This window comes from Hemiscyllium ocellatum, chromosome 5 (genome assembly GCF_020745735.1).
Source record: "Hemiscyllium ocellatum isolate sHemOce1 chromosome 5, sHemOce1.pat.X.cur, whole genome shotgun sequence".
NCBI lineage: Eukaryota > Metazoa > Chordata > Chondrichthyes > Orectolobiformes > Hemiscylliidae > Hemiscyllium > Hemiscyllium ocellatum.
The window spans coordinates 69,761,440-69,896,779 of record NC_083405.1 but is presented as its reverse complement, the minus strand read 5'-3'; the positions used below and the strand labels follow the sequence as shown (position 1 = coordinate 69,896,779).

The 135,340-nt window shown below is 39.5% G+C and overlaps 2 protein-coding genes across 2 annotated transcripts; one reads left to right on the top strand and one right to left on the bottom strand.

Moving 5' to 3' along the window:
* The first annotated feature begins 15,215 nt into the window (after positions 1-15,215).
* On the top strand, positions 15,216-106,906 carry LOC132815735 (insulin-like growth factor-binding protein 4). The gene is made up of 4 exons (XM_060824848.1): positions 15,216-15,714; positions 86,729-86,937; positions 98,971-99,099; positions 104,769-106,906. The coding sequence occupies exons 1-4, from the start codon at positions 15,366-15,368 to the stop codon at positions 104,919-104,921; spliced, it is 840 nt and encodes a 279-aa protein (XP_060680831.1). The 5' UTR covers positions 15,216-15,365; the 3' UTR covers positions 104,922-106,906.
* A 599-nt stretch (positions 106,907-107,505) lies between these two features.
* On the bottom strand, positions 107,506-111,815 carry igfbp3 (insulin-like growth factor binding protein 3). Its single transcript, XM_060824849.1, has 4 exons — positions 111,226-111,815; positions 109,936-110,156; positions 109,377-109,496; positions 107,506-107,679 (listed from the first exon to the last, which is right to left on the bottom strand). The coding sequence occupies exons 1-4, from the start codon at positions 111,563-111,565 to the stop codon at positions 107,560-107,562; spliced, it is 801 nt and encodes a 266-aa protein (XP_060680832.1). The 5' UTR covers positions 111,566-111,815; the 3' UTR covers positions 107,506-107,559.
* Positions 111,816-135,340: the final 23,525 nt, after the last annotated feature.

Genomic DNA, 135,340 nt, shown 5'->3' with positions numbered 1-135,340 from the left:
GAGTGTAAATCACATATAGGGCATTCTTCACATCCACATAGGATGGTACGTAGACTGCTGTCAGGATATTAGAGGTGATCTCATATGGTAGATAATACGGACGGCATAATACCGTAAGATATTCTAGATGCAGGGAGCATTGTATGGCCAGTTGCTACGTCTTAGCACCAGGAAGTGTTGATCAGGAACCATACCCCATTGCCCTTTGCCTTACCCAAGAGCACTGTGCAGTCCATGCTGAGTATGGATAACCCATCAGCATGTAGGGCACTGTCAGGAATGGCAGGGGTGAGCCAAGTTTCTGTGAAACAGAGCATACAACAGTCTCTCAGTTCCCTCTGGTAGGTAAGTCTGGATCTAAATATTGAAGACATGTGAGACAGGATTCTCACTGGTAAGCAACAAAAGACCTATCTGCAAGCATTAAAATCCTTTTATTATTTAAACTCACCTTGCTAATATGCAGTTTCCCATTCTGCCGGCCTCCACAGAGAACCTAGATGCTGTAAATTCCAGAAGTGGAAGTTTGTGCAGTTGTCTGATAAGCCCAACATGTTTTGCTTCACTAGGAACTGAATGTTGGATGCCCATTACCTGTCTTGGTTCTTCCTTCTTTCAGGCATATTACAGCTATTTAATGATGGACTGAGACAAATTGGGTATTCAATGAGATGAAAGAGGTGAAATAGTTATTAGTGCCAATAAGGAAGTGAATGGTGAGATGTTCCAAGTCAGTAAGTAGCCAGATGCCATCCAGAGTTAGTGGTATGAAGATTTGGAGTGGGTAAAAGGAGTGAGGGAAGAGAACTGGATATATAAACCTTGATGGCATTATAACATGAGAAGTGAACACATGGATGGCCCAAAGATCATGAAACAAGGAATATTTATTCCACCTGCATCAGGTCATTACAAATATGAATGGAAATGAAAGTAAAACAAGGAAGTATTCACAATATTTACAAGGGATGAAACCTACAGTTTACACTGATGTGAGGAATCCTTTGTCTGTCTGTTCCTTTAGCCAATAAGCAACCTTCCTCCAAAGAAACATTTTTCCAGAGAAAGTCTGCTTGACTACTCTAGCTGCTGTTCCTCACCATCATCACTTGCTGTTGGAGTTCTGTTACGTCATACTTTAATGTAAAATGGGTTCTGGGTGAAAGAGGCCAGTTAGCCTCTAGATTAAAGTTTAAAACATGAACTAGACTGGGAGGATTCAATTAAATTATGACAATTGAACAGAAAGAAATTCGGGAGTTTTCCATTTTCCAATGATGAGTCCAGCATAATATTGTTCAACTGTTTTTTAGCTATCAGTGTGCTACTCAAATTCTTTTCATATTCATATTTTAAAACATAGATCAATAAAATTAATCTGAGAATCACATTACCTTATACTTTTCCAAACTTCATTATTTATACAATTCAAGTCGGAACACTCAAAATTGTTTAAGTGTTGCAATATGAAACTTTTTGAGATGGAATCATTTACCATTATTTTGTAAGAAAATTAATGAAATTGTAACAATTTTGCAGTGCTGCTCACTGTCAATTAGATGAATCTATTACCTCATTGTTTGAGTGGAACAATGCATAATTGGTTCTTTTAATAGCTATTTATTGTTTGGATATATTCTCGGCTCCATTGTAAGCCAGTTGTTCTTCAACAGATCCTGAAGTCAATGAAAGGAGACTTGTCTGTTGCTAGACTCTTGGTCTGTGGCTTGGCAGACTCTATTAACTTCCTGACTTGCCCCTAAACTTAAAAGATATAGTCACAACACTCTCAATATAAAGGTTTGGCACAATATGTTTAACTCAATATGTTATAAAATGTGACACCTAAGTTTTATTGGATATATCTAACAGTATGTTAATCTCATGTGACATTCTTACTTAGACAAAGACTGGTCATTTAAGTTTCATGTGGAATATAAAATCTTAAAGAATATTAGAAGGTATAGTGCAATAGATAATTGGGTGGTAGCACAGAAGTTAAATATTTCTAAAAAAGAGACATGAAGTCGAAAGTATTTGTAATCACAGAATTATTACAGTGCAGAAAAAAGGTCATTCTGCCCATCTTGCCTGCACTAACACTATTATTTAGTCTGGCTCTATTATCTCATGTGAATCTCCTTGCATATCTTTGCCACATATTACATACAGAAAAAAAAAACATTTAATGTCCCCTGACTGTTTCAATTGAAACTGCCTCCACATTTCAAGGGAGAAATTCATTTGCTAATCATCAAGAATTTAAAACAAGAATCTAATTTTAGAAATGAAATAGCAATTTATACAATAGGAGAAAAGAGTGCCAGTTACTTGTTTTATGTTGGCATGGAAATAGTGTAAGAGTGGTTAACAGTGTATCATAGTTGACAGTTTAGTCAGGGCACTGCCATGGAGATGCAGCAAAGACTGACTGTTTCCATCGCTACGTATATTCATAGCAGAGTTCTCTTCTTTGTAGGACTATCAGCCTGCTTGTAACTTTTAATATAACTATTAACCATGGTGTGATAGAGTTTATAACTACTGGAGATAACAAAATCATGGTTGAGAGTTTTGTATAGATGACACAGGGTAAAGGCAGGTGATATGCAAATGTGGAAGAGGTCAGGTGGTGGAGAGTGAGATAACTCCACAGAGGTTGGTATCCCATCACCACATCACACCTTATTTATGTATAGAGAATCCTTGACACTGATCCAGTTTCCTCAGAGCCAGCTCTCCATGTGAATAGGATGTCTGACATTCCTGTTTATTTTTGTCAGACAGGGCTCACTGATTGGACTAGATTAACAGCTGCAATCAGAGAACTCCTATTCTATGTGGTCCACCTGGCTGACTTTGTCAAAGTGACTTCAGAGAGGAGAACAAGATGGAAAATCACTGAATAGTCAATTCAATGGAAAATGGAATCAGTGGCTGGGAATTTCCTTGTGGGGTCTGAAGATTTTGATCTTAATTTCCAGGTCTGGACACAAAGACCTGAGAAATTCTAGGTCCATGAATCTGCCTTTTAAAAATGGCTGCACACACTTCCAATCTTTGGTCCAAGGTTGCAAGTTGGATTGGGTGAAGCAGAAAGAACATAAGAGGCTGTCAGTTCTTGATATGATCTGAGTGGAAAGCTTGTCTCAAGGCTCTAGCATGGCAATCACATTTCAAAAACAAAGATGAGGACATAAAGCATCCCTCTTGCTCTATCCTCCTTCTCACCTTCGTACACTCCCCATGTCTCATCCAAACTACATGCTTCCCTTCTACCCGCTTCTATAAATACTCAGAACCTGTATGCCAATCTACGCTAATTTCCCATCTCCAAGGCCTCTCTGACCTCTGTGCCATCCTTTGTGAATCCACCCTTGCTCCATAACCCTTCCATCTTTTGTGCCACCCTTCTACATAATCATCCCTATGGCCCTTCATAACTCCTATGCCAACTCCTTTCCTATGCCCTTTCCCTCTTCATACCAATCTGCCTAATATCCATTATGAACAAAACTTAAGGGGCATGCTGACTGCATCCAGTAATATCATGATTGGAGAAAAATACTTTCGCTGTTTTAAAAATAATGAATGCTATACTTACCTGGCAGGGGAGATAGCATGATCAGTAAGGTGGTTCTCAGATGTATGCTTGCTCACTGAGCTGGAAGCTGTTTCATTACCTTACTAAGTAACGTCTTCAGTGGACCTCATGTGAAGCAATGCTGAAAATTCCTGCTTTCTATTTATATGTTTGGGTTTCTTTGGGCTAGTGATCTCATTTTCTGTGGTGATGTTATTTCCTGCAGTGAAGTCACTTCCTGTTCCTTTTCTCAGAGAGTGGTAGATGGGGTCTAACTCGATATGTTTGTTGATAGAGTTCCGATTGGAATTCTGGTTCTCCCAGGATGAGGTTATCCCATTGCACTTTGAAATTCCTTCAACTAATCAAAACAAATATTTATTTTTCGATGTTTAATCACTTAAGTAGTAAACCTCTTATCTAAACAAACAGTTAGACTCAATAAGCAGTCAGAGCTGCCCTTCAAAGTGTTCAGTTAACCTAATTGTGAAAAAAATGTTTGTTTTTGAATTCACACACTGCAGAACATAACTGGTATTAACTAGTAAGAATAAACACTCCACAATATCTAGCACTTTTTCTTAAACTCTGCATTTATTTTGGACAATTTCTTGACAGTTTTTGCACTCTCAAGGAGTGCATGTATTAATACACAGAACTGTCTTTTCGCAATCCAAAATGTCTTGCCTCCATTAAAATTACACTGCACTCTGGATGTGGTCTCACCAGTAGCCAGAATCACTGAAACATAACCTCCTCACTCTTGCTTTCAATTTCTCTTACAATACATGAGGACATTCTAAATTTCCTTCCTGTTACCTGCATTTAGCCGCTTATGACTCATGTACTAACATACTCAGATCTATCTACATCTCGTGACTCTGCACACTCTCTCACCATTTTGATAGATACTGTGTTTCTTTGTTAGTTCTTCTGCCAGAATGGACAAATCTTTCAACTCTTTATCCAATGTATTTAAATTGAAAATAGTTGAGGGCTCAACATTTCTCCCTGCAGCATATCACACATTACATCTTGCAAAAGTGAAACCCATTTATAACTACTCTCTGTTTCCTCTTTCTCAGCCAGTTTTCTATCCATGGCAGTATGCTACCCCTATACCATGAGCTTTATTTTCGGAAATGACCTTTATCATGACACTTTATCAAATCAAGTGCTTTCTTCAGATTCTGAAATTATGGAAAGTGGACAAATGTAAAACATTTCTCCAGCCCTTACCACATCTTGAATTACCCTCACACCCACACACCACTCCATGCTCCCTTGTTTCTTGTCAGCCTTCAAAATACAATGGCCTCCATTCATTCTCTGTGCCATCTTATGCTCCTCGACTCAGCCCCATGGCCTCTCATGTGCCTATTCAAATTAGTGCGAAATTCTACCCACTTTCCTCTCACCTCTACCATGGCAACTTGTTAAGTACTTGCAAGCAACCATGTATAAAGGAGAAAAATATAGCTATATTGCTTCAATTCCTAAATTGCAAAATACATTCTGTTCCAAAAACATTCATAAAAGGACAATTTAACTGTTCCGGGCAGTTTTTGATCTCTTGACAAGCTGCACAATACCACAATGTTTATGCACTTTTTATACACAGTCTTCTCCACTCTTAGTCTCCAAAAAGCACCTGACCCCCAAAATTTCTGATCCAACCCACAAATGAAACCTCATACCAACACCTCAGTATATCCTGCACCTCACCCCAAGGTATCCTGTGACTTTAGCTGCAGTGTTCTCTAAGGTTTTCGAAGGAGTGCTGTGAATATCCAAATGCATTAGTGCTTACCTGGTCTAATCTTCACACTCTAGGTTCCCATGGCTTCTGATTTCAGTGGAAGCAGCCAATCATTTAACTGGCCTGCTGTGTTCAGAAAAAAAGTGCCATAAACTAAAGCCTGCCCCAGATCCTATCTCTGTGAAAATAAGGAGTGCCAGGTTCTGGGATGGGATCAGAAATTCTTGATTCTGTTGTAGCATTTTCAATATTGCAGAGAATCTCACTGTCTTGACAGAATCGCGAGTGGGGATGTGTGAGATCATGCACTTTGATGGGAAGAATGGAGGCATAGGCTATTTTATAACTGGGGGAAGTCTTCAGAACTCTGAAGCACAAAGGGACTTGAGTGCCCTGGTTCAGGATTCTCTAAAAGTTAACATCAGTTGGCAGTTAGGAAAGCAAATACAATGTTAGCAATCATTTTAAGAGGGCTAGAATATAACAACAGAGATGTATTGCAGAGGCAGTATAACGCTGTGGTCAGACCACATTTGTGTACAATTTTATCTTGTATCTAAGAAAGAATATGTTGGCATTGGAGGGGATCTAGAAGAGGATGATAAAAATGATCCTGGATGAAGGGCTTATCATATGAGGAATAGATAAGGACCCTGATTTTGCAGTCAATGGAGCTTAGAAAGATAAGTATAGATCTGATTGAAACTTATAGAATATGGAGAGACATGGATAGAGTAGATGTGGAGAGAGTGTTTTCATGAGTAGGAGACACTGGGATAGGCACGGTCTCAGAGTGAAGACATGACCTTTTAAAACTGAGATTAGGAGGAATTTCTTCAGCCTGAGGGTAGTTAATCTGTGGAACTCATTGCCACAGAGTGCTGTGGATGTCAAGTCATTGACTGTATTTAAGACCAAGATACATAGGTTCTTGATTAGTTAGGGAATTGATGATTAAAGGTTACCAGCAGAAGGCAGGAGAATGAAGTTGATCAGAGCATTGAGTAAAGGAGTTAGGATATCATGTTGCGACTATACAAGACACTGGTAAGGCAGCTTTTATAATATTGTGTTCAATTCTTGTTGTCCTGCTACAAGAAGGATGTTGTTAAACTAGAAAGGGTGCACATAAAAAATTGCAAGGATATGGCCAGAACTGAAAGGTTTGAGTTACAGGGAGAGGTGGAAAAGTTTGGGACTTTTTTTCCTTGGAGTGTCAGAGGCAGAGGGGTGACCTTATAAAGGTTCATAAAATCACGAGGGACAGAGAAACGGTGAATAGCTAAGGTCTTCTTTCAAGGGTGGGAGAGTCCAAACCTAGAGGACATGGCTTTGAGGTGAAAGGGGAAAGATCTAAAAGGGACCTGAGGGGCAACCTTTTCATACAGAGGGTGATGCATGTCTGGAATGAGCTGCCAGACAAAGTGATGGAATCGAGTATAATTACAACATTTAAAAGACCTTTGGACAGTTACACGAATAGGAAAGGTTCAGAGGGATATGGACCAAATGCAGACAAATGAAACTGGTTAAATTTGGGATACCTCGTCGGCATGGACAAATTGAACCAAAGGGTCTGTTTCTGTGTTGTGTGGCTCTATGAGAAACATACTAACCATTATCGAGTGGTGGAGCAGATTTGATCGGCCAAATGGACTAAATCTGCTCCTGTACTCTATGGTCTTAAAAAAAATCAGGTTCAAATGTTCTCACAACATCAAAGTGATAGGCTTTGCTACTGATGTCAAAGCAGGCTGCAATCTCCATGAGTGTATTTCCACTTCCCAGATGGCAGTTTGCATTTGGCCCCTGGTTAAACTGATCTGTATGCATTCCGAAACACATCAAGTATCAAACAGCTTAAAGAGACAGTAACATTGAAGTATTGTCAGAGACAGTAAACCAGGAAGACGTATGCCCTGAATCTTTTAAAGCTAACAAAAATTTTAAGAGTGCGAAAGATGTTGACAGATGTACAAAGGATTGAATAGAGATTGAAACATCATTAACAAACATACAAAACAAATTGTGAATTAGTTTTAACATAACAGACAAGCTTGCTATTTCAGATATATAAACAGTCTTTCAGAGGGAGCGAGGCTGTTCAGCTGTAATTAGTTAAAAATCACACAACACCAGGTTATTGTCCAACAGGTTTACCTGGAAGCACTAGCTTTTGAGGCACTGCCTTTTTATCAGGTGAGTGGGTGAAGAGGCAGCGCCTTGAAAGCTAGTGCTTCCAAATAATTCTGTTGGACTATAACCTGGTGTTGTGTGATTTTTAACTTTGTCCACCTCAGTCCAACACCGGCTCCTCCAAATCACATCTGTAATTATTAATTTAGTGGGTTGTAAAAAATTTACATTCATTCAGCAAGGTCATGATTTACAAAAGATTTTCAACAAGGTTAAATAATATAAATGGGAGTGATTTTGCTTGGTCTAATGGCTGTTAATTCATTGTGCATTGTTTTGACAATGGATTGTACAGGTTGTAGATAATGCAAGAATGTGTGTCTTACCTCCAACACTCTTCCACCCCAATGCCACCCCCCACCAAACCCTCTGCTCATCATGTTTCTATTCTTCTTCTTTGAGTTACCCAAACAGTCCCCTGGCCAGACAACAGTCGAGAAAAATGAAATGGGAGGGATCATTATGAAGTACCATCGCTTCACCTTGCATTCAGAGCCACTGGCTCAGATAATGGAGACAAGTGTACAAGGACCATCATAGGATGATAGTACAGCAAAATACTACACCAAGCCACATAAGGAGAAATTTGGTCAGGTGACTGAAAGGTTTGTCAAAGTGTTAGGTTTTCAGGATTGTGTTAAGTGACCAAAGCATAATGGAGAGGAAAAGGGAAGGGAGGTACTCCAGAGCTCGAGGACTAGGCAGTTGAAGCAAAATCATCAGTAGCAGAGCAATTAAAAACAGGGATGCTCAAGAGACCAGAATTGAATGAGGTTTGTTTCAGAGGTTTGTGAATCTGATGAAGATTACAGAGATTTGGAAAGGCCAGGACATGGAGGGATTTGAAAACGAAGGTGCAAATTTTAAAATCAAAATGGCAATTGACCAGGATCCAATGTATATCAGCTAACACAGGGTTGCTATGTGACTTGGTGTGAATCAGAACATGGTCATCAGAGAGTTCACAGAATCACAGAGTTGTCACATTGCAGAAGGAGGCCATTTAACCTACATCAAATGTTGAAGGAGTATTATTACCTAGTGGCAGTTTCCTGCCTTTTACATATGCCCTTGCATCATTTTTAAAATCAAAATAATCATCCAGTGCCTTTTTGAATGCTTCAATTGAATCTACTTTCACCACCATTTTCAGGCAGTGCACTCCACGTTCTAACTACCTGCAGATCAAAAATGGTTTTCCTCACTTCTCCCTTTTTCAATTGCAGATCACTTTAAATCTGTGCCTTCCTGGTTGTGTTCTTTTTATGAGCGAAAACATCTTTCCCCTATCTACTCTATCCAGCCAACTCATTGGTGTATGGACCACAGTTTCAAAATTTACAAATTATGAATTGTGAAGAGGATAACGATAGACAAGATGGTGAAATGGTGGCACTTGAAACGTTAATGTAGTTGAGTGTGGCAAGACCGGTGGAAGGCTGTTCACATTTACTGGGGAAGAATGTAGATGATCGTGAATGATAGCATTGAGCAACTGTGGGCTGAGAATGCCATCTTTGGCTGCATTACCTTGTCAAGGAAGCAGTCTGAGCTGCCAGCCAGCAAAACAACAGCAAAGGGAGGATGAATGATATTACAGAAGGTTTGCTCACCGAAGGGTTCCTGTCACTCCTCTGGTATAACATCTCTGTAATCCAATAATCTGGTGAAATACATATTGCCGGATTGTTCTGAAACCAGGGAAGTCCCTTTGAATATTGGCACCTGCAGTCAGGTGTCATTAGTTTGTGTGCCTGGCAACAAGCTGTGATCTCGTGACTTCTTATGGTCTTATTGCGGGTAAGTGAAGTTAAAATGCCTATCAGCCATGATTGAATGGCGGAGTGGACTCGATGGGCTGAATGGCCTTACTTCCACTGCTATTTCTTATGGTCTTATGGACTTGGACCTGAGCTCTCACTCCAATATTCAGCCATTGGTGACTTCTGCTTCTGCTGCAGTGAAAGCTGAGCCATTGATTTTCAGGTTCTGTATCAAGTGTTCTCACACACTTAGCCCCCCACTGGAAAGTTAGAAAGGATTGGCTTCCACCTCAGCTCAAAACCTTGTGTCAGTTTAGACCTAAACTCCTTCACACTCCTTGTCAGCGACAATAAGCTTCCTGACAGATTTAGCAAAGCACTAAATATTTCTGTTCAGACAGCCCAATTTTTCACTATTTTTATGTCACATTTGATTATGTGATAAGATTTTGAAATAAATGTAACATCAACACGACTAGCTATTTCCATTTCTATCACAATGCCCAACTTCATTAACTTATCTCATCTCTTTATGAAAGTGTCCTTCCATGCTTTTGCTACTTCCAGCCTTTACTATTTGAATGCATTCCTGATTGTTCTTCCACATTCTTTAAAATTTTTAAAAGTCATCCACCAAACATACCATTGGTGGAGCAGACTTAATGAGTCAAAGGGTCTCTGCTGTACTCATGATTCCAGGAGGTGGTGAACAGTAAACAGTGCACACAGTGTTCTTAGATTTGTCAATCTGGGCAAGAGCAAAGAGAAGATATTGAATTGTATAAGAAGCTTAGACCTCCGCTGGAGTGTCTATACAGTTGTGGGTGCCACCTTATGGGAAGGATGTGAACACATTGGAGTGAATGCAGAAGCTATTTACCAATTTACAGGAATGAGGAATTTCAGTTATGAGGATAGATTGAAGACATTGGGACGATTCTCCTTGAAGAGACAAAGGCTGAGGGAAGATTTGATAGAACTTTTCAAAATCATGAGTGGGCCAGATAGGAGTAGATATTGGGACTGGATGGTGAGTGGCGTGGAAGGGGATTTGCAGGTGATGGTGGTTCCAAGTATCTGCTACTCTTGTCTTTCTAGAAGGTAGTGGTCATTAGTTTGGAAAACGCTGTCTCAGTAGCTTTGCTGAATTTCTACAGTTTATCTTGCAGACTGCAACCACTGCTATTATTGAGTGCCAATGCCAGAGGGGCTGAATATTTGTAGATATAGTGCCTAAGAAGCTGATTCATTTATCCTGAATGGTGTCAAGATTCTTGAACAATATTGGAGCTACACCTACCCAGGCATCTGGGTGAATATTGTATCACACTCCTGGCCTGTGCCTTGTAGATGGTGGCCAAACTTTGGGGAGACAGGACATGAGTTACTGCAAGATTCCTAGATTCTAACCAACTTTCACTGCCACATTATTTACATCATCAGTCTAGTTCAGTTTATGCTCAGTGGTAGCATCCAAGATGTTTACAGAGAAAGATTCAGTGATGGTAATACCAATGAATTTCATAGAGTGATGGTTTGAATCTCACTTGCTGGAGATGGACAGTGCCTGGCACTTGTGTGGTTGAATATTATTTGCTACTTGTCAACCCATACCTGGATATCGTCCAAGTCTTGCTGCATTTGCACATGTGCTGCTTCAGTATCTGAGGAGTCATGAACGCAATGAACATTTTGCAATCATCGGCAAACATCCCCACTTCTGACCATACGATGAAAGAAAGAGCATTGATAGAGTAGTTGCAGATAGTTGGATGAAGGTCTCTGAACCGGACGATAGATTAATTGAGGCTGCAAATAAAAATGAAAGAGTGTGATATGATCATTATTATGGAGTTGTGGTTATAAAATGATCAAGGCTGGCACTTGAATATTGAAAAGCATTTGAAATTTTGGAGGGAAATGAAGAATTGAAGGCAAGGTGAGTTAATTCTGTCACTAAGGAGTGGAACAAGCTGTTGGAAGAAATAGTGGAGGCAGGTGAAATTACAATATCTAAAAGGTATTTGAATACATATATGAATTTCAAGGATTTACAGAGATGTAGGCTAAATGCTAGAAAATGGGAGGAGATTATCTGGTCGGCATAGATGAGTTGAACCAAAAGGTCTGTCTCAGTGCTCTATATGACTCTTTGACTCTAGTTCAATCACAATCTAGGTAAAAATCATCCCGATGATGCAGCTCCCTCTTTCTGGCACTGTTGCCAGTTCCAATGATTCAAACCCTATTTCTACATTTGCTACTATTCAAATCACTAACCTTATTAGCCAAGCTGTAGTGTTACGAGCTGGGAGGTTATGCTGGAACTGTGTAAAACTTTAGTTCAACCAAGCTAGAGTGTTGTGTGCATTTCTGGAATCCATATTATAGGAGAGATAAGCTTGCATTAGTAAGGGTGCAGATGAGATTTACTAGAACATTGCCTGGGCTGAAACATTTTAGTTATGAAGGAAGTTTGGACAGACTGGAGTTGTTTTCCTCAGAGCAGGGGAAACAGAAAGAAAATGAGATTGAGGTATATAAAAATATGAGGGCATAGGTGAGGTGCTCAGAAAGGAACTTTTCCCACTGAAGGGGGACCAGGGCGCAGAGATTAAATGTAAGGGGCAGGAGATTTTGTGGTGAGTTGAGGAAATTTCTTTTCATTCAGAGGTTTGTGGAAATATGGAACTCACTGCATGTGAATGTGGTAGAGGTAGAAATCCTCATTCCATTTCGGAAGTACTTAGATGTGCACTTGCAATGTCAAACCACACAAGGCTATGAGCCAAGTGCTGGAAAATGGGACTGGAATAGATAGATGGTTGTTCTTGATGAGTGCAGACTTGATGAATTAGGGGAACATTTTGGTGATGCAGACCCTTATGATTCTACAACTGAGATGCACAAATGTTAGAAGAGTCTTTTAAGGGAGATATGCTCAGGAGAAAACAAAAAAGGGGGCATAACCTTTAAGTTATAGTTGGACCCATTCACAAGTCAAACCAGAGGAATAAAATCAAGGAATTCGAGCAGATTTAGCTAGAATGCACTGAAAAAGAGTTTATCAACAAAGTGAGTTGAAGACTAATGATAAACTTTTAAGAAAACAATTCATGGCTCTTAACAAAAGAAACATTGCAGAGAAAAGAAGGTTTCTAGGAAGATGATAAGCCAACATGGTTAACCAGGGAAGTTAAGGATTGCATCAGATTGAAAGAAAAATAAACGTACAGTGTGGCAAAGATTACTGGTAAACCGGAAGATTAAGAGAGATTTAATAAACAACAAAACATCACCGAAAATAAAATGGGAGAGAATAAACTTTGACAATAAGATTGTAAATAACACCAGGATGGTCAGCAAAGATTTCTTTAAATATGTAAAAAGGAAGAATGAAACCAAAGGTAACATAGCCCCCTTACAGAACAAAGATGGTGAAATAAAATCAGGGAACCAGGAAGTGACAAAGAAATTACATAAGTACTTTACATCAGTTTTCATTCGGGGAAGACACTGTGCTCCAAAATTGCTAAATAATCAAGTGGCAATAGGAGGAAAGGAAATAAACACAACACTGACCACTGTAGAAAAAGTGCTTGGCAAACTAAAGACTGAAAATTATCCTCAACTTCAAGGAATGCATTCTGGAATCTGACAGGAAGTAGTTGCATGTGTAATAGGTGCACTGGTAGTAATCTTCTATGGATCCTTTGATTGTAGGAAAGTCTGAGAGAATTGGAAAACTGCCAATATAACAAAAACCAAAAGAACTGCGAATGCTGTTAATCAGAAACAAAAACAGAAATTGCTGGAAAAGCTCAACAGGTCTGTCAACATCTGCGGCGAGAAGTCAGTTACCATTCTGGGACCAGTGACCCTTCCTCAGAACTGGGGTTTTGGGGGAACGGGGCAATTTCTGTTTTTGTTGCCAATGTAACAACTTCATTTAAAGAGGAAATGAGATGAAAACAGCTATCAGTCAGTTAGTTTAAAGTACTATTGGGAAGTTGTTGGATCTATTAAAAGGAATGCAATAGCAGAGAATTTAGAAATATATATGATCAAACACAGTCAGCGTGACTTCACAAAGGGAAATCATGTGTGACAATTTTATTAGAATTCATTGAGGAGACAAGCAGAATACATAAGGAGAAGGAATATGATATGGGAAAATGTGAAGTTATGCTCTTTGGTAAAGGAGAACAGAGGAGCAGAATGTTATTTAAATGGAGAAAGACTGCAGAAAACTACAGCACAGAGGGGTTTGGAAGTCTTTGTTCATAAATCAGAAAATTCCAGTCTATCAAGTTCAGCAGGATATAGGGAAGGCAAATTGAATGTTGCCACTTATGTCAAAGGTAACAGAGAATAAAAATAAGGGCATCTTGGTCAAAATATACGAGACATTAGTGATACCACAGCAGGAATGCTGCAAATAGTTTGGTCCCTTATCCAAGGAAAGATATACTGGCATTGGAGGCAGCCCAGAGAAAGTTCAAGAGATTGATACCAGATATGGAGAGACATTTTATGAAAAGAGGTTGAGTTGTTTGGGCCTGTATTGTAGAGTGAGAGACAAACTTATTGAAATATTGAAGTTTTTTATGAACTCGACAAATCGTATGAGGAACAGTTGTTTCCCATTTAGGACCAGAGGACAAAGTCTTATAATAAGTGGTTGTGCATTTAAAATAGAAGTGATGGGGAATTTCTTCTCTCTGAGGTTTGTGAATCTGTGGAATTCTTTAGAACAGAGGGCTGTAGAGGCTGGATCATTAAATATATTCAAGGCTGATGTGAACAGATTATCAACTAGTGGTGGAAAAGGGGCAAATCAGGGGAAAAGGCAGGAGAATGGGATTGCAGATTATGTGAGCAGCCATGATCTCATTAAATGGCACAGCCACTTGATGGTCTGAGTGGCCTGCTTGTTCTCCTACTTCTGACGGTCTTATGGTCAGACACAAAGTTAACTAGAAATTTCGAACACTGTCCCCCATGAGGCTGTGACTGATAGGGAAATTGGAGCTTTCAGGGGTAAGATAGAAAGTTTTTGGTTTGGTGAAGATATCAAGGCAAAAGCACGAAAATGAAATCAAGCAGCTGATCAGCTGTGAGCGAATTGAGAAGTGGAGTCAGCTAGGGGAGCTGAATGTTCTGGCACTTCTAATATTTCTATATAAAACCACTGAAATTGAGCACTCCAAATTGACTGCACATTGTAAAACTTTTACTGCCAAGTATGAGTAGTGGAGTGACATTTGTTTAAATTGAATAAAAGTACATTGACATGAAATATATGGCAGCACCAAATGCGAGCACAAGCATGTTAATTCTTGGTGCTGCTCCATTTCATCACAAAGGCTGTGCTTTCTGTTTAATATCAAAATTGAAAACAACAAACAAAGACAACCCTGCTGATTCTTGAAGACCTTGATTCCAAATAAAATGTTTCTAAAGCTAATGTAATCTCAAACATTGGTGCAGCATTTAACCCAGCTCACTGAACTGTCTAATAGCTTTTCCTTACTAAGGTTTTTATTTCCTCTGCAGCTGAAGTCAGCTGCTAGAAATTAGATATCTCATTTGCATCTGAATTCTATTATACCTACTATAAACTCTTCAGTCATTTTTGCTTTATTTTTCTTCTTCAAAATGAAGAAACTATAGAGATCAAAAGTGCATTAGTATTCTCTGTCATTGTTTCTGTACTGTGAACTACAGAGCAGATTTATTGCTGGAAAAGTAATGAAGTTATCACTGTATATCCATCTGCTTCTTGGGATAAATAGAATGTCAAGTCACGACTATGTTGTTTTGGCTATAACCCAATTCTTCAAGTTCTTACTGGTACAACTATGTATTTAAGACCCAGCGAAAGTATTTTTCCACTTCATGCTGTACGATTACACCCACATGTAAGGAATAGCTAATCAGAGTCCTGACCGGAATTTATCACTAACTAGTCTAACCATTGTATAAATAATCCTGACTGCCCTCGCAGAGGCTAGGCATTGTGAGTACACTCCTTTTCTGCATCTGGTTTACTTACTGTGTTTCGATGTGTCCTTTAAAGTATTGGAGTGTTCTGCTTGCGATGTTTTCCCCATTGATGCTTGAGGCATCTGGGCCGATCCGCTGCTTGCCCTGCACCGAAGAGAGGTTGGCACACTGCCCACCTGTGGATACCACATGCACAGAGGAGTTGGTGAGGGAGCCAGGCTGTGGCTGCTGTCGGATATGTGCCCTATCTCATGGCCAGCCATGTGGGGTGTACACAGCACGCTGTGGTGCAGGTCTTCGCTGTTATCCCCAGCTCGAGGAATCCAAACCTTTGGAGACGCTCATGCAAGGACGGGGCATTTGCATGGAACTACTTGAGGTTGAAAGGATTCAAGCAATACAAGCAGGTAACCAAGATCATTACATTTGCAGTGCAGTGATGGGAAAGATGAAGCTAATATGAAATAATTTATTTGTTACAAATATTTGCACAGTATATTATTCATTGGCTTATTAACACCAAGATTTATTATGATTAATTACATAATGTACAGTTGTTGGTTAAATTGCATTTTCATAATATTTAAAGACGTACTGTTCGTATGTTAGCCCAAAGTTCTGATAAAACAAAAAGAGTTTGTGTAGAAAGTGAATGTATCTTTATGAGCTGGGCAATAGTTATCCCTGAACAGACACCTCAAAATGATATTATCTGACCATCAACAACTTGCTATTTTAGGAGCTTTGTGTGTACAAATGGACTAGTGCATTTCTTACATTAATAACAGTGACTATACTTGGAAAGTGTCTCATTGCTTGTAAACTTTGAGTTGTCCAGTGATCAGGAGAGGTGCTATTTGAGTGCAAATCTTGAATTATTTTTATAAAGTATTTGGTGAAGTGTTTCCAGTTTGAAACAAATACATATTGTAAACAAACTGCAAGAAGAGTTATGAATATCCTTTTGTTTGAAGCCTTGATCCTGTTGATGTTTAACTTCAGAAGTATTTTTCTTACAGATTTATATGTTTCTGATGACAATACATCTTCTAAATCAAGCCTCATTTGCTGCATATCAAAAATTAATCAGAAACACACACTTAACGAGTAGAACTATGGTAGAGGGTAGGATACTCTGCTTCTAAGTGCAATACAGAATCTGTATAATTCGAAAACTAGCTACAAAATAAAATCACAATCAAGGAATATTTCAGTTTATTTACAGTATAATTAATATGATAAAAAGGAGATAAAACGTGATATGATCTACTTTATCATTCCCACCAACTATATACTTGAGTCTCTCACATTTGAGTTATTTGATTTTTTTCCCCACAGGTAGTGAAATCAGTATTGTACTGTTATCATTTACATACACTTGCAGAGTTCACTCATACAGCTCTTTCTCTGTGCAAACCATGGCACGAGGAATGTTTAATGGAACAGTGCCATAAAGTCATAAGCTGCACACTAAATAAAAGAAAGAAAAGCAGACATTTTTGTTTAATATATTTTAAAATTATGATCTCTGGGGGAGCCAAATTAGAGCCAGATGCTTTTCAAAAGTTTGTTTATAGTCAGAAAAGATTAGCACAATGTTTCTGTTCATATTAAATCCTGTTATGGTATTATCCATTCCTCATCTCACCCCATGTATACACACACAGCTGGAACAACATGGCATTCACCAGCATTTTATGCAATCTCAGACTTTAAGATGAAAGGTGCTGATCCATACAAAGATATAAGGATCTCCCAAATGACAAGGATTTCCAAGCCTCTTTCCACGATCGTAAAAAAATTGATCAAGACTCATTTGCATATATTTCATTTAAGAGTTGGGGATCTGCCTAAGTTGCAAAATGACTTGAGACAGCCAGGAAAGTGGACACCAAGTGCCAGCAAATTATTTAAAATAATTTTAAAATATGAAGACATGTTTAAATATATCAAATCATGTAAATTTGGTCAAATTTCAATTGAACTGTCTGCAATGACAGTAGTAAATAATGTTGGAGATGAGCTATTTCAAAAAGGATTAAAATAAAAGTATTGCATAACAAGGGTATCAAGGGTTAAACACGTCAACCTAAGGATGGCCAATCTAAGATGAGCAGGAAATAAAGGAACCAATTGGGACTCCTCACTTAACTGTGGTTTTGAACTTCTGGTTGCAAAAGTTAGAGTTTGAATCCCAATTTGTGCTGGGTCAGTTGGTGATGCCAACTGACTGCAACAAGATATAGGCCAACAGAACAGGCATACAAGTGCCAGATGGAATCAAATGCAGAGAGGTGTGGAGTGCTGCACTTAAGCACAAGTTATATAGAGTAATAATAATGACCAAGGGGCACTGTTTTCAACAGAGTCAGGAACAGGATGAGCTGCAGATGTTTATCTTTCAATAGTGGCAGGACATACTGGAGAGAGTGTCGGCCATGTATGTGAGATATTGGATTTCCTAAAGAATTTTGCTGACAAAATGTCTAGCTCCGATCCCTGCACGGTTGCAGAGAAGGTTTGTCAGAATGGTTCCAAGAATGAGGGCATTTAACTTCAAGGTTAAGCTTGAGAAATTGGGAGTTGTTCTACTTGTACCAAAAGAGATTGAGGAAAGGTATGGTTGGGATGCATTAGATTATCACAGGTTTAGATAAGATAGATTTTTAAAAACAGATATTTTCACTAACTGATTCTGTAAGGACTGGAGGAAACAGGTTTAAGGATTTGGGCAACAGATACAGAATCCCAGAATTCTTTTCAACGAATTATTGCTGCACAGAAGGAAGTCATTCAGCATAATATGTCTGCACCAGCTTTCTGAATGAACATTTCACCACATCATACTGTCCAGCAGTGAATGTATTTTAAATTTTAATTACTCACTGAATGAAAAAGCTTTCTCTTGTGTGCCAATTTTGCTTTTTTTGTCAAGTACTTTAAATCTGTGCTTTATTGTTGTTGATCAGTTCATCAGGAGGAAATGTTTCTCACTCTCTACTCCATTCTGATCCTTAATAATTTGAAACACCTGTACCAGATCTCTTCAGACTCTTCTCCAAGAAAAACAATCTTAACTTTTCTAATCTGATATTGGAATTCTTCATCCCTGGAAACATTTTTATACATCTCTTCTGCATTCTTTGTAGTGCATTCACATCCTTCCTAAAGTGTAATACTCAGAACTGGGTGTAATACTCCAGCTAAGGCCAAACTAGTATTCCACAGCAGTTTAGTGTTCATTTTTCTCTGTATGAATTTAATCTGCCACCTGTCCATCTATCGATAATTTATATGTCTACATTTGAAGTTCTACCCCATCCTTCTCAGTTTGCAATGCTTCTAAATTTTGTATCATCCATATGTTTTGAAATGATGTTCTGTATATGCTAATAAAAAGGCCAAAGTCATGATTATATATCAGGAAAAAAACAAGGCTCCCAACACTGACACATGGGGGACTTGACTACGTACTTTTCTTTGGCTTGAACAGCATTCATCAACCACCACACTCTGTTTCTTGTCACTCAGTCAATCCTGTATCCATGTTGCCATTGTCCCTTATATTACATGAGCAATATGAGCTATAACTTTGTTCACAAGTCCATTGTGCAATACTGTATCACATCCCTTTTGTAAACCCACCATATCAACAGCATTGCCTTATCAGCACTCTGTTAATTCTTCAAAAAAACTTCAGCAATTGATTTAATTACAACATAACTTATGAAGTCAATGTTGTCTCCTCGCATTTGCCCATGTGACTATTGATTATTGTTCCAAGAACCTTCCTTATGACCAATGTTAAACTGTTTCTCCTGGAGTTATCTTTGCACTCTCCATGCTTAAATCACAGATTAATTTGTGACAGGATACTGCAACTGTGCAGTTATGTCAGTGTGAGATCTTACATTTCACTGATCTATTTGGCAAATCTTCTAGGTCAGGCTCCTTTTGATACATATGAGTGATGTGTGATTATTAAACAGTCACTGCAAATGGATCCCAGGATTTTCATGAAGGACTGGTGTGACTGAATGAATTCATGTCCCAGTTGGTTTTTTGGTTTGCTGGCAGCAGACCACCATTGTATCATTTATCAAAGGCTGGGTCCAGATGGAAAGACACCACTGCAAATGCTTGGAGGTGGCCTCCCAATAATAGAAAAGGGGATCAGCAGGGGTTCCAAGAGGACATTGAACTGCCAAGCTCACCCACATCTATATAGCCACTGATGTGGCACAGAACACAAAACCATGCCTCAAATATTGGTTGTGTTGTCAACACTTCTGCAGTTGATTCCAAGGCTAAATATCTTTTCAATTGTAAGACAGTTGCACTGATTATGTTCTTTGGTATTTGCATAATGTTTTGGAATGCTTGTTTACTTCCATGTACAGCTTTACCAAACCTTGTGCAGCAGTTGTATAGATAGATCAATATGTAAAGCTTAATTATTATCCTTCAGTCAATTTCCGTCAAGCCACTACCCTTTTTTTTTAACAATTAAGTGTTCTTCACATCAAAGTGTTCATTTATTAAACATTTTCTTTGTAATATTTTGATGTACTTCTGTTGTCAGACTTCTTTTTTTAACTAAAACTGAACGTTTTCTTTTTCTGTGTTGTCAATGCTTTTAAATTTTGGGATTTAATGGGTTTGAATCTGATAAAACTCATGGCCTAACACAGAATCGAAGAATTATTACAGTTCAGAAGGAGGCCATTTGGTCCTTCCTGTCTGCATCAGATCATGCTAGGAGTGATGTAACTTATGTCATTTCTCCAGAGACTTACATCTTCTTCTGTTTCATGTAACAATCCAATTCACTCTTGAATGAATACCTATTGTAATTGAAGCTATTGAAGTGGCAAATGCAATAAAATGTATAATATGTGTGGAATTGCTTACTTAAGAATTAGAATTCCTACTGTGTGGAAACAGGCCCTTTAGCCCAGCAACTCCACACCAACCCTCTGAAGCGTAGCACACCCAGACCCATTCCCCTATTACTCTGCATTTCCCCCTGACTAATGCACCTAACCTACACATCCCTGAACACTATGAGCAATTTAGCACAGCCAATTCACCTAGCCTGCACGTATTTGGATTGTGGGAGGAAACCCACGCAGACACTGCAAGAATGTGCAAACTCCACAAAAGCAGTCCCCCGAGGTTGGAATCAAACCCGAGTCCCTGGCACTATGAGACAGCAGTGCTGACCACTGAGCCACTGTGCCACTTAGTCAGTTGAGGTTTCATGAGTATGAGTCAGCACCTTGAATGTTTCAAGCTAATTTTTCTTAAACATTTTAATTCATCTGCAGATATATTTCTTATCAGTTATTAACATAAATGGAATCAATTGTATTTGTAGAAGAAGCTGTGTGAGCAGGTTTTGTAGTCCATCTGCAACAAAGGGCAAGGACTGCCTAAGAGTCATGTCATTTTTCACCATTTGAATTCATGAGATACTTCATCTTCATTTTGCAAAGTGACTTTTACAATGAAGTGAGAAGTCAGTGAAAACAGGATTCCAATTTATTTAACGATTCACAACAATTTTTGAATAAACACATGTCTTCAACAGAATATTTTTAATTGTGCAGAATTGGCCCTGACCAGAACCACCCATGTTAATTTACGTTGTGCTTCATTGGAAGACTGAATGTTTGAAGTACACATTGCAGTTGCTATCAAAATAAGCTACATGTGTTTTATGGCAACAATGTCATCACCAGTGCTGTGTGCTTCCCTGTAAGTTGCACATTCTGTTCCAAAGTGTTACACCTCATTACTCAAATCTTTTTCTTCACCTGCCAACCTAAACAATGAAAATAACATTTGGATGGCCCCAATGGATTCAATTACTTGTGAAAGGTATTCACTGTTGTAATGCAGAATAATGTGGTCACCAATTTAGACAAAGCAAACTGTCAAGAGCAACTAGCCAATAATGGTCAGAGCATTTGCTTTCTAAGGATGTCAGTTGAGGGTGAAATACTTTTGATGGCAATAATGGATCTAAATGAGCTACAAAGTTGGAAAAACAGAAAAAGTCATACATTATGATAAAATGATATTGAAGATATTAAATTCTGTAAAAATAAACATGATCCTGTTTAAAAATCTTAAAGATGTTAAAGGAAGATAACCAAAATAGCTTAAGCTATTTTAGCAGATTTTGTTGGATGTAGAGATTAATGATATCATGAATTGTATCTTTTCATGTGGCCTTTGCTGAGATTATTGGTGAATTATTCTGGGTGTTGGAAATCTTCAGCTTCATTTGAAACAATTGCAGAAAAGGAAACCTGGCGAGCTAAGAAGATGTCAGTTGATAATTGCTTAGCTTGCACTACAGCCCCAAATCAATTTCCCCCCTACAGGTATGGCTCAACACAAGACTGTCTCAGTACTACACTTGTGAGCTTTTCTAATGAAATGTAACAATTATGGCAACCAGATTTATTTGTTCAGCATCAATATTTTTCTTAAAATTATTTTCATGGTTAGTTTCAAGGTTGTCAGCCTTGAACAGTCACTTAAAACTAAAATGTTGCTAATTTTGATAAAGGTGCAAACTGCTGATTGTTACGTAGCTCCAATTGAATTGGGTGATCTGAATCAGTGGAACCTGAACTCTGTCCTGAATGAAGGTAGCTGGACAATTGGTCTGAGCTGAATGGATTGTTTGCTTTAATGTGTTTTTCTATAAATTCTTTCAGCAACAAGTGTTATTGCCTAGAGGTTTGAAGTATAGCTGTCATAAATGTTTACGAAATGTTTCCTGTTCATGAAGATTTGATAAAGGGTTAACTGATTATTCAAACCCTGAAATCAACATAACTCTAAGTTAATAATCACCTTATCCTGTCTACCTTAGTTAGTCATTTACCCGAACTTCTCTCATTTTAAATATCCCTCAGTGCACAAAATAGTTGTTTCATTTCCCCCTCTGACCCCAAGTTGGCAGACATTAGGTCTCCTCTAAGGTCTCCCCAAATATCATTAGATATTCAGAGGCACATAAAGACAATACACACACTCCCCCAACCCAATGTTTCTTCTCTCTGACAGTGTGGAAAGTTAAACCTATAATCTACCCTCCCCCCACTTGTTATTGGCTCCAAAAATCAATAGTTCAATGAGCTGTGTTGCTGCGTCAAAGGAAAGCATTTCAGTTTTTGATTTTTCTTTTCTGATGTCAATCCGCTTTGCAAAACATATAGCAAGTTTGATTAATTGTTATTGTTGTTAATTTTAATTATTCAGTCAGATACATGTTTAGCCCAAATTAAATGAATTGATTATGATTAGGGCATCAGGCCCTTGTATGTCTACTTGTCTGACAGTACAAAATGTCACTCTGCAACCAAATCACATTTGGAGGGCAAGGGACACTTTAAACATTTCATGAGTATCGATTTGAAATGCTTAGAGTTAGATGTATGTTGATGTTCAATTTTGTATTTAGTATCAGAAAATGTTAAAGTTTTAAAATGAGCATTGTTTCATTCTTTCCTCAAATTTACCTTTCATCAAGAAGAGAACTGTACTATTAGCTGAAATAAAACTTTGTTCTTTTTTGTGGTTCGTGTTCATACAGCAGTTTTAGTATTCCAATGCAATTATTGTTTATTTAGATTGTGGTCCAGTTTTTAATTCTTATTTGGATCATTGGCAGTTATAGTTTGAGTTAATGCAAATAAAGTGAAGAAATGTGCATCATTTGGACATATCTTTCTATTTGCTGGTTTCGGAGAAACAAAACATTCCATGGAGACATGAAAGAGAACTGTGGTATCCGTACCAGACAATAATTAGGTGGATGCAGTATAGCCTTTGCCATCATACATGAGCAGATCTGAGGGCACATTTCCCCCTAAACAATGCCATGATGAGGAATATTTCCTAGTTAGCTGAATGGAACTTTGAAACGACTGAAGAAAAACAGATATTTGTGTTCATCTTAAAACTTTCGGTAGTTTCTCAGAATCAAGAATGACTTACTTCTACTCTGATTGAATTGGTTCAGAGATAATTAACATGTCCAATGCACAATTAGATTAGACTTACAGTGTGGAAACAGGCCCTTCGGCCCAACAAGTCCACACCGACCCGCCGAAGCGAAATCCACCCATACCCCTACATTACCCCTTACCTAACACTACGGGCAATTTAGCATGGCCAATTCACCTGACCCGCACATCTTTGGACTGTGGGAGGAAACCGGAGCACCCGGAGGAAACCCACGCAGACACGGGGAGAACGTGCAAACTCCACACAGTCAGTCGCCTGAGTCGGGAATTGAACCCGGGTCTTCAATCTGGCTACTCTGACATATACAGGGGAGGTAGTGTTTAAAAGTTTGAGTGAATGAGATGTTTGGATATTTCCATTACCACTCTGTTGTCATGAGGTTGCCCCTCCTGATAAATCTCTCAATGTATTTAATCCCTTGCCAAATGAACCTACTCCACTTTGGTTAGTCACAAGTCAGAGATCCTCACGAATATTTGGGCATGTTTGACTTTTTCAGGTGTAATTTGAAGACATCTTTAAAGGACTTCCACTATGATGTTGTCAATGTCTGCCTCAGTGACTGAGTTCTGAGAAGAGCAATTGCTTTGGGGGATTTGTACAGGATTCACCAGTGGCATGTCCTGTCCAGTGGTGCTGTTTGTGACTGACGAACACCTCTAGTCAAAGTATGGAGCTTTCATGGAGAAAGTGAGGACTGCAGATGCTGGAGATCAGAGCTGAAAATGTGTTGCTGGAAAAGCGCAGCAGGTCAGGCAGCATCCAAGGAACAGGAGGATCGATGTTTAGGGCATTCCTGAAGAAGGGCTTATGCCTGAAACGTCGATTCTCCTGTTCCTTGAATGCTGCCTGACCTGCTGTGCTTTTCTAGCAACACATTTTCAGCTATGGACCTTTCACGCTTTGGATTTGGAAGAACTAGTGAAGGCAATGCTGGTGGAACTTGTCCAGTACTTTGAGGTAACTGTTGTAGGTGTCCAAATTTCCAAAAGTATAGAAAAAAACAAGGAAGATTTTCTGCTGAAAGGCAAAACTAACTTTAAAGCAGGATCTCAATCATGATGTTTTCCAGACATAGACTAAAGTAAGTGCAATTTGACTTGGGCAAAAAGATCAGAAATGTTAATGTGAAGGAGTGAAAGATGGTTGTAATGGGTGATGCAGTTCAGAGTTCATTGGGAAGATCTTTGGTGGAGTGATGAGCCATGCCACTAGCAATTGCAGCTTGGCTGGACAAAGGCCTTAGCAAAAAACATATAAAGGAATGTACTGAGAGTTTTAAATTCACAAAGAAGTGAAATATTTGGCAGGCTACAATTAACGTTAAAGATAATTTACAAAAGGGCTAAAAGCAAAGGTCAGCATAGAACTGTACGTATATAGGGAACTTTAAAAAGTTCTGTGAAAAAAATAATACACTACCAGACAAAAATAGAGAAGCAATGATAAATTGGACCATATTAAATCATCTATCTGTTAGGGAACAAAGTATAGCCAGCATTAGAGGCAAAACTTAAAATTGAGTAATAGGGCTATCATAGATATGATCATTTAATATTTCATGCTGTAATATATTGTTATGACCAGGTGATGAGGAAAGAATCAAGCCACTCCCCCCACATTGCTATATTGGCTGTCTTGCGTTTTTTTAAGTTAGGATTATCATCTTTAAATTTAAAAGAAATTCTGATATATTTCTGTCAAATGTACTGCGATACAGTGATAAGTGTTGTTTTGTGTGCCAGATTGTTCCACACAAGGTGCATCAGGATAGTAGAACAGACTGCAGAATACAGTGTTACAGCCGCAGAGAAGGTGCAGAGAGAAATCAACATTAACATTTAAGAGGTCAATTTAAATATCTGATAACAGGGCTGGGGGAGAAACTATTCTTGAATCTGTTTGCACTTGTATTTCACATCTGCCCAACAGAAGAGGGTGGAAAAGAGTATAACTGGGGTGGACTGGTTTTTGATTATGTTGGTTGATTTCCCAAGGCAACAGGAAGTACAGATTGAGTCAATGAATGGAACGAGTGTGTGTGATGGACTGGGCTGTGTTCACTGTTCTCTGTAATTTCTTGCTATCTTGGGCAGAACAGTTGCCATACCAAGCTGTGATGCATCTAGATAGGATGCTTTCTATGATGCAAGGATAAAAGTCAGTAAGAGTCTTTGTAGACATACTGAATTTCCTTAGCCTCCTGAGGAAAGAGAGGCATTGTTATGTAGTTCAATAGTTAAAAATGAGGACCTAAATTGTGAGTGAAAAATGGGGAATTTTGTTGCTTACTAATCCAAGAAAAAGAGTAAAACATGACATCAAACACTTAAACATCAATATAAAATTTGAAAGATGGGGAGAGGATCTAGTCTGAAATGTAAGGTAAAAGAAAATGCAGAATCAAATCTTTAGAGTCCTTGAGGTGTTTGGTTTTAACCTGAGGTTATGTTTAGCTGAGGTCTTGTGTTCTCAGCAGCAACAATATTTGTAGACATTTTTGAGTACTCAGTAAATGCATGCTTCTCCAATTTACCTTACTGCAAGACATTGTTTTTCAAGACATTGAAAGAAAACAGAGAAAAAGGATGTCTCCCAAAACCACTGTTACAAATCCACTTTATTCCTCTCTGCCCAGCCCAAAAGCAATTACTTGAAATATATTTATTTGTATATTCCCATGTGTGGCTTAATTGTTTTTGAAACTGAAGCTGATTTTTTTCATCCAAACATAAGAAGCTTACATAATTCAGGTGTAATTCAAACAGTAGATAAAGATTTTAAGTTTCAAAGCCTTTTGATAACAATATCCATTTTGGAAAAGATTGGTCCTTATTATAGAACATGGAAAAATACAACACAGTACTTGCCCTTTGGCCCTCGATGTTGCACCGATCCAAGCCCACCCAACCTACACTAGCCCACTATCCTCCATATGCCACTTCAATGCCCGTTTAAATGCCCATAAAGAGGGAGAGTCCACCACTGCTACTGGCAGGGCATTCCAGGAACTCACAACTCACTGAGTAAAGAATCTACTCCTAACATCTGTCCTATACCTACCACCCCTTAATTTAAAGCTATGCCCCCTCGTAATAACTGACTCCATATGTGGCAAAAGGTTCTCATTGTCAACCCTATCTAAACCCCTAATCATCTTGTACACCTCTATCAAGTCACCCCTAAACCTTCTTTTCTCCAATGAAAACAGCCCCAAGTGCCTCAGCCTTTCCTCATACGATCTTCCTACCATACCAGGCAACATCCTGATAAACCTCCTCTGCACCCATTCCAGTGCCTCCACATCCTTTCTACAGTATGGCGACCAAAACTGCACACAATACTCCAGAAGCAGCCGCACCAGAGTCTTATACAACTGCAACATGACTTCAGGACTCCGGAACTCAATTCCTCTGCCAATAAAAGCCAGTACACCATATGCCTTCTTCACAGCACTATTTACCTGGGTGCCAACTTTCAGAGATCTGTGTACTTGGACACCAAGATCCCTCTGCTTATCCACACTACCAAGTATCTGACCATTAGCCCAGTAATCCATCTTCTTGTTACTCTTACCAAAGTGAATCACTTCGCACTTACCTACATTGAACTCCATTGATAGCTTCATGAGTTGGTTCTACCTGAGGTCAGTTGCTGCTGTGGCAATTTTAGGCCTCTTTTTCTTTCCCTTTCAAAATCAATTTAAACTAGTATGGCAGGGGAGTGGGAACCTGAGCTATAAACCGGTGATGAGAGTTGATGAAGATGAGGCAATAGCAAGAGGTAGCACAGCCAGTGGGAAGGAGTTTCCTGGGAAAGAACCAAGGGATCGGTTAAAGTGTGTTTGCTTTAATGCAAGAAGTATCAGGGATAAAAGTGATGAGCTTAGAGCATTGATCAGTACCTGGTGCTATGATGTTGTGGTCATAACTGAGACATGGGTTTCTCAGGGGCAGGAATGGTTGCTGGATGTTCCAGGGTTTAGAACATTTAAAAAGAATAGGGAGGGAGAAAAAAGAGGAGGGGGTGAAGCACTGCTAATCAGAGAGGGTATCACAGCTACAGAAGTTACTATTGTCGAGGAGGGACCGCCTACTGAGTCGGTATGGGTGGAAATTAGGAACAGTAAGGGAGCAGTCACCTCATTTGGGGTTTACTACAGGCCCCCCAAATAGCAGCATGGAGACTGAAGAAAGCAGAGGTCGGCAGATTTTGGAAAAGTGTGAATGTAGTAGGGTTGTTGTAAGGGGTGACTTTAACTTTCCCAATATTGATTGGAACCTCCTTCGAGCAGATGGTTAGGAAGGAGGTATTTTTGTAAGGTGTGTTCAGGAAAGTTTCCTAATTCAGTTCGTTGGCAGGTCGACGAGGGGAGAGGCCATTTTGGATTTGGTGTTCGGCAATGAGCCGGGGCATAACTATTCTACATAGTTATGGAGAAGGAGAGAAGCAGGCACAATGGGAGGATATTTAATTGGGGAAAAGGAAACTATGATGCTATCAGACGTGAGTTGACACAAATGGACTGGGAGCAACTGTTCCATGGAAAGGGCACTATAGACATATGGAGACTGTTTAAGGAACAGTTGTTGTGAGTGATGCATAAATGTGTTCCTCTGAGACAAGCAAGAAGGGGTAAGATAAAGAAACCTTGGATGATGAGAGCGAACAAGTTTCTCATCAAAAGAAAGAAGGCAGCAAGGGTCTTGCTCAGCTCTAGAGGATGACAGGCAGGCGAGGATGGAGCTCAAAAATGGACTGAGGAGAGCCAGGAGGGAGCACGAAAAAGGCTTGCAGGAAGGATTAGGGAGAATCCAAAGGCATTTTACACATGTGAGGAATAAGAGAATGATCAAAAAAAGTGTAGAGCCGATCAGGGATAGTATAGGGAACTTGTGCATAGAGTCTGGGGAGGTAGGGGAAGCCCTAAATGAGTTTTTTGCTTCTCTCTTTACTAAAGAAAAGGACCTTGTAGTGAATGAAACCATTGAAGAGCAGGTGTGCATGCTTGAATGGATAGAGATTGAGGAGGCTGATGTGCTGAAAATTTTGACAAACATTAAGATTGACAAGTCGCCAGGGCCAGACCAGATTTGTCCTCAGCTGTTTTGGGAAGCGAGAAATGTGATTACTTCACCGCTTGCAAAGATCTTTGCATCCTCGCTCTCCACCGGAGTGGTACCTGAGGACTGGAGGGAGGCAAATGTAATTCCTCTCTTCAAGAAAGGAAATAGGGAAATCCCTGACAATTACAGACTAGTTAGTCTCACGTCTGTCGTCTGCAAGGTGTTAGAAAGGATCCTGAGGGATAAGATTTATGACCATCTGGAAGGGCATGGCTTGATTAAATGCAGTCAACACGGCTTTGTGAGGGGCAGGTCATGCCTCACAAACCTTATTGAGTTCTTTGAGGATGTTACTAGACAAGTTCATGGGGGTCAAGCTGTGGATTTGGTGTATATGGACTTCAGCAAGGCATTTGATAAGGTTCCCCATGGTAGGCTCATGCAGAAGGTCAGGAGGAATAGGATACAGGGAAATTTAGCTGTCTGGATACAGAATTGGCTGGTCGACAGAAGACAGCGAATGATAGTGGAAGGAAAGTATTCTGCCTGGAAGTCAGTGGTGAGTGGTGTTCCACAGGGCTCTGTTCTTGGGCCTCTACTCTTTGTAATTTTCATTAATGACTTGGATGAGGAGATTGAAGGATGGGTTAGCAAGTTTGCAGATGACACAAAGGTTGGAGGTGTCATTGACAGTATAGAGGACTGTTGTAGGCTGCAGCGTGACATTGACAGGATGCAGAGATGGGCTCAGAGGTGGCAGATGGAGTTCAACCTGGATAAATACGAAGTAATGCATTTTGGAAGGTCAAACTTGAAAGTTGAGTACAGGATTAAAGACAGGATTCTTGGCAGTGTGGAGGAACAGTGGGACCTTGGTGTTCAAGTTCATAGATCCCTTAAAATTGCCACCCAAGTGGACAGGGTTGTTAAGAAAGCATATGGTGTTTTGGCTTTCATTAACAGGGGGATTGAGTTTAAGAGCCATGAAATCTTGTTGCAGCTCTATAAAACATAGGTTAGACCGTACTTGGAATACTGTGTCCATATCTGGTCGCCCTATTATAGGAGAGATATGGATGCTTTGGAGAGGATTCAGAGGAGGTTTACCAGTATGTTGTCTGGAATGGGGGACTTATCTTACGAAGAGAGGTTGACTGAGCTCGGACATTTTTCATTGGAAAAATAGAAAGAAGAGAGGGGATCTAATTGAGGTGTATACAAGATAATGAGAGGCATAAATAGAGTTGATAGCCAGAGACTTTTTCCCAGGGCAGAAATTGTTAACATGAGGGATATAATTTTAAGCTGTTTGGCAGAAAATATAGAGAGTTTGTCAGAGGCGGGTGCTTTATGCACAGAGTTGTGAGAGCATGGAATGCGTTGTCAGCAGTAGTTGTGGAAGCCAGATTATTGGGAATATTTAAGAGACTGCTGAGCATGCATATGGTCACAGAAATTTGAGGGTTCGTACATTAGGTTTACCTTACATGAGGATCAATGGTCGGCACAACATCGTGGGCTGAAGGGCCTGTTCTGTGCTGTACTGTTCTATGTTCTAAGTTCTAATTTTAAGTGCCTGATGGTCTAGGTATTGAAATCAGATGATGGAAGTCAAAAATTGCGAGTCCATATTTTATAAATATATGCAGAAAAAACAGGAAAGAAGTGGTAAACTGCAATTGTCACAATCAGAAACAGGACAATGACAAAAAAAAACTAATGATGATGAAGAGACAGAGGTGATATGGACTTTATTGAGTGATAAGGAGGGATCCATCAGACTGTTTACCACCAAAATTTGAAAAGAAAGTAAGTAAGAAAATCATTGCAAGGTCTATGGAATAGGCAATGCACAAATAAACAGGTAGGATTAAGAAAAAAAGTGTCATGTGAGTTGTCACAGTTTGTACAAAATTCCTTGATCTAGGAATTTGAAATGATTTGTAGTAGATAAGAAAAGTCAGAATAGAAGCTCATCACAGGAACAAACATGGGAGGAGGTCTAAGGAGCAGTAATCACAAAATGTTAAGTTTTAACATAACAATCATGATCTCAAGATAGATAGACAGACAGATAATTTGACTGACTGACTGGAAAAAAAAGCGACTGATGAGGGATTAAGAATGAATCTAAGGGCGGCACGGTGGCACAGTGGTTAGCACTGCTGCCTCACAGCACCAGGGACCTGGGTTCAATTCCCGCCTCAGGCGACTGACTGTGTGGAGTTTGCACGTTCTCCCCGTGTCTGCGTGGGTTTCCTCCGGGTGCTCCGGTTTCCTCCCACAGTCCAAAGATGTGCGGGTCAGGTGAATTGGCCATGCTAAATTGCCCATAGTGTTAGGTAAGGGGTATATGTTGGGGTATGGGTGGGTTGCGCTTCAGCGGGTCGGTGTGGACTTGTTGGGCCGAAGGGCCTGTTTCCACACTGTAAGTAATCTAATCTAAGAAAGAAAACTGAGCTATATATTGACAAACAAAGTAGAAGATAAGTATTTAAAGAGGACATCAGCAAAAACAAATTCTTAAATAAAGACAAACTGGCTAAGAATAAAAGATTGTAGATAAATAGGGAGGTGAAAATAAATTTAAGAAGGGAAAAATGCATTTTGCTGTAGACAAATGGTCTCAAAATTAAAATTAAGGTAACATCAAAGAAGGAAAAACAAGAAAGTTTTCAGCAGAAGAAACTGAAGTGGCAGTGCCTCGGATAAAAATTATGGCCTGGATTTTCATCTGGAAGCCTGGTGCACAGAATCAGAAGAATTGTGCACTTCCACAAACCTGACTTTTAAAAACTGCTTCCTAGTTTTCGTGATTGTGGTGTGGAAGAGGTTGCAAGTGTTGGGTAGCTGGGCAAAATCTGGAGTGAGGGTGGTCATCTCCAGTAGTTATGAGGAACATTCTGTGGCAAGGGCAGGCTGGGTGAAATATCTGCCTTTGGGCTGTAACATTGTGTCCCAATTTTTTTTTTCACTCATAGTATGCAGATGTCATTGTCTAGTCAGCATTAATTGTCCTTTCCTTGTTTCCCTTGAGAAGGTGAGCTGTCATCTTGAACTGCTACAGTCCATGAAAAATCAAATCTTTTAAAATAAACAATAAAATTAGCCTCTAGTTCTCACCCCTCACACTCTATCATCCTCCACCCTACATCCCATCTTTGACAAATCATTCAATGCTATTACACTCCTCCACCCCATAACTTGACAGCCTCTCTATGGCAAGCTGTACCTATGCCAGGACCCCTCATACACTCCCGGTTAACCTCTGCACTGTACCCACCCTCATAAAAAGTCATACCTACAATGCTAACCTCTGCTCCTGTTCTCATGCCTATTGGCGTTTTTTACCACAATGCCAAATAAGTGCCACATCATATCATTACATGCCCTCAACCAGTGCCTTAACCCTTACCTCTATCTTGCCAACCCACCCAATATCTATCATGAGCCAGTTTCAATACACTCACAGCGATGAAACAAAATAAAATTCAAAGTGTCTATTGCAGACATTACAGCATAAGGAAAGCATTCCCCTTCATTTAAACCCAGTTATTACATTTGCATTCCAGCAATGACATAATGTCTCATAACAATAACCATTATCATTCAAGTGCACAACCATATACTAAAAAAATTGGAATTCAAAATCTTACTTAAAAGAGTTTGCAACTACTTGAAGCCGTCAATCAAAATATGAAATGGCAGGCTCTCAAATTTGATCCTGGATGATTTTGAAATGATGAAATATGAAATTATTCACGCACCACTATTCCATTGATGGAAGCTGTCAGGTACATGTCAACAGATAACAATGACTTTTTTTTAACAATCTAGGTATCTCGTTAAAAGGATTTAATGTTAGAATGTTTAAATGCCTTGACAGCTTTACATCTTCCTTTGACAGTTGCTTTTAACAGATCTTTGTGATATTTTTAGGACATGCCTTCTTGACCATTTCAAAAGTTTGTCTCAGTATGTTTGACATGTCCTCTTGAGTTGAGTTTATCAGCTATGAAAGTTGATTTTGTTGACAATTCCAATCAGTTTGACAGTAAATGAGTTTATGCCATTTTTACTATCAACACTTCCAAACGGCACCTTAACTCACTTATAGATGTCCTGACACCATCTTGAAAGGGATACCTTGCCTCTCCAATAGAGTTTCCTGGCTGTTCAAAGAAATGTACAAAATTCAGATCTGCTCTTAAACATCTACTCTGCATATTAAGATTTTACACTCCAAGGCTATATAAATCTGAATGATTAGAAGCAACTATTGATTTAAATAGCCAGATGCCTATATAAACTGTGCATACATGAAACACATGCTCATAATCCCAAATCCACAAATGTAACAAGTGCATGTCTAGAGATAGCACTTGTGATTTCCAGGCTCATCTGCCAATTTCAGCATGAGAAGAAAATTCAGGTCTCCACCTCAATTTTCATTGATATAGCTACCAAACTGAACAGGAGAATTCAAAAGGTATGAAGAGATATAAGGGCAATTAAGATCGATAGAAAGGAGATGGTAGATAAACTGGGCTACATAAAGAGGCCATAATCCTAGATCCACATAGATTGTACTCATGGATAATCAAAAATACTGTGCAAGCGATCATGATTAGGATTCAATAAACCAAGGGGCAATGCTTGAACGGTGCAAAACAGCAAATACATTACACCTCTTCCAGAAGGGAGAATTGCAGAGGCTGCTACAGATCAGTTGGAATAACATCAGCTAACATCCCTTGACTATCTCAATAATTTTGGAGAACCAACCTATTAATAGAGCATTGGTTGTTTTAAGCCTTTAGATTTATGCTGATGTTAGATCGACTTGGATTAACATTATCAAAGGAAAGTATTATTTTCAACCTTTCCCTTTGCAGATACAAGGAAAAAGATTATTTATTACACTCATTATGTCAGAGTCATTGGTGGATTCTTCTTTCTTTATATTTCTTCATGTCCTCTTTAATTATTGCACTTTTAAAATACTAGCTGACAATTATCTTTTATATCTGCAATTATAATGTTACAGGCCCTTCTTTGATTCTGTTTATCCTCTAAATATGTTTCTGTGTGATCTGTAATTGTTTCAGTGAATTTCATCACCTTTCTTCCAATTGGTTTTACATTTTATACTTCCTACTTATTTGGTTCTGGTTGTTAATTCATATCACTGGGCTGTGAGCCAGGCCATTTTGTTCTTTTGTTGACATAAATTCCTGTCATTTGGAGACAGCCATGACATTCTGCTGCAATTTTTCTTTCTACATTTTGAGAGCTGATGTTTGTGTGGGACCCATGTGACAGTCCTGTTCTTGCTAGAGGTTTCCATTAAGTAAAATTGCAGAGTCATAACAAATTGAGGAGCCAGCCCAATACTTCCATTTCAGAATTTCCATGACTACCTGCCTCTGATTATGCATCTGCAAGGTTAAGAATACTCCAACTAATAATTGCTAAAAAAAAAGTATTGGTGTTTATTTCTGGAAACATAGAATACTGAAGCAGTATGGTTAAAAGAAAATGTCATTTGAATTTTAGTTCACCTGTTTGCATTTCTATTTCCTATATTACAAAACAGAATATTGAGGTACTGTAAAAGGTACAAGAAAGTTTATCAGAAATGATTGTTATAATTGAGAAGGTGCCACAAGAAGGAAAGTCTAAGCTGGAAGAGAAGACTTAGAGGAGATCTACTGGATTCTAGCAAGTTATGAATGAGGTTGATTGGGTGTGTTAGGAGCTATTGCTTCTCATTGTATGTGAATCTATAATCAAGAGGCAGTAATTTAAGAGACTCACTAACAGGCCAGATGATGAAGCCAGAAGTAATTGCATGTGAGTTTTTGCTGCCAAATGGAGTGGTTGAAACACAAAGCACTGCTACATTTAAAAGGAGGTTTAATATGCAAATTGGGATATGCATGGAGGGATCCCAGGGCAGAGTGAAAACATGTAGTTATAATGGAAGTAGGCACATGTCGAGTAGAAACTCTAGTACAGGCATTTGACATGTATAACCTTCTTAATGTGCAGCTGTGCTCATGCCTTGTTCTCCAGGCACTTCTTCACACCTTCATCTGAGTACCATTTTTGTTCTATTCCAAAGTCAGGCTATGAAGGATAAAACTGGAGCCAACCTATCATGATGCCATTTAACTGAGTCACAAAATTAGCATGCCACTTCTGGGTTCCTTGGTCTAGCAAGGGTCTGGACAGAATAATGCATTGAATTAGTCAAAGCAAGAATTTCTAACAAAACTTGTCTTAGCATCAGTTACAGTGACTCAACTGAACCTGGATTTTTGAGGCTGCACCAATGATAGCATTGGGAGGAGATCTGAGAAGGCTGCTTGCTGGGCCTGTCACTTGTATTTGAAGTTCGTGGTACAGGATCTATGCAACTGAAGTGAGCAAATCTTTCCCAAGGAAGTAAGAAATTGGACAACTGTTCTAACTAGGAGCAGGAGAATTGACGTTTCGGGCATGAGCCCTTCTTCAGGAACTCATGCCCAAAACGTCGATTCTCCTGCTCCTTGGATGCTGCCTGACCTGCTGCGCTTTTCCATCAACATATTTTCAGCTCTGATCTTCAGCATCTGCAGTCCTCACTTTCTCCCAACTGTTCTAACATGGATGTGACTGAGTATTTTAACAGAAGACATATTATTTCAACAACCTAGAGACAGTGCAGCTCAGGAGGAAGGGAGACATGAATGGTACAGCATTTTCATAATTGACAAATTTTACACTCTACTTTTCCCAGTGTTCTCCAAGCCAGTGCTTCTCAGACCAACACAAACTGCACTATATCCATTCCTCTCTAAGCACCTCACATCAGCATCTCAGCAGCCAGTATCTCTCCAATATCCTATTTATGTTCCAAAAAGGGGAAGGAAATAATTTCTAATGTATCTCCAAGATGACTCTCATAACACAAGGAGTGAGTAGCCAGGCATTAAAGTTAACCGCCCATCCACCATATTACAGTCAATTGAATATGTTAATAAACCAGTTGATCCCAATAATACTCTGCCATAACATAATACAGTTGACATGGACAGGCGTAAGTGAGAATGAAAAGCTCATGATTAAATGGCAGAATGGAGGGGAAATAGTATCTTCATGAGCTGCCCCTTGTACTTTGGAGTATCGCTCCCTTCCTTCTTATCACTTTGCTCTGCAAAACCCATCTCCATAGCATTTGCATCCATGTTAAGCTGAGCAAACCTTCTTGACCAATATTGCAGACTTGCTTCATTCCAGGGATCCATTTGACCCATATCTTTCAATTGGTTGCAGTCCCAGGACTGTCCACCAGCGTGCAGTACTTTCTACAGCTGATGGGGTAATTCACACGCTGTTCCAATTTATTCACTGGAACTATTTGCTTTATTACTTTCCAATCATTCACTCCATGCTGCCAGTCCATAGACCTTGCTTCTTGGCATCTTGCAGAACACAAAAAAAAACCCTTAAGCTTGCCACTAACTTCAGTTGTTAATACTATAGTTGTCACAGCCCTGGAATCAGCAAACACCAGTGAAACATACGTTATCAAAGTCCCCAGTCTGGGCAATTGTCTTGTGGATATGATAGTTCCATCATATGTGACATGATCACTCAGATTAGAATCTTGATAGATCTTAGTCTATTTTAAAGAACATACATCACAAAACACATGAATATTTGAGGTATCAAGTGCCTCTGTTCTGAGTCCAAGATTTTGTAATTAATTCCAAATAATCACAAGGAATAAATTGAACAGTTTGATTAGCATATTTGATGAATATTCTCTTCCCATCATGACCTATTCCCTCACCTGAGGCTTTCCATTCCCTACGATTTTCTCTTTATGTGGTATAACCAATCTGCTGAATTGACCACTTGTCTGGAATTTATAGGCCTCCAGATACCATGTCACAAGGCTGAGTAGATGAGAAGGAAGAGGATGTAGAATTGAATGGTGTGTCAGAAGAGATGGTAATACTGTTTCACAACTGCTAAGGAAATCAGTTCTACCAGCCACACTTTAAACTAATTGTACAGTTCCCCCTAGCACACAGGATGCTATCACTATCACTATCACTATCACTATCCCCCTATCACTAAGACTGGAAGAGTCTGCAAGGTAATACTAAACTTAAATTAAATGCTAACTGCAACTGTTGACTTGAGTTTTAAAAAGAAGTCAATGTTTAAAACACTTTGAATTCTCTCACTTACCAAATTCCAGGGTTCAGTACTTTGTTCATCACTGCTCCATTGAGGTGGCCTATGTGTTAACAGGATGAATAAGATCAGAGAGTCGAATGCATGGTTTAAAGACTGGTGTGGGAAAAATTAGTTTTGATTCAATGGGCACGAGTATTGATACAAGAAAAAGAGGGAGCTCTATCTTGAAGGAAGTATAGCTTGAACTATACTAGGAATAGTCTCCTGGTGAATCATGTAACTAGGGATGGAGAGAGATGTAATCAAGGGAAGGGAGTATAGTGTGGAGTGTTCATGTGATATGAGATTTAACAGTGTAACTAGACAATAATAAAGGATAGCAATAATAATGATAATCAAAGTGTGATGGGAAGAGAAAGAAAATATATTCATCAGAGTGTACCACTGTATAGTTTCATAGGAAGGAAAATTGTTTTAAAAGAGCGGGAGGATTATAAATGCTTGTTCAGAATGCATACAGGGTTTATAATGGAATGAATGAAATAGATGGATATGAAGTGATAGCCATTGCATAGACATAGTTACAAGGTGACCAAGCTGGAGCTTGAATATTTATTGAATATGAATTTAGGATAGGTAGAAAGACAAGCTCTGCTAATGAAATATGGGATCAGTACAGTAGGCAAAAAATGATCTTTGTTCAGAATACCTGTTTGTGTGATAAAGAAAACATCAAGGAGAATGAGTCACAGTTGGAAGTGTGGAAGCAGGCCATCCAGTTCATTAGGTTCACACTGACCCTCCAAATGGCTGCCCACCCAGATCTACACCATCCCCTGCAACCCTGATTGAAAAGAAATTCCAAACTGTGGTTAATCTGTACAAAGGTTTCCATCAAGAATTTTTTAAAAAGCTAAACTGCAATAATCATTGGTGACTTCAACTTATTTTTGATTGGAAATAGTAGCCAAGACATTGAGTATGTATTTGGGACACTTTCTTTAGCAATATGTTGTGGAACCAACTAGCCAAGAGGTTAGATTAGAGATGGTGTTGTGTGATGAGTCAGGATAATTAATGACCTCATATTTAAGACAATTGCATGCCATCATAATTTGTGACTTTCTCACAAAAAATGTACAGGGAGCCTCTTCTTCAATCTCTTCACACTCTCTGTGTGATGGAGTCAATACACTGCATTCAGTCAGTCACTTATACGTATGTAGAGAAATGTCAGTAAGCACAGAATACAGGCTATGTGTGTAAGTATGTGGTGTTGTAATCACATAAATAATCAGTGTTGTTCCAAATTCCTTATATGTAAAAGATCTACAAACATAGAAAACCACAAACTGGATCAGTTCTATCCTGCCAGTGGGTCCGGACATATCCAGGATGCTGATAGTGGTGTGTCAGACAACGTCTGTAAAGATTGATTCTGTGATCATTACTATATCAGGTCATTGTCTATCTAGTTTGTTGGACAGTTCTCTGAATTTTTGTTAAAGCCATCACATGTTCCCAAAGTGTACTTTCCAGGCTAGGTTTGCTTTTGTTATTTCTGGTGCCTAATTTGATGCCAGTGGTCCAATTGATTCCATTCCTTGTTTCGACTTTGTAATGGTTTTGTTGCAACTTACTGGTTTGGTAGGCTATTTCAGAGGGCAGTCAAGAATTGAACGCATTCCTATCTGTAGTCACGTGTAGGTCAGATCCAGTAAGAACTACACAATCCTTTCTCTAAAGGACAGTAGTGAGCCCAGACTGAATTTAATAATAATCAACAATGATAACATTTTCACAATTACATTAGCTTTTTAATTCTAGATGTTCTATGTAACATCTGCAATTACTGGGATTTGGATGCAAGTCCCTGGATCATTAGCATCTTGATTATTAGTCAAGTGATAATACCTTTGCAGTACTACCTCCTAAATACTGCACTTGACAGACTCTTGTTCAAGCAGAGGAGCCAAGAGGGTAGGCTAGAAAGTTGACTTAAGGTCACCAACAGATTTACCATTGTCTTGTTGAACAGCAAAGAAAGCTCAATGGACTACATGGTTTTCTCCTGCTGTTATATTTTATAATCTTATGACATCATGATCTGAACTGTAGTTCCTCACTTGCCACCTAACCTGCCCATGTAAAACTTGGAAGGGGATGAGATGATGCCCCAGATTCTGACTTTACATCACTTTCAAGGGATTTAAATCCTCATATGTACCCCACATGCAACCTCTACCTCGGACATTTCCCTTCCGTATATTCACTTCTCTAAAAATAAGAATAAGAAGGAAATGTGATGGTCATTTTTTATGATAGATGTGGTCCAACATTTTTTTTTAAAAAATCACAATAATACCGCTATATCAGACTGGTCCTTTCATTGCATTGTTATTCTCAACTATGGTTTTGTAACTTTCTACTTCAGTTATTTCCAACTCTCCAAATAATCCCACAAAGCTCTCTGCCCCTTCCACTGCCCCCATCACCAAAAAAAAACCCAATTTGCTAATCTTCCTTCCTAATTATAACCTATGTTCCTGCTAGCAGCATCCCTAGCATTAGCACTTCACATTTCATTGTAGTTTCATTCAAATGTTATTCGTAGAGGAGCTCCATAAATGTGAAGTGCTTTATATAACAACTGATTATTATAATGGCTAATAAGTTTCTCAACCCCACTCTCCCACTCCCCATAACCCTTGAACCCCTTAATACTCAAGAAGCTATCTATCTCAGTCTTGAATATACTCGAAGATCTGGCCTCCACAGCCTTCTGTCAGAATGAATTAAGTCATGTCCATTTAGATTGCTGGCACATACATGTGAGATTGACATAAGAATGTGCTATACAGCGACATGTCCATCCCTTGATTGATGACTCCCTACGGATATGGTAAACTGCCTGGATTTGTGACTATGCTAAACAATAAAGGAAGACAGAGTACTGTGAGCCTTGTCATGTCCATGCAACTAAATTTTTTTCAATCAAGTGTGCTTGTTTAAAAACATTGGGCAGAATTTTTCCAGAAATTTCCCAACAATGTGGGCTATGGTGAGAAATTTGGGAGACTCCTGAAATAATTCAGATGAGTGATTTCTTGATATTAGGGTGGATAAGTCTCATTTTCCAACTAAGCTCCGGAAATTGAGTCAAAAGTTTTGCTAGTGAACAGGACTGTTCATGGCATTTATCACTCATTATCACTCTTATTACTACCTAAACTCAACTCATTAGTATACAGCTTCCCATCCTGTCACCCACTAGGTAGAAATGAGATGTCAAGAATGTCTAACATAGAAGTCAGAGTAGGCAACTGTAGCAACTTCACTTTACCACTTTCTCTTCTGGACCGTCATCTTGGACACCCAGCACCAATAATTCATTAGCATGGTATCTGGACCGCACCTTATGTCCACAGATGCTGGCACAGACATGTGTCAGTCTTTCTGTACCATCATGGAAAATCCCTGAGAGGATTTCAGTACACCTCTGCACTACACATTGGTGTGCACTGGTACCACTCATTGCAATGTTGCTGCAAGGACAATCTGTGTACAAGACAAGCCCCTGCTCATGGATCAGGCCAGATTGTATCGCAAAGCTATTTCTTTTTTCTTGGCACTTCACTCACTTGGTGCTTACCGGGCTGCTCACAGTATCACTACATTGCTTTGGCCTCTGACCTGCACTTTAAAGGCTCACAGTACGCTGTCTTCCCTGATTATTTAGAGGAGACACAAATCCAGGCAGTTTATCATGTCTGTCAGCAATCATCAATCAAGAAGGGATGGACATGTTGCTGTATGGCATATTGCAATGTTAATCTTTTTGCATGAATGTGCCAGCAACCTAAATGGCAAGAACACTACATGTACCTCAAACAAATGGCCATGTTTCCAAGTCAAAGAGAGTAGTCTTCAGTCAAGCTCATGGAGGCAACTTTCAGTCAGAGTGTCCTAGTGCATGCAATCAAGGGCAGCAATCTCTGTCCAGAGGCTTGGGCATGGTCAGTTGGTCACGTGAAGTCATCACTGTCAGGGGTCAGTCTCACTCCAGGGTGTGGGCAACAGTCAGTCCCACAGGTCCATTGCAAACAGTCTGGAGATTCAAGGATTGTTAGTCAAGGTGCTTCACAAACAGCAGTCAGGAGTCTAGTCCATCATCACTCAGGTCTGTTTGTCCAATCATTCATTCAGGAGGTATGGAACATGGTCAGCCCTGAAGGTTAACAGAATGAATACTATCGGTGGGTATCAGCCGACACAATTGCACAGTATTAGTGAGATAGAAGGACTCAGCGATGAGGACGGGAGGCAGCAGCCTGGGATCTGGAGTGTATACGTATGATAAAGATGGGAAATTCAAAAGATAAGGTTGGGGGGAACCAGTAGTATCATGACTATGACCATGCTATTTGCACTGTTTTGTCTTACTTGCACTTGATGAGATCAATGCTGCAGCCCAAGGATGCAAAGATGGCCAACCCCAGCTGCATGGCTCAACTGACTGCTCTCATGCCCCACAAGGAGGGCTATATAACAGTGCAGCTAAGTTCATCATTCACAAATGGTTCTATTCTATCAATGTACAAGTGATCTGCAACCACCACTGCCACTTCTTTGAGGTTTGCACACAGTATCCTGTATCCTTGAGAAGTCTTGAGTTCCTGCCACATTTGAGTGTCAGGTTCCTTACCAGGGTAGTTAAAACTTAATTAAGATAAATAGAAGCAGCCATCTACCTACTTATAACACAAATTCAAAGACATATAAACACACTAAAAATATTATCTCCTTAATCCCAAAGCACTCCTTTATAAATTGAAAAGAAAAATAATAGTTTTGTATGTATCCTGGCTGCAGAACCCAAACGCACACCTTGTACAATTCTCAAGTGTTGCACGAATGATACAGTACTCACACCAGAGTGTCTGCCTCTGATGCGTCAATAGGTTTAAATCACTTGTGACTTCAATTTACGGAGTGGAACTGCAGATTTTTTTCCCCGGAGGTATTATATACCTGAGTTTAAGCATTCTGTTCATTACATATCCTCTTCAGGTTTTTATTCCAACGCTCTAGTCTGGGAACATCACTGACTCTCTTTACTCTAAATTAATCGAGTTTCTAGATTACAACCTCTCTTCCTTCTCAGGAACAATGATTGATACAAACGTGTTCACCAAAGGAATTCACAGAGCTGCTCAAGACCAAAGTATAAGTAAAAACAAAATCTTTTTCTCTTTCTCTCTCTAACCCACGGGTATTTCCTTTAAGCTTAAAATGAAACTCTTCTGACTTTCTAAACTGGAACTTGTTTATCTTGTTCGATCATAAAAGCCTCCTGATGAACATAAAAACAGATTAATCCTAAATTCTAAAGTTTTTTTGAAGAGTTTGAAAGTTTTCCAGCAGGTGCTGCCTCTCTCTCCCCCCATCGCCACCACCGCACCCTCTCCCCTCCCCCCACCCACACACACACACCCTCTACTCCATTTAATTATTGATGAGGTGCTAGACTTTGGTTTTGTGGAAAGTGTTGTAGTGACTTCGCAAGACTTAAATGATGGGGGTATGGCTAAGGATGGGTGACCAATGTGGCCTGGCACTTAAACAGCCATAGGTGAAAGAATGTGCAGTTGTATATGCAAGAAGGTGTCAACTAATTGCTGTAGGTTTGTGGTGTTTGTTTCTTTTAAGTCACATGTGGGATGTGGGCATCACTGGTTGGTTGTTCTTAGTTGTCCTTGACAAGGTGATGATAAGCTGCCTTCTGGAATTGCTGAAGTCCATTCTTGTGCCATGACATTGACAGTGGAGGGTTACTCCAGACTGCCAGTACTTGACCAGGTGCATGGCAGGGTTTACAAGACGGCGCTTGCACTAGGGATGCCAATGTATTCTGGGATATCCAACAGTGGCAAGTACTTCTGGCTATGGGAAAACTGAGCAAACTTTGGGCAAGAAGTGTATTTTTATGGATTTCATAAGTAGTTAACAAAGCAAGGTGCAATGATGGCATGAAAAAGCAAACTCCACAGAGAGAAACATTTCATGAAATTCACGAAGAATGATTCTTTTGCCAAAATATGGTAAAGTTTAGATTCATTGTGGCTGAAAATAGCTCGACCTAAAAATCTGAATACACAATTAATCATAATTGCAGAATTTTATTAATTATATCCACTTGTTGGATATAAATCTCAAAATTAAGGTGGTGCACTATTTGAAGCCTTTTCAAAGTTGGTAAAACTAAAAATATTCAACTTGAAAACTAAATCTTCATGTTTGGATTGTTGATTGTCCCCAAATGGAAAGCTCATTCCAATGATTTCAATTATAGCCTGGTGATCAAATAGGCCAAAAGTTTTGAATTCAACATATAATTTTCTGTTAATTCTTCTGACCAATAACAGTCATATGTTACAAATAGTAAATCAGAAACATACTCAGATTTGTACTTTGAAATTAGAATAACTCTGGATGTAGATGAGTTCTAATAACATTTTCATTTTGGGGAGGCATGGTGGTACAGTGGTTAGCACTGCTGCCTCACAGTGCCAGGGACCCAGGTTCAATTCCCACCTCTGGCAGCTATCTATGCAGAGTTTGCACATTCTCCCCATGTCATTGTGGGTTTGCTCCAGGTGCTCCAGTTTCCTCCCACAGTCTAAAGAGGGTCAGTGTGGACTTGTTGGGCTGAAGGGCCTGTTTCCACACTGTAAGTAATCTAATCTAATCTATACAATTTACAAGTGATGTTGTCAATGCATAGGTCAAAAAAGAATAACTGCAGACCAGTTTGCTAGACTTAAAGTCCAGATCATAGTCGAGAAAGAGAAAACCTTATGATTTAAAACTCTTGGAGCTTGAGCTTTCTGGAGTTGCATGTACGAGTTGCATTACCAATATATAAACTGCAGTTTTTCCATTCATTATAATTAGTATGGTGTTTGAAGGTCCTATCAGCCATTCAACAAGGTCAATCATGCACTGATTGTTCCTTAAAGACATTTGACTAAGAGGTGGAACTAAGTTATTCAAATCTTGTGTAAATAGTTAACAAGAACATCTTTGGAATTTCAACCTTCACGTTTCATGACTCCACTGATTATACATAGTTTACTGAATATAAATAATCAATCTCAGGAACAGATCACATTTCATCCAGAATGCTGGAAGTGATTAGGAAAGAGATTTTGCAACATTCATGCGTATTAATAAAAGAATTACTGGAACCTGTAAAGGTGCATGAAAATTAAAAAGGAATTAACATATGGAGCAACATTCAAAAGATTATGGTAACTAAAAAGCAAATTCTATTTAATTGATAATTAGCAGTAAACAGGCTATTTGTTACAACACTAACTTTATTGTGAAGAGTTAACATACATTCACATGGGGATGATTCTGCTAGACAAAATACTTCAACATCTTGATGAAAATAGCAAACTGGAGTGTGGTGAGTCTTATAGCAAAATGTATGTAGACTTATTATTGACTTTTGACAGTGTTATTTTATTATTCTTTCATGTGCTGTGGGTGCTGCTTGCTAGGTCAAGATTAACTTATCATTAACTGTCCTCAAGCAAGAAGTGGTGAGCTACTGTCTTGAACTGTTGCAGGTCATTTTGTTTAGGTCGGCCCACAATGCTGTGCAGGAGGGAGTTCTGGGACACTGACCAACTTCACTGAAGCAACAGCAGAATATTTCAAAGTCAAGATAGTGAGCGGCTTGGATGACAATTTTCAGGTTCTAAACCTATTTCTTTGGGACCACAAAATTGTCTCATGAACAATCTACAGATGAAGTTGGTCAATGTCATTAGCATGCATCAGGTTCATAGTAAATTGTCTGCAAATCTAACATCATGTTAATTCTGAATCTGCCACTCTCATGTTGATAATATAAGACAGTTTCATTCTGATATACCTTTGCTTGACCTCATGCAGTCATTTGCAGTATTTAAAGATATAAATTTAATATTGTCTGCGTGGGTTTACTCTGGGTTCTCCAGTTTCATCCCACAGTCCAAAGATGTGCAGGTTCGGTGGACTGGTCATGATAGATTGCTCCACAGTGCCCAGGTTTGTGCAGGTTCGGTAGATTAGTCTTGAGAAATGCAGGGTCTGGGGTGGGATGCTGTTCAAAGGGTCAGCGTGGGCTCTGTGGGCTGAAAGCGATTCTGTAGAAATGCTGAGATTCAAGAATTCTATAATTCTCTCCTCCCTTTTAAAATCCTTGCTTCAAGTTTTTTTTAAACTGATTGGAAATTATATTTTTATCCCAATTCCACAGTATAATTTCTGTATTCCCTGACCACATTTTCAATGATCAGGGCTTTCAGTAAATCATAGTTTTCTAAGATCCAGGCCATATCCAGTTTGAAAACATTATCCAGTCACACCACCTCAAGAACCACTAAAGGAATCTTACTGAAACACTGAGATCCCTAATTTTATCCATTGACTCACATTTTATCAAACAAAAGAACACATTTTAAAAACTTTGCTTTGTTTCTAGTGTTATTACTGGTTGAATATTGAGTTTCACTGTCAGTTTTACACTTGTGGAACTTCTAAGGTCTCAATTTCATTTGTTGGCAACATTGGTATAGGTATCTAAAAATATTTTTCTTACATCATTGATGTTCAATTTACATTTTAATGGATTCACTGATGCTTAATGAACAGCTTAGACTGTTACTTATTAGATCATTATTAGATCATGAACCTGAAACAATAACTGTTCTTTTCTTCACACATTCTGACACACCTCCCAAACATTTCCAGCATTTTCTGTTTTAATCTCCAACTTCCAGCATCCATAATTGCTTTTTGGTTCAAACTAATTGTCTATCTTTTCTTGAAATAAACGGAATTGCTTTGAGAAGTCTTGCATATATGTTTTCTACAATCTCTTTTAAAATAGAATATAACAAACAATGCAATGGTTTAATGTATAAAACCATTTCTCGCAGCAAGTTAATCTTAGAAGTATTTATATTCTTTGAAATTAATAGTCACATCTAGCTGGTATTTGGGCATCCTGACTATATTACAGCAATTGTTATTTTAGAATGTTCTGCTGTCTTTGGCTTTTGGCATTTATTAGTTATTATTCATAATGGAGGACATAAAAATAGTGATTTTTTTATTCCTAATTTGGTTAATAATATTTTGGGATTGAATCTTCAAAATCTCATGAAATGTATTTCCCTTACTTACAATTAATATTTATCATGCTGATAATATAAGACTGTCTCATTCTGATATATTGTTGCTTGACATCATGCAATCAGTTGTAGTATTTAGAGATATAACTTTAATATTGTCTGTGTGAGTTTACTCTGGGTGCTTCAGTTTCATCCCACAGTCCAAAGATGTGCAGGTTTGGTGGACTGGTCATGCTAAATTATTCCGTAGTGTCCAGGTTTGTGTAGGTTCAGTAGATTAGTCTTGGGAAATGTAGGGTCTGGGTAGGATGCTGTTCAAGTGGTCAGCATGAGCCCTGTGGGCTGAAAGGGATTCTGTAGGAATGCTTTGATTCTGTAATTCTATGATTCTCTCCTCCTTTTTAAAATCCTTGCTTCAATTTTTTTTTAACTGATTGGAAATTATATTTTTATCCCAATTCCACAGTATAATTACTGTCTTCCCTGACCATATTTCAATGATCAGGGCTTTCAATAAATCATAATTTTCTAAGATTCAGGCCATATCCACTGACCACAACATCTGAGTTTAGAATGCATGTTGACAGTTTGAAAACATTATCATGTCACACCATCTCAGAACCACTAAAGGAATCTTAGCGAAATATTTTTATCCATTGATTCACATTTTATCAAACAAAAGAACTCTTTTTTTAAACTTTGCTTTGTTTCTAGTGTTATTACTGGTTGAATATTGAGTTTCACTGTCAGTTTTACACTTGTGGGACTTCTAAGGTCTCAATTTCATTTGTTGGCAACATTGGTGTAGGTATCTAAAAATGTTTTTCTTACATCATTGATGGTTGGAGGTTCTGTGGTCATATTCTATACATGCAATAATATAAACATAATGACTTTCATAATGGTCTCATGTGACCTGAGTTTAGTTTCCAATTTGACATTACCTCATACAAGTAGTTATGATATTTTGCACTGTAGCAGATCGGTAACGTCACTGAACTAGTAATCCAGAACCCCAAGTTAATGCTGTAGCGGACATAGGTTTGACTTTCAAACCCCTTTGGGGAGGGAAATCATAGAATGTCTTCACTGTGGAAAGAGGCCAATCAATTCTCAATAACAGACCCAGAACCCCACCTTATCCCCATAGCCCCACATTTTTACAATGTTTAATTCACCTAGCTGACACATCCCTGGCCACTATGGGGCAATTTAGCATGGCCAATCTATCTAACCTGCAACATCTTTAGAGATGGGAAGCAACCAGAGCACCGGGAGGAAACCCAAGCAGACATGGGGAGAACATGCAAATTCCACACAAGATTGGAATTGAACTCAGATCCCTGGTGCTGTGAGGAAGCAGTGCTAACTACTGAGCCATCGTGTCACCCTGGCATCCTACCTGGTCTAGCGTATGTGTGACTCCAGACATACAGCAGTGTGGTTGACTCTGATCTGCTCTCAGGTAATTAGAAATGGGCAATAAATGTTGACCGAGCGAGTGATGCTGATGCCCCACAAATGAATATCTTTTAACAACTGAAATGTATGATTGGTCAGACCTTGTAGACATCTCTAACACTTACAGATATATTACAATTATTGTCAACCTTAAAAGATTTCTTACTCTTATATTTTTGAACATATTTGTGATATTGCAGCTTGTGCTCACCTTTGAATTTGATGAGAAAGATCCAGTGATCTATCAAATTATTGTATTATGCTATTTAATTCCATGTCATTGTCAGGTGAATAATCTAAGAACTTTTTTTTATTATCAACTGATCAGTAAATGACCACATTTGTATGACTAAATGCATTTCTACCAACTCCTTCTAGTATAAAACATAAATTCCCAAAGCTTTAATAACTCTTCCCATCTGTGAACTTGGAAAGACTATATTTTCATTTAGGAGGAACATTAGTTTTAAACATGTTGACATTTGACTGATACTTCATTTGTGCTATAGAGCAACCTAACATCTTAATTCCACAATACTTGCTGGTGTTCCTGCACGGTTTTCACGTAGACATCTGTTTTGTGTTTTGCTCTTCTTGCTTAGCAACAATGTTCCAGCAGCTTAAGTTAAAACATTCTTTTTGCTTTCAGTCCTTTACAGCAATAACATCTGAAGAGCAGGCAGAGTTTTGCACCTTCCCCCATCCATTCAAAGTCATTCAGGAAACTTGGGCTCATGGCCAGTCCATACCAGGTCCTGGCTGAGTTTCCAGTATTCTGGCAGGCTGTATTTTATGTTACAGCAAGAGTTCACTGAATGAACCATACACTTTCAGATTATACTCTCTTGGTTAAAATGAATTAACATGATACCAGTCATCTCACACATTCTCAACTCAATAAGTCTAATTTTCTTTGAAAACAAACATTGTATTCCTATTTTTTGGTTATAGAAATAGGAACTCAATCTGCCCACTTAATTATTTTATTCCTAGAATATTTGCCTAATAATTCCACTGAACAGCTACAACTACATGGGGTCTCTGAATTTATCAAGGTTGTTTGACTTTAAGATTAAGTCAAATGTTTTTGATGTTTAAATTTGGCTTTATTTCAAGCATATCTTTTCTAATTGCCTCCTGTTTTAACATGAAGTGACTCATTCTATGCCAGGGTGCTCATCCAAATTTGCTACTTATAAATCTTGTAGTTTTGGCTAAGGTTTGACTAAGGTTTTTCATCTATTGAATCTTCTTGTAGTTTTTGCCCCAATCTCATCTCACTAACTACCTACCCATCCCAATGTCACCTGTCTTGTCTGATACTGATTGCTCCAGAAAATAATTTCTACTGTCTAAAAAACCCAGAATAGACTGGCATCCCTGGCATTCACACCATTTTACAAAGACCATTGTTGACCTTGACAAGTCCTCTCAGTATGCAGTATGGTTTATGATCTGGCAGGTAAGGTCAGGTTTCTGGGCTACTTTATGGCCAAGAACCTTGAAATTCTAATGGATGGGATGGTGAAGAGCAGGGATATCCTCTGCCCTAGAACTGGCAGAGGAAGACATGCCATCAGATTCTGCCAGTCACTGCAATCTCAGTTGTCTGGAAACTGAAGACTATCTTCCGTCCCTTGATTAAGGACTGGTGATAACATTGATGAGCATCCTGGCTTTGTCTCAGCTATAAACAGCAAAGCAAAGCTGAAGAGCCTAGTAACTCTGGCTGTGGGAACAAACCGCAAAAAGGCAAGTCAAGACAAGAAAGGGCAGTGATGCTCTAAGTGTTTGGGTAGGCTCAGAGTGAATGAGTGTTAAGATTGTAAGCAAAAAGCTTTAAGCTGAGTCTTCATCTAATCTATGATGTGTATGCCTATCTCTGCTTAGAAAGTCTCTTTGCAGCACCACTGAAATACTGGTTGTTGGTGTGCTCTGAGTGTTACTTTGAAGTATAGAAACATTCTTTCAATGGATCAAAGAAGCACCATGAGGGTCCTGAGCAGCTGGCATGTGTCAGATACCAGCATTTCTTGGAGCATGCCCTGAAATATTGTTGCTGTTGTCCAAGATGGAGGAAAAGCAAATGACAAGCTGGGGTTGCCAAACACCACTCTGATTTTCTTGTCAAGATTTCCCAGTGTTTAGTTTCTTCACGGTGCCTTGTTGGATAGAAGACTGCATATTCATGAGATGGGATGAGTAGTTAATGAGGCTGACAACAGGAAATAACCCTTCTAAACAGGTATTTTGCAACTGCCCGGTGAGAATTTCATCTTGACACTTGCACTTCATTTTGGAAAAAGCATCCAGTTGCTTCCAAAGTTGAGGTGGATCGCACTTGCCTTCTTGTATGATTTTCTCATGTGTCTCACCACAGTGCATGTTGTTCAGGGCCCTATACGATTCTACTCAAAGTGTCCATCCTTTTGTTACTCTGTGTTATGCAGTTCAGAGGAAAGCTGAAGAAACAGAAGCAACCGATGTGTCAACTTTGACTAAGAATTATGTTTGACAGCACTTCACAGAGAAGTCTCAAAGTAAAAACTAAGCTGGACAAATTGGAAAAAGTGATACTAAGATGGTTACCAATAACTTGATCAAAGATGTGAGTTATAATGAGCCTTTTAATGAGGAAGAAGGAGAAAGAGAGCCAAAAGGGCACTGGGAATGCTCACTTCCAGAATCTAAGAGGTTAGTTAGGAAGCCATAAAATTCCAAAACCTGTAAAGTGTTATTTGTTAAAAATGAGGCACTCCACCAATTTGGATTGACCTTGGTGTCTTGGGAAATAAGATGAAAACTTAGCTCTTTCATCTTTAAAATTCAGTCCTGACCAGGTGAGATGTAAACAAAATAAGTAATGCAGTTTTGTTGTATATATTTTCAAGTCTAAGGCAATTAAGAAATAGTTGGAACAACAAATTCCATCCCTAACTAACATTAATAAGCCAACACTTTGTTAAATATAGGTTTTGTTGTATCTTTTCTGAAGGTACCCTTCAAATTAAAAGATTTCTAAATTCAAATTAATCATTTTTGTAAGTGATGCAAATACTTCACCTGCTTTTATTTCAATATCTTGACTTCCTCCCTAAACTGAGACAGCCAAAAGTGAACATAAGACCCTAGCTGAAACCTTACCAAGGTTTTCAAAATATTTAGCAACCCATTTGTGATCAAATGTTATTTATTCAATAATAATGCAAGGACCCCCACATACTGCTTTAAAGGCCATCTCACTTCACCTTCAAATATCTGTTTTCAAATACAGGTACACCTCATTATTTTTGTTCCTGCACACTCTTTAAAATTGCATTATTTAATTCATACTATTGCTTTTCTTCCTTCCTCCCAACTGTATCCCATCACATTTGTCTGCATTCAATTTAAACTGTTCCATGTTTACCTATTTCACTTTTCTGTACCCTTACTCTTTATGAACTTATCGATTTGTTATCAACATCAAACTGTGAAATAACATCTTGTACACCAAAGTTTATATTAATAAAAATATTAAAGGGAGCAGTGATTCTAATATCAATACCTGAGATATGCCTCTATGTACTTTCCTTCAGTTTGAAAAGTAACAATTTTTTTTCCTGTTCTTTATTTTTCTATGAATTGTTTTTATCCTGTGGGCATTAATTTTGCTTGCAGGTCTACTATGTACTACTTCAAATGCTTTTGAAAGTTCAAATCCAAAAATCACTATATTTTCCGATTTAACTCTTTCCATCACTTCATAATAGAACTCAAACAAAAAACGTATATGCTATTAAGTCACACATATCCAAATGCCACTTATTTTAGTTCCAAATTATTGTCCCTGAAAGCTTCTCCACTACTGAAATTAGACTGTTTGATTTGTAGGTATTGAGTTGATCCCCCTTCTTATATTGGATAATTGTATAACTCAAAGTTTGGGAGAAGATTTGTAGCTCGAGTGCTCGTTGTTGTGGTTCTGTTTGCCGAGCTGAGAGTTTTTGTTACAAACGTTTCGTTCCATTTCTAGGTGACATCCTCAGTGCTTGGGAGCCTCCTGTGAAGCGCTTCTGTCATGTTTCCTTCGGCATTTATAGTGGCTTGTCTCTGCCGCTTCCGATTGTCCGTTGCTATCTGCTGCAGTGGCTGGTGTATTGGGTCCAGGCTGATGTGTTTCTTGATGGAATCAATGGATGAGTGCCATGCGTCTAGGAATTCCCTGGCTGTTCTCAGTTTGGCTTGCCCTATAATAGTAGTGTTGTCCCAGTCAAATTCATGTTGTTTGTCGTTTGTGTGTGTGGCTACTAAGGATAGCTGGTCGTGTCGTTTCGTGGCTAATTGGTGTTCGTGGATGCGGGTTGTTAGCTGTCTTCCTGTTTGTCCTATGTCCAACTAGCCACGAAACGACACGACCTCCAAAATTCCCTGCACACGAGAACAGTTCCAGCAGATTGGAAAAATGGCTAATATAACACACTTATTCAAAAAGGGAGGGAGGCAAATTGTGGGATGTTACTGACAAGTTAGTTTAACTTTTGTTGATGGAAAAGTGTTGAAATCAATTATCAAGGAAGCAATATCAGGACATTTGGAAAGTCAAAACACTATCCATCAGAGTCAGCATGACTTTATGAAGGATGAAACATGTTTGACTAATTTGCCAGACTTTTTCAAAGATGTAACAAGCAAAGTGGATAATGAGGATGCTGTAGATGTACTTTATCTGGACTTCTGGAAGGCATTTGATAAGGTGCTACACAAAAGGTTAATTCACAAGATTGAATGATATGGGATTAGGAATAATTTATTAGCTTGGGTAGATTGCTGATGGACAGAAGACAGACGTTGAGATAATTTTTTTTTCTGGATGGCAAAATGTAACTAGTGGGGTGCCACAGAGTTCAGTCCTAGGACCTCAGCTATTTACAATCTACGTTAACGACTTGGATGCCAAGATAGAAAGCTCTATTGCCAAATTTGCAATGACACACAAATAGGCAGAACAGTAAATTGCAATGAGGAATTAAGAACTTTACAAATGAATATAGATAGGTTAGGAGAGTGGGACAAAATGTGGCAGATGGAGTTTAATGTGGATAAATGTGAGGTCGTGCATTTGAGTCGAGAAAATGGGAAGGCAACCTATTGTCTTCATGAGAAAAGACTACAGGGTGCTCTGGTGCAGAAGAATCTAGGTGTACTCACTCACGAGTCACATAAAACTAGCATGGAATGTTGGCTTTTTTATCTAAAGGAATAGAATATAAAAGTAAGGAAGTATTGTTGCAACTATGCAAGATATTAGTGAGACCACACCTAGAGTATTGTGCACAATTTTGGTCCATTTATTTGAGGAATGATGTAGTGGCATTGGAGGCAGTTCAGAGGAGATGCACTAGATTGATCACAGAGACGAGGGGTTTGTCATAGAAGAGAGATTGAACAGTTTAGGCCTATACTCTCTGGAATTTGGGAGAATGATGGGAGATCAAGTTTCTGGCTATCTATGCCTCTCATTATATTGCACATCTCTATCAAGTCATCTCTCTGCCTTCTTCTCTCCAGTGTGAAAAGCCCTCACTCACTCAACCTCTCCTCATAAGACAAGCCCTCCAATCCAGGCAGCATCCCAGTAAATCTCCTTTGCACCCTCTCTAAAGCATCTACATCTTTCCTATCATGAGATGACCAGAACTAGACATAATATTCCAAGTGTGGTCTAACTAGGATTTCATAGAGCTGCAGCAAAAACTCGCAGCTCTTAAACTCAATCCCCAATAATGAATGCCAAAACACCATATGTCGTCTGAACAATCCTGTCAACTTGGGTGGCAACTTTGAGGGATTTATGTAGGTGGACCCTGAGATCCTGCTGTTCCTCCACACTGCCAAGAACCTGTCTTTAGCCCAGCATTCATCATCTGAATTTGACCTTCCAAAATGAATCACTTCACATTTATCCAGGTTGAACTCCATCTGCCACTTCTCAGCCCAGCTCTGCACCCTGTCAATGTCTTGATATAGCCTGCAACAGCCCTTGACATTATCTACAACAACATTGACTTTTGTGCAAAGGCCTTTTCCTGAAGATGGGGGATTTTAAAACTAGGAGGTATATTTTTAAGATGAAAAGAGAACGTTTTAAAAAGGACATGAGGTGCAACTTTTTTGTGTGTGGAATAAATTGCCAAAGGAAGTGATGGATGCAGGTACAGTTACAATGTTTAAAAGACATTTGGATAAGTACATGAATTGGAAAGATTTGGAGCGATATGGGCCAAGTGCAGTCAGATGGGGCTAGTTTAGTTTGGGAAACTGGTTGTCGTGATCTTGTTGAATCAAAGGGTCTGTTTCTATGCTGTATGATTCTATACTCTATTCCCTTGCTCATTTAACTTTGGTATTTGCAGAGGCCTATCTCCTTACCATGCTAAATACTTGATGCAGAGTGATGCCCCTCAAATTACGTAGTCATTTGTCTGCTTCCAATAGGGAAAGGTGCTTATGGTCCATCATAGACTTTTGCTAATTCTCATCTGTAATTATCTACTAACATTTGAATGTAGTCCATCTGTCCCAGATCTACTTTCAGCTTACTGATTGAATCCCTATGGTGTGGAAGCAGGCCAGTTTCCCCATTGAGTCCCCACCAATTCTCTGAACAGCAACCTACGCAGACTCAGCCGCCTGCCCTATCCCTGTAACCCTGCATTTCCTGTGGCTAATTCACCAGGCCTGCACAACCCTGCATACCATGGGCAATTTAGCACAGCCAATCCACTTAACCTGCATATCTTTGGACTGTGGGAAGAAACCAAAGGACCCAGAGATAGCCCACATAGACATGGGGAGATTGAGTAAACTCCACACAGACACTCACCCAAGGATGGAATCAAACCAAGATCCCTGGCGCAGTGAGGCAGTAGTGCTTACAACTAAGGCACCATGCCACCTTTTAGTGAGATATATTTGTACCTGATGGTGTTATGATTGCTGTTTCCACAATTCTTCCTCATTGAAATATACTATACAGGTTCGGAAGAAAGGGTCACAACCTCATGCATCAAGTCTGTTGCCCTTTATACAGATACCACCTGACTAACTGAATATTTTGAACATTTGTTTTAATTTACACTACATGCTCCAGTTTAAGTGTCATAATTTGATTTCTCATTACTATGTGCTAGAAAAACACTGATCAATAACATGTTTGTGTACATTTTTAATGTTGTCCTCCTCCTCTTTGCCTCTTAAAGTGTTACTATCCCATGCTTTTCATGCAAAACTGCTGTAAAATCAACTTTCATTGAATGTACCTGGGAATCTGAAAAGCTAAGTCTTATTTTCTCAATCCTCAAAAGGCCAGTGTTCCAGAGGCTATATGCAATAATTTACTGCTTTCAATATTTGTAATTATGTTTCTTTATAACATTGTATCTCTGTAATGCTTACTAGACCTTCTGGAAGTTTTCAGCCTATTGCAGTCAAGATGGGTTTTCTGGTCGACACTTTTAATCCTACAACTCTTGCCAGCTTCTTGACAGTTTGTTGTTAAAATATTCAGCTTGCCCTGTAGTTAGAAGCATTGGCTCTTTCAGTCTTTCTCACTCCTTTGGTAGTTGCTTTTCAGCTGCTGACTGCCTGTCTGTATATAATTAAAACAGTAATGCTGTTAAAGTGGTAGATTCACTTGTCTTCAGTTTTTATTTTATTCTGGACCATATTCTCTTCATACTGACAGCATTGCATGAAATTTGAACCCATGCTCATGTTTACCATTTCATAATACCCTGATTGTTAGTATTGACATCTTGAGGTCACATCTGTGAATGTGTAGTTTGAAGTGACGGTTGTTTGAAGGAGTCCATTCCACCAATCCTCTTTTGTCTGTATGTTGTCCGGGTCCCGTTTAATAATACGCAGTAGAGCTTTAACCAACACATAGATTTTACAATAGGAGAACTTATCTTAGTTTACCGAGATGCATCTTGGGGAAAATTAAATAAAAATTACAACAAATCACTGTGCGGTGACGTAACAAAATGTAGAGACGCTCTAATTTTGTTAGAGGCAGACACAGCAATGAATGCAATTACTTTGCTAGTCTGGCAAAATTACTAGAACTCTTAGGAATTCTACAGAACACATCTGCTTCTTACGAAGATTGGTGTAGAACACACTGTCTCCACCCAAGAGGCATGCGTAATAGTGTCAGATTGGTTGGAGTACATTGTAATATGAGTATGACCTTCTTCAGAACAGTTAGTTTACACAACAGCTCCATATCTGTCCTGTTCCTCTGAATGCTTTATTTTTCCTTGATTCTGGTGCCAATCTCCTCACCAAATTGCTTAAACGCTCCTATATAATACTAGTTAACTTTCCAGCAATGGTTTAAATTCTAGTTCCCCTGAAGCATAATCTGTTCACTTGAAGAGGTCCATCCTTTACTGAATATGGTCTCTATGCCCCAGGAATCTGAAAACCTTCTTCTTGCAATATTTCTCCAAGCATACATTAACTCATATTATCCAAATATTCTTTTACTCACTATATATAGCACTGGGATTAAGCCAGTGATTATGCCTTGGAAGTTCTGCTTTTTTAAAGAAAATTCCTCTCTATTTTTCATAATTCTACCTGTCTTTTCTCACTTTCCATTCTGGCTGTTCCTCTTTTGCCTGCCCACTGACCGTAAACCTGTCAGTCATGTCACCTACTACCTTAGCAACAGAAAGATGGAACACCATTTATCATGCATGCCAGTGGCCGCAGAAGCATCTGACTCTCCCTCTGTCAAATTAGAGCATTTCTACATTTTACTATGCCACACATGCAGTCTTTAGCTCCATACTGCTGTAAATTTACTTTAGATTTAATTTCCCCAAGGTGTGATCATTGTCACTGATGTTCAGCACTGAAAACTGGTTTTGAATGTATTACCCTCTTACATGATAATGCAATGTAAATAACTTTACATAATCTTTTGTGTCATTTTCTCCTGAGTTTAATCTATAAATCCTGCTCTGGGAAAAGGATCAGTGGCATTTTATGCCAGCATTTAACTCTGTGTATAAAGCTAAATGGAAACAAATTAATTAATCTAGATTAACCCACACTTAATATAAGTTTTGTTTCCCTGTTTTCTATTCAGCTCAATGATAACTGCAAACAAAGGTAAAATAAAGTGTAAAAATGCAAAAAAGAAAGTACCCAAACCATGTTATGACCTGAACCCTGGACAAGATTCACCAATTCATCACAATTTCTGTAGGGAAAATCCTACCCTTTCTTCAGATTCATATGAACTGACACTGTAAAAGGAGTTAGCATAATCAGGCTTTCTCAATTTAACAAAAAGAGTGATTTTATTCTCAAGACGAAATACTAATGCAACATTCATGCACATAGATTAAAAATTGGGATTGAAATGTGAAAGTAGAAAAAAATGGTCATATGAATCAGTCTCTGAATGTTTGCTGAATTGCAATTGCGATGGGATGCAATAGTTAGGAAATAGCTGAGTGAGGTCTCAGGATTTGAAAGTTCCACTCCAGAAATGTTTGGTTTTAACCCTGAAGGAGTTATTCAAAATTGAGAGAGTCTAATCTCTGTTGCATGAATAATCAAGGCTGAAGCCACCAAAATCTTAAAACCAGAAATTGAAAGAAACAGTTAAGTTAAACTTTTACATATGAGAGAGAAGCAACCTTTCTCTGATGCTTGAGATCTGTAATATGATAGTATTGTGAGTTTTATTGTAGGATTGTTTATTTTTAACTACGTATTTCAACATTTTAAAAAATATTATACGTAAACAGTTTGATTTATTTTATTTTATCTTATTTTGCTTTGCATTATAAATGTCTGTTTAATTATTCAAACCATATCTGCAGCATTGGTGCTGCTGTTTCAATGAAGGACATATATAGAGAAAAGATATTTCCAAAGGCTGGCGTGTTGTTTGGCAGAGAGAACCAATTTAAAGTAATTGGCAAAAAAAAACAATGATGACAGGAGGAAAAATATTTTGATACTCATATTGGGTGGGTGCTGATTTTTTGACCTCTACTACTCCTGCAATTGCCACAAATATTAATAATTTAATCCAAGTACATAATGCTCCCAATTCATCTATCTGATGGAATCAGAAAACACTAACCAGGTGTTGTATTTAACAAGAACTGTTGTTTATTACAAACAAATAAGTTCTAGCCACAGTCAAATTAAATCATGAACAATCAATGTATAACTTTCCCAATTATCATTTTAATCCCCTTTTGAAACTCTTACATTATCACATACAGACAGAAGTGAAACAAAGTTGTCTTTTAGAGTGAAACAATGTAGAAACATAATTCAATAGCACCAGTCCATGGGATTTGATGAGCTGTCCCTCTGCTTTCTAAAACTTTCTGTTCTCTGATTGTTTTTCCTTGATTCTTTCATTTATTCTGGGAAGCCACAAGGTAATTAGTACATTAATTGTAAAATCTTTGAGTTACTGAATAAAGACAATACTTTGTAGCAACTGATGGGAGAAAAAAGAGGATTGTCAACAGGCTGATAACTCCTGGCATCCACAAATAGTCAAAATTGCAAAAACAATTCAGTAATTGGGTGGTGGGTAAATCTCATTCTGCAAACACACACCCCTGTGTTGTCATGATTTGGAGATGCCAGTGTTAGACTGGGGTGTACGAAGTTAAAAATCACACAACACCAGGTTATAGTCCAACCGGTTTAATTGGAAGCACTAGCTTTCAGAGTACCGCTTCTTCATCAGGTGATTGTGGAGGACACAATCGTGTCTTCCACAACCACCTAATGAAGGAGTGTCGCTCCGAAAGCTAATGCTTCCAATTAAACCTGTTGGACTATAACCTGGTGTTATGTGATTTGTAACTTTGTACTCCTGTGTTGTGGCACCTTATCTTAACTGTTTATAACACCACAGTGTAAACACAACTCACAATGAGTCCTGGGTGCTTGTTTGTAAAAGTGCAACAATTCATTTCACCGACTTTGGTTTTAAAACCGTTTTTATCCAACTTTAGTCCATGATTCACAATAAAGAAAAAGAAAGCAGAAGCAAAATTTAAAATGCAATAAATCATTAGCATTCAATTTCAAATAGGAATAGAGTTAATACTTAAAAGAGAAGCAAAAATTCCAAGGATATGAGGAAAGTAGATGAGAAGGGCTAAATGAATTGCTCTTTCATAGAACCAGTGCAGACTTGATCAGCTAAATGGCCTCCTGTTTTGAACATTACTTTGATTTTATGATTCTATAATTTATACCTGAATTAACATCATCAAAGCAGATCAACTAGTAATTATTTTTAATTGCTTTCTGTGATTTGTAGAAACTTGTAATATGAATCTGTTACCTTTACCTAGTAACTACATTTTTTTAAAGTGAATTCATGGTCTGTGAAACGCCTTAGAATGTCTTGAGCTACAAGCTTGTTTCTTTCAATTCTACTTGCATTCAAAAATCACATTTAACATTAAAAAAAATTCTCAAAGTGCATGAGAGATATACAAGGAAAATGACCATTGAACCAAAGAATGGAATATTAGGGGCAGGAAATTCTTCAGGGCCACTCCTTTTCTGCCTCACAGCTTTGAAAAAATGCAGCAAAAATGTGCACCGCAAATCCAATCATGTTATTGCAGTGGATTTTCAAGGATCCTCTGATGTAAGGCTGTGTGATAAAAATACTTGTCAAACTGATGAGTTTCAAGGAGTTATAAGGGAGAAAGCTGCAAATGTAGAAGAGTTTAGTAAGGAAATTTCAGAGCAGGGAATGCCAGCGACTGCATCATAGCTTTCAGCAATGAGACAAAATGAGGGGAAGATCTACCAGAGGCTGCAGTCAGAGAAATGAGAAATGCAGAGGAGTGACCAGTATCATGGGAAGATACTGAATATAAAATCTGAAATTTGTTGACTCTTTTTAAATAATGAGCCTTAGGCAAAAAAACCCCATATAATTTACATTTCAGAACTAACCTCCACAGGATTTAACTTTTTAACTGCTTTTGTCCAGATTGACGTCAATGCCCTCTCATACCTGCATACTTTTAAGTCTCAGTATTTCTTATTAAAATTGGGACCATTTGTCCAATGATTGTGTATTGCAAATGTAGAAGAACATGAAATCCTTGCATTAATGAACATTTCCAGTTTCTGTCACCATATTTTTCAATTCAATTCAATTCAATGTTTACTACATGTACAGTTGGATAATAAAGTAGCTATTGAGATTTAACAAGTACTGGTAGTACTTTTGCAGGGGGTGGGTGATCCAAAAAATAGCAGAAAAGAAATAGATGTGGTGCTAATGCAGTGATGATGTTGCTGGATTAGTAACCAAACACATGGATGAGTTTTCAGGAAACATCAAGTAGGTCTTGGTGCCTAAGTTTATATTTGAAGTTTTAAAAATCCTTCCAAAAAGTTGGAGGAGTGGTCAGTTTATATGCTACTGTAACACGTGAACTAATGGTGCTGGTTTAAGTGGTCATCATTTTGGGCAATACAGTCAGTATGCTTCCTTGATACCATGCAATGACTTTTGTTCTGCAAGTATATCCCTAACATGCATTCTGAGCTGAAAATCTGGGGCTAACTCCTGTTGAGTGTACAGCCTAAAACATGAATGTAAGAGTTGCAAGTTGTGGGTGGAGGATTTCAGGGGTTCTGGGGTTGCTGATTTAGATACCAAATGTAGGCCTAAACATCATTTTGGAGCCAAGAAAGGGACCATCATATGTGAAATAACTCCACAGAAGCTGGTATCCCATCACCTTTATTTAGGCATGATCCATCTCCCTCAGATCTAACTCAGAACAGGATGTCTGACACTCTTGTTCCTTTTGTTTAACTTTTTTTTCTTTTTTTTTAGTGAAAGACACAAGGTGCATGAATCTTTATTCAAATTTCCACCACTAGGAAGAAAGGAAACACCCGAGTGGCCAATGCAGTGCCCTTCACACCAAAGGGCAATGCTGTGTGATCAAACAGTGAAGGGGAGGGCAGGGATTAAATCAAAATAGAGTTGGAGGGGGAAATGATGCACTCTACTCTCTGTGGCGCCCACCTCTCCCTGAACAACTCCAGGGTGTCAGTGGACACCGCGTGCTCCTTTTCCAGAGACACCCGGGCTCTAATGTAACTGCTGAAGAGGGCAGGCAGTCGACCTTAACGACTCCCTCCACAGGCCGCTGCCTGGACCTATTTAAGACCAGTTTGGCCAGGCCCAGGAGCAGACCCACGAGGAGGTCTTCAGACCTGCCCTCCCTACTCTGTACCGGGTGCCCAAAGATCAGGAGCGTGGGACTGAAGTGCAACCAAAAGCAGAGAAGGAGGTTTTTAAGAAAATCAAAAAGTGAGTGCAAACGCCCACACCCAATATATACATGGTACACGGACTCCACAGCACCACAGAACAAGCAGTTGGGCCGGGAGTCTGTGAACCACCGCAATCTGCAGTTGCAGGGGATTGCTGTGTGCAGCACCCTCCACCCCAGATCCCCGAGAGAAAGGGGGAGGACTCCTACGTAGAGACCCCTCCACTGGGGATCCCCACCACCCGATGGCAAACGGGCACGCCAAGGCATGTCTGGACGGTGGATGATGGAGAAGAGGTGGATTGTGTGCAGCAGCAGTCATAGAGTCATAGAGATGTACAGCATGGAAACAGACCCTTCGGTCCAACCTGTTCACGCTGACCAGATATCCCAACCCAATCTAGTCCCACCTGCCAGCACCCTGCTCATATCCCTCCAAGCCCTTCCTACTCATATACTCATCCAAATGCTTCTTAAATGTTGCAATTGTACCAGCCTCCACCACATCCTCAAGCAGCTCATTCCATACACGTACCATCCTCTGCGTGAAAAGGTTGCCCCTTAGGTCCCTTTTATATCTTTCCCTTCTCACCCTAAACTTATGCCCTCTAGTTCTGGACTCTCTGATCCCAGGGAAAAGACTTTATTCACCTTATCCATGCCCCTCATAATTTTATAAACTTCTATAAGGTCACCCATCAACTTCCGACGCTCCACGGAAAACAGCCCTAGCCTGTTCAGCCTCTCCTATAGCTCAAATCCTCCAACCCTGGCAACATCCTTGTAAATCTTTTCTGAACCCTTTCAAGTTTCACAACATCTTTCCAATAGGAAGGAGACCAGAATTGCATGCAATATTCCAACAGTGGCCTAACAGCAGGAGTATACTTAAGAGGGAAATCAGAAGGGCAAAAAGGGGACATGAGATTGCTTTGGCAAACAGAATTAAGGAGAATCCAAATGTTTTTTACAAATATATCAAGGACAACAGGGTAACTCGGGAGAGAATAGGGCCCCTCAAAGATCAGAAAGGTGGCCTTTGTGTGGATCCACAGAAAATGGGGGAGATACTAAATGAATATTTTGCATCAGTATTTACTGTGGAAAAGGATATGGAAGCTATAGACTGTAGGGAAATAGATGGTGACATCTTGCAACATGTCCAGATTACAGAGGAAGAAGTGCTGGATGTCTTGAAAGTGTGGATAAATCCCCAGGACCTGATCAGGTGTACCCGAGAACTCTGTGGGAAGCTAGAGAAGTGATTGCTGAGCCTCTTGCTTAGATATTTATATCATCGATAGTCACAGGTGAGGTGCCGGAAGATACAGGGCCCTCCTTTTTACGTCCTTAAAAGGGACAAAACTAAAATTCTGGAGGCGGCTCAGATTGTGGCTCACAGGCTCCCATGGGAAGTACGGGACCTGGGGGCCAATATGAAATTCCGTCTGGGCAGGGGTGACAGCTGTAGGATATAGGATAGCTGTTCCTATCTGTCAGCCAGGGCTCCTTGATTGGACCAGATTAACAGCCTCAATTAGGGAACTCATACCCAATGGGGCCACCTGGTTGACCTCATTACAATCACTGCACACTGGGTTGAATAAACAAGATGGTTACTACAAATCTGCCTAAGTGTCATAAAACTCTATATAATTCACTAATATCTTTCAGTAAAGGAAACCTGCTGCCCTTATGTGGTCTGTCCTATGTGTAACTTCAGAATGACAGCAACAGCACTGAGTCTTAAATATCCTCTGAAATGTCCTGGCAAGCTCTTCAGCAGTATGCAATCCTATATGTATATGAATTAGGTACAGGAGTAAGTAATTTAGTCCTCCCAACCTGCTCCACTATTTGATAACTTCACGATTGATCTGACTGTAGTCTCTTCCACTTTCTTGTTCATGTCCCCAAATCCAAATAGACAAATTGGCGGTCAGAGTGGATTGTTTCATTCCTGCAAAGTCACTGGGAAAAGATTGAATCCAAGTAAAATGAAACAGACTGAATTGACCTAAGGTCCAGCAATGACAAAGGTACATCCTTCAAAGCTCTCCTTGCTAATAGCTGCAGGGTTGTGCGATAATTGGGAGATCTGTCCTATAGTCTAGAGTTGAAAAGTGTGGTGCTGGAAAAGCGCAGCAGGCCAGGCAGCATCCGAGGACCAGGAGAATCGACATTTCAGGCATAAGTCCTTCTTCAGGAATGCCGAAACGTCAATTCTCCTGCTCCTCGGTTGCTGCCTGGCCTGCTGTGCTTTTTCAGCACCACACTTTTCAACTCTAGTGTTGTGGTTCTGCTCGCCGAGCAGAACCACAACAACGGATACCCGAGCTACAAATCTTCAATCAGATTTCAACTCTAGTCTCCAGCATCTGCAGTCGTCACTTTCTCCTGTCCTATAGTCTAGTCAGGCAACAGCCCGACACAGTCATACTCAGACAATCATAACTTGCAAACAATATCATAGGATCCTTTCATCCAAAGGTGGTGAGTTTGTGGAATTCATTCTCACAGAAGGATGTGGCAGCTGGATCATTGAGTATATACAAAAATGAATTTTCTTTTAGATATTAAAAAGGATGGGGATATAGCGAGAAAGCCACTGTATAGTTTTGAGATAGAGGGTCAGCCATGCTCATGTTGAATGGTGGAATAAACGATAGGTGGAGATAGAGTCCATAGAGAGAGAGAGAGAGAGAGAGAGAGAGAGGGAGAGCTGCAGTTGGGCAAACAACGGAATGGGTAATGGTCAGACTGGGAGAATCAATAGCTGATAATACTTTGCAGAACAATTACGTTCTGTCTGCAAGAATGATCCTGAACTTTTGATTGCCTGCCAGTTCAACACCATCCTGTTCCCTTGTCAACATCTCTGTTTAAGGCTTGCTGCAGTATTCCAGCAAAGCTTAGTGCAAGTTGGAAGCACAACATTTCATGTTCCTCTTGGGGACCATGCAGGTTTCAGGTGTCAATATTGAGTTCAATTATTTTAGGGCCTGAGCTCCTTCTCCCATGTCCCAAGCTCCACTCACCAGGCCTTGTTTCATATGAGCTGCTACCACAACCAACTCATTGTCAGATACTAATGGTTCTTATTAACAGCTATTCATTCACCCAGGCTGACCTTTACCTATTCCTTTGATTGTCCAACTGTTGTTCTTCCTTTCTGGGTTCCATCTCCACCTATCATTTATTCCTCCCGCCTCTTTCCACCCATTTTCATCAACCTTTTCCCAGCTACAATCAGTTCTGAAGAATTGTCACTGGAACCAGAATATAAACTCGATGTTCTGTCCACAGATGCAGCCAGACCAATGAGATTTTCTAGCAATTTTTGTTTTTGCCCCTCAACTCATGGATCAGATCCATGGCCTACAGTACTGTCACAACTAGTTGTGAATGACGATGAAAAATTAAGCAACTAACCAGAGTAGGAAACACACAAATTTCTTTTGTTAATGATAGGGAAGTCTGGCATGTTATTGTAACCAACTTCAGCCAGATGTACTTCGGGGATGGTCCGTCCGAACCTCCTCCTGAATTTCTAGTACAACAAATTCCACTTCAGCAGGTTTAATTCATGATGTTATGAAACAGGTCCACACGTTGGATATGCAAAGGTTACAGGCCATGCCCACATTCGACTACTTTGCTGAAGACATATGCTTCACAATGAAAGCTGTGCCTCTAGCCAAGATCCAGTTCATCAATAACGCTAACATCTACTCAAAAACATGGAAAACTGGCTGAGTGTGTCCTGTCCACAAAGTGCAAGAGAAATGCAAGCTAGTAGCCACCTCATCATTCAATCCTCAGTCATCAGCAGAATACTGTAAAGCATCAATGGCAGTCCTTACACAGGAATGACATGTTCACTGATGATCATGTTGGATTCTACCAGAGCCATTCGGCCTCATACCTTATAACAACTTTTGTCTAAACATGGATGAAAGAGATTAATGTCAGAGGTGAGATGGAAGTGACTATTGTCAAAGCTGTGATTTCCAGGTATGACATCAAGGAGTGCTACGAAAACTTAAGAAAATGGAAATTTCAAGGGATAACTCTTCACTGATTTGGAGTGTACAAGCTAATTGTGATTGTTGAAGATCAATCATCTCAGCTAGATTTTCTCAGGGTAGTGTGATAAGCCCAATCATCTTTATCTGCTTCATCAATGTCTTTCCTTCCATCATGAAGTCACAATTGGAGATTTTCACTAATGTTTGCAAAATAAGCAAAAACCTTTCAGAACTCATGAGTGACAGAAGCAGTCCACATCCACGTGCAACAATATCAGACAAGGTCTTGAAGTGATGAGCAACAAGTAAAATCCATACCACACAAATGCCAGGCAATGACAATCCCAAAAAAGGGAAAAACTAGCCAAGTCCCCTTCCAATAGACTATCATTATCCAGTCCCTACCAGCCCAATCCAATCCAAATACGCTCCTCATCAATGACCTGGGACTCATTATTGTTCAAAACCATATCTAAGCTAGTTGTTTTAATACTGATGTTACAACCAGGTCAAAGTCTGTGAATTGTGGAGAAAGAGGCTCAATTCTTGATTCCCCAAAGCCTTCCTCTCACCTACAAGTTACAAGTCAGGAGTAAGATGAAGGACTTATCGCAGGAATGCATCTCCAACAAAACTCAAGAACCTCATCGCCATTCACAATGGGATCAACTGTTTAAATGACAACACATCCATCAGTTTAAACATGCATGCCCCACACGTTTAAACATTGTATCTGCAATGTCTACTTACAAAATGCATTGCAGCAACTTGTCAATCCTACGTCGATTATTCCTACTTAATATGTAACATCCACCAGCTGGAGGCTGAGAATAGAAGACTTATGGAAATTTATCACCTGCAAGTTCTCCTCCAAGTCCTGAATTGGAACTTCTTTTCTTTGTTCTTATGTAGGATGTGGGCATCACTGAAAAAATGCTGCAGTTATTGCCCATTTTTCATTGCCCTGAAGCTGAGTGGCTCTCAAGGCAATTTCAGAGGACAGTTGAGAGTCAAAAGCATGACTGAGTCTGGAGGTAGATTTCAGCCATTCAGGCAAGGAAACCAGATTTTCTTCCCTATCGGTCATTAATGAACCTGATGGGTTTTACAACAATATTAGTTTCATTATCACCACTACAAAGAAAAGCTTTCAGCTCCAGATTAATTAATTGAATGTAGATTGTACGAGCTCTTAGCCTGGGCCTCTAGGTTACTAGTAAAGTGAAATTATCACTATGTCACAGACTCCCTTTAAGTAGGTCATTATGTTTTTAAAGTCCTAGAAATCTCTACCTAACAGCCCTATGAGAGTACCTTAACCAGAAAATAAAGCAGTTGATGAAAGTAATTCACCATCTTCTGAATGAAAGGATGGAGCTGGAATTGTTGGCCTTGCCAAAGACACTGACATCCTAGAAATGGATCAAGTGATTGTAGGCCTCTAATTTTGTATCACATTGGTCCCAAAATATATCCAAGGCAAAAGCATTCATCTGAGGAACTGCAAATTCCAGTGATTTTAGAAAAAAGCTGGTAGACTGAAGAAAGTATTTGCAGCATTGCATTGCAATAAGGCACCTCAAGAAGAGATGTTTGAAACACAAATAAAGCATTTTCTTTCAAGGGAAATTGAAGGACATCCAGAGTTAATGGTCAGTTGATGATAAGGGTAAAGCAAAAAGGGAAAAGGCGACTTTCAACAAATAGAATATAGAACATAGAACAATACAGCGCAGAACAGGCCTGTTGCGCTGATGTTACACTGACCTGAGAACTAATCTAAGCCTATCACCCTACACTATCCCATCATCATCCATATGCTTATCCAAGGACTGTTTAAGTGCCCCTAATGTGGCTGAGTTAATTACATTGGCAGACAGGCTATTCCATGCTCTTACCACTCTCTGAGTGAAGAACCTGCCTCTAACATCTGTCTTAAATTTATCACCCCTCAATTTGCAACTATGCCCCCTTGTACAAGAAGATGTCATCATCCTAGGAAAAAGACTCTTACTGTCCACGCTATCTAATCCTCTGATCATCTTGTATGTCTCTATTAAATCACTTCTTAGCCTTCTTCTCTCCAATAAGAACAGAATTACATCGCTCAGCCTTTTCTCATAAGACCTTAGTTTCAGACCAGGCAACATCCTGGTAAATCTCCTCTGCACCTTTTCCAATGCTTCCACATCTTTCCTGTAATGGAGCAACCAGAACTGTACACAATTCTTCAAGTGAGGCTGCACAAGCATTTTGTACAGTTGCAGCATGACGTGACTGAACTCAATCCCTCTATCAATAAAATTTAACATACTATATGCCTTCTTAACAGCACTGTCAACCTGGGTGATAACTTGCTGGGATCTATGTACATGAACATCAAGAACTCTCTGCACATCCACACTATCAAGAATCTTTCCATTTACCCAGTATTCTGCCTTACTGTTATTCTTCCCAAAGTGAATCACCTCACATTTATCTGCATTAAATTCCACTTGCCACCTTTTCAGCCCAGTTCTGCAGTTTATCCATCTCCCTGCAACCTGCAACATTTTTCCACACTATCCACCACTCAACTGACTTTAGTATCATCTGCAAACTTACTAACCCATCCACTTATCCTACATCCAAGTCATTTATAAAAATGACTAACAGCAATGGATCGAAAACAGATTCTTGTGGCACACCACTAGTAACTGGACTCTAGGCTGAATATTTTCCATCAACCGCCACTTGTTGCCTTTTTATAGAAAGCCAGTTTCTAATCCAAACTGCTAAATTACCTTCAGTCCCATGCCTCTGCATTTTGTCCAGTAGCCAACCATGTGGAACCTTATCAAAGGTTTTGCTGAAATCCACGTATGCCGCATCAACTGCCCTACCCTCATCCACATGCTTGGTCACCTTCTCAAAAAACCCCTCAATGACAATTGTGAGACACGACCTGCATTTGAGGAATCCATGTTGACTATTTCCAATTGAATTGTTGCTTGCTAGATGATTATGAATCCTATCTCTTACAATCCTTTCCAAAACTTTTCCTACAGCAGACGTAAGGCTCACTGGTTTATAATTACCTGAGTTATCTCTACTGCCCTTCTTGAACAAGGGTACAAGAGTACATCATTTGCAATCCTCCAGTCCTGTGGTACTAAACCTGTAGACAATGACGGCTCAAAGATCAAGGCTAACAGCTCGGCCATCTCCTTCCTAGTTGCCCAGAGAATTCTCAGTAAAATCCCATCTGGCCCAGTGGATTTATCTACTTTCACACCTTCTAGAATTGATAACACCTCCTCCTTACTAACCTCAATCCTTTCAAGTCTAATAGCCGGTATCTCAGTCTTCTCCTCAACAATATTCTCCTTTCCCTGAGTGAAAACAGATGGGAAATATTCATTTAGCACTCTTATATCAGAAGCAAGATTAATTTAATAATCAGGGAGATTTAAAAATGTAATGGAAATGAAAACATTCAGATGAGAAAAAATGTTTGATTATAAAGTGTGATAAAGTGATTATCAGGGAATATTATATTGACCCCTAAAATACTTTATTAACCTATAAAGTATAAGCAGATATTGACAGAACAAGTTGAGTCTACTGAGGACGCAAAGAAATTTTCAAGTTGTTCTGAGGAGGATTATAATATTAAATGTGTTCTTGATCTTCGCACAGAGATAATTGATGTGAAAGTTATACTAAAACAAAAGGAAAGTTATCAATTGGATAGTAATAGACAAAGAAGAAATACTAAAAACATAAGTGTTTGTGGCAGGTCATAAGCCAACTGATCCAAAGGGAATGGATCACAGGTTGCTGCAAGGGCCAAGGGTAGAACCTGCAAAGGTATTGGTCATAAACTTTCAATTTTTATTGGATATAGGTATAGTCCCAGAAAAGTAAGACTTGTTAATCTATAATACTGTGCAAGAAAGAAGAGAGAACAGACAAGGAAATTATAGGCCAGTCATCCTAACATAGATAATGGGAAAGGTATTGGAATTCATTATCAGGGAGGAAAAAAAGCAAACATGAATGGTACAACAAATCATACCTTACTAAATTGATTTAATTATTTGATAAGATTGCAAAGAATGTTCATCAAGTAAATAAGGTAAATGTCCCACATGAGTTAGGCTGAAGGACTTATTTCAGTGCTGCATGTCTCTATGACTCTATGATTCTATATATATAAATGTGTGTGTGTGTGTGTGTGTAATGATTTGTATAAATGAAAGAAATTCAACAATGTACCATATAGGAGATTTATGATGTAAGCCCATCATAAGTATTATGTATTAGGAAGTATTAATGGAATGTAACAGTATAGAAACAAAACTGGTTCAGTAACAGGAAGAAAAGGACATTTGTGGATGGCTGATCTTTAGACTGGAAAGTGGCTTGTTGTGGTTTTCTAGGAAGATCAGTTTTAAGTCTTTACTCTTGGCAACTGTAACATGTGAATAGAATCAGGTTTGGAAGCATCCTTAGTAGAAGATATAACAAAATATAGCAACGAAATAGCGAATCATGAAGAAAGTAGTTTAGGATTCGGGTGACTTTGACAGCATGGCAGTCTGGTAGAAGCATGGCAGATGGAATACAGTGTAGAGAAGTATAAAATGATGCACTCAGAGATTCGACGTAGTAAAACAGGCTGCTATGCAGATAGCTAGAAAATGTGGATAGTAGAGATCTTGATGTCTACATGCACAAACCCTCACAAATGCGAGGATAAGTTGATTTGGTAGTTTAAAAAGCATAAGTGTCATTTAGATTTATGAATCACTTCAGAAGACATTGGAATGTATCAGAAAAAGCAGGGAGAGGGGTTGCCAGAATGTTACTAGGGATAGAGCTTTTAGTTATGAGCAGAGATTGTTAACTTTAGAACTATTTAGAGCAGGAGATTAAAAGCTCACTAAATCAAGATTTTCAAGTTTTAACCAACTAAATAGTTTTTAAAAATTCTACTAGATTAACAAAGGTCATAAATTAAAGATTCGGTGAAACAAAAAATCAGTCAAGAGTTATTTTCATTTAGATTTCTCAGACATGGAACAGTCTACTTGGAAAGGTGGTGAAAGCTAATTCTATACAGACAAAAGACAGAATTGTGAAGTTAAGCATGATTGTTATTTCAAAGAGCCAGGCTAGACATAAAAGGCTAGCTGGTCTCCTTCCATGCTGTATACTTCCAAGATTCTATTTCAACTATGTATCCATTGAGACAGACATAGCCAGTTCTTGGACAATGCAATGTTCAGCTAAAGGAATGACACTAGATGTTACGTTGGATACAGAGTTAGGTACTGACATTTGACAGTGACCAATGTTTTGCACTTGAAAACAGGAATTGTGCCATGATCTAGGTGTGATATTGCACTGTACTATTTGAAGCAATATTGTCTCAGACTCAATATCTTCAGCCTTTTCATTAAAAGCATCCCCCCATCCATAATGTCAGAAATGGGGTTGTTCGGTGCTGATGCACATGATGTACACAATCAACATCCTGGGATTGCCATTGTCCAGAACCCTGAGTCAACCATGTAAATAGGAGAAAGTGAGGACTACAGATACTGGAGATCAGAGTTGAGAGTGTGGTGCTGGAAAAGCGCAGCAGGTCAGGCAGCATCCAAGGAGCCCTTAATGATGAATGGCTTATGCTCGAAAAATCAATTCTCCTGCTTCTCAGGTGCTGCCTGACTTGTCTTGCTTTTCCAGCAGCACACTCTCGACTCAACCATGTAAATACTGTAGTTGCAAGAGCAAGCCAGAGGATGGAATTCTGTTGGGAGTAACTCACTTCCTTACACCGCAGTGTACAGCATCGGCAAGATAGCCAAAGATCCTTCCACAGAATCTTTCAAAATCTTAAAAATCACACAACACCAGGTTATAGTCCAACAGGTTTAATTTCGGAGTGCCCGCTCCTTCATCAGGTGATTCATCAGGGACTGTAACTTGGTCTGGTGTGATTTTTAACTTTGTACACCCCAGTCCAACACCGGCATCACCATTTCAAAATCTTGACCTCTACTACCTTGTAGGATAAGTGTAGCAGATGCATAGGAACACTATCTGCAAATCCCCTCATACCAGATGCCATCTTGTCTTGGAACAATATTATTGTTCTTTTACTGGATCATGACTCTGGAACTCTCTTCTTGGCAGAACAATGTAGTTGTTCCTACATCACGTGGAATTTAACAGTTCAAGAATGTGTCTTACCAAAACATTCTCAAGGGCAATTAATGGACAGGCAGCAAATGTTGGCCTTGTCTACAATGTTCACATCCCATGAAGAAACTAAAAATATAGAAATTGGCAGCAATAGGATACAGCGAGTCCCTGTATTTGAGAACAAATCAGTTCAAGGCTAATCCTGGCCTTTATTCAAGAACTTTTTATGCAATTGATTAATTTCCAAGAACCTTAGCATTTAGAATCATATATTTTTGACTAATGTCTCTAATAAGGACTCTCAACATTAACTTCAATCAAAGAGAATATGAGTAGCGACATTATAAATGAAAATGATTTCAACAATAAGTATGTCAGACAAGAATACTTGAGGTATACTTCTTTTTATTTTTATAGATTCATCCTTTTCTTAACCTGCATGAGCACGTAGTAACAAAGCAATTTGCTTCTAACCTTCTATACAACATTGGAACAACATGTATGGTCTCCGGTCTTCAAAACTTACATACATTAAATATTTTATTTTAACTATGGACACTGCTTCTCTTTGTAAATTAAAACTGTAGCAATTAAACACCAGGTTTGAAATGTTAGAAAGGTCAAAAGCTTGTTTTACTGCCATGCTTACTTTTTTTCCCCTTTTCAGCAAACAATCTGTATCTGCTATAAACAAAGTAAATTTGCACATTAAGCACCTTTCAATTTTATGATACTGAAACGACAATTGACAAAAGAGGGTTTCCCATGGAGTGAGTTTATTTTACCCAGCCATCAAACAGTGATTAATACGTCTAGAGTGATAAAGTAAAAGAGTACAAAGATGTTTTAAAAAGTTATCAGATTACCTTTATTTTGAAAGTAATGATGCGACACAAGATCTAATCTCAGTTGTGATTAGTTCACTTTATTATCAAGTGCCTTTGTGTTTGGCCAATCTGAAGTTCTTTTAACTGTTATCCTAGATGAAGTCTAGCAATTATACAGAATGTACTAAGTGGTTTGGAAATGAGTAATGGTGACATTATTGTAGAGAAGATATTTCAGGTTGCGAGGACAAGTTATTACTGCTCAAAGGGATTAGTAACCATATAGTAATATCACAAGTCAGTGCTCTCTTCTCAAAAGGTTTATTTGTGTATCTGTAACTTTTTAAGTTGAAGCTGCAATGGTGTCCAAGAACAACATGTGAATACAGCTTACTGTGTTACCTTGATTGTCCTGCTCAGATTATTGAACATTTTGTGGTACTGGTTTACAATATCACAAAAGAGTTGGCAATCAGCTCCAGTGTCACATCTCTCCACATGGCACAAAACCTTTATTGGCAGATTTCCTGCCATCGGTACGTGGCACTCCATCCCTCCTATGTTTTATTTGATTCTCTATGATTTGCAAGTTTGACTTCATAAAGGCTTCACATTCTCCTCTGTCTATGTGCTATGTTTTTACTTTAATTTTGTTTATTTATTAGCTGTATTAAATCTCCTTCCAACATGCGGCACCAGCAAGCCAAATTGAGACATTTCCTCCACACGACAAAATGATTCAATGTGCTTGCTAAGAGGATTAAAGAGCAAAATTTGATGTTGAGCCATGTCAAAAAGACATGAGATCTGATAAGACCAAACATTTGTTCAAAGAGATAGCATTTACAGAGTGTGTTAAAGTAGGAAAGCGAAGTGGAGAGATTTCAAGCTTAGCATCTTGGGAACTGAAGATATGATCATCAATGCTGTCAAGAATGTTTAAGAAGCTGGAATCAGAAAAGTGTGGGCACCTCAAGTATTTATGGGGTAAAAGGATATTATAAGAGGAGGGTGAAGGTATCATGGGGGGATGGGGGGGGAGGAGCTGAAGGTGGTGGTTACAGGAATGCAAATATTATAATGTAAGTGTTTGTTAACCTTAAGTCAATACAGGTCAGCGAGTACAAGGTAATGTGGAAATGAGATTTAATGCAAGTTAAAACACTGCCAACTGAGTTTAGGATGACCTGGAGATCACAACAAATAAAATGTGGGACTAAGCATGGAGTTAATTGGAATAATCTATTAAAGGCATGGGTGAAATTGTTCAGAACAAATGATCTGAGTCAGGGTCAACTCAAGCGATATTACATTTTTTGAAATATGCAGTCTTAGTGATGGTGCTTTTTGAATATCAAGCTTTTGAATATCCCTGTAGATTCAAACAATTGCCAGATAGAATTGGTGAGTAGGAAATGGCCTTTCCAACAAGAACTGAAGAGAATTGCAAACGTATGATCAAAGAACCGAAGTAGTCCACTTGGTCCTCTCAATGGCAGCATAGTTGATCTGATTTTAACTCCAATTATGCTTAATAATCTTTCATTCCCTTAGTAACCATGAACCCATCTCACTCTGCCTTAAATATTCTTAAAGATTCTGCATCCAATCCCTTTTGACAAAGGAAATTCCACAGACTTACAAACATCTGAGAGAAAAACAATGTTTCCATATCTTTCTTTTAAATGGCAAAATCTTACTCTTAAACTCTGCCCCCTAATTCTAGATTCTCCCAAAAGACAAAATATCCTTTTGAAGTGACCTCTCATGACCATATATGTACCAGTTAAGTCACCTCTGACTCTTCTAAACTCCCAAAAATATTGGTCTTGCCTGTCTAGTCTTTCTCCGTAAGGAAATGTGCTCATTCCAGGCATTAGCCCAGAAAATCTTCTAAACCTAATCGAGTAAAATTATTTCAGTCTTCTCAGTATTTTACTGGGAGAAACATCTGTTGCTTGGAAAATAGATGTTGAATTTCAAGGTAATGGATGTATTCTGAGAGGTGACAATAAGGGAAAGCTGAGAGTCACCAACATGTATGTGGACACTGATGTTGTCTTTTTGTATTACGTTTCTAAGGGGGGAAATATTGACAAGGAATAGAGGGCGACCAACAATAGGTGTTTGAAGAAAACCAGAATGAAACAAAAACAGAGTATGAGAATGAGAATAAAAGTAATTTCAACTGATTAGATAGATAAGAATGGAACATGAGTCCTCGTCCCAAATAGATAGCTATGGTATATCATTGGACAATAGAATGATTAATTGTGTTAAAAGCTGCAGACACAACAAGAAAGATGAGCAGAGGTAGTTCAACTTTTTTACAGTCATACTAGATGCGATTTGGGTCATTCCTTAGAACCATTTCAGTACAATAGTAGGAACAGCAGCCTTATTGGAAGAATTTATACACTGAGTTACAGGTAGGTTGGGCATAGATTTGGGAGTTAACAACATATTCAAACACTTTGGGAAGGAATGGGAGGTTGGAGATGGAATTACAGTTTTCTAGATTGGAAACATAAAAACAAAAGATTACCTTTTAGAAACATAAAAAAACATCAATGATAGGAGGAATGGTAGGCCATTTGGATCTTCAGGCCTGCCTCTGTGATCCATTCTGATCATAGCTGATCATCAAACTCAATAGTCTGTTCCTGCTTTTACCCCATATTCTGTAATCTCTTTAACAACAAGTCCAATTCCTTCTTGAAATCAGGCAACATTTTAACTTCAACAGCATGAAGGAATTGAAGTGAAAATGGCAGAGATTAAATGGCAAACGCACTGACCAGATAGGTCAGAAAGAAAGTAGAATTTCACAGGTTAGTTTGTGCTTGAATTGATGTAACATGAAATTCGATTTTGTGCCTTTTGGAAAGTACCAGTTAGGCTCAGATGGAAACTATAACCTTGTCTAAGAGAAAGTCAAGTTGGAGAATCGGTAGTTTAAAGAGTGCTGAAAAATTACCTGAGAAATTTGGAAGATGGAGAATCTGAGAGGGAAGAATGCATGGAGGCATGGTAACAGCAGAAAAATGTTGAGGAGGAGAGAAGCAATCAATTAAGTAAAGAAATGGAAGAAAAGGTGGAAAAGGAAGTGTTATGTTCAGGTCAAAAGGTTCAGCCAAAGTAACATACAAATAGATAAAAGGAAAAGTCAAACTACATACAGCAGTTAGTAAGATAGTCAAGATGAGATCAAAACAGCCATAAAGATCTAGTAAAACTACTTGTCCATCAACTCACTAAGCTAAAATGCTTTTCTTTACCTACATGCAATAACAGCTATCTGCAGAAAGCTCGTCTGAATTCATTTTAAAGTCAATCCCATTCAGTTCATCTTTCAGAGAGAAGAGAGAGAAAATAAGTTTATCAGAAACACTATGTATGAACAAACTCAAATATCGTTCTTTCCAGTGCGGTCTAATTGATAGAAAACATGGCCACTATGCTATTTTCTAACAATGAGGTAAAAACAATGACTGCAGATGCTGAAAACCAGATTCTGGATCAGTGGTGCTGGAAGAGCACAGCAGTTCAGGCAGCATCCAAAGTGCAGCAAAATTGACGTTTCGGGCAAAAGCCCTTCATCAGGAATAAAGGGAGCCTGAAGCATGGAGAGATAAGCTAGAGGAGGGTGGGGGTGGGGAGAAAGTAGCATAGAGTACAATGGGTGAGTGGGGGAGGGGATGAAGGTGATAGGTCAGGGAGGAGAAGGTGGAGTGGATAGGTGGAAATGGAATGAGGCAAGTAGGACAAATCCGGACAAGTCATGGGGACAGTGCTGAGCTGGAAGTTTGGAACTAGGGTAAGGTGGGGGAAGGGGAAATAAGGAAACTGTTGAAGTCCACATTGATGCCCTGGAGTTGAAGTGTTCCGAGGCGGAAGATGAAGCGTTCTTCCTCCAGGCTCTGGGGGTGAGGGAGCGGCGGTGAAGGAGGCCCAGGACCTCCATGTCCTCGGCAGAGTGGGAGGGGGAGTTGAAATGTTGGGCCACGGGGTGGTGTGGTTGATTGGTGCGGGTGTCCCGGAGATGTTCCCTAAAGCGCTCTGCTAGGAGGCGCCCAGTCTCCCTAATGTAGAGGAGACCGCATCGAGAGCAACGGATACAATAAATGAAATTAGTGGATGTGCACGTAAAACTTTGATGGATGTGGAAGGCTCCTTTAGGGCCTTGGATAGAGGTGGGGGAGGAGGTGTGGGCACAGGTTTTGCAGTTCCTGCGGTGGCAGGGGCAAGTGCCAGGATGGGAGGGTGGATCGTAGGGGGGCGTGGACCTGACCAGGTAGTCATGGAGGGAACGGTCTTTGCGGAAGGCAGAAAGGGGTGGGGAGGGAAATATATCCCTGGTGATGGGGTCTTTTTGAAGGTGGCGGAAATGTCAGCGGATGATTTGGCTTATGCAAATGTTTGTAGGGTGGAAGGTGAGCACCAGGGGCTTTCTGTCCTTGTTACGGTTGGAGGGGTGGGGTCTGAGGGCGGAGGTGCGGGATGTGGACGAGATGCGTTGGAGGGCATTTTTAACCATGTGGGAAGGGAAATTGCGGATTCTAAAGAAGGAGGCCATCTGGTGTGTTCTGTGGTGGAACTGGTCCTCCTGGGAGAAGATACAATGGAGGCGAAGGAATTGGGAATACAGGATGGCATTTTTGCAAGAGGTAGGGTGGGAAGAGGTGTAACCCAGGTAGCTGTGGGAGTCAGTGGGTTTGTAAAAAATATCAGTGTCAAGTCGGTCGTCATTAATGGAGATGAAGAGGTCCAGGAAGTGGAGGGAAGTGTCAGAGATGGTCCAGGTAAATTTAAAGTCAGGGTGGAATGTGTTGGTGAAGTTGACGAATTGCTCAACCTCCTCGCGGGAGCACGAGGTGGCGCCAATGCAGTCATCAATGTAGTGGAGGAAGAGGTGGGGAGTGGTGCCGGTGTAATTACAGAAGATCAACTGTTCTACGTAGCCAACAAAGAGACAGGCATATTTGGGGCCCATACGTGTGCCCATGGCTACCCCTTTGGTCTTGAGGAAATGGGAGGATTCAAAGGAGAAATTGTTAAGGGTGAGGACCAATTTGGCCAAACGAATGAGAGTGTCGGTGGAAGGGTACTGTTGGGGACGTCTGGAGAGGAAAAAATGGAGGGTTTGGAGGCCCTGATCATGGCAGATGGAGGTGTAGAGGGATTGGATGTCCATGGTGAAGATGATTTGTTGGGGGCCGGGGAAATGGAAGTCTTGGAGGAGATGGAGGGTGTGGGTGGTGTCTCGAATGTATGTGGGGAGTTCCTGGACTGGGGGGGATAGGACAGTGTCAAGGCAGTTAGAGATGAGTTCAGTGGGGCAGGAGCATGCTGAGACAATGGGTCGGCCAGGGTGGTCAGGCTTGTGGATCTTGCTGCCTGAACTGCTGTGCTCTTCCAGCACCACTAATCCAGAATATTTTCTCACAATATCATTTTTAAAATTAAAATATTACTGTAAACTGTATCTTATAACATTGACTTAAAGTAGAACAAACTGCTACAGATTGGAAACACAATTTTGTTAAAAAGCTTTGGATCTTTTCTACCAATAATTTTGAAATATTTCTTTAATTTTTTAACCTTTTTATGCTTTGTTTATTTCACTGGTATTGAAAAGTATTGTTTAATGTTGCATATCAAATATGTGCTTAGATTATGCATGCCATGTTATTAAACAGGAATTTATTGTTTTTGAATTTCTGATTATGAATGGAGAACAAAATAATCCATAAATTTTACATTTTCAAACCATATGTGTATGAATTCATGTACTTCGATTGATAAATGTCCATATTACAGAGGAGGAGGTGCTGGATAATTCCCCAGGAGCTGATCAGCTGTATCCTAAAATTCTGTGGGAAACTAAGGAAGTGATTGCTGAGACCCTTGCTGAGATATTTGTATCACTAATAGTCATAGGTGAGGTGCCGGAAGACTGGAGGTTGGCAAATGTGGTGCCGCTATTTAAGAAAGGTGATAAGGAAAAGCTGGGGAACTATAGAGCAGTGAGCCTGACATCAGTGGCATGCAAGTTGTTGGAGGGAATCCTGAGGGACAGGATTTACTTGTATTTGGAAAGGCAAGGACTGCTTAGGGATAGCCAACATGGCGTAATGTATGGGAAATCATGTCTCACGAACTTGATTGAATTTTTTGAAAAAGTAACAAAGAGGATTGAGGAGGGCAGAGTGGTGGACGTGATCTATATGGATTTCAGGAAGGTGTTCTACAAGGTTCTTCATTATAGACTGGTTAGCAAAGTTAGATTTTGTGGAATGCAGGGAGAACTAGCCATTTGTCTACAGAACTGGCTTGAAGGTAGAAGACAGAGGGTGGTGGTGGAGGGTTACTTTTCAGACTGGAGGCCTGTGACCAGTGGTGTGCCACAAGGATCAGTACTGTATCCGCTGCTTTTCGTCATTTGTATAAACAAGTTGTATATGAACATAGGAGGTATAGTTAGTAATTTTGCAGGTTATACCAAAATAGGAGGTGTAGTGGACAGCGAAGAAGGTTATCTCAAAGTACAATGGGATCTTGATCAGATTGGCCAATGGGCTGAGGGATGGTAAATGGAGTTTAATTTAGATAAATGAGACGTGCTGCATTTTGGAAAGTCAAATCAGAACAGGATTTATACACGTAATAGTAAGGTCCTGGAGAGTGTTACTGAACAAAGAGACCTTGGAGTGCAGGTTCATAGTTCCTTGAAAGCAGAGTCTTAGGTCGATAGAATAGTGAAGAAGGTGTTTGGTATGCTTTCCTTTATTGGTCAGAGTATTGAGTACAGGAATTGGTGGGTCATGTTGCAGCTGTACAGGACATTGGTTAGGCCACTTTTGGAATATTGAATGCAATTCTGGTCTCCCTCTTATCAGAAGGATGTTGTGAAACTCTAAAGAGTTCAGAAAACATTTACAAGGATGTTGCCAGGGTTGGAGGATTTGAGCTACAGGGAGAGGCTGAATAGGTTGCTTTCACTAGAGTGTTGGAGGCTGAGGGATGACCATATAGAGGTTTATAAAATCATGAGGGCCATGGATAGGGTAAATAGACAAGGTATTTTTCTTGGGTTGGGGGAGTCCAGAACTAGAGGGCATAGGTTTAGTGTGAGAGTGAAAAGATTTAAAAGGGACCTAAGGGGCAACTTTTTCATGCAGAGGGTGATGTGTGTATGGAATGAGCTGCCAAAGGATGTGGTGGAGGCTGGTTAAATTATAGCATTCAAAAGACATCAGATGGATATCTAAATGGGAAGGGTTTAGAAGATTATGGGTCAAGTGTTGGAAAATGGGACGAGATTAGGTTAGGATATCTGGTCGGCATGGATGAGTTGGACCGAAGAGTCTGTTTCTGTGCTGTATATCTCTATGACACTATGATACTATTTGATGACAGAGTATAAAATTTGTGGGAAATAACTAGTGCCTATTAATTGCTACGTAATGTACTTCAGAAAATCACTTGTGTTTAAACAGATGCTATAACATTGCCTACTGAACATCTCTCTTGCTAATTCTAGTTGCGTGGAATTTAGCAATGCAAGAAGAAAGCTTCAATGTTTCATCTCTTGAATGATTGAATTTATATTTGTTATGAAATTATAGTTTGAGTGGTATTAAAATATTGCTTGGACTCAAAGTGATATAACTTTTTGAAAAGTTTTCTTGGGCATTTTTATATGGACACAATTATTGTTTTATGGCCTTCTTTTATCATATGTGATCATTTCTTTCCTGTCAGTCAGACCTATTAGCTCTCTGAGAGTAATGTCAGTTTAGTACCAAAATGGCACCAGGACTGCATTTTAAACCAAAAGAATTTTCATGAGATGTGGGTGATACTGGCAGGGCCAGCATTTATTACATTTATCAAAGGTGCTTTTGGAGAGGCTTCAGTATGGACATCCTGAGTGTATTCTGCAAGGATGCAATGTCAGCAAAATTGCAGCATCAAACAGTGTGGCACCCTCAGCTGATCCACTACAGTATTAGATCCTGCCACTGCAGTTAATGCCCTCACTGAAACACTTACAGCTGAACATGCATTCAGCAGCCGCAATTCAGCAATGCATAAGCTCTCCCTGCCAGCACTATTTAAAGGGATTCTCAACAATGTGCAAGTTAGCTGCTTATTATTTTTAACTGAGGTTTTTGAAAACACTGGGTGCCTGAAGGAGTTGATTATAGTTGGAGATGTCTGCAGGGAGAGGCGTTGTACATGAGAGCAGGTATTATTGTGACTGCAAGGGCTCTGGATACACCATGTGTTACCAGTCATGGATATGACAGTAGGTGTTTCCCTTGGATTGCAATATTAGCAGGAGCTGATGATCAAACAGCAAGTAAGAAGAATAGCTGCTTACAAAGGAAGGATGTATTGAGGGTTGCTGCAGAAAGACTCAAAACAGTAGACATAATCCATCTAGGGTCTTCCAGTTGCACATCTCCAGTTAAATGAGGAGTAGTATGCCCATCCCCTTTAACTTAATGAAGGTGGTGTTCCCAGAATTTTAATGTTTCTTGAGCCAGAACTGAAAACCTGACAGCAAGGAAAGTTCTGCCAGTGATTGTTGTTACAACCAGCTGATGAAGGCTGAATCAGCTCCATTATTTTAAACTCCCTTAGTTGGCCGCCACAAAGATTTTGAATTATTTTTAGCGGGCAGATATATCATATTTCAAATAAAATGTACTCTCTGACAAAATTAAGGAGTCAATTACAAGATTTTCTTCAGTGAAAGAAAGAGGAACCTTATTAACTACAATAAAGAAGGATAATAAAATATGACATCAAGCACTAAAGAAAGACAGATATAGCACCTTAAACAGGGAAAATGTATAGTCCATGAGTGAACATCAAGAATAGGCAGTTTGAAAGGTCCTTGAGGTTTTAGGTTTAAACCTGAGGCCACAGATATTTAATTGATCTTTCAACATTTGCAACAGTGACAAATTTTGTAGGTATCCCCGTGTTGTTGATAAATGGATGTTTCTCTATTTTGTTTCATTCCTGGGCACCATTTTACAAAAGATTAAGCAAATTATAAGGAGAAAGAAAGAGCCTTTCAATTCTGCTGTTATAAATCCATTTTCTTATCTTTCTGCCCTAAAATCTGTTGCCTTATAATTCCTTTGTTTATTCCCATGTCTAGTTTAATTGTTTTCCCAAGTTGAATAATTGGCAGATAACTATAATGCAAAATAACACCCTACTTCCAGAAATGTGTACATCAAACAGGTGTTACAGAGCTGAATGACTGATTTCAGTTTTTATGATAACATTTTAATTTTAGTTCACACTGGGTGTTGTTTGACATTTTTGTGAACTTGGCTTAATCTAGTCAGGGAGAAAGTGAGGACTGCAGATGCTGGAGATCAGTGCTGAAAATGTGTTGCTGGAAAAGCGCAGCAGGTCAGGCAGCATTCAAGGAGCAGGAAAGTCGATGTTTCGGGCATGAGCCCTTCTTCAGGAATGAGGAAAGTGTGTCAAGCAGACTAAGAAAAAAGGTATGGAAGAGGGACTTGGGGGCGGGACGTTGGAAATGCGATAGGTGGAAGGAGGTCAAGGTGAGGGTGATAGGCTGGAGTGGGGTGGGGGCAGAGAGGTCAGGAAGAAGATTGCAGGTTAGGAGGGCAGTGCTGAGTTCGAGGGATTTAACTGAGACAAGGTGGGGGGGAGGGGAAATGAGGAAACTGGAGAAATCGAGGTTCATCCCTTGTGGTTGGAGGGTTCCTAGGCGGAAGATGAGGCACTCTTCCTCCAGCTGACATGTTGCTGTGGTCTGGCGATGGAGGAGTCCAAGGACTTGCATGTCCTTGGTGGAGTGGGAGGGGGAGTTGAAGTGTTGAGCCACGGGGTGGTTGGGTTGGTTGGTCCAGGTGTCCCAGAGGTGTTCCCTGAAACATTCTGCAAGTAGGCGGCCTGTCTTCCCAATATAGTCAGGTGACTACTATGGCCATCTTAAGTTTTTCCCTTTTTTAAACCCGTTTAATCTATGAAAGGTACCAGGTGTTAAAAGTCAAACAAGTCCACACCGATCCTCCGAAGAGCAACCCTACATTTACCCCTTCACCTAACACTTCGGGCAATTTAGCATGGCCAATTCACCTAATCTGCACATTTTTGGACTGTGGGAGGAAACCGGAATACCCGGAGGAAACCCACGCAGGCATGGGGAGAATGTGCAAACTCCACACAGACAGTTCCCTGAAGCAGGAATTGAACCCAGGTCTTAGAGTCAAGATTTGATACTTGATTAATGACTTATCAATCAGTATGGGCGGCACGGTGGCACAGTGGTTAGCACTGCTGCCTCACAGCACCTGAGACCTGGGTTCAATTCCCGACTCAGGAGACTGACTGTATGGAGTTTGCACGTTCTCCCCGTATCTGCGTGGGGGTGCTCCGGTTTCCTCCCACAGTCCAAAGATGTGCGGGTCAGGTGAATTGGTCATGCTAGATTGCCCGTACTGTTAGATAGGGGTAAATGTAGGGGTATGGGTGGGTTGTGCTTCGGCGGGTCTGTGTGGACTTGTTGGGCCGAAGGGCCTGTTTCCACACTGTAATTCTAATCTGTGATGAGACTAGTGTTAACAAAAAGAATTCTGCCAATATATTGAAAAGGTTACCAGTATATGAGATTAGACTATTATTTTCTCTTCAGTGTAATACTTTATGCTAGCAGATAAGAATCTTGCTTAAATTTCTCAACAAAAGCAGCATCTGTGGAGAGAACAGACATGTTCCCACTTCAAGCATAATCTGATCCACAAATGGTGATAGACCTGATGGGTATTTTCAGCAGTTTCAGTTACTAGATTATATTTCCAAAGTTTTTTTTTTAGTTCCTACACAGATTAGACTCGACTTCCATAACTGACTCACATGTTTCCATGTTACTGTCTGTATTCCAAAATCCACTTTCTAAAATGTGGACTCATTATTAAGGTATTACAGCAACTTGAACCAAAGTGATAAGAACATTACAAGACACAGTCAAAAGAAGTTAGTTAAGGAATTTGAGTGAAAGAAGTAAGTTTTGATTTGGATTTTGGATGTGGTCAGAGCCAGAATAAGATGGAATGATTTAGGGATGAAGAGTTAAGATGAAGCATTTTGATGCCTGGGATTTTTATCATTAGCTCTATTAAGATCAAAGGAAAGATTGCACCATCGAGGCAAAAGTGTGGAGGATGCAAGCAAAAATAGAGGGCTGGGAAATGTTGCAAAAATTTGTCACAGTGAAGATTTTGAAATCTTTCTGTTACAAACATACAAATGCACATGCCAAACTATGAATTAAGAGCAATTGAGCATTCTGCCCCACAAGCTTGTTCCACCATCCAACTAGATCTCAACTCCAAATACCCTTTGATTCCTTTGTTAGTCAAGAGTACCTCTGCCTTATAAATATTCAATGACACTGACTCTAACACTCTCTGGAGAAAACAATTGCAAGGACTCATGACTCTCTGAGAGAAACAAATTATCCTCATTTCAGCCTGAAATGGCATACTATTAATTTATAAAAAAAAGGTCTCTTCTAGTTCTGGTCTCTCCTATAAGGAAAGACAATCTTTCAGCATCCATCCTATCATGAGAAATATGAGAAACCGGTTTTAGCTCAGTCGTAACTTCATTTTATTCCTTAAATCCTCCTAGTCACGAATTCGCATATAGTTAACCGCGGCACTAGCGAGTGTTTATTGTTATCTTGGGGTGGCACGGTGGAGCAATGGTTAACACTTCTGCCTCACAGTGCCAGGGACCTAGGTTCAACTCTAGACTATGTGGAGTTTCCCAGTTCTCCTCGTATCTGCTCCAGTTTCCATTGGGTGCTTGAGTTTCCTCCCACAGTCCAAAGATCTGCAGATTAGGTGGATTGGCCACATTAAATTGCCCCAGAATGTCCAAGGATGTGTAGTAGATTCACTAAAGGGAAGGAAACAGCCATCCTTACCTGGTCTAGCCTACACTCCAGACCCAGAGCAATGTGCTTAATTCTTAGCTGCCTTTTGGGCAATTAGGGATGGCTAGCCAGCCTCGTTTAGATTACTTACAGTGTGGAAACAGGCCCTTCGGCCCAACAAGTCCACACCGACCCGCCGAAGCACAACCCACCCATATGCCTACATTTAGCCCCTACCTAACACTACGGACAATTTAGCATAGCCAATTCACCTGACCCACACATCTTTGGAATGTGGGAGGAAACTGGAGCACCCGGAGGAAACCCACGCAGACACGGGGAGAACGTGCAAACTCCACACAGTCAGTCGTTCTGTACTGTTGGGATCTATAATTCTGTCCAGTTCCATCAGGTTTTTATATGTTCTATGTTTCAATAAGATCTCCTCTCATTTTTCTCAACGCCAATTAATACAGGCCCAAAATGTCCAACCTTCTTGATAAGATAACCACTCCCACTTTACCCTTATAGTCCCAGGAAACAGTTGAATGAACCTTCTCTGCTACTTTGAATGCAATTATGTCCTTTGTAAGTAAAAAGAAAGTGGACATACCAGACCATATGGCTGCTCATTCATTAAAGAGAGGTGATTGGTTTGACCTGATGGTCCTGATGAAGGGCTCTGGCCTGAAACGTCGAATTTCCTGTTCCTTGGATGCTGCCTGACCTGCTGTGCTTTAACCAGCAACACATTTTCAGCTCTGATCTCCAGCATCTGCAGACTTTTTACTTGACCTGATGGTCACCAATTCTCAGGCAAGAAGAGAGATTGAAAAGGAAACCCAGAAAATCAGCTATCAAGCCAACTGATCTAACCAACCCTCTTTGGTAAGTAAGGAGACCAAAGTTGTGCGTAATATTCTAGTCAGTGTCCAGCTGGAATACTGCAAACAATTTTGATCCTTTTATCAAAGAAGGTTCACTAGGCTAATCCTGGGTTGAATACTCATTGGAATTTATAAAAATGAGAGGCAGTAATATTAACCATAAAAGATTCATAGAGGATTTGACGAGACTAAATGCGCAGAAGTTGTTTCCCCTTGTGAGAGAGTCTAGTACCAGATGGCATAATCACAAAATAAGAGGTTGTACATTTGAGATAGAGATAAAGAGGAATTTCTTCTCTCAGAGGGATAGTACACTTATGGATTTCTTTACCACAGAGGACTGTAATGACTGGGTCATTAGATACATTCAAGGCTAGAAACACAGATTTTTAATCAGTAAGTGAATCGAAGGTTCAGGGAAAAAAGGCAGGAAAATGGAGTTGAAGATTATCAGATCAGCCATTATCTCTTTGAATGGTGAAGTGGATTTGATGAACTAAATGGTCTACTTCTGCTCCAATGTCTTGTGATTTTAAGGTCAGGAAAAAATCTGGGGGAAGACAAAGAGGAAACTAAAGTGCTGATTTTATCATTTGCATAGACAATTTGTATAATACAAAGTTTGATGAGTGGAAATAGCATCTTAGCCATCCACAAAGTTTGCATTAGAAAGATGATGATGAAATGGAAATACTCAAGCACTTTATTCGGAGTTCTGGATTGTTGCTGGATGGAGCAAGCAAAAATTCATTTTCACCATGCATCCTCCTCCCATAACACAATGGAGACCTGCTCAGAAAGCTCCATTGGGTTTGTCAGCTGCTTCCCTGGAAGAGTGGAATCACTCATAATTGGACACTCTACGTCTGATTGAAGGACCCAGCATTGGATACAGAATGTCCACTGAGAGCCAACTCCCCACCAGGCTATAAACCCCATACCTATACCCTCTATGATAATGCTGCCCTGCCCTCAATTATTGTTGGCCTAACTGGAGTTTGTGATGAACCTGGGCCTAATTGGGTGCTGTGCCACAAGTGGTCACCATTGTCACTAACAGCGTTAGTGGAAGATCTATTGATGGCCATGTAAGCACCTGAAGGGCACTTGATTCAATTGACCCCCACCCCTATAGAACTGACAAAATTTCCACATTCATTCTCTGATCATCAACACAAGAAAATATAATCGTAACTTCTGATGTAGTGCTGTTGAAGAAAATTGCATACATGACATATGGTAATATATTAGGAACTGCTGGTTAACTTTGCAGAAGAATATTGCAAACAATTATTGAAAGAGACATTTTGATGGTAATCCTGGTGGTTTTAAATGACACCTTCTTAAGACAAATACCATTTCTTTCTATACTGTTTGCATTTGTTACGAAATGGAAACCTGATACTGGCTCATGATTTTTCAACATATTTCACTGCTTAAGACAAAATGGAATAAAAGGACTTAATTTTGATCAAGCTATATTTATTTCAACAGACCTTTGGTTAACTATTTTTGAACTCTACTAATGGAATCATCCCTACTTTCGAGATACTCACTATTTATAAGAATGAGGCAGAACACTCACTGGAATTTCCTTCAGGTTCTTAGTATTGGTGTTGAATTTCAATTACAAGGTGACCATTGCACAGCGATAGGCTCAATGGATAACACATGTACAATGAATCAGACTGCTGTGAGATTGGGTCCTGAATCAGGATTGTCGTGCATATCCTGAGGAGAAACTTCAATTCTGAATACTTCAAAAACTCAATGAACTGACTGATGTCTTGTGGCATTTTGATGTTTGATGAATCCAAAACAGTTTCTGTTAATTGAAGGTATTATGTGATGTGTGATCTTGTATGGAACAATGGTCTTGAGGCGTTCAGCTCCTATCACAGCTATTGTATTTCGAATCAATATATTGTCAATGGATTATATGGAGCACTAACCTTAGCACAGCCCAGTTGGGCTGAAGAACCTATTTCTACACTGTAAATTGTATTCAATATGCAAAAGACTCCTGTATATTTGTAACAGTCTATGTATAATTCCAATTCATTCCTCCTTAATTACTGAGGAGTATTGCATTGTTGAATGTACCACCTCTTGAATGAAACATTATATGGAGGTCTATCTGCCTGTTCAGGTAGAGCTATCATTTCACCCTTTAAGCAGTGCTAATCTTTCTAATGTATCTTCAACCTGCAGTTTTGTTCTTATTATTTTGTTTTTTAAAGTCACTGTTCTGTGAAAACTGCCATTTTCAGAAACTCAAGCATCTGATTTGGAAACTGTGAATCCTAGTCCAGGTGGCACAGAAGGTACCCAAGATCAGTTAGGAGGCACCAACTTCAGATTTGTACCAGCTCCTGGGCATGTCATACAAGACAGATTGTTTGAAACACGAAATTCAGCTGATGCACAGATGGGCATGAGGGCACGAACTAACTACAAACCAAAGCCAAGAGAGCAGCAGGTAAAGCTCAAAGATTCCTCAGAATTTGATTTAAATTATTGATTAAATTACTAATGATTGGACGTTAATAAGCATGTGTTTTTCTTTCCATTGCATGATGGTGAACTTAACACCTCGCCAGCTAATTCAAGCAAAACAATTTTCTAGACAATGTTGACTCTGGTTGCACTCATTTTCCTTTCTTTAAAAAAATGATTTTCCCCTCTATTTTCTCTTTTCTGTCAATGACACTGGTTCATTTGGGGCTATGATTCTAATGGTACTTTGCTAAAACAGTGGTCTATTTGGTCACAGCACACAATACAGTTAACACAATCATATCCTCACCAGTCATTTACCCTTATTGAAATTTTCCATTAGATAGTTAAGTCATGACTTAGAACACTAGGAACATTTCCACACTGAAACCAAGGGCAGGAAGGTCAATTACTGTCCTCTAGCCTGCTGTGGCTTGGATTAGGAAGTGAGAACAAATCTAATATTAATTCTTGAAATTGCTGGTCCGTAAGGCTCAGTCATTCACTACTTTAACTTGCTAAGTAATTGTGGGGCTACCTCTGAAGAAAACGTAATTCATGGACATGATGCAAATTTGAACACATTGGTCAGTACAATTTCGTAGAATTACAACACACAAGAAAATGTGGTTAGGAAAGCAAGTAGGATACTTGTCTTTATTGGTCAAGACCACGAGTAGAGGATCAGGGGAGGTTATGCTTAATCTATATGAAACACTGGATGACAGTTCAAGAATTGCTTCCTGTTTGGGTCACTGCATAAATAGAAAGGATGCAATTACACTAAAGAGATGCAAAGGTTATTTAAAGGGATGTTGCCAAGTGTAGAGAATTTTATTTTCTGAAGAATTTTACCCATGAGGAAAGCTAAGATTATCTGGAGGTTTTTACATCCAAAGAAAAGAAAAGGTTAAGAGAAGATTGAATTGAATGGTACAAAAGTATAAGGGACTGAAATAGGGTCAAAGGGAAAAAAAATCATTTCAATTATCAAAGAAACCAAGAGCCAAGGGCATAAAACTAATCAAAGGATTAGAGGGGAGTTGAGCAGAAATCTTTTCATTGAGAGATTAGTGATGTCTGGTCCTCACAGTCTAAAAGTGCATTGTATTTCATAAAAACCCAGATTTCTATTGGAGATGCTGTATTCTAGTGGTATATGGATCAAGAGCTGGAAAGTGAGCTTAGGCTTATTAGACCTTTCAGTCACCCATTCATTGGTGCTGTAAATCTTTCTATATTTCTTTGTCTGTACTAAACACTGAAAAACTAATTTTAGAGGGATTTTTGCATTTCTAAGACTCAATCCCCAGGTGAATGGTAATTGGCATTGTGGACAGCCTTACAGACTTGTAGCTGTGTAATATTCTGGTAATCTCTGTAGTCATATTTAAAAATGATTTTGAAAATGATAAATCAAGTGAATAGCTAAATTAATGCAATCATTCTATAATTAATTGGTCAGCTTTCTCTTGATCAGTTTCAATTGAGGTAGGGCTTCAGCCACTGAGAGCAATGCTAGCTGTCAGTTGTCCACTTGTGTTTAGTTTTGTCTCATAAATGTCAGAAGAAAGTCACATATTATGTTTTTGCTATCTGTATAACATAACAGTATATAGACACTGTGTCTTACATCTTAGCTAGATCCTGCAGAAACTCAAAGGATCAGTGTACCATAAATGAAAAATCTAGGACTCAAATATTAAGCATTAGATATTTGTTTGATTGCATTATTGTGAGAAAGCAACAGAAAATCTGCAAACAAATGTGAAGAATTAAACTAAAATGCTGTAAGCACACTTTCAAAGCACAGTATTTACACCATTACCATGCAACATACTCAGTCATGGTGTGCTGTCCAAAAATGGAATCTGTGTACGTGTTCTCTCAGCTTCTAGTTTAGCAGATACATGGGGCAGGATTGGATTCACATGAGCCACATAACAGTAACTGAAGCATTTGCAATGTTTTGGTTTGTTCAATGGCATGCCCCTTCTTATTTGCTAGACTGACAGTTTGATTCATTCCATTGGGTCATCAGATGTTTTTCATATGAAGATATCATCCATCCCTAAGATGAGCTCTTCATAATATTAATAATGCCTCAAGTCATTCCTAGCCTGCAGTTAATGGGTGAACTCACTCTGAATCTGACTAACCACAAACTTTATAAAGTTTCTGTACACTTGGTTGTAAGTTATAACTGGAATTTTAGTATGTATTTGTGCTTCTATCGTTATTCATACTCTGAGGCAATGGAAGGAGTATACAACCTACAAAAGTGTATACATGTTATAATTGACCATTTGAATTGTTCTTTTCCTTACCTATATGTCTTCATATTTTGCAAACTTGCCTCTCTGTGTGTTTTGATACCTCCTTGAAGAGGATGCTTTGCTGAAATCATTTTTTGGACATTTCTGTTCCCTTGGCTCTTGCACTCTTTTAAAACCTGAAAGATGAGGAAAATGAGAGAAGAGAAAAGGTCATCCAGCAACTTCACTGGATTCGAGTTGTTTTCCTTAGAACAGAGAAGGCTGATGTGTACAAAATTATGAGGGACATAGTTAGAGTGGATAGGAAGAACCTATTCTCCTTAGTAGAGGTTCAATAAGCAGGGTACATAGATTTAAGGGCTGGAAGCTTAGAGAGGCTCTGAGGAGTTTTTGTTTATCCCTGGAGTGGGACGATATTAGTAACTCACTACCTGAAAGGATGAGAAAAGCAGGAACCCCCACAACATTTAGGAAGCTTTTAGGTGAACACTTGAAACAGCACAACATATAAGGCTATGGCCATGTGCTGGAACGTAAGATTAGAGTAGACAAGTGCTTGAAGACTGGCATGGACATGATGGGCCAAAGGTCCCCTTTCTGTGCTTTAAATCTCAATGACTCTAAGAGCTGCACAGACATCTAATATTGTGAATTAGAATGCAGAAAACAGGTTGAGAAAAAGAAAGACTAAGACAGAGAGAAAGAAGCAAAAATCCGAAATTAATTAATTCTTTAAAATGTTTTCTGTTATCCAGAAGTTAGATTAACTTTGGAAGCATTGAATTTAGAAAATTAATTTAATGCACCAATCTATACATGCAGTGCCTTCAAATGACCACACAGAGGCAGAATTGCTTTCTTTATTAAACTCAAAGTTTTGTAAATTAAAGAACGAAAAGTTCTTGATGCCTCAATCATATTTAATTATTTTCTTTCAGTAAATGCAGTGGTATTGAAAAGAGAAAGGACTCTGATATTTTCTTATTTTTTAGCAGTTCTTTTTCTTTTCCTTCTGGCTAATTATTTACTTGAGGAGTTCCAGTTTGTAGAACAGGAGAGAACTATTTCAGTAAAAGAGGGTAAAACAGCCTAGTTCAATTAATGACAGGAGAAAAAGTTATATTTAAACACAGCACCTTTTCTAATCAGTAGTCAGTGCTAAACTTTTTGCATCCTGTTACATTAAAAATGTGCAGCTTCAGATCCATTCTTAAACAAACATCACTGAATTAAATTCTTACTAATCCACAGGCTGTGATTTGATATAGTGGAGTGAGAAAGCTCTTTTTCTTCTTCATCAAGTGGTTATTTACCAGGATCTGTAGGAGGGATTTTTGACAAAAGAACTCTATGCACTAGATAGCTGTTTAGATCCATTGCTGTCATTCAGACTGTCAAAGCTTTCACTACAGCGAGCCTGGTAGTCTAAAAAATTAGACACTGTTTCATCACTGGGATGTGATTTTCAATTCAGTGCAGTCTAATAGTTAGAAATTCCTCTATCTCCTGGCTGGATAAGTTTTTTTTGGAGCATCTTTAACACACAATCTAAAAACGATCTGTAAAGCAGCAACAACTTAACTGCTCAGTCAGGCAGATGGAAAATGTCAGAGTCAAGCAGTATGTTTTTCTGAGAAAGGTTCAGGTACATCTCACTAGAAGAATCAAAAGGTCTATACTCAATATCGAAGCACAAATTAGTTGAGTTTGAAGTGCTTCATCCAGACACTCAGTGCCTGAAATAAAAAATACTTCAGTTCTTACCATGTCTCCACCAACGCTGAAATTCTTTTTCACATCATAGAGATGTACAGTGTGGAAACAGACCTGTTGGTTCAAGTCATCCAAGCTGACCAAATATCCTAAACTAATCTAGTCCCATTTGCCAACACTTGGCCCCTAGCCCTCTAAACCCTTCCTATTCACAAACCCATCCAGATACCTTTCAAATGCTCCAGTTGTACCAGCCTCCATCAATTCCTCTGGCAGCATACACGCACTACCCTCTGTTTGAAAAAGTTGCCCCTTAGGTCCCTTTTAAATCTTTTCATTCTCACCCTAAACCTATGCCCTCTAGTTCTGGACTCCCCCACCACAGGGAAAAGACCTTGTCTATTAATCATATCCAAGCCCCTCATGTTTTTATAAATCTCTATAAGGTCACCCGTCAGCCTTCAACGCTCCAGGGAAAACAGCCCCAGCCTATTCAGCCTCTCCCTATAGCTCAAATCCTCCAACCCTGGCAACATCCTTGTAAATCTTTTCTGAATCCTTTCAAGTTTCACAACAGTTCCTATACTCAATACTCTGACCAATAAAGGAAAGCATACCAAATGCTTTCTTCACTATCCTATATACCTGTGACTCAACTTTCAAAGAACTATGAATCTGCACTCCAAGGTCTCATTGTTCAGCAACACGCCCAAGGACCTTACCATTAAGTTATATGTCCTGCACTGATTTGACTTTCCAAAATGCAGCACCTCAGATTTATCTAAATTAAACTCCATCTGCTATTCCTCAGCCCATTGGCCCATCTGATCAAGATCCCTTTGTACTCTGAGGTAGCCTTCTTCGCTGTCCACTTCACCTCCAATTATTAATGATACCTCCTATGTTCACATCCAACTCATTTATATAAATGACAAAAAACGGTGGACCCAACACTGATCTTTGTGACACTCCACTGGTCACAGGTCTCCAGTCTGAAAAGCAACCCTACTCCACCACCCTCTGTCTTCTACCTTTGAGCCAGTATTATATCCAAATGACTAGTTCTCCCTGTATTCCATGAGATCTAACCTTGCTAACCAGTCTCCCATGAGGAATCTTGTCGAATGCCTTACTGAAGTCCATATAGATCATGTCCTCAGCTCTGCCCTCATCAATCTCTTTGTTGCTTTTTCAAAAAGACTCAAGTCAAGTTTGTGAGACATAATTTCCCATGCTGAAAACCATGCTGACTATCCCTAATCAGTCCTTGCCTTTCCATATACATGCAAATCCTGTCCCTCAAGATTCCCTCCAACAGCCTGTCCACCACCGATATCAGGCTCACTAATCTATACTTCCCTGGCTTTTCCTTCAAGGATACACCTGATCAGGTCCTGGCGATTTATCCACTTTTAGGCATTTTAAGACATCCAGCACCTCCTCCTCTATAATATAGACATTTCTCAAGATGTCACCACCATCTATCTCCCCACATTCTATATCTTCCACGGCCTTCTCTGAGTAAACACCAATGAAAAATACTCGATTAATAACTACCCTATTTCCTGCGATTCCACACATAAGCTGCCTTGCTGATCTTTGAGAGGCCCTATTCTCTCCCCAGTTGCCCTTTTGTCTTTAATGTATTTATAAAATCCCTTTGGATAGCCAAAGCTATCTCATTTCCCCTTTTTGCCATCCTGATCCCCCTCTTAAGTATACTCCTACTGCCTTTATACACATGTAAGAATTCACCCAATCTATCCTGTCTATACTTGGCATATGCTTCCTTCTTTTTCTTAACCAAACTCTCAATTTCTCTAGTCATCCAGCATTCCTTATACCTACCAGACTTTCCTTTCACCCGAACAGGAATATACTGTCTTTGGACTCTTGTTATCTCATTTTTGAAGGCTTCCCATTTTCCAGCCATCCCTATAACTGTGAATATCTGCCTAATATAATCAAAATTAGCCTTCCTCCAATTTAGAACTTCAACTTTTAGATCTGGTCTATTCTTTTCCATCACAACTTCAAAACTAATAGAATTATGGTCACTGGCCCCAAGTACTCCCTCACTGACACCTCAATCACCAGCCCTGCCTTATTTCCCAAGAGTAGGTCAGGTTTTGCATCTTCTCTAGTAGATACACTCACATACTGAATCAGAAAATTTTCTTGTACGCGCTTAACAAACTCCTCTCCATCTAAACTATGGCAGTCCCAGTCTACGTTTGGAAATTTAAAATCCCCTACCTTAACCACCTATTATTCTTGCAGGTAAGTGAAATCTCTTTACAAATTTGTTTCTCAATTCTCCTCTGACTATTAGGGGGTTTATAATGCAATCCCAATAAGGTGATCATCACTTTCTTATTTCTCAGTTCCACCCAAATAACTTCCCTGAATGTATTCCCAAGAATATCTTCCCTATCACAGTAAAATGGATACTCACTGTTCACCATTTTCCTATCTCCTCTTACACAGACTATGAGGAATAGACATTTAACTTGTCATCCTGGTGTATAACTGGAACTACTGAACAATGGATATTATTTTTTAAAGCAGAGAGTTAATCGGTTAGTCTGCTTTAATTTTTTAAAACAGAGCTGCCATGCCAGCTTTATAAACAGATAGCAATTTCAAATCTTTGTACTGTGACCAAAATGTTGCAGCTTATATTGTGGCTTGCAAGAAGGAAATGAATTTGCATTAACATCATTTACTTTTATAGATACCAAATTCATATGTGGAAAAATGTTTTCAGTACTTCATAAGCAAATTCCTTCAGTATATCAATAGTAATTAGTAATATTCTTTGATAATTTCAATCCATTGTTAATGTTGTCTATTTTACATGTTTTTGAAGTATTTTTCTGCTGTACAAAATTTCTCCTCCCACAAGCATTATTCCATGGCTAAGAGAGAGCCAATGGAGCATATGCTCTCAGGTCCCAGAGAGCTCTGTCATAGGCATTCTTCAATTCCTTACTGTGCAATACAGGATGGTGGTCCGAGATAAGTCATTCTGATTGAGTATCTGGCTGCCACTCATTGTCTTTTGAATAACTAAGTTCAGATCAGAAGCTATTAGCTCAGAGTTAAGGATTTAGTGCTGCCACTTGCCTTTCATATTAATTATGTGGTACAGCATGTTGCTATTTACACAGAAGATCTATTTCTTTTAATTCCTTTGCTCTAATGATAGATTAGCATGAATGTGTAGGTAATATGTCAACAATATTGATGTTTGACTATGCCCTTTCCTTCCTAACTATTCTCAGAAACTGAGGGTTAAAGGCTGGAGATCAGTCACATCAGTACACAAGTAGCATTGCCCTTATTGATCACTTAGATAATCATTTGATATCTTTCAATTGAGACCATGTTTGCAAACTTTTCCTGAGACATATTACATTTTGGTCAAAGCTATAGAAAGCAAAGATTATAAAGCTGGTAGCTTTCAATTAATTAGTAATCCTTTCTGAACCTCATCACAGCTTTCAACCAGATATGCAGTAAATTTGATATCAATGGGGATAAAAGCAGAACCTGGAGCAGATCCAGGTTTGGGCTGACAAATTGAAGTTAACATTTGTAACTAATAACTGCGAGGCAATGGGCATCTGCAACAAGAAAAGACCCTATCACTCCTGGGACCTTCAGGCATTGCCACCACCAAGAACCTCATTGTCTTGGGGTCAACATTGGCCAGCAGCTGAACTGAACTACTCATTTTAACAACATTAATAGAATAACAGAAACTAGATATTCTGCAATAAATGGTTCACCTACTGACCTCATAAAGTCTCCCCATCATTTACAATGTCCAGGTCAGAACATTGATGGACTACTTACTACTCAGTAAATGATTACAGCTGTAAGGCAATAACATTCATGAAGCTTGACACTATTCAGGAGAGAGTTTTCATAATTGACACCTCTTCCAACTCAATTTATAACTCAGACATCACCAGCACACCAGCTGTTATAGATCGAGAGAAATAACAGCACAGAAGAAAATCATCTGCCTGTCAATTGTATGAACTACCTATTGAATAAACTGCAGCAATTTCTCAAACTTAATTCGACAACAGTTTCCAGTCTTGCACAAGCAGCAAGGTGGTAGGAGTATTGTAACCTCCAATTTCCCTGAATCTGAGATGTCACTATATCTTCATTCATTGCTAGATCAGAATTCTAGGTTCTATCTAACACTATCAAGGACTACAGTGATTTCAGGCAGAAAACCTACCACCACAACCTGCCACAAATAGTGCAAGAAGACAGCCCAGCAACCACAGGCCAGACCAATTTAATCTTGATGCTGGAGAGACTGTCAGCCAAAATGAATATCCATTCAGTCAAACATATGATCATTAATGAAAGCCAGCAAGGATTTGTAAAAAATATGTTCAACAGTTTGCTAGAGTTTTTTTGGTGAGGCAACAGAGAGGGGGAATGAGAGTAATGCCATTGTTGTGGAGTACACAGTCTTGCAAAGAGCATTTCATAAATTATCACACAATAGAATTGTGAGCAAAGTTAGGACTTATGTAATAAAACAGACAATAGCAACATGGATACAAAATTGGCTGAGTGACAGAGCAACAAAATGTAATAGTGAGAGGCTGTATTTCAGACAGGAGGAGGATTTGTGGTGAAGTTCCAGAGGGCTCAGCATTAGGATCCTTCTTAATTATGACCTGCATTAATGTCCAAGACTTCAGTGTCCAAGGCATAATTTCAAATTTACATCGACACATAGTAGTGTTAAACTCCGAAAGGTGGAGTGAATGGACAAATGGCGATGAAACTAAATGATTCATTTCAATAGGAAGAACATCTAAAAATACATAACCTAAAGGGTGCAATTCTAAAGGTGGTGCAAGAGAACTGTCACCTGAGACTATATGTATATACATTACTGAAGGTGGGGGGATAGGTTGAGAGAGCAGTTTGCAAAACATATGGTTTCCTTGGCACGCAGTACAAAAACAAGGAGGTTATGATAAAGCGACTTAGAACACTGATTTGACCTTAACTGGAGTACTATGTCCATTTTTGGCCATCATGGTTTATGATTTGAGTGATAAGGACATGAATTACATGGATAGGTAGGAGAAGCTGGGGATGCTCTCTTTTGAGATTTGAAGGTTGAGAGGGGATTTGGGAAAGGTGTTCAAAATCATGGGGTTGTGGATAGAGTAGAGGGAGAGAAACTGTTTCCATTGGTGAATGAATTGGAACCAGTTGGCAAAGACTTAATATGATTGATTAATGAAACAATGGCAACACAAGGAAAATTTTGTGACACAGGAAGCAATTTGGGTTTGGAATGTTCTGTCTGAGAGTATGATTGAGGCAGTTTCAATTAAATAAGGTATTCAAAACAGAATTGAATTATTATATGAAAACAAACTATTTTGCAAACTAGAAGGAAAAGTGGTTGTGTAGCACAAGGTAAATTGTGCTATCAGAAAATCTGAACAGACATAACAGACTGAATGACATTCTCTGATGCTATAACCATTCTGTTATTCTATGACAATTAGTTGATCACCAATCATTTAAAAATTGCTCAACTGATCTATAATAGCGATCTGAACAAAAATGCAGATTCCTTCCTTGAAATCGATTTGTTCTACTTATCGTAAGCTTGAAGCTTGCAATTTTCTTTTCTTTTAAATAGACCCTATGTTTTTGTGTAGCCAAAGTTGTCCAACTTATTAATGTCATAGAATCATAGAGACATTTAGCACAGAAACAGATTGTTGGGTCTAACTCGTCCGCACCAACCAGAAATCCCAATCTGCCCTTATTTCATTTGTCCCATATCACTTCAAATCCTTCTAACTGTTATACAAAGTCAGATACTTTTTAAATGTTGGAAATGTACCCAATTCCACCACTTTCTTTGACAGCTCATTCCATACATGCACCACCCTCTACATGAAAAATGTATCCCAAAGGTCCTTTTCTAAACCTCTTCCCTCTCACTTTAAACCTATCACCTCAAGTGTTAAACTCCACCACCCTAGGGAAAAAAAACCTTGACTGTTCACCCTATCCATGCCCCTCATAATTTTATAAAGCTTACTAAGTTCGACCCTTAACCTCCGATGTTCCAGGGATAAAAGCTCCAGCTTATTCAGTCTTTCCCTGTTGCTCAAACTTCCAGTCCCAGCAATATCCTTTTAAATCTTTTCCACACCCTCTCAAATTTCACATCATCTTTCCTATAGAAGGGCAACTTGAATTCTACATGGTATTCTAAACATGGCCCATCAATGTCCTGTACAGCTGCAACATGACAACCCAACTCCTATGCTCAATGTTCTGACCAGTGAAGGCGAGCATACCAAATGCCTTTTTCACCACTCTTTCTACCTGCGACTCTGCTTTCAAGGAATTATGTGCCTTCACCCCCTAGATCTTTGCTTGGCAACTGTTCCCAGGGACCTATCATTAAGTGTATAAGTCCTGCTCTGATTTGCCTTACCAAAATTCAACACCTTAAATTTATCCAAATTAAACTCCACCTGCCACTCCTCAGCCCATTGGGCCACCTGATTATGGCTGTACTCTGAGATCATCTTCTTCACTATCTACCACACGACCTACTTTGGTGTCATCTGCAAACTTATTAACCATATCTCCTAAAGAGTATTCACATCCAACTCACTCCAGTTAGTGAGACATGATTTCCCACACATAAAGCCATGTTAACTATCCCTAACCTATCCTTGCCTGTCCAATGCACGTACACTCTATCGCTCAGAATCCCTTCCAACAACTTAACCACCACTGACATAAGGTTCACATATGGTTTATAGTCCCCTGGCTTTTCCTTATAGCCTTTCTTAAATAATAGCACCATATTAGCCAATTTCAAGTCTTCTGACACCAACGGCCGTTGATGATACTAATATCTTAGCAAGTGGCCCTTATAATTCTCTTACTAAAAGATGAATGATTTTGATACAGTTATTATATAATCATTAAATGTTTATTCCTTTATGAAATGCTTATAAATAAGAAAACAAACTTGCATTTACCTAGCAATTTTCATGACCTCAGAACATCCCAAAGTGTTTTACAAACAATGAAGTACTTTTGAAATGTAGTCCTTGTTGTCATGCAAGAACAATAACAGCTAATTTATGTCCAAGAAGCAACAATGTAAGAATTAAAATATAATTTGTTTTGCTATGTCAATTACAGGTAAATAACTGGTGATAACTGCTCATTCTTCTTCTATATAGCATGATGAGATTTCTTTGCACCTGAAAAGGCAGGCAAGGCCAAAATCTAATATTCACTCAAGAGACAGCAACTCCAACAATGCAACATTGGATTGTCAGCCTAGAGTTTGTGCTCAAATCCTGGAATTGATTTAAACCCACAACCATCTGATTCACAACAGGAAGTGCTACCATCCAAACCACATCTGATGTAACATACATAAGAAGAATGAATAAAGTCGGTTTATAATGATGGATTTTTATCTTGGGGGTTTATATCAGTTCATGCCATGGGAAGGCAACGGTCTAGTGGTATTATCACTAGACTGTCAATCAAGATACCCAGGTAATGTTCTGGGGACCCGGATTTGAAACCCAGCATGGTACATGGTGGGAATTTGAATGCAATAAATATCTGCAATGAAGAGGCTAATACTGACCATGATTCTATTGTGGATTGTTGGAAAAACTCACCTGGTTCATTAATGTCCTTTAGGGAAAGAAACTACTATCCTTATCTGGTCTAGTCTACATGTGACTCTGGACCAGCAGCAATGTGGTTAGCTCTTAACCACTGTGGGCAATTAGCATGGCCACTAAATGCTGGTCAAGCAAGCAACACCTTCATCTAGTAAAAAATTATAGCTTTAGTTGTTGTATTTGAATTAGCCAAGAGCTACTGATGGAGAATGTTTCCATTTGGGTTTACCATAAATTTTGTGGAGTTTACAGTGTAACTAATAAAAAAAAGTATAATGTCCATATTACATTCATACTTCACAGGGGCCATGCCAGGAGGAAATGCAACGAGCCATTGACAGGATCATTCTGATTCAACAGCATACTAATGAAGAACTTTATAGATTCCACATTCCAAACTGTGATAAGGGAGGATTTTATAACCTGAAACAGGTATGTAGATTTTTGTAGCTTAAATAAAATGAGGAATAAGAAGGCCATTAGCCAGTCTATGAGGGATAATAAAACAAAGAATTGCTGATGCAGCAGATCTGAAATACACAAAAACAGAAATTGCTGGAAAAACTCAGAAGTTGTGGTAGCATCTGTGGAGAAAAAACACAGTTAATACTTTGAGTCCAGTGGCCCTTTTTCAGACCTGGATCCAAAACACTACTTCTGTTTTCTCTCCACAGATATAGTCAGGCCTGCTGAGTTTCTCAGCATGTTTTGTATTTGTGTATTTCATAGTCCTTGAGGGACTTCTGGCAACTCTCTCTGAAAGAACGAGCAGATTGGCGATATTGCTAGTGGGGTACGACTCAACATCAAACATGGCACAGGATGAAGTGGCCATTCCCAAGTCTACCTCAGTCAGAATGGGAATTAAACATTAGCTGTTGACACAGTTTTGAACAACTCGCTAGTTTTTTAGTTAATTGAGTTAACAAGCCCGTTAGACAGCCATAGAGCTCCATTGATTGCTCATTGAATTAGATGATGGTTGATTTACGTCATAACTCCAATTGAACATGTTACACTCAAACTCCATAACTTTCTTGTGTAATAAACTCTATCAAACTCAATGTTGAAAATTTCCGTTGGCATAGACTCAAAAATGAACACTTAAAATGTCAGGGCATAATAGGCTATGGACCAAGTGCATTGAAATGGAGTTAGTATAGTTTGGTGTTTGTTGATTAGAACAGACATGGTGGGCCAAAGAGCCCATTTCTATGCTGCTTGAATCTATGACTCTATGAATCTATAAGCTTTTTCAGAGAAAGGATTCCCGATTTCCCCAGTTGCAAAGCTGTGAAGCTGTGAAGCTGTGTTTGATGAATGTGTCTCCTCCATGAGAGGAAATAATTTGTCTCTATAGACTCCTGCCTGGCAGCATTAACTAAGCAGAGTTTGCAGAATTATGAGGCCTGTCTGTTTAACAAGTTGCATAAGCTCATCCCTGATTTAGACCCTGCATGAGTCACTCAGATTTGATACAGGTTTTTGCAGCAGCGTTGTTTAACTTACAACATGCTAAAGGAAATGTCTGCTGTCATGCCTCTGGCATACTAACTGGGGTATAATAAATCCTCTTTTAGTTTCAACTTTACTAATGGGCTACCCATTTTTGGTTGTTTCTAGGGACACCCTGTTATACTTATCTAAGATGGAAACATATTTGTCTAAGATGTCTGTTTTGTTTTGAGATATGATTAGGATATTCGGGGGGGAAAAAAAAGACTAGCAATTTGAAAGAAATCCAATTCCACAAGATTCATCAGTTCCACAATAATTCCCACAGTAATTGGTTGGAACTAAATTTTGTGCAGCATATTACCTTAATCTGCATACATTTCATCTACCATTGTTTTCCCACTTTCACATATTGTGCAGGGACACTTTCCTTGTAAATAGGATGCATGACATTATATCTAAAATTGTCTGAGGAACAGCTCAGATGGAAGCTGTGATTCTATAAGAAGCAGGCACAGAGACATGGTAACAAATTTTTCAAAATTAATGCAGCAGTCCTGTCCAGGCTGAGATGTCAGCAGTCCAACTAGTCTCTGCCTCCTCTGTTTCTGGACTACAGCAAAAGATTTCAGTAATTGGAAAGATGGTGGTATTGTAGTAATGCTATCTGACTAATCATCTGGAAGTTTAGGACATGGATTCACAACCTACTGCAGCGATAGGTGGAATTTGAATTCAATTCATAAATTTGAAATGTTAAACTAGTCTCAATAAGGATGCCATGAGTCTATCATCAAATGTCATAAAACCCTATCCAGTTCATTAATGTCCTTTAGGGAAGGAAATTTGCCATCCTTATCCAGTTTGGTCTACATGTGACTCCAGACCCAAAGTAATATAGCTGACTCTTAACTGCCCTCTGCAATTGACTGGCAAGCCACTTGGTTCAAATCCAATTAAGGATAGACAAGGAGATGCTGCTTTGCCAGTGATGCTTGCACCCCATGAGTGTAATGTGCAACTGATGACCACTAGGAACAAATCTTCATTATTCAGGGAAACCTTCATTTTTCCACTCTTTATCCTGTGGATTGTATCATAAGACAATCAGGGCCTTCACTGAGCTGAACTTTAGTAATGCTTACATTGGTAGAATATTCTGCTGGCTTCCTGGAACACATAAGGGTCCCAATATATACCTTCGATCATCTCCAACCATCCTCCTACATCCCTGTCCCCCACTGCAAAGGGCAAGTGGGGTGTTTCATATGAAAAAAAAAGGAAAGAGGAACCCACGATGTAAATACCTGTTGCTGTTTCACAGAGGTAGGCTCTATGGTATTCTAGTAGTACAGCATAGAAAGGCAGAATGCTTTATTAAGATATTTGCAATGCTATAAAGTTGGAAAACCTAGTATTATTTGCTGCATCATGCCTAGAAATCAGTAGGTTGCAGAGAAGCAGAAATTATCAGCACCATATGGCAAATGCCTTTTATAGCATCCCTTTGACCTCCATACTGCAGAATGTTGCCAGTCTCATTATCCCCTACAAGCCTGATTTATTTTCAAGTCTTATTGCCCATGTTTTGGTTTATCACAAAGAAACATTTGAGAATATATGAAGTTTTTTTTTAGAAGCAGCCTAAAAGTAACTTTAAGAAAATGTTTTCATACATTTCATGCTACAGTACGTTTTATCATCTCCACCAAACACAAACAAGGGCTATAGTTCTGAGAATGGTGAATTCCATAATGGTTCAATACAACGAACTGAAAATGACTTGCAATGTTTTCCTGTACATCCTAAGTAGTCTATTTGGAATTTGGTAATTTGTTTGTCTTTCGTCCACTGACTGGAAACATACATGAAGTGTGTTGTGACAGTTAATTTATCAATTGGCTGAAATCCCCAGTATAAAATATCTGCTGCTGAATCAATAACACTGACTTCCATGAGGGGAATCAGTACTACAGCTCACCCAGCACAGAGTTTTGTTCATTGCGAGTATGTATCAGTAAATCATTAAGGTGCAGCCCTTGGTGTTTCATCTATAAGATTTTTCAGTCTGCCTCCCTGCTGGATGAGGTTTGCACTTGGGGCAGAACCAGAGACTTAAACCTGTTTGACAATTCTTCAACAGCACTTCAGGAGCTTGTTCTTTTCTAGTGTACTAGCATGCCACCTAGTGGAATATTATAGTACAGTTCAATAAATAAAAGCAAGTCTGAACAATTGGACAGGAACAAAGGAACAGAAGTACGTTATTCGGCCTGTCAAGCTTGCTCCAGCATTCAATTAGATCATGGTTGATCATCCATGCTAATATCCTGCACACATTCCATATCCGTGGATGCCATTAAACCTATTTCTAATTTGAACATGTTCGATGATTGAGCTCCCATAACTCTCTGGCATGGAAGATTCCAAAGATTTACTCTGCATCAAAAAATTCCATTTCTTATCAGCCTTAAATGGCCAGTCCCTTATTCTGAGATTACATTTCCTGTTTCTAGATTCACCAGTCAGTGGAAACAGCCATCCTGTCATACCGTGTAAGAATTTTGTAAATTTCAAGAGATCACCCTAGTTAACACAGGCAGTTTCCTCAATCTCCCCAGATTTAAAAAAAATCTTGCAATCTCATTGATGAATTGGATGATCCTCAGTTGTGCTCCCTCGATGACAAATGTATCCACCCTCAGATAGAGAGACCTAAATGGTAATCCAAGGTGCACTCCAACCAAGATTACATGACTGTAGATAGTCATCTTTTCTCCTGTAATCAAATCACCTGTGAGGAAGGTCAACATACCATTTGCCTTCCTTTCCTGCAAGTTGCACCTGCATGCTAGTTTTTGATGATTCACAATAAGGCACCCAGATGCTTTTGAACAGCAACACTCCCCATATTTTCTTCACTTAATTTTCTGACTTTGTGTTTTCATACCAAAGTGGATAAATGCACATTTATTCACATTATTTTCAATCTGCCATGCTCTTACATATTCACTTAAGGTCAGAAATCACGCAACACCAGGTTATAGTCCAACAGGTTTATTTAAAATCACACGTTTTCAGAGCGCTGCTCCTTCATCAAGTGTCTTTATCTGGTATCATGTGACTTCTGACCTTTTCCACCCCAGTCAAACAATAGCATCTCCACATCATGGCTATTCACTTAACCCAACCAACTCCGCGTGAAGCCTCCTTGCATTCCTCATTAACCTTCACAAATAGTTTCATGACATCAAAAAATTTGGAAATATTACAGTTATATAAATTTTGTATAAACTGCAGATAGCTGGGGTCTTTCGTAAATGATAGCCTGCCATCCTGAAACTAATCCATTTATTCCTTCTCTCCATCTTCTGTCTGTTAACCAATTCTCAAATCTATATTAAGTGTACTACCACCAAACCCATGCACTCAATGAATAAGGCACAGAGAATATTATTGGTGCTTTCTTGATTGTCTCAGTGGTGGTTCTCTTAATTCTACATCAGAAAGCTCCGATGATTTCAGTACTTAATCTAACTTCAACATTTAAGGTGCACTGCATTACTGGAGGGGTCAATACTTTATTGGGATGTGAGATCTGTGACTGGTCAATCTGCTTTTGGTTGTGTTCGGTGCAAGACAGATGTTAATGAAGATGATAAAATAATTACCTTTTCCTTCAAATGGTGTCAGAGTGCCTTACAACCACTTAAACAAGCAGGCATTGTTTCAGGTTAAAAGTTAGAACTTCCAAACATGTATTATTCTCTCAATGAGGATATATGGCATCTAAGAATCAGCCTATATTATTACTTAAATTCTAATTGGGCCCTGATTCCAAAATTTCTGATACAAGTTCTTTATTTGTATCACAACATCTGTCCATTACTGTTACTTTGAATACTTGCATTGCAATTTTCTCAAGCCTGATTTTCTCACATTTTTCTGAATCTGCCACTTCAACAGACTATCTCCTACAATCTCTTCTCACGTGTTTTCATCCCCTAAAATTATATTGTCAGCATAGGAAAAAGAATAGGAATGGGAATTTTTAAGCATGGACAGGTACTGAAAACAACCATTAGGCATAGGGATTCGTGTAAAAGGGGTCCACTGATAAGCTGATCACGTTATGAGTAAGATAGTTGTGGGCTTCTTCTGCTCAAGATTCTTTGTTAACTGCAGTAGTCATCTGATGTAAGTAAATTCATTGTAATTTCTTACCCAAAACACAGTGACCTTTTGAGCTATGAGTATTGGTGCTGTTTCAGTGGCAGAAGAGATATCTCCACCCTTTCCCAGCAAAGAGAAAGTACTTAAAGGTTAATGCTGATCAGACATGATTCACTATCTGCAGCTTGCCTTACGAATACAGACCAGGCTCGAGATCCAATTCCCAATGAATGGTTATTCCGGCTGGAAAATTACAGAGGTCACGAATCAGATGTGTGACTGCTCAGAGCCTGATTGCCTCCTCTGTTTCCCTTAGAACAAGCCTATGCACTATGTTTACTAACTCTGCATGATTGTCTGAAATGAATACATTGGGAAAAGTTGATTTGTACACTTGACATAATTCATTCATCAATGTTTCATCTCTGTTTTACAAAGAGGACAATAATGTTTTTACTATTATGTTTTGAAAGTGCGAGTCAGCTCTGGATGGACAGCATGGACGGTGTTGGTGTGTTTTTCGCTGGAACGGAAAGAGAATTCCTGGCTCTCCAGAAGTGAGAGGTGATCCCCAATGCCACCGGCATGAGAGACATGTTACAGCATCAGCCGAACAAAATAACTGAAGCGTCTTAAAAAACTGAGGCGGCAATAACAACTTTGCTTTTCTCACACATGTTACACCAGAGCATTTGAAGGTGACAACCATAGGTTACAGTTATCTTTCATGTATGTAAGCTATTTATTTCCTGCTTTTTTTTTAGTTTAAAGATTTCTTTTTGAAAATCACATTTAAAATAGCATCTATCTAAATTGTCCAGTGAAATAATCTACTGTTGCTAGTTGCACTTTTGGTTCACTATTAATGCGCATGAAAATAATTTTACATTGTGAAAAATGCATGAGTTGAGAAAAGTATTATCTAAACAGTCACTGAATACACTGCAAGTCACTATGTATAAACAATGTTAATAACACATTAATGTTACAAAAGGATCTCATGGCATTAAAATAATAGAAAGCTTAAATCTTACAAATTGCTGCCACTGCTAATTAACCATTGCCTCTATTAGAATTATAACATTTTCAAGGCATAGATCCATTCCTCATGTTAGAGGCCAATATTTTGTAAACCAAAAGCATAGTAGTGTGTTTCAAGGTGATACATGTCTTCAAGTTAAAATAATTTTTATTAACTGCCCAAACTTCATCCTTGTGCTTAGTGACATCAGTACTCTTCCCTTTAACACACTCCTATATACAATATTCATAGAGAAAATGAACTCATTGGTGCTGGTTTTCTCTCTGTTTAAATGCATTCATACCTGTGAAATTTAGTTGTTAATTATAAACAAAAGACAATTAATTTATTCTTATGATGTGAAAGTACACATATCACATATTTCACTAATGATTTTTAATATGAGGGAGTCGAGGGTTTTGGGAAAAGACAAGAAAGTGGAGTTCAGGATTATCAGGTCTAATTGAATGGTGCAGCAGACTTGATAGGTTGAATGGCCTATTTTCCGCTCCTTTGTATATGAGCTTGTAATAGTGGCAAGGTTAGTGTTGGCTGTTTGTGCTTTTAGTCATTAGCTGAAGGTAAATCATATGCCCACTTTCCCAAAGAGTGTGAAGAGGTTTTATTTTTGCTATAACAATGAGTAGTGATTGATATGAATTTCAGCCTTTGCCTCCAAAAGCAGCTTTGTTTCAGTCTAATTGTCATGCATCTGTCAAGAAAAAGGTGGAAATATTGATGTGCTCAGCACTTGTAAGATAGCAGTAGAAAATCCAGCATCAACCTTCAGAGGATTAAATGAAAAAAGTCATAAAGCTGTCTGAAGTGGTCAGCAATTCCTGGGTTATCATTAGGAGTGACTAAAGCTGGAACAAACACTTTGCTTAATCCTCTGTTAGCATATTGTTTTCTAAAAAAAATGTCTGCTATAGTTGTGGACAGCCTTCTGCAACAATAGTCTGTCATCTTTGTCAGGTCTCAATTCTTATTGAATGGTTATAATTTGTCTTTGCAATTTTACTGTGAATGAATGAAACTAATTTTCTACTGTATGCATCGTTTCATGTATTTTATGTATTGGGCAGTTATAAACAAAAAACAATTGCTCGTTTGGGTTTTCCTTAAGTGTTGATATTCTGGACCAAAATGTGTGAATTCAAATCAGTCACAAAACATGATGCAGAAGTAAAGAAAGTTTGTAGTGGGGTAGTTATTAAACAACAGTATTACTTTACTGATTGTATGTGAAGTTGCCTATCAATTATTGCTTGTAACACATTGGCTCAGCAAAGACTGGAGAATGTGGGAGTAAATTTGATTTCCTGTACCTGCGGAGTTTTTGGACAATGTCTTAATACCCTATAACCACTAGATGGCACTCATATGCTTGTTCAAATTTTCTCGAGTTTCAAATTGTTTCTAATGAATCAAAATTGTTATATGGTAACATATTTTCTTTTAATGTAACTGTATCACCAATTTCCTTTATATGATTTAGATCCACAATTAGTCGATTCTCGAGTAATCTTTTTGATTTCTGTAATGATGTGGTACAAAATTAGCTAATGAACTTGTTGCTGTAGAAAAAAAACAATGCTTCATGTCTATTCAGTTTAAATAATGTTTATTAAAAAACATAATTATATTAAATACAGACCATATTCTAACAGAATATTCATTTCATTTAAGGAAAAATAATCATATGACTTTTTAGTAACATGAAAGCTTTTTTTTTAAAAGAACAAAGTCTTTTTTAAAATTTTATAGAAAGTTTTACCCGTGAAGGCTAGTTTCCTGTTTCAGACCTGCAGAACAAGACATTTCAAAATATGTAGTATCATACACTAATTTTTTTTATACATAAGAGCACAAAGTCTGTCAGGATCAAATTGGTCACAGGCAGTTTTTAAATAGTCAAGTGGAGATTCCCTGATTCCTTTCTGAAGTGCCTTTTCCTTGGGAACTGTAGTGCAGATTTCTTGGGAATTAAAAAAAACTCCCAGTTTTTCAGGGAGCTGGAAGAATATGTGGCAGGATAGAGCTGTAACATCTGGGCTGAAGAAAGCCCCCTTTCTCAACCTAAACCGGCAGCAGAACTCACAGCTCTAGAACACAGGCAATCCATGTCTACTGCCAATTGCTCGGAGGTCTCTGATCAATCAGTGTCTCTTGCTCATTTTCTTTCTTTCTCTCTCTCTCTCTCTCTCACATACATACAGAATCCATGGGAGCAGCAGGATACCTCACTTACTCTCAAAACTATAACAACGCAATTCTCCATTTCTTTCGTAGCTCGGCAGCCGAGTACCATATTTGTCCACACACCAGCATAAGCCTCGCCTCCTCCCTTTAGATGATCGACACTGTGGTAAAGAGAAGAGTGTCAACAATTTAAATGAATGGTCATGTCATTTTCCCTTTAACTAAATGATAGTTACGAACAGGAAAATTACTTCGTAAAAGCGTTAAAGGATCCATATCATTGAGAGAGGTAGGAATGCTCACAGTTAACAAGCATTTGTGTTACACTTATGAATTACGAATCTTACAGGAGCAGGTTGTGAAGCATTGCAGCCTTACTTTGAATGGCTTCAACAGGTGCTGCACTGAAACATCCTTAAAGTGTGGTGATGTATCATAGTGGTGTAATGGTAGACTTTGGACTTAAAATTAGCTAAGCATCACAGCAAACTGAATCGTTTAGCAGCTTCCAACCGAATATTAGGACCCTGCTTGATTTTTCTCTTACATCTTCAGTACATTTGCAGCGTATCTCACACCTTAGCTAAGATGAAGGTTATCCATTCCTAAATTTAAAACAGAAATACCCAGCAGATCTGGCAGCCCGTGTCACAACAGAAACAGAGTTAATGTTTCAGATTTCAGAAATTTTGTTCCATCACAGATCTGAGATGTTAACTCCATTTCTCTCTCCAGGCCTACTGACTATTTCTGGCATTCTTTATTCAGATTTTTCACATCACAGCATTTTGTTTTTCCACTTCTACATAGCTAAAATATAAACAAAGCAGGCGCCCACTGCTGCAGTCTGCAGATGATTGTTCTCAGTAATGAAGATTCCATCTACCACAAAATGTTAGGTGTCCACTACCTGCTAGAATAGTTCAGAAATTGGAAGCTTCAGAGTGAGTTATCCACTTCTTAATGTGCTTACAACTGGAACTCTGCAAAATCTCTCCACCAGAAAGGTACTGAGGCAAAATAAAATCCCAAAACTGAGGTTGATACAACTCTTTTGGGCAAGGGTATTAAGTGGCACAGACAGGAATAGACCATAATCCCAAAAGAATGATAGAAAAGGCTCAAGACAGTGAAAAGCCTGCCCCTGTTCTGATGTTCCTGAATCAGTTGTTTTCAGCAGCAGTCAGGATTTTCTAACACAGATTAGCTGTGTGGTTGCATCTAATTCAAAATTTGGTCTCAAATTATCATGAGACTTACACAAATCCTACTGGGTCAATGCTCACAGATATTGAAGTCAGATCAATTGCAAGTGACAGGATGTTTAGTCACTTGAAATGATGCCAATTTGCATTCCATCCCTTCAGTCAGCCAATGCACTAAACTTTATAGATGCAGAAGGGATGGAATAGTTGTGACAGGGTCACACTATCTCTAATTCCTCGCTCCAAGTACTACCAAAATATGCAGAAGTTTGAGGCCAATCTTGGGTAAAAAGGTGAATGTTGGACATAACAGATGCACAACAAAAAAGGTGTTTAAAAAAAAATGTATGAATCATGCCCCAAAATGAATTTGATTGTAAAATCTTTTCATTCACCTTCAATTCTATGTTACAGACAAAATATCAAAACGAGCTACTGATCCCTTATTAATGCAGCAAAGAAATCACAAGGGTGTTTCTGCATTTTAGCTAGTACATGATCCATATGCCGGACATTTGTTAAGAACAGATCAAGATTGTTTTGTTTCTAGACAACTTCAGGAGGTACATCCTACTTATAATTAGGAAAATAAATATTTATCCAATGGAAAGAAAAAGGGAAAGCAAGCAGTGATGGGGAAGAGAAACACAAACCTGTTTTTTCTTGTAGAAGCCTTTCTTGTCACAATTTGGAATGTATACACCTCTGGGGCTCAGAATGGATACAGCTTTCAAATTATTTAGGATGTCTTCCATTTCTCTACGACAAGGACCCTGATAAATATAGACAGAATAATCTCAATCTTGGTACATGGAAAAGGATCAGCTTCCTTTAATGAGATTAAAACAATTTGTTCAGAACAAACAATAAATAAAATGTTTGAATTGTTTTCAAACTTTTGGTGCACTGGGATAAGAATTACAATGGTTGCTTATGTTTAGTGACATTTCAAGTACATTTTGCTGAGTTCCTGTGTGGAACATTTCCTGTGCAAATGTGAACACACTGAAAACACATTAAAATAAGTCAAAATGCTGCAATGGAAATCTTAGGTGCATTTATAATACTACTCCATAGAGACCAGGGGAAGGTCTTATTCTCTGTGGTAGAGGTACAAGTGCAGAATTTCATTTCACAATTGGAGGGAACTTCCTGATGAACAGAAACTCAAAACATATATAAGTGTAATAGAAAGATGCATTGCTCACTCACATATTCTGTGTCATGTTTTATTTCTGAAGAAAAGTTGGTAGTTTCTGTGTTCTCTGCTTCGTTGTTGATTTTGTACAGCTGAGATTTTCTTGATGCCTCTTTCCGCAGCAGTTTATTATGCTGCTGGTGATTTTTACTCTCTTGCATTCGGTGTGTGTTGGGACTCCACTCATTCCCAGAGTTACTGGCATTCCTTTCATCCTCTGAACGGTTGGTATTTCCTAAATTGTAAAAACAAGAGACACACCAGTAAAATATGGTTCAAAAATCTGGTAGAGCAAAGATCTAATTTAGTGTATAAAAGGCATGATAACTTTACTGAAAGAGGGGCGGGGAAGAGCTGGCAACAGGCAATTGTAGTGGTGCTTTTTAAAGTATAAAGCCTCTCAGTAGACTGCTTTGCAATATTCTATTCCACCAGACGGTGGTGAGCTAATATCGCCAATGTTCATGCTCACTCCAAAGTACTGGTGTCTTGCTAGTATTGTTACCAGTATCTCAAAGTTGTACCCCAGTGAGCATTCTGGTTACTAACTCTTCAGTATTAAAAGTTTTTTTTTAAAAGTTCATTTCGTACGAATAATATCATTGCAGCAACCAGAAGATAGGAAGCTTTAAAGACTTGAAAGCAACCCCAATGCCAGTGCCGAGATACGTGCAGTTGGGGTATTCCACGTGCATGAGCAAGCGACTTCTCCCAATCCTGACGTTGAAAGCATCTAAACTGAAAAAATGTGCACATTGCAACGCTCGGTTCTGTTACCAAGAGTACAATTTAAATATTTCGAGTTAGAAACTATTTTAAAAGAAATACTGCCAAACGTGCCTTCACTGGAGAAAAGGCCAGGCAACGCTCCTTGTTTAAAACACATAAAGAGCCAATGTTGCCATTTCTCTCAAGTCCAACAGTGAGGCTACTGTTCACACACAGCCCTCGGGTTAACAGCCGCTTCCGAGCGGGTCCAGAATATAAATTTAGCATCAGGTAAGCTGCAATCATTCTATCGCAGTGATGATGCAATCCCTGGACCTGGGCTTAAGTTAACATAGTTTAGAGAACAGAAGTAAGGTCAAAGCTGCACGTACAGTTGCTCATCTTCTAAGATAGTAGCGCTTCTTAGCACCAATAAGCACCGAAAGTCAAAGCAGACCTTTTCTTTTGTAAACGAAGTTATTCACAAAAGTGAGTGACTGCAGCCGCTACAAACCTGAAATAAATTATACAGAGTTAGCTTTCCCTCTGCAAGTGCGTGGATTTGCCAGGGGGACGGAGAGTACCCAGTTCCTTACCTGCAGCGTTCAGGATGCGGACTTTGGCCGTCTGGTTAGTGCAGAGACCCCTGCCTTCCAGCAGCGCCTGCAGGGGTCTGCTCTCCCCTGCCCGGGGCAGACAGGTGAAGCCGGAGGCGCAGCGCTCGGTGTAGACGCCGCACTGCTGCCCCTGGCGGAGGGCGCAGGTCATGCAGCAGCCGCAGCCCGGCTCCCGGACCGGCTGGCAGTCTCCCTGCAGCGGCTTGCACTGCGCCAGCGCCCGGGCGTCGCACGACTCGCAGCGGACGATAGGTCCCAGAGAGGCGGCCAACTTGACACTCAGCGTCGCCACGGCCAGCACACATAGCGCGTACACCATGGTCTCCTCACACAGGCTCGCCGAGCGGAGGGGTGGGGAGTGGGTTCAACCCCTTTTGCAGAGAGCTCCTCACACAGCAACAAAAAAAATACAGCAAAATAAAAATCAAAGGGAACAAAGCGAGTTTGCTGCTCCACGGAATTCAGACCGAAAGAAAAGTTTCCTTTTTTTATTATTATTTCACTTTCTTTCAGATTAACTTCAGCAGCTTGCACTTTCTTCGACTCCGACAAACCAGGAGCGAATGCAGGTTCTCTTATATCAAGAAAGACGAGATCCCGCCCCCCGGAATATGAATAATTCACTCGGCTCCCATTGGGTTTCCCTAGTTGGTTATTTGCTGATACAGGTCTCGGGGCGGGGCAAGCTGGTTTCTCCTCTCTCCTCCCTCCCCATGCGATACAAGTTGTCCGAGTGAGTGCCAGCTCGGAACGGAGCGAAGCAATGCCCAGTCTCCTGTCGGGGCTGGGGCAACATGTTGGGGCGATTTCAAGCTGCAGGAAGCCACATAAGCTTCCAGCCATCGACAGACCGTCACTTTGCCGTAGATTAAATCATTCCTTCAAATAATAGTTCTCTTTCTCTATGAAACAGTCTCACCGAGCTGATTAATCTGTAACCCGCACAGATTGATGATTAAAGTCGATCATTTTGCAAAATGATGGATGGGGACTGGCCTCAGTCAAGCGGAAAGACTCCATGTAACTTAGACTTTGGTTCACCTCAGCTGAATGAAATGACTGTGCCCCGCTGGTTTCCATTGTTCAGTGTTCAGTGGTCGGAACAGTCAGTCCCACACCATGCGTCTCCCTCCCTCAAAACCAGCCCATTCGAACTTGCTGAAATGCAAACCCTCAGCAATCTCTCAGCAACATTGTCACGTTCGCCTCCTTTGCTTCAGGAGATAACCCAAACCTAGTTTTTTTCTCTCTCTCTCTTTCCCCCTCTCACTCTGTGAACAAGCAAAGTCGCCATTGGCAGCTGAGAGTTCAGAAGGAAGTCCGAAGTTCGATTCAAGTTTATTGAGAATTTTGAGATTAGTGAGAAATGTCGCCTTTTGGACCGGGTTGGCTGCCTTCTGGGCTCCGGTTACCTATAGAGGAGTTTGATGAATGGGCAAATGTTTCACCTCGCAGATTTGGCACCGTGCGCGGGTTTTAAATCGTTTGATTCAACATTGGTGTTTGCAAAGCTGTGCCAACCTCTCCCCCCCCCCCCCCCCCCCCACACACACACACACACCCGCAAAAACATTTGTCTTGTTTTACCCTGGAGAAGAGAGTGGGTTGAGACGGGGTTGGTGGGGGGCGGGGGGTTGCTGGCGGCAGTGAGGCGTTGACGGAAAAGTTGTTCTTGTTGCAGTTTGGGGAGGACTCCAGCACTGGAGCTGCCTGCTGCCTCTTGGCATGCGCTTTCACCCGAGCAGGACAGGCCAGGCATCGAGCCTGGGATTGTTTAAACCGTCTCCTAGCAACCGCGCACACCCTGAGCAAAAGCCTGAATACATGAGGAAAGTCATACAAAGGCATTCCGAGTGGTAGCTGCTGCACGCTGCCTGTAAGTCCCTCACAGTCTCTGTCTGAATCCCACCCCCCAACCTCCAAAACCTGCAGCCCATGAAGCAAAGCACCTGGGTTTAGGAGCTCACAGCGCAGTCGATTCTTAAGTGCATGAATAATAGTTGTACAATGAAAAATAAGTAGCTGTTCTCCAATCTTTTGAGCGGCTGTTTCTTTTCTGCACATGTTCCCCAACAGCTAGGGCGACGTACTCAAAGGAGCGGAATCAGGTCTGGATGCATTAATGTTCGAAAATGAACCCCACTGGTTTGAACCTGGATTGTGTGTTAACTGGAGGATGCGTGGAAAGGGAGTGAAACGTGGGAGTGAAAGAGATGTTTGGGGGTTGAAGGTTTGGAGGTGGAGGCGATTCTGCGACTGGACGTATTTCCCTCCTCACTGATCTTATTGATCCCGCACTACCCCGTCAGCAATCCGCCCGAATCGCCCCCAGACTTCGGGAAGGAAGTCGTTATACCCTCGCTGGGTGAACTCATCTCCTGGCTCCTCTGCATCTAAACCTAAGTAGATAAGATTAGAGTTAAATAACCCCCTCCAAAATGCAAATCCCCTCTCAATGTTGACGCAGAATCTGTGATCTGTATTTGGAGTCTCACCCCCTCAGCTCGTCTCCAGCCCCTTTTCTCGCTGCGTGGCCACTAACTGAGGGCCTTACTGTGGACCTCCCCGCGTAACTTTATCTACTACGGATGCTGCCGGATGCACTGACTGTTTCTGGCAGTTACTGTTTTAGAATTGAATTACTGATTCTTACTCGTTGCTGTGGGTAAGATTTTAATCACTCAAACACCGGTTCTTCCAAGTGCGGTTCATGGAGGTTTAACTTGTACTTTGGAGATTCCTGTACGAAGTTCTGCCCATTTATATTTCGGTGCCCTGGTTAGAAGCCAAGATTCCATTCTAATTAACGAAAGTTACTGAGATTTGGCTTTTTTGTTTAAATTTTGACCAGCTATTTTTGGTGGGGTGGAATTTTCCTCTTCTTCCATGAGTTCCACCAGTGTTCATTAGTGGTGCCTTTTGTATCAATCTGTCCCCAATCCATAGGCTTGGTTTAAATAAATAACTATAAAAACCCATGCCTGTGTTGAAAAAAGTGAGGCACGAGGTAAAACAATCAAGTCAAAGGCATAATAGGAGGCGTGCGCGAAAACTTTTGAGCTCGAAGGAGGGAGACAGTGGCAGAATGGTAGCTTTCTCTCCCTTTCCCATTTACACACACTAGTAGCAGCGTATATCATTTCTAAGATGCACTACAAAAACTCACCAAGGTTCCTTCCACAGTAACTTCCAGACACGTGATCTCCACCATCTAGATGCACAAGGGCTGCGGGTGCATGAAAACACTAACACTCGTAAATTCCTTTCAGTGCACAGGGAGACAGTGAGCACTGCAGATGCTGGACAGTCAGAGGCGAATACCTTGGTGCTGGAAAGCACAGGAGGGCAGGCAGCATCCGAGGAGCAGAAAGCATCGACTCTCCTGCTTCTGGGATGCTCGCTGACCTGCTGCACTTTTCCCAGCGCCATGCTTTAAAACCCTTCAGGACATAGAACATGCTGATTTGGAACCATTTAGCTGATCCTTCACTGCGGTTTGGTTAAAGTCCTGCAACTCCCTTCCTAACAGCATTGTGAATGTTCCAAATGGACTGTAGTAGCTCAAGAAAGTAGTTGACTACAAACCTCTCCGGGAGGGATGGGTAATAAATGTTGGCCCAGCCAGTGATGACCATATGTGCCTCACATATGATGAACAGCTGAGGATCTTGGGATTGTTCTCATTAGAATTTAAAAGGTTGAGGGGAAATCTAGTAGAAACTAAAAAAAAATGCATGGCTCAAAAAGGGTAGACACTGGGAATTTGTTTCCATTAGGCGGGGAGACTAGGACCCATGGGCACAGCCTTAGAATTAGAGGGAGTCAATTTAGAACGGAAATGAGGAGACATTTCTTCAACCAGAGAGTTGTGGGCCTGTGGAATTAATTGTCACAGAGCGCAGTGCAGGCCAGGATGTTAAATGTCTTCAAGGCAGAGATTGATAAGTTCTTGATCTCGCAAGGAATTAAGGGCTAGGGCAATGGGAAGAGTGCAGATAATTGGAGTTGAAATGCCCATCAGCCATGAATAAATGGTGGAGTGGTCTTGATGGGCTGAATGGCCTTACTTCTACTCCTATGTCTTATATCATTGATTCAAAGCCCATCATGTCCAAACTTTAATTCAAATGATAAACCTGGGACTAAACATCAGTCTTAGTGACAGTGGCAATGATTCATAAAAACCTATCCTGTTCACTAGGGAAGGAAATAGACCGGACATTTCTCTCTGAAATAGCTCAAGCAAGCATTCAAGGACATAAAAAGATGAACAATAAATACTGGCCCAGCCAGTGATACTGAATTATGACGAAAAAAGTAAAGATAACAAGGAGAACAGGGATGCGCATATAACCAAAGAATTCTGGAAGGAAATTCCAGGTTTTGGGGCCTTAGTACCTGGTGATATGGCCACTGTTGATGAAGAAATGGAGGAAGGGGTGAAAAGGCTATAGTGAATGATGGTGGATATAGCAAATATTAGGTGGGGTACAGGTTATAAATGGCAAGGAGAGGAATTCTGTAAGTTATCCCAGTGGAGAACTTGAAGCCAATGTAGGTCAGCAAGGATAGTAGAGAATAAAATGAAAAGCTCAGCTCTCTCAGCTTCCTCTCCCATCAGTGCTACCCCAATAACATCCTGATCTTCCTATCCTAGCTCTGCTATTGCAGTTTGGATCTTCTGTATTATCTAGTACATACAAGATGAGACAGGTTACCTTTCTTCCTCCCATTCCATCATTAATGGCAGGACCATCAATCATCACATCCCAGAAATCTAGAAGTTGCTTTCCAAAACTGTTCCATCAACTTTCACTTATATACTCTAAATTTAGCTGTGCATTCAGTCACCTCCCCTAACCATGCACACAAGCTCTAGCCCCTACCCTTGCCGTAAAATCACTTTTATTAGCATGACAAAGGCTTGGGTAAGGGTAAGTTGTCTAATTGTGAAGGCTTGTCCAAGCTTATCCATTATAAAACTGTAAATAAAATGATTTCACAACTCTTGGCAGCTTCAATGTAAACATTTAAATCTAAAGATTTAATTGTAGGCCAATTTAGGCCAATTTACAAAACAATCCTGTGTATGTATTGAGTAGGACATGGGATTGCTTGAAATGAAGAAGCACACTTGGCAGGTAGCTTTGCTAGCATCTGTAAGTCTAAGTGATGTTGTGAGCTACAACAACTCTAATTTACAATTGACTTTTGATGCTATTCTCAGTGTGTTGATTTGGACAGATAGCAATGTTTTAAAAAAATAAATTAATAATGATTACGTTTTTATTCATTAAACCATGAAGGCAAGATGACTAAATGGGGAAACCCAAGAACCTTGCTTCATTGAATTTATTATTCTGTATTTTATACATAAATATGCTTTTTGGTGTTTTTCAGTATATTGTTGTAGGTTACCACATGCATATAATCAATGTGTTCCTCAATTTGTTTGAAGTTTCCCAGCATATCAAAAAGGCAATGTGCTCAAAGGCACATCATTTTACTTGTGGAGCGGTATTGTTTAAGGTGCAAAATAAAAAAAATTACAAATATGTTTAACAAACTAGATGCTATTGTATGCTAATAAATTGCTCCCATCCTCTTGTAGCTAAAAGCATTCCAATTGATGTTATCCTTTAATGTCCACATCTGTGATACAGGCAAAATTAACATCAGCTGGAATGCTGAAGCTGATGTTGACTGTGAATTTTATGATTTGAAATTGTTTTTAATGCTTTGCACTGTTTATTCACCACATTTGGAGTTTGAGCCTGTTTTATAAACATGATTTGTTGTTTTAATAATACAGGAAAGAAAAGTTTTGATAATTATTCTATTGCAGATAATAGCGAACACAATATATCTTCCTATTTAGTCAGACAGTGATATCTATCTTAGACAGAGTTACAAAAAAAATCTCAGCCATTAGACAAGGCTGGAACTGCACTCTGATGACCAGCAGAGTGCTCTGTACATAGTGGCTTGATGAGAGCATATGGGGAATTTTGCTGCAGTGAATTACTTTTTCAAGCAGGAATGATAGCATTCACTGCCATAATTTAAAATTGATTCCAGAACAATTTCCACATTCATTGGAGTTATGTGAAGCCCTAACTGTGAGAAACTGCCTCATGAAGTAAATCTTATCTTGCTGTACTTTAGGGTCGAACTAGGCCTGTCACTCTTAGATCAAGTCTTTTGAAAAGAGAGGGAAAACTGCTTTGGGACAACACAAAAGTAGCACAACCTTAAATGGTAATGCTGTGAAAGGGCATAAAAATGGATAACATTGACCCAGTACTTGGGTTTTTCAAATTTAATAAAGATAGACATTTTAAGTCTCAAACACAATGCCCGTTATCTGATTTTTATGTGTATCCTCTTACATGGTTTAACATGTCTATTGGATTTCTTTGTAGCTATGATTATGTATTATTACCAATTTTAATAACAGTTATTCCTTTGAAAAAGCATTTCTTTCAAAGGGTCTGCAGGTAAACTCTAACCTTTATGTTCTATGTCTATATACTGTAAAATCTGCTGAGTCTCCATTAAAGAAATGTTTTTGAGAAAATGTATTTACAAGTCTAGAATTAGATGGAGTAAAATAGTTTTGTGCAGATTCACATCTAATGTTGTGTTTAAAAAGTGAGCTCTATGTGATAGATTTGATTTAATTTGAATACATTTTCAAAAATAACCCATTTCTTGTGTTTGTTGAAAATTACTGTTTCAATTTATTCATTAAACTCCATGAGTGACTAGCCTTTAAAACTGTGCTTGTGATACTTAATTACTTTTGATAGCTCATTTGGGCTGGTTTGCAATGCAGTGACGTCAAAATTTTAAGTTCAATTTCTGTAACCAGTTGAGGTCACTATCAAGATCACACCTTCTTGACCTCACCCCTTGTATGACGTGTGGTGACCCGCAGGTTAAACTCACCACCAGTTACCTCTCTCTAATAAGAGAGCGGACTATGGAGACTTACACACATATATTACTTATAGAAAACATCATTAGCATATACAATACATAATATCAACGTGTAACATGATCTTCAGTCATTTTGAAGACTGTCCCGAATGACATCAGTTCCGTGTTAACCAAATGGAATTTAATTTGTTTAAGAACAATTGAATCTTTACTGGATTCTTCAAAACAGATAGTGCAATTATTGCTAAACCAGTCGATTTCGCAAACAACTGACCACTTTGTCATACATTTAGATTCTGTTATGGTTTACTCCACTTTGCATTTGTTAACATTCCCGGTAATGTTGCTGTTTCCTACTTAAACTAGTGCCTCACTCCCAAATGTCTGCTGTTGCGGTTGGGGCACAGTTTTTGATGACTCAGACGAAGGTCAAATGAGGAGAAGGATTGGAAACCGTTCATGTTCATTTCGTGTAACCTCAGGGCAAGTGGTTTGCAGTTAAATGACACGTCTCCCCATTTCCTCTATCACTTGGACTACACGCTTTTTTTTGACAGTGTGCTATTGACGTGAACAGCAGTGGGCGTCACCGCCCGACCCTTCCGACACAGTCATATTTTTGTCGAACTGAACAAAAGCCAGGATGCATTAGGCCACAGTTTGGCCATTAAGAGATGTAATTGGAAATCACGTGCCCGACGAGGCCAGTCTTCCCACTGCTCTGCTTCTTACGCATGAACTAAATCAAACAGTCGGATGCAGTGACACGATGTTCATGTGAAATGTACAGAAATGCGTTTTCGATATCAGTCAATATCGTTACGTCTTGTTACAGTTTTGATTGCATGCATATGTTTGGACAGAACAAACGACCGACATGAGACAAAAAGACACAAACACCCCTCATAGAAACTCGTTTCTATAGTATTGTTATATCCGAATTAAAAAATGCACCACCCTAGTCGTTGACCTATGGGGGAGATGAAGTTACTAATAATTGTATGATAAATATGCTGCTCTGGTCACCAATTTAGCATTGGTCTTAAAAGCTAACTAAATCAACCGAAATATTGGTTAGCTTTAGTTTCTCAAAGTATCATCCATTAAGTTGACATCTGTGGACAGCAATTAAAATACCTGAGAATGCAATTTGTGAGAAACACTCACAGACTAATCATTCAACAGTTGCATGGCAGCAACTCTTCCGTTTGATTTCTGTGACATCTAAATTTTTTATTAGATTAGATTAGATTACTTACAGTGTGGAAACAGGCCCTTCGGCCCAACAAGTCCACACCGACCCGCCGAAGCGCAACCCACCCATACCCCTACATTTACCCCTTTACCTAACACTACAGGCAATTTAGCATGGTCAATTCACCTGACCTGCACATCTTTGGACTGTGGGAGGAAACCGGAGCACCCGGAGGAAACCCACGCAGACACGCAAATTTTGAGATATGTGTCTGCTTTAACCATAGCCTGCCTAAATATGCTTCCCTCCGATTATTTCAGCTAGAACGTCCCAGGGAGTCTCATTGGATGAAGAGGTTATGTGACTGAATAGGTTTCAGTCATAAGTGTAAATGTGATTGTTACTTTGATGTGCAGTCTCTCTATTTCACAGAAGCTTTGCTTCTAGCAATATTGGAAACCAATAAGGCTATTTGATTGAATGTAATCTTAATCAGCCTTAAAATTAATCCCACAGAGGAGACTGTCTAAATTGTTTTAAGAAACTGGCAGTTTAAAATGCCACCTATCTGCTATGTTGCTACTATGGCTTCTAAAGTTAAGTACAGAGAAGTAGAAAGTTTGAAATGTACTGGGAAGAAGGTGAATATAGAGTCTGGGTTTCCCTGGACACCAGGGTTTATGACTTAAAGAATAGTTAACTCTGGAACCTCTGAGCTAACACCAGCAAAAAAGGAACAGAACAGTGCAACCTTCTGAAACACTCTGACATAATTTCTGAAATGTGAGCTATCTTATGCTTTGGAATATCCTAAAAGTTTGTTCTTTCTAGATATTTGCAAGAATAAGAGAATTTAATGTGGAAACTCATAAAATGGGACATTGTACTGTGAGATAATAAGTTCAGATTTTATGATTAAATTACTTTTAAGAAAGGTAGTAAGATGTAAGAGACAATAACTGGAGACAAAATTAATTGATATTGAAAAGGTATGGACTAATAAATGGGTATGAACATGGATTTGTTAAAGGTAAATATCATTTGCCAAGCCTGATAGAGTTCTTTATTAAACCGATTGAAGAATTGATAACAGCAATGCAGTTGAAAAGTGTGAATATTGACATATTTCTATTTGGATTTGAGATGTGGGTTTTTTTTCAGCATTTATTACCATTTCCTAATCATCTTGGAGAAGGTAGTGGTGAGCTACCATTTTGAATTGTTGTATTCCTTGGGCTGTAAGCACACTCGCAGTGGTTACAAGAGAAGTTACAGGATTTTGACTCAGTGACAGTGAAGAAATGATGATATAGTTGCCAGTTTGGATGGTGAATGTTGTAGAAGGGAAGTTTCTGATGATGCTGCTTCCAAATGTCTATTGCCCATGTTTACCTTGGGTGGAGAAGGCAGGAGTTTGAAAAGTGCTATCAAAAGAGTGTTAGTGACTTACTGCAATGCACCCTGTAGATAGTGCACATTGCTGTAAGTGTGCATCAGTGGTGAGGTGTATGAATGTTCAAGTTAGTGGATGGGATGCTTATCAAGCAGCTTTTTTTTCCTGGATGCAGTCAAGCTACTTGTGTTGTTGGAGCAGCATTCATCCAGGTAAGTGCAGAGTATGCCTTGGGGATGTAACTTGTGCCTTGGGGATATAGGAAGTGAGTTATTTGCTGCAGAATTTCTAACCTCTGACCTGCTTGACAATATAGTTATAGTAGGCCTAGTTCCGTTTTTGGTCAACTGTAAATGCAGGATGTTGAGGCTTCCATAAAGTGTTAGTTAAAATACCACATAATAGACTTGTTAGCAAATCCCATGCATTTGGGATTAAAGGAGAAGAGACAGCTTCTTGGCAACAGTCTCTCTATGATAGTCTGGGGCCATCAGTGAGTGAGGTTTAAGAGTACAAAGCTCACCTCAACAGTGACCCCAGAAGAATTTACTGCCACACTCAGGGCCAATGGCCTTTGAGAGCACTTTATTTTGAGGCATCCCCCAAGATCATCTTCTTGCTTCAACAGTACTCTCCTCTCCCACTGGTGTTGCTGAGGTGTCAGATTTACTGGTTCTCTGATTTGGCTGGGGCCATTCAAAGCATCCCTGCATTCTTAATTAGGCAGTGGGCATGCAGATGACCAATTAGTAAGCCATCTGCAATAGAATTGTCTAGCCTGCCCCACTGTTGGCAAGTGCGGTCTCAATCCACTTTATGGTCTAAAGTGGATTGCCCCTAAAGACACAGTAAAATTCCATTGAACATAAGTTGATAATTAGGACAAAGTAGTGGAGCACACATTGCCAGGTAAAAAGTATCATGGGCAAAAGTCATCAATTAGGGAGGTAATATGGAACACAAGGACTAGCCTATTTGATAACAGAACAAGTAAATGGTATTCAGTAGTGAAATTAAAATGAATTGGTAATTATTAACCTGTTATTTTTCAATTTAACATTACGAAAGAAAAAAATAATATTTAATTTCATGCTGAATAAAATATTTGCTTGGAGACATAACCAAAATATATAACAATCGACATGGTACTTCAGGGGATACTCAAAGCTAATTAATCAAAAACCACGAAAAATATGCAGACTCAAAAAGGTTCTTCTAATGTTTTGGCTAAATAGAACTAAAATAACATGCATTGTATTTTACCATCAATATTAAAATATTTCATATGAAGACTTTTTTCTTATGTGCTAAGTGAGTTTAGTAGAACTTTAATGCTTAACAATTATTAACTTTGAGATTGGAGATACCTAACATTAGTGCATAAGATGACATTTATGAAACTGAAATTATCCTACACAGAAATTTAAGATTAAAAACAACATGTTTAGTTTGATCAAAAACCTGTTCCATTTGTGCATCAAATGTCAGATTCTGAGCATCTGACTTTGTAGTCTTTTTAAGATGATTTCAATATTAAATGAGAGCTGTCAGAACAAGGCATTAGTTTAACAGTGATTACAGCACAGGAGAGGAAGTGGAGCTTCTCCATGCATTTCCATGGTTGATTTGTCACCGTCACAAATGATAACCTTTAGAACAGTGGCTTTTAGATGTACCAAAGACACAGTGCCTATTCTTCTATGTGAAGCATCACATGTCAGTAGAATTAAAACTTTAATAATAGGTACAAGCATCCTGTAATTTTTTTAAAGGTTGTTACTCTTTAGAGAGCTGCAAACTGACACATCCAATCCTGTTTTATTTCCCCACTCTATGTGCATATTCATTCCTCTTTTACAATAATTTTAATGACAGGAACAGAGGAAAGCTATCATACCATTCCAGCTTTGCTAAAATTTCAAATTGATTCAAAAGAGATTGGGTTTTAAAGTAATAAATGAGTAACACTCATAAATAACTGGTTCTAACTCTTAATGGCTGAAGTTTGTGTTTCTTAATCAAATTGGCAATAGCATGTATTCCTGAAGAGTCACTCGACTCTTCAAAGTAAACTTGCTTTCTCTCTGCAGATACCGTCAGACCTGCTGAGTTTCGCCAGCAATATCTGTCTCTATGTCAATAGTAAAGCTTGTTTGGAAATTTATTTACACTGGTTTGCCTTCATGAACTGGGCCGAGGACAGAGGCCTCATTTATGAATAAGTCAAAAGAGTACCTGACACTTAAGAGCCTGATTCAGAAGTTAGAGAGCCATCCACAAGCAGCGATAGGCAAAGAGGCTTGCCATTTGTAATAAATTATTTTAGTCATTCATGGGATGTACGTGCCATTGGCTGGGCAGCATTTATTGCCCATCCCTAATTGCTCAAGGGGCATTTCAGAATCATTCATAAGGACTTCAGTAAGGCGTTCTACAAGGTTTCACATGGGAGACAGATTAGCAAGTTTAGATCTCACGGAGTACAGGGAGAACTAGCCATTTGGATACAGAACTGGTTCAAAAAGGTAGAAGGCAGAGGGTGGTAATGGAGGGTTGTTTTTCCAGACTGGAGACCTGTGACCAGTGGAATGCCACAAGGATCAGTGCTGGGTCGTGTACTTTTTGTCATTTACATAAATGATTTGGATGTGAACATAAGACGTACAGTTAGTAAGTTTGCAGATGACACCAAAATTGGAGGTGTAGTGGACGGCGAAGATGGTTACCTTGGATTACAACAGGATCTTGGCCAGATGGACCAATGGGCTGAGAAGTGGAAGATGGAGTTTAATTCTGATAAATGCGAGGTGCTGTATTTTGGAAAAGCAAATCTTAGCAGGACTTATACACTTCATGGTAAGATCCTAGGGAGTGTTGCTGAACAAAGAGATCTTGGAGTGCAGGTTCATATCTCCTTGAAAGTGGAGTCGCAGGTAGATAGGATAGTGAAGAAGAAGTTTGGTATGCTTTCCTTTGTTGGTCAGAGTATTGAGTACAGGAGTTGGGAGGTCATGTTACGGCTGAACAGGACATTGGTTAAGCCGCTGTTGGAATATTGCGTGCAATTCTGGTCTCCCTCCTATCGGAAAGATGTTGTGAAACTTGAAAGGGTTCAGGAAAGATTTACAAGGATGTTTCCAGGGTTGGAGGATTTGAACTATAGGGAGAGACTGAACAGGCTGGGGCTGTTTTCCCTGGAGCGACAGAGGCTGAGGGGTGACCTTATAGAGATTTACAAAATTGAGGTGCGTGGATAGGGTAAATAGGCAAAGTCTTTTCCCTGAGGTCGGGGAATCCAGAACTAAAAGGCATAGGTTTAGGGTGAGAGGGGAAAGACATAAAAGAGACCTAAGGGGCAACCTTTTCACACAGAGGGTGGTATGTGCATGGAATGAGCTGCCAGAGGAAGTGGTGGAGGCTGGTACCATTGCAACATTTAACAGGAATTTGGATGGGTAAATGAATAGGAATGGTTTGGAGGGATATGGGCTGGGTGCTGGCAGGTGGGACTAGATTGGGTTGGGATATCTGGTCGGCATGAACAGATTGGACTAAAGGGTCTGTTTCCATGCTGTACATCTCTCTGACTCTGTGACACATTGCTGTGGATCTGGAGTTACATGTAGGCCAGACAAGGATGCTAGTTTCCTTCTCTAAATGACATTGGCAAACTAGATGGGTTTTTCCAACTATTGATTCACGGTCATCATTAGACATTTAATTCCAGATTTCTTTGCTATTGAATTCAAATTCCGCTGTCTCCTATGGCAGGATTTGAAGCCAGAAGTTTCTGGATCAATAGTCCAACGATAATGCCACTAGGCTATTGCCTCCCTAGTAGCACAACATGCAGTCTCAGGTACATGTTTAAAGAGGAAGAATACCTAATCAAGCAGGGAGTTATGGGGAGCAGGCTATTTTTCACACAGACAGTGGCGTGTGTATAGAACAAGCTGCCAGAGGAAGTGGTGGAGGTGGCTCCAACTATAACATTTAAAAGGCATTTGTATTAGTATGAATAGGAAAGATTTAGAGGGATATGGAACTAAGTCAGATTGGAATATCTGGTTGGTGCAGACGTATTGGACCGAAGGGTCTGTTTCTGTTCTGTATGACACTATAACTCTATGTAGGACATTTAGAAGTGCATGAGACCTGGACAAAGCACTTTTGCATTTTTAAAAAATGTTACCACTGGAATGGTGACCTGCATCAAAACGATCTATAGCAACTGTCCCAAAAACCGATATTGATTAGATTCCTTACAGGGTGGAAACAGGCCCTTCAGCCCAACCAGTCCACACCGACCCTCCAAAGAGAACCCACCCAGATCCATTTCCCTCTGACTAATGCACCTAGTACTTACGGGTAATTTAGCATGGCCAATTCACCTGACTGGCACATCTTTGTGACTGTGGGAGGAAACCGGAGCACCCGGAGGAAACCCACGGCGACACGGAGAGAATGTGCAAACTCCACACAGTCAGTCAACCGAGGCTGGAATTCAATGTGGGACCCTGGTGCTGTGAGGCAGCAGTGCTAACCACTGAGGCATCATGCCACCCCTCTTGCTGGAGGAACCCAGCAGATCTGGCAGCATCTATGGCAAGAAAGCAGAGTTAACGTTTCAAGTCTTGTCCTGAGGAAGGGTCACAGGAGTTAAAATATTAATTCTGCTTTCTCCCCACAGATGCTGCCAGACCTGCTGAGTTCCTCCAGCAATTTCTGTTTTTGGGACTGTTACTATAGATAGTTTGGATGCAGGTCACCATTCCAGTGATAACGTTTTTTTAAAAGTTACTGAGATGGATCCAAAAAAAAATGCAAAAGTGCTTTGTCCAGGTCTCATGCAGTTCTACATGTCCTACATAGAGTTATAGAGTCATACAGGAAGAAAGCAGAGTTAACATTTCAAGTCTCGTTCTGAGGAAAGGACACTGGGGTTAAAATGTTAACTCTGCTTTCTCCCCACAGATGCTGCCAGACCTGCTGAGTTCATCTAGTGATTTTTCTCTTTTTGTGTCAGATTTCCAGCAACTGGAATTATTTGTTTTATTTTAATAATTGTCAGTTGGCCTCCATGTATATCTGACGCTGGATGAACTCAGGACAATTCAGTCTTGCATAGAGGAATGAAGGTGGCTTATGCACATTAGGTATCTATGAAAAGGACCTAATTTTTATTTAATACATTGTCCCTAAATACTTATTTCCTGCAAGTATTAGATGACAAATCAATTTTTAGGCAGCAGGCTTGATGCAATTGAACTGCCACATTTGCTGAATGTGTGCGAGACATCTGATATGATGATATATTGGCGAAAGAGTGTAATAGAAAGAAAGTTGGGAATATATGTCTAGATCTTAAGCATCTGAAAAGAGACAATATTTTGATGGTCCATTTCATAGAATACAATTTGCAGTTTTGATGAATAGACTATTCTGAACTTTAATTTGTCTGTTTTCCACAACTTTTATTCCAAGCATTTGTTTTTGTTTCTGATTTCAATATTTGTATGTTTTTAAAATTTCTATTTATGTTGTTTCACTTTTCAAACCCTATGAAATGATCTTTTAACTGCATCCTTTTAGCAATTGCAAGCAAGAAGCAAATCAACTCAAAATCAATCAAATTGGATTTTCAGACATACGTTATATCTGTCAATGTAACCACCTTCTGTCCCATTTATACCTTTACCTTATGCATATTTTTAACCTACTTGTTTATGAAGCATTTATAGATTATGTTATGCCACAGTTGACCAATTTTAATATTACATTTGTGCAGAACCAAGCATTCCCTCAGATGTGTGCCAACTAGTTTCTAGTTTTAACAAAATGTTTCACCTCTGTACTTAGTCATGCAGGGAAACTAAAATGTGTTGACGTGTGATCACCCATGATTTATGCTTTTACTGACATGCTCAAGAACAGCTTCCTGACATTTATAACACTTTTTCAAAAACTATTAGCATTTTAATGCAAATTTCTTCCTTTTGAAGACCCCAAAACACCATAACTCAAAATGATTAGAGCTTTTTAAGAATGTGAAAGGCTGTGCTGTTAATTAACATTAGCCTTAGTGCATGAGAGTCCAGGACACATTGCACCAATGCCAAATAGCTGCTTGGGCAGACTGAGCGTCTCCAACAGAAGCAAATTCACACCAATGTATAGGCAGCTATTGTATGCCACTCATGTCTCACTTCAGTGAGAGCAGCCCAAAACCCCGTCTGCTACCTTGATCTACCCAGAGGTATCAATACTCTATAGTATAACTATTCACTCTTGGAATGGAGTTTGAGTGTAGGTAGTCAATGGGTGACTCATTAATGGCAGATTATGTTTAAAGATAATTTGTACACACAAGACAATTTCCTATATACTGTACAAAATTTGCTTCACATGAACAGCTCGTTAAAGCAGTCATTTAGATTGCCTTTCATCACTTCATCTTGGAGGTTATGGGGTGACCTTGGAGAAATTTATAAAATCCTGAGGGGCATAGATAAGGCAATAACAAGGGTCTTTTCCCAAAGAGGGGGCATACGTATAAGGTGAGAGGAGCAAGTTTTAAAAAGGACATGAGGAGCAACCTTTTTACACAGTGGTTAGTGTGTGGAATGAACTGCCAGAGGACATGGTGGATGCAAGAATAGTTGAAACAGTTAAGATATTTGGATAATTACATGAACAAGAAAGGTTTGGAGGGATATGGGCCGCATGCAGTTAAGTGTGTTTGGGAACATGATCAGCATAGGTTAGTTGGACCAAATGGTCTGTTTCCATGCTGTATGACTCTGTGACTCTATTTCAATTGATAGTTTGATGATCTTTACCGAGCCTGACTTCAGACAATTTTATAGAACATTTGAGTACTTGGTGTAGACTTAAAATGTCTAAGTTTCATTTGTGACCGATAACAAAGGAAACATCAAAAAAACCTAATGAATATTGCCATTTGAGCCATTTCACAGATCCTTATTTCTGTGATTTTATTAAGAATCTACCAGTAATTTTAATTTCGATCAATAATGTGGGCAGTTTTAGAACAGCTTCCTGTTGAACACCTCTCTAAAATGAACAAGAATTAAAATTCAATGGGAACAATTTTGAATGGTATACATCTGTGCAACTTTGTTATTTGAAGTTAAGATAATCCCCTTTGAAGCTTGTAACTAAATTGCATGTTTGTTGTGGGTGTAATGCCTATTTTGTGGACTGCCAAACATACAGAAATAACTGAAAATCAAACTATATTCCATGATTACAAATACCTAGGCTTTATTTAAAATCAAAATCTTCTTAGGCAAATCTCTATTGAAAATAGGGTTATTTAAAATAAATATGCAATTGAAAGCATTGAAGGAATAATCTGTTCCAAAAATATTAAATGTTCATTCAATAATATCATAGAGTGATTCCCAAGTTAATGACATCTCCATAAGGAAGCATTTTGAATTAGCTACCAAGTGAAATTGTGCAACTCCCAAAGATTCCATACTTTCCGTCAGGAAAACATGGTGCTTTCTGGAGTACTTGGCTAGAATTTGTAATAGAAAAGAACTGGCAACACTGAAAATTAAATTTTATAAACATTAACTGGCAGAGACACTTGTGTCATTAGATTAGATTAGATTACTTACAGTGTGGAAACAGGCCCTTCGGCCCAACAAGTCCACACCGACCCGCCGAAGCGCAACCCACCCATACCCCTACATTTACCCCTTACCTAACACTACAGGCAATTTAGCATGGCCAATTCACCTGACCCGCACATCTTTGTGATTGTGGGAGGAAACCGGAGCACTCGGAGGAAACCCATGCAGACATGGGGAGAACGTGCAAACTCCACACAGTCAGTCGCCTGAGTTGGGAATTGAACCCAGGTCTCAGGCGCTGTGAGGCAGCAGTGCTAACCACTGTGCCACCGTGCCGCCCACAAAGTAAATGTAAACACCTCGACAAAACTACTAAGCAGCCCTGCTCTTTCCCATTTTTGCATTTCTCTCGAAACAATAAATACTGTATGCTTGTTTTTAGAACAGTTACAGTTATAAAACATTCAGTTACATGGTGCAATTTTTATTTCCTCATTGGATGAATCAGTCACTAGCCGGTCACCATTTATTGCCCATCCCTAGTTCCCGTTGAAATGGTGGTGGAGAGCTGGCTTCTTGAACTTGTGGAGTCCTTGTGCTGTAAGTTGACCCACAATGCCCTTAGGGAGGAAATTCCAGAGACAGTGAAAGGAATGATGATATATTTCCAAGCCAAGATGGTGGGTTACTTTGGAAGAGAACTTGCAGGTGGTGATTTTCCCTTGTATCTGCTGCCTTTGTCCTTCTAGATGGAAGTGATCATGGATTTGGAAGTTGCTGTCTAAGGACTTCTGTTGAATTTCTGCCGTGCATCTTGCATCTGCTACTGAGCATTGGTGGTGTAGGGAGTGGATGTTTCTGGAGCCAATCAAGCGGGCTGTCTTATTTTGGATAGTGTCAAGCTTCTAGTGTTGTTGGAGCTGGACCTACCCAGGCCATTTGGGGACACATCTAGACTTGTGCCTTATACTGTATATGATGGGCAGACTTTTGAAGTCAGGAAGTGAGTTTCTAACCTCACCTCTGACCTGATCTTGTAGCCATTATAATTACATGGCAAATCCAGTTCAGTTTCTGGTCAATTGCAACCTTCAGGTTGTTGATAGTGGGGGATTCAGAGATGATAACACTATAGAATGTCAAGGAGGGGTGGTTCTTTGTTTCTTATTGGTGATGGTCATAGCCTGGCATTTTTGTTGAATGAACTGTTACTTGCCTCATCAGCCCAAGTCTGTATTGTGTCCAGATCTTGTTGCATTTGAAGACTGGCTACTTCTGTATCTGAAGAGTTGTTCATTGTGCATTGAACAAACATCCCCACTTCTAACCTTATGATGGTGGGAAGGTTGTTGATGAAGCAGCTGAAGATGGTTGGTCTTAAGACATTATCCTGATAAATTCCTGCAGAATTGCCCTGGGACTGAGATGACTGAACTTCAACAACGATAACTACATTCCTATTGGTCAGATATGACTCCAACCAGTGGAATGTTTTCCCCTACATTCCCTTTGATTCTAGGTTTGCTCGGGCACTATGGTGCCAGACTTGATTGAATGCAGCCTTGATGTCATAGGCTGTCACTCTCACTTCACCTCTGGAATTCCGCTCTTTTGTCCATGTTTGATCCAAGGCTGTAATGAAGTCAGGAGCTGAGTGACCCCAGCGGAACCCAAACTGGGCGTCGCTGAGCAGGTGCTACTTGATAGCACTACTGATGACACTTTCCATCACTTTATCCATGATCAAGAGTAAACTGATGCAGTTATAATTAGCTGTGAGGGATTAGTCCTACCTTTTGTGTACAGGACATACTTGGGCAGTTTCCACATTTTCAGATAGATGCCAGTGTCGTAACTTTACTTTAACAGAGGAGCGGCAATTTCTGGAGCACAAGTCTGTAGAACTATTATGGGAATGTTGTCAGGGCTCATAGCTTTTGCAGTATCTAGTGCCTTCAGCTGTTTCTTGACATCATATGACCGAATCGAATTGGCTAAAGACTGATATCTGTGATCATAGAAATCATAGAATCCTTATATTGGAAACAGGCCATTCAGACCATCGGGTCCACACTGACCCTTTGAAGACCATGCCACTCAGGGGTTGTTGCGAATGCTTCAGCCTTAACTTTTGAATTGATGTGAAGGTCTCTTTCATCATTGAAGATGGAAATATTTGTGCAGTCTTCTCCAGTAAGTTTGAGAGTCATCGTCATACAGCACAGAAACAGACCCTTCAGTCCAACCAGTCAATGCCGAATATAATCCCAAAGTAAACTAGTCCCACCTGCCTGCCCCAACCCAAACTCCCACCAAACCTTTCCTATTCATGCACTTGTCTTTTAAATGTTGTATTTGTACCCACATCCACTACTTCCTCAGGACGTTCATTCCATACGCCAACCACCATCTGTATAAAATACTTGCCCCTCTGGTCTTTTTTTAAATCTCTCTCCTCTCACCTTAAAAATGTGTCCCATAGTCTTGAAATCCACACCCTAGGGAAAAGACAACTCCTGTTAACTCTATCTATGTCACTCATTATTATATAAATTTATATCAGGTTGCCTCTCAATCTCCTACACTACTGTGACAAAAGTCCCGGCCTTTCTTTATAACACAAACCTCCCATACACGACAACATCCGGATTAATCTCTTCGGAATCCTGTCCAGCTTAATAACATCCTTCCTACACCATGACTGAATGTGTCAGGACTGCAGTGCTTAGATCTGTTCTGAAGAAGGGTCACTGGACCTTAAAGGTTACCTCTGCTTTCTCATCACCGATGCTACCAGACCTGCAGAATTTTTCTCGCAATTTCTTTGTTGCTTTGATCTGATCAATTGGTTATGGGGTCACTTAGCTCTTTGTATCACTTGCTGCTTATGCTGTTTGACACACAAGTAGTCTGATTTGGTAGCTTCATCAAGTTCACACCTCATTTCCAGGTATGCCTGGTGTTGCTCCTGGCATGTCCCCCTGCACTCCATTGAACTAGGGTTGATCCCCTGACTTTATGGTAATGGTTTAGTGGGGGATATACCGGGCCATGAGATTGCAGACCATGTTGGAGTACAATTCTACAGCTGCCAATGGCCCATCGTGATGCATGGATGCTTGGTCTTGAGTTTTTAGATCTATTTAAAGTTTGTCCCATTTAGCATGGTGACACTACACTTGACATGATCATATTCTCAATGTGAAGGCAGGACTTTGTCTCCATAAGTACTATGCGGTAGTCAGTGTTACCAATGCTGCAGATAAGCATGTTAAAGTGGCAAGAAATCTTATTTTTTACTTGAAAGATAACAATGTGTTCACAACTGACAATTCTCCTGCGACATGGTTTTCAGAACACCAGCGGTATGTTAAGGAACAAGCAAAACAACTTTCCAGATATAGAATTTTGAACAAGTTTCCACATTTTCTGAAGGACGGTCCCATTAGAACACTGTTCACTCTTGTTCACACCCCATTTTCCACCATAATTTCTACTAGATTTCTGTTGGATGCAGGGCACATATAATTGCAACAGAAATTAGCACATGATGCACTATTTGTATCTGTAGCATATCCTTTGATTTAGCCACAACTTCTGCAAACATATTTGATGCTTGTTGTGAGAATCTTTCTTCATCCAAGCAAGCATTTATTAAGTCGCATTGGCCTACTCTGGATGTGTAACTATTCCTACACAATCCTTCGATGTGAATCATTCAGGGAATTCCCCTTTCTTCACTTTTAAATCTCATGCAATAATGGGTACAATTTATTTGACTTGGGCCAGGCTCCAGCGGCACATCCAGAATTGGGTGAAATTTCAGCTGCAGCAGCTGACTGACCACGGTCACACAACACCTGGATAATAAATGCAATGCAAGCAGCCCCTGGCCCGTTATGTGGTCACTGAATGCACTGTTGGGTGTCAGAATTGGTGATCAAGGCTTCATTTTAAGCAGCATCTTGACATGTAAACACTGTCTACAGGCAAGCAACACCTGGTTTGTAGAGTCTCCTCATGAACCCAAGAATCATCACCTTATGTTCCAAACTCGACTGACAGATGGTTCAATAGTTCATTGAACCACCTCTGTAGGTTCTGTTCCAAGTTGTCCAGAGAGGCTGTGACATGTTCTTTCCCACTAAAGGTGTCAGAAGATTCTCCCTCCTGACCAAGGAAGCTTCAAAGAAGATTGAAAGTGGAGGTTAGCAAGTGGGGCCAATGCAGGAAGTGAACCACGGATCTATTCTGCACTACCCATACAATGGTAATGTTAGATTAATGTGATTCTCATGAGGGCAGCAAGTAGCACACTTCCTTAAGTGAAGATAAGGCATGTAGGTGAATTATAAATATGGCATAAACATCACTGTTCAATTAGGCCTGGGCATATTTGAGCCCAAACATACAATCTCATACTTCCAGAATTGTAGTTGAAGTGGTGTGAGAGCTAAGAGAGTGTGGCTGGGGTAAAAGACCTGCTGAGTACCTCTCAGTGATGTCCAGTTTGAGTTCTGTCAGGGCCTCTCAGCTCCTGACCCCATTCCAGTCTTGGTTCATCCTCAGCTACCTTCCACCCCAGCCCAACCACCCTCCCATTTATCTCTCAGCACCCCTGGCCCACAAGACTCATTCCTGTTGAAGGGCTTATGTCCAAAATGTCAATTTACATGCTCCCTGGATGCTGCCTGACCTGCTGTGTTTTTCCAGAACTCAAACCTGAACAGAAGAGCTGAATTCCAGAGATGAAGTGAGAGTCACTGCCCTTGATATCAAGGCTGCATTTGACTGCATGTGGCATCAAAGACCCCTAGTAAAACTGGAGTCAATGGGGCAAAGTTCTATTGATTAGTATCATACCTGGCACATAGGAAGATGGTTGCTATTGAAGGTCAGTTACCTCAGCTCCAGGTCATCTCTGCAATAATTCCTCAAGGTAGTATCCTAGACCCAACCATCTTCAGCTGCTTCATCAATTACCTTCCATCCATCATAAGGTCAGAAGTGGGGATGTTGACTAATGATTGCACAAGTTCAGCGCCATTCATGACTCCTCAGGCACTGAAGCAGTCCATGTTCAAATGCAACAAGATCGAGACAATATCCAGGCTTTGATCGACAAATGGCAAGTAACATGCATGTCACACAAATGCCAGGCAGTAATAATCCCCAATAAGAGAGTAGCTAACCTCTGTCTTTGACATTCAACTATCTTATCACTGAATACCCCACTATCAACTTCCTGGAGATTGCCATTGACCAGAAACATACCTGGATTTGCCATATAAATGTGATGCCTACAAGAGCAACTCAGAGGCTAGGAATACTGCGGCAAGTAAGTCAGCTCCTGATTCCCCAAAGCCTGTCCACCATCTAGAAGGCAAAAGTCAGGAGTGTGGTGGAATACTCCCCACTTGCCTGGATGGATGCAGTTCCAACAACACTCAGGCAGTTTGACACTATCCAAGATAAAGCAGCCGACTGGATTGGCACTATATCCACAAGCATCCACTTCCTCCACCATCGATTCTCAGTAGCATAAGTGTGTACTATCTATAAGATGCACCCCTAAAATTCACTGAAGATCCTTGGGATCCTGGAAGGAAAAGGTCAGCAGATATACGGGAATGCCACCACCTGCAAGTTCTCCTGTAAGCCAATCACTATCCTGACTCAAATATATTGCAGTTCTTTCACTGCTGCTGGGTCACCATGCTGAATTTCCTGCCTGATGACATGAAGGGTCACCCTGTAGGACGTGGACTGCTATGATTCGAGGCGGCAGCTCAGCTCAGGGGAAACCAGGAATGGGCAAGAAGTACTGGCCAATCAGTGACACCCACATCCCACCAGTGATTATATAAATGTATGGGTTTATTCTGTTGGACCAAATTTTATGGGTCCTTTCCAACAGGCGTAAGTATTCAATTCAACTCTCAAACTAAGCAATGGTATAACTGGACAGAAACAGATATTCTGCTGATTCCGAACCACACGACAATTCTATTCTGCCCAGCACTTAAATCTGTGCAGTCCAACTTGGACCAGGCATTTGAAATTATACAGAAATCTTTCTAATTTTCTTACCAATATCCGGCATTGTACAAAGTCAATAGTTCTTTTTATAATGTGGATTGTCATATGTAGTAACTTTTAATCTGTAACAATGTAGATTAAATAACTAACATTTTTTCCATTGTTACCTTCAACTTAAATTTCATTTTAATTTCAAGGCACAGAAAAGATTTTTAAAAATATTTTGAATAATGTGAAAGAAACATCCGCTAAAAATTCACAAAGCTTTTCCAATACCTGAATATAAGTAACCAGCTGTGTCCATGGACAAGCAAATCATTTGTGAGCACTGCAAATATTGAGAATTGCTGTCCATTGGCCATTATTCTATTTTGAACCTAGGTTTTGGTCACATGCATTGTCCTGCCCGGGATATCAGATAAGACAACCTGATGGATGATGACGAGAAACCACACAGACAGGATATTGGTAGGCTTGTGTAGAATAAAGTGATTTTAATTCAACTAATAACATCTATTAAAAGCAAACTATTGTGAATGCTGGAGATCCAGAACATCCAGAGTTCCAAAGAAGAGATACCGTAATCAAGATGTTAACTCTGTCCACTGATGCTGCACAACTAGCTGTGCTTCTCCAAAAATTTCCTTGTTTAATTATAAGATGTCTTGTTGGAGCAAAGGAAATGAACATATACAGGTATAGCATTGTTGAATTGTAAATACTCAAGAAAGGAAGAAGTTTTAATAATGATAATAAACATAGCCTAACTCACGTGCTCACAATTAGCAGTTCACTGCTCTATCACCAAAAATTAACAGAGACTCTAGGTCTTGGATTCTATAAAAGGATTTGTTTAACATATATGAATAATGTAGGCAGTATCACATTTGCAGTGTTTGTGCTATTGTGTTAGACTACATAGTTTAC

Excerpts from the sequence above, each read along its gene's own strand:
- LOC132815735 (XM_060824848.1), top strand. The coding sequence starts at position 15,366 with ATGTGTCCTTTAAAGTATTGGAGTGTTCTGCTTGCGATGTTTTCCCCA. Across the intron at positions 15,715-86,728 it reads GATTCAAGCAATACAAGCAG|AAACTCAAGCATCTGATTTG; the intron begins GTAACCAAGATC and ends TGCCATTTTCAG. Across the intron at positions 86,938-98,970 it reads CAAAGCCAAGAGAGCAGCAG|GGGCCATGCCAGGAGGAAAT; the intron begins GTAAAGCTCAAA and ends CATACTTCACAG.
- igfbp3 (XM_060824849.1), bottom strand. The coding sequence starts at position 111,565 with ATGGTGTACGCGCTATGTGTGCTGGCCGTGGCGACGCTGAGTGTCAAG. Across the intron at positions 110,157-111,225 it reads CCGCATCCTGAACGCTGCAG|GAAATACCAACCGTTCAGAG; the intron begins GTAAGGAACTGG and ends TTTACAATTTAG. Across the intron at positions 109,497-109,935 it reads TAAAACATGACACAGAATAT|GGTCCTTGTCGTAGAGAAAT; the intron begins GTGAGTGAGCAA and ends TATATTTATCAG.